Consider the following 144,179-nt stretch of genomic DNA (forward strand, 5'->3'; position numbering starts at 1 on the left):
AGCTTCATCACCACTGCACTAACAAAATAGTCCTTTCAATTATTGTAAATTTAGCACTTACCAATGTTTACACTTTTGGCAGTTTAAAACGTCTAACATGATATTTCTGTTGAATGCAACATTTTTGTATTTTTTTCCGAATAGCCTAGTGCCTAGAAAATCTTTGTTTATTGTAAAAACAAATACTTAAGTGTTTGCTAATTAAGTTAGCCTAATTGTTTTGGAATTACCGTTATTTGTCCCCCAAATATTGGAGTCATAGATGGATGTATAAACTAACCACAGAGCATGAAAACATGAGTAACTGAACTTGTTTTTGAAGTTCCAGTGATGAGTTATCTGTTTAGTGAAGATTCCTCTCTCTGATCTGGTGATGGAACCGAGGTTTTGCTCAGGACAGCTGCAGAATACGGCAAAAATCCACTCTCGGATCTTTGCCCAGATGCTGTGCAGGTGAAGTCAGAGTTGGTACTTCTGGAGCCTAGCGCACTGGCCGCTTGGCTGCTGTGACAACTGAGGCAGGAGCATGGGCCAGTGGCTGATGGCGCGCTGACCGCGGCTGCACATGCTGCTGCTGCCGCTGCTGCTGATGCTGCCGCAGAGCTATTGAGGCCTGCGGGTGACTGATAAAGTCCTGGGTGCCTGAAGCCACAGAGAAGCTCTGGGCGTGAGTAAGGATGGGAGAGTGCACGGAAAGTATCGAGAGGGCGAATGGAGGTAGCGAAAGGTGACGATGCAGCACCAGACGCAGCTGCGGCAGCGGCAGCTGCTGTGACACCAACGTGCGGGTAATAGTGCAGAGGCATGTGGGAATGGAAAGGGTATGGTAGACTTCCGGTGGCTGCAGCGTGCGTCATCATGTAGGTGTAAAAGCTTGGATCTGCTGGATGGGGCCAAGACATTGCCAAACGTTGCCTCTTGTCCTTCATCCGCCTGTTCTGGAACCATACCTACAGACAGAGAATTATCATTCATGTTTAATGGGACCCTATTCTATCCAACCCGCCTGGTAGCACAGCATTTACGCAATACAAAATACCGGGTCGACTCTCCATGCATTCTCCCAGTGTTCAGAATAGTCGTGTGTAGTATAACAAAGAACCTGCGTAAACATAGCTAATGTACGTTTGATAGAATTATGGGTTTTAAACGTATAGGTCAATGTACAATTTTTTGTGAGTGTTTATTTTTAGGGACCCCTAAACAAATCAGCAAGTTGAAGAAATGAAGTCCAACGAAGTGCCACTGACAGTGATTTTTCAGATTCATAGATTAATTTCAGATTAATTTCAGATTATATTCGAGTGGGCCACCTGCTCACATTGTGAATTACCAACGGATTAGTTTATACATTTGCTGTGTGTGTGTGTGTGTGTGTGTGTGTGTGTGTGTGTGTGTGTGTGTGTGTGTGTGTGTGTGTGTGTGTGTGTGTGTGTGTGTGTGTGTGTGTGTGTGTGTGTGTGTGTGTGTGTGTGTGTGTGTGTGTGTGTGTGTGTGTGTGTGTGTGTGTGTTTTGATACATGAATGTTGATCAGCATGTGTATCTGAATGTAGTGTGCATCTGAATATAATTGTAGCCTAGTCTATAGTCCTAAATATTTGTGATACAATATTATTTTAGTGAATATATTAGGCACAGCTCTATACATTAAAATATGCATATAAGATAACATACCTTTATTGTAGTTTCAGGTAGATTCAGTGATGCGGCCAGTTCACATCTTCTGGGTCTTGAGACATAATTTTCCCTGTAAAACTCTTTCTCCAGTCTTCCTATTTGTTCTCTGGTGAACGCAGTCCGGTACCGTCTAGTCTCGGCATTTGACATGTTTGAGCTCATTCCATTGCCGTTATGATTGGAAAGGGAGGATGAACTTGTGTTGGAGCCTCCAGAATTATTGTCAGAAAACCCTTTAGGAAATAAATATGCAAAGTTATTTGATAGTTTCATGTAGGTTATATAAGAAGTTGCATTGTGTATGTTGGCTATTATACATTTCTTGCTGTAATATGTCACGCGAGACGATGCCTATGAAATAAATGACAAATTAACAAGCAATATTTTTGTAGCAATATCGGTGAAATATTTGAAAATGAAAGATACAATTATTAGCCAGTATTAGTTGTTGTATAAGCCTGCATTATTATTATTGCTGTTGCTATTATTATCATTTGTTATTACGATAATATGTTTATTATAATCCATTTTCCGTTTTAAGATTATCATAGAATATACATTTCCCTGAAATGTTTTATTTCGTCAGTAAATCTTCATTCAGAGTGAATGTTACCTTTGTTGTTGTTTTCCTTGTGTTGACTGGGAGAACGATGCGATGGGCATCCCACCTCCACATCACTGTTCATATCTGAGTCTTGAGAAACTTCTGGGTATAAGTGGATTTTCTTTCTGCTTTCTGAGGATGAAATCTCCGCGGAAGAAGTATTCTCGCTGTTGTGGTGGGCACCGAAAATACTGTCGATTTCGAACTTGCCTTTGGTTGGAATATCCCCGAGACTTCCATGAAGCGAGGCGGAATTTATTCTCGGGCTTAGGCGACCACTGTGCTGAGAATTTTCGAGGGCCTCTAACACTGAATTTCCAGCGGAGTCTGACAGGTTCGAGAGCCTTTTCCCAGGCACGGGACTGTGCAGACCTCTCTCCATCAGAATCATCTCTTTTCTTATCCTCTCCATCATTAAGCCTTCTAGAAAGAAACACAATTTCCAGGGCTGGTGCTCCGATGAGTTGTGGCGGAGCTAATCCGCATTCAGCTCAGCAACTGTCTCTAAATAATATAACACCTTTTTATGAGCGAGACGGGGGAAAAAATTAAGAATGCCAATGCGAGCAATGAATGACTGTTTAAAATGACCCGTGCATCCTTTCTAGCCCAAAATGTCATTCATCAAAAAGTGGTTGCTGCTCGTCGTTAAGATGCGCGTGACGCTGCTCGAATGATCATTTATTGTAACAGGTTTATAAGCAAATAAATACGAGAAGGCTGTCAGTTGATGATGGAGGCGGCCTGCGGTCAGACGAATATATATCCAAGTGGAGAGGAAGAGGAGAAGTGAGGAGTGGAGCGCGTGTCCCTGGGTTGATCTGAGTCTGTTTAAGATTGCTCTTGGGTTTGGCCTCTGGGGTGAAATTGACAGTCTGATTAATAAAATGAGCGCGGCAACATTTCCCTCTTCATTTAGGAATATCATTATGCTTTGATTCTCTATTGTTTCTCCCTTCTGTTCTCTTTGCCCCTCAGTCTGTTTTCTCTTTCTCTTTTATTCTCACTTTCTCCATCGATAATTTCACTGAGGCATTCTCGAATGATACATTATTACTGAAAGTTATTTTGTGAAATCCATTTAATAGCATTAAAATGCGAGATATGATCGTGATAATTCTGAACCGAATTTCACTTTTATGATCATGTGAATTTGTCCTAATCATTTTTGCATGTTTGTTTTACATTCCTCGCTGTAATAAAAATACATTTTGAGATCATCATTACACTATATTTTAAACAATGCAGATAAAATAGGAAGTTATAACATATGCCTGTGGTGTTAGCAGTTTCTTTAAAGGGGCAATCTGCAGTTTCAAAAATGCATTTTTATACGTATAAATTAATTATACTGATTCTTGAAGAATATAACTAAATGCCTCATGAACTTAGTTCAACTGTCGTACCCATCATAACCCAAAATATAAGCTTGTTTTACTCCACTGTTTGTAAACAAATCAAATTTAAACAAACACTGTATAGCCTCAAAACATGGTTAAAACTATAATTTTGATATTATGGATGGTTAGTCCTTGCACCAATAACCCTGTCTGAATTTGAGAGTGGTTCAATTATCCATCCCCATCCTTCTGCTTTTTGCCCAAACAGTGGCAGGGAGGCGCTTTGTTATTGTTTCAACTACGAATTGACCCTTTAAGGTAGTCTTATATTATCCTCATTGCTTCAGTAGGCCCACGGAGTTAAATTATGCCTGACGAATACTCGTTTTTTTTCTTATGTATTTGTTATTTTCAATCGTGGAATAATGATGTGTAATTGTGTTAATTTAAACCCCTCCTGATAAAATATTACCTATTTTACTGCAGGTTTGGAGTTGTATTATATTCAGGCTTATTTTATATTATTTGGTGTCGTACATATTTTAGAAATTATCCTATAGTCAAAGGTATATGTTGGACAGGCTGCAATTACATTGTGTTTTCTGTTATCAAAGATTGTGGTATTAGCCTAATATCGTGATGATTAGTCTCCCGATATGCTGCCTGTAGATCTCTATTATTTGAAAAACTCGATTTAAAACTCGATTTAATGTTAAGAATACATCGAGGTGATGCTCTGTCTCTGAACAGTCTCAGATTTAGAGGGAGAATGCTCTTATAGCTAAGGTTATCGGGAATGGATATTGTATTCGGTAAGGTAATGTACCAGTGGGGCCTAGAAACGTCGTCTACGCGTCCTTTGGCGCCCCCCAGAGTTTAACTGGATTATCACAACGCTTGAGGCGGAAGTCCTTGCCGTGATGTACAAGGCTATACACTGTGTGATCCATCTATTGCTAAAATCATATGAACTAACCTTTTGGAGTCAATATGGCGGGTTAAAAGAATTGTAGTCGCTCTGTACTGTGATTATTTTAAGCAATAAGGCCCGAGGGTTTGTGGTATATGGCCAATATACCACGGCTTTGGGCTGTTCATTAATACGACGCAATGCGGAGTGCCTGGATACTACAGCCCTTAGCCGTGGTATATTGGCCATATACCACAAACCCCCGAGCTGCTTTATTGCTAGTATAAACTGGTTACCAACGGAATTAGATCAGTAGAAATAAGTGTTTTGTCATAACCATGGTATACGGTCTGATATACCACGGCTGTCAGCCAATCAGCATTCAGGGCTCGAACCACCTAGTTTATATTGAAAACTATGTCATATGGGCTTCTTAAATATTTGTAGAAGTGGAATGGGAATAAGGGTGTTCATTAAAAAACACAAACATTGTGGATGTTTTGAGTAAAATTAAGTGGACTATCTCAATCGTTGGAATTAGAATACCGTTTTTGGGGCTTAAACAATTAACAATGGCCAATTTCATTGATGCATGAATAGGCTATTATATCACCTGATATAGCTGTCATTTTGTCAGTATAAAAGCCATGTAGCCTTCGTGTTTTTCCTTTACCATCCATAAATAGACTAGTATGTCACCTGAAATAGGCTAGCTGTCATTTGTTAGTAAAAGCCGTATAGAGTATTGTAACAATACTCAAATGTAACAATTATTTATTCATGAAATTGCCTACAATGAAACAAATAGTATAATTATTGGTTGATTCATATTATGATGTGCTTATACAATCTGTAGTGTTTTAATTTGTCAGACCAGAGTCATATTTATATCTAAATATATACTCTGTCAGATTTATTGTAGGCCTAGATGCATTAGCCGCCATGCTAATAGGTGCTATCATTGGAATAATTCACCGTTATCTCTTTTATTTTACACCTATTTAATTAACTTAAAGTAAGGACCTCTATTTCCAAAGCTCTTCATCAAGTGGGGCGTCAGGGTGGCCTAGTAGTTAGACCGTTGGATTAGTGACCGGGAGGTTGCAAGTTCAAACCCCCGAGCTGACAACCCACTGTTCCTTGGCTTTCATTGAAAAAAATAATTTGTTCTTAATGACTTCGAATTGTGCTTTCCGACTTCTACTCAAACGGGTGTCTCACTATAAAACTTGAGAGAAGTGAGACAGCAGAGTTTGTCCACCTCACTTCAAGGACATCAAAACAGTTATACTTTAAAAAAACAAACATTTTTTTAACCTTTATTTAACAAGGAAAGTCAGTTAATGAAGTCGTTTAATGCCAGGTGTGGCTAACACGCTAGAACTGGCTTTTGACTTGGGTGGATATTACGTCTGGTCTCCACAATTTAGGAATTCCGTTTACATGCAAACGGATAGAGCCATCTAGTGATGACTTTATACCATTGCAGGCTACCACCCGAGCGGGGTCTGTGTGGTTGAAGGTTTAGTCGTCTCCTATTCATTAGCTTAACAGAACGCAACCACTGTGCCCAAAACGGGAGACTCACAGCCAAAGCTCAAATTCGACATTGACTGAGTTGACCGGTTAGGAATTCAACTAGTTTTGAATATTCATAGACACGTATATTATGTTTGTGACACTGTTGTTGCCTTCAGAACCACGGAATATATGAAGGAACTATAACCGTCTTCACTTTTGAAGTGCAGCTACGATGTGTGTTGCATGATTCCTGTTTCAGACCTTTCCTTACACTCTTAGAAAAAACGCTTCCATATTGAACCAAAAAGGGTTATATCACTTGTTTTAGATATGAAACCGTTAAACGTTCTATGTAGGACTCTTGTAATATCGTTATTTGATCAGAACCCTAGGGATCCTTCTTCACTGAACCAACAATGGTTCTAGATAGAACCAACATTGGTTCCAGATAGAACCATGTATGGTGCCATTCATGAATTGTGACTTCTAATGAAGAGTAATATTTATAGCTAAGAATAGCCTACAATATATTAAACAATTAAATTATGGACAAAATAATACCAGCATAGTTCAGAGATTGTAATTATATAGATGCGGTAAAGAGATCAATGGAACGCAGACCCCAAATCTGGGCCTCGTTTCACAGAACCTTTGAAGCTTTAAGATCATCCTTAGAACCATATTACGGTGTATCTTTAGTAGTCGCACATCTACGAGTGAACCAGACTGCTTGTAGGAGCAGCCAAAATGCATCGTTTTATGTTTTTTTGCCTTTCTGCGTCACTTTATTCATACATGAACAACGCTAAACATAGAATCAACATGTTTAGGCTAGGTAAGCAATCTGTCTGACTGTGACCGCGGATAACTTCAGAACAAAGTTGACTACAAATACAAAGTTGTCACAGTATTTGCAATTGTTACAAACAAGTGAAAGATAAAAATATGTTTCAAATGAAAAATGAGATGACTGCTTTAAAATATAAGTACATGGCCCTATAGGCCTATATTTAAATCATATTGAAATCATATTGCGTTGTATTTTTCAACGAGGGTACTGTCTGTAATAGGTTTAATGATGTGTGACAAGATTTGGGCAATGACGTGCGCAATCTGTGATTTAGCCTAGTGTATTATTATTGGGTTAGCATAATAAGCCGCCTCCATATTTGCAGCTACAGGTTGTAATATCTCGCTAGGAGCAGATCCGTTTTCAGTGTTGTGAAATAATTATAATGTTAAGGTAAGATATGAGTGGAGAAGGCTGGGCCCAGTTTCCTTATAGTGACGGAATATAGGCTTAGAAGTGTTTTAACCATAGAGGTACGTGGGTAAAATCACTTGAGAAGCCAAGTCCCCACCCAAAAACATATTACAACCTGTGTGTTGTGATAATTGCGTTGTTTGCTCTATAACCTGTTAATTCATATGCCTTGCGATTGTGATTTATAGGCCTAAAGGCCGAGACAATAAGAAGACACAGTGGCACCCTTGTTTTATAAAAAAAAAACGATAGCAACCGTTGTCCAGTGAAGTCCACAAAGCATATTACATGTACAGTAACAGACCTGTACATGAACTACAGCATGGTCAAGCAAGTACATTTTTCAGACGTTTTTGGACCACTAAACGACTATTGATTTAGAACCACAGAGAGTTACCGCAAGTCGCAAAGAAAACGGAAGCTGCCTCCACTATTCCTGCACCATTTCAACTTCAACATGTCAAAATCATGCTTAGTCGAACACAGTGACATCTAAAACATACCCAATACAATTTAGTCCAATCAACGTAAGCTAAGCTAAATATGATGTGGTTGTCCATGGTTCTGATTTCTGTGTGCGTGCGCGTTCGTGCAAGTAGAACAACATGTTGTCTAACCCGACATGCAGAGAAACGCCAATGTCATCCTCCTCTCTTTCATGTTTATGAAGCTGTTTATCACTCTGTCATACAATACACGCTTTTATTTTTTGTTGTCCTAGGCTACCTAGCTAAAATTCTTACTCGCTAGCCTAACTTCCATTCATGGGAAACATTAATAGTTAGCATTAGCCTTCTACATCTAGCTACATATTGAACTTCCATCCTCTCATGCCAGGGGTACAACAATGTATGAATTAACCTCTTAATGGTTGGATCAGAATCAACATTATAATCATTGACCAGTATGGACAATTAAGTAAAACCACTATCCAAATCACTATCCCCATCCATGGCTAATTTAGGAAAGGGCTAATTTTAGCTAGCTGGCTAGCTAGTCAACGGAGGAGAACAACACCATGAGATGCAACAGTTCAAGTTTTTCTGTGAATGATTTATGCTCTCAATGGGATTTGATAGGAGTGACGCCACATCCACGTTTGCTTCCCTTGACACTTTTTTTCGGTGCGCCAGGACCATTCATAGCTGAGCTCACTAAGTTTAGCTCAACGCTGATTGTCAAATTTTTTATATATTTTTTGTTAATTAAGGGAGACCAGATGCTCACTTGCTTCCCTTGCCTTCAATGCTGCGGACGGCAAGAATGTCATACTCGTTTGGACCAGACAACATCAGATAGATGGCCGACACATAGAGAGACAGAGGGGCACTGTTTCGCTGGCTCAGATGCTTTCTCCTGTGAGCTACATTCAGCCTCTAGCAAATTGAAGGGAAACTATGAAACACAGAGAGACAAAACATAATTTTTGTATGTTTGTATTGGTCCATGTTTTGGGGAAGCCTGACTTCCCTCGGCCTCCATGAATACACACTTACAGAAATCGGTGGTGGTAGTCAGTCGCTTTTAACTGTAATGCAGTTAATTGGCGATGATGACATAAAATCGAATATATTTTAATTTGCCACATGCACCGAATACAATAGGTGTAGACTTTATTGTGAAACGCTTACCTTACAAGCCCTTTCCCAACAATGCCGAGTTAAAAACTAAGAGCATGAGCACAAAAAAAAGAAAAGAAATAGAAACACACAAAAAAAAAAAAATTAATGAAGCTATATACAAGAAGCACGTGTGCTGGGGTATGAGTTGTTAAAGTGATTGAGGTAATATGTACATGTAGGTAGGGGTACAAGTCACTAGGCAATCAAGATAGATAATAAACAGAGTAGCAGCAGGGTGTTTGAAGAGAGAGAAAGTGTGTGTGTGTGTGTGTGTGTGTGTGTGTGTGTGTGTGTGTGTGTGTGTGTGTGTGTGTGTGTGTGTGTGTGTGTGTGTGTGTGTGTGTGTGTGTGTGTGTGTGTGTGTGTGTGTGTGTGTGTGTGTGTGTGTGTGTGTGTGTGTGTGTGTGTGTGTGTGTGTGTGTGTGTGTGTGTGCGTGCGTGCGTGCGTGTGTGTGTGTGAGTGTGTGTGTTTATGTGTTAGAGTGTCAGTGTAGTATGTGTGAGTGTGTGGGTAGAGTGAATCTGCATAGAGCCAGTGCAAGAGAGTCTGCTCAAAATAAATAAGGGGGTCAATGCAAATAGTCCGGGTAGTCATTTGATTAACTGTTCAGCAGTCTTATGGCTTGGGGGTAGAAGCTGTTCAGGAGCATTTTGGTCCGAGATTTGGTGCTCCAGTACCACTTACTGTGCGGTAGCAGAGAGAACAGTCTATGACTTGGGTGGCTGGAGTCATTGACCATTTTTAGTGCCTTCCTCTGACACCATCTGGTATCGAAGGTTGTGGTTGGCAGGGAGCTTGGCCTCAATGATGTACTGGGCCGTACACACTACCCTCTGTAGCGCGTTGTGGATGGATACCAAGCAGTTGCCATATCAAGTGGTTATGCAGCCAGTCAAGTGCATGGTGCAGCTGTAGAACTTTTTGAGGATCTGAGGGCCCATGCCAAATCTTTTCAGCCTCCTGAGGGGGAAGATGTCTTGTCGTGCCCTTTTCATGACTGTGTTGTTGTGTTTGGACCATGTGATGTGGACACAAGGAGCTCTCAACCTGCTCCACTACAGCCCAATCAATGTGAATGGAGGCGTGCTTGGCCCTCCATTTCCTGTAATCCAGTATCAGCTCCTTTGTCTTGCTAACGTTGAGGGAGAGGTTGTTGTCCTGGCATCACACTGCCAGGTCTCTGACCTCCTCCCTGTAGGCTGTCTAATTGTTGCCTGTGATAAGACAGCGTGGCAGATGTGTTATTGCCTGCACTCACCACCTGGGGGTGGCCGGTCAGGAAGTTCATGATCCAGTTGCAGAGGGAGCTGTTTAATCCCAGGTTCCTTAGCTTGGTGATGAGTTTGGAAGGCACTATGGTGTTGAACGCTGAGTTCAATAGAGACTTCATCATCTGTGGAACTGTTGAGGCGGTATATGAATTGCAGTGGATCCAGGGTGTCTGGGATGATGGTGTTGATGTGAGCCATGACCAGCCTTTCAAATAATTTTATGGCTACAGATGTGAGTGCTATGGGGCAATAGTCATTTAGACAGGTTACCTTGGCTTTCTTGGGCACAGGGACTATGGTGTAGGTATTACAGACTGGGTCAGGAAGAGGTTGAAAATGAAGACACTTGCCAGCTGGTCAGCGCATAGTCTGAGTATGTATCCTGGTAATCCGTATGGCCTTGTGACCTTGTGAATGTTAACCTGTTTAAAAATCTTACTCACATCGGCTATGGAGAGTGTGATCACAGTCGTTTGGAACAGCTGGTGCTCTCATGCATAGTTCAGTGTTGCTTGCCTCGCAGAGAGCATAGAAGGCATTTAGCTTGCGTCACTGGGCAGCTAGAGGCTGGGTTTCCCTTTGTAAAAGACATGAATGTGTATTGGGACTGACATCCACTCAAGCATTATACTCAGATATTTTACCTCAACATAGTGTTGAATACACATATAAATAATAGTAGACAAAATTTGATGGGGGACAACAGAGGTGTCATGCCCATAGGGGGCACAGGGGCACTTGTCCCCTCAGATTTGTCCTATTAAAATAATAATAACCAATATCTTTTTGGAATACCAGTAGCCACTTAGCAATTTTATGAAGTTGGCTTTAGCTAGTCAAGATAGGTTCCCAATCTCCCAACCCTATAATTAGTTGCCAAAAAGCCATTTCAGGCTATCAATCAAGTTAGTTAGACAAGCTAGCTACTCTATCTTAGCTGGCATGCCTGCTGGCAAGGTTGGTAGACTTTAGAAAATTAAATGTACCGAATAAGACTCACATTCCTTTCAATCTTTTACCCAGATTTCAGCAGAGATGCAGCGAAGCATATTTAGTTTATTTAAAAAAAACACCAGTCAGGAGGATACAGACAGCTCAAGAGGTATGCAGAGATATGCAGAAAAATAAATGTTTTTACATAGAATTAAATTGAATGAGTATGACTCTAGATTGCAGGAAGAAGCTGTTTCCGGTTTTTGAAAAATTCCAAATTCTCAAATTTACGGACCGGGGGTGTAGCCCCCCTACTGACCACCCCCCAGTCATCTTCAAGTACTTTGTGCCCACTCAGATTTTTGGTATGCATGATGCCCCTGGGGGGAAATGAGGAGATTTGGGATCTTTCCCCCACAGCATCTTTCCCAAACGCGTTTAAATGGCATTTCCATTGTTTTGGTCGAGTTCCATTGACATCTTTACCTCATCTATGCAAACATACTGTAGTTTGGAAATATTCACTGATGGCCAGGGAGGGATCTTTGTTTGAATGATAACCTATGTCAATCTTGGTACCAACTCTGGCAGACTTCTTTACGGAACAGTAGGCCTACAGTAGCTTATGAGTTGTTGCCAGTCTGGTTCCTAAGAAGAAGAAAAAATTTGCAAAATCACGTGTTCATCTGCTAAAATGAAGACAAAATGCTACGCAGATACAGTATAATTATTAGGATGTAGAAGAACAATTTACATGCAGTTGTTGTCAGCAGCCGCAGAGAGATTCTCTGTCTCTGATAGGTGGGTTACTGTCAGACAGCAAAACATAGATACTGTTTTAAAAGTAATGTAGGCTAATGATTAACTAGGCAATTGAATCACCAAGACGTATTCTAAATAATTTACTATAAATAATTCAGGTAGCTACATACCTCCTTTCAGTCAGCCCATTGCCCACCACGTGCGTTCAACAGAGGTCAGCAACAGAGGTCAGCAACAATAATGCCTTCATGAAACATAGTTCCCTCATCTGGCTCAACACTGAAATACTGAAATAAAGTAACAATTAGATCATTGATAATGTCATGCTGTAGTCAATAGCTCTATTTGGCATATTAAATAACAAACATGTACATTTATTTGTAATAGTTAGCTAGCTAGCTATCTTCTAAAGTGGCTAATTAAAGTAGCCTATCCCATAAGCTTTTTCCTGTCTAGCGTCAGCTGATTCTGAAATAACCTTATCTACCTAGCCTTTAGTTCATTATATGATTATGGCCCAATGTGTTTCAATTAAATAATCAACTTTGCTTAACTTAAGAAATGTAAAAATGACGTGCATATTGCTAGGGTATTTGCAACAACCTTGCTCTTGCGTCTTCATGCTGGAATGGCCGTTGATGCCTATATAGAACGCCATTATTTTTGTTTTAATCTAAGAGTGTATACTTTTATTAAACGCATTATTTTCTCTTGCTTCTATGTAGCATTTAGTTTGCAACAGCAGAGGTTTGTATGCACCTTGCTGTCTGCCACTTAGACCTCGGCAACAATGTTGCAAAATATGATTTCGATCTCCCCCTGCCTGTTTCCGGCCGAGACAGCTAGCCTTTTTTCTGACCAGGAGAAATCATGCAGCAGCATCATCAATATGGATATACCTGTCAATGCAAAACGACAACAACACTAAAACAAGTGAAAAGGCAGCTAATTAGCTGTCATTTCAGAGTTTGGTATGACTGTGTTAGCTTTTGTTTTCTGTTGTTGGCTAAAATCCACATTACACTCTGGGAAAGGGATGAAACCCTCAAGCTTCTTTGCCTTCAGGTTAATATATATAACCTTTTTTAGTAAAGGGGTCTTTCATCTCGTCAAAATAACCAAAAGGTTCTATATATAAGCCCAAGTAACCTTTTTTTCTAAGAATGTACTTTATTTGAAATATGCAACTTTGTGTGTCCACAGGCTTTTAGATGGAGAAAATGTCTACCATCAGGCCTACATTGTTACGTCCAGACAGCAAGTTCAAGAGTGATGTTCAAGTGCAATAGCGTTTCCATTTTGTGCTAATTTGTCAATAGGCTTTTGAATCAGTTGGGTGTCTTTACTGACTATTTACTATATGGGGTAAACTAGAGCAGACTTAGGCCTAGGGTACTGGTTTCTACTGAAATTGTATATTGCCTAAATACATTTCTAAGACTTAATTTAAATTATTTGCTGATTATTCATTATATAGTGACATGGATGTCAAGGTTTGTATAAGAATCCAATAATTGTTGAAAGGACATGATTATATTACTACAATTTTAGAATATGGGCCTATTTATAGAGGAGTGGTAGACTTATATTCTATTTCAATCAAATGTTGGCACCATGGTTTGTGGAGTAGGACAAAACTACCCCCAACGAAAGAAAACTATATCCAATAGCCACAAGTTAAACATATATTATTAGTCGTAAAAATGTGAAGGCCTATATGTGATCATTGTAGCCTATAACAATCATTAATTGTATTTAACACGAAGTTAAAAAGGTTTTAAGGCATATATTGCTAAATTATGGAATTATTTTGAATACACCTTAGTGACGTTTCTCATTATGATTACATGCAAATATGTTGATAGAAACATTTCAAGAATAACTAAGGAAGTCAATACAAAGCCTGCAACAGTTTTCAAATGTAGACTCCTCCCTGCATGTTTAACAAGTGGGCATACGTATACAGATATACGTTGTCAGATAATAATGTCTACTTTTTCTGATCTGGTTTTGTTCTTTTGTTCAATTTAGGATTTATTTCACCCGTGAAAATGATTGGATTGGTTCACCCGTGGGAAAATATCAGGAGTTGGCAACGATAACATTATAAATGGAATTGTAGGCCTATATTTTCAGTGAAATAAAAGCTGACATTGATACAAAAACATTGGCTATTGTTATATTTGTTAACAAAACCGTCGTTAAGAATATTTTTTTTGACGCTATAAGCATTGCCTATTTGATATTCAAGTGTATTGACGTTTTTTTCTTTCATTGATCATTTTGGAATCCTGCGTATGCTGTTATATGTTTAACATTCTCCAATATGTTACAAATATTCTTGCCCAAAACAAAACCACAATAGCCTAGTACTCAGAAGATCCATTAGCCATATATATTTGCATGTCACGTGGAAGCAACCGACCAACCACATTTAGTTGTCACAGTTCTGTAATCAGTCAGGCAACAAAAAAAACCGAAAGGGTTATTTGTATTCATCCTTGCTTTGCATTCATGCACTGCAAAGCAATACGTTCTGGATCTGATGGGACTATGTGAGGTTTTCACCGAGAAAAGTTGCATTGGCAGTTCGTCAAACTGAAATGGAGGGCTTGGGAGATAATATCACTTCTGTCCATCGCAGAAGTTTTTATTCCACTGCTCCCAGGACTAACCCAAGGCGGTCTGTACCAGGAGTAATGGTATACACAATTTCGGACAAACCAAACTCTTTTGGCTTAGAATCTCTTAAACCATATTCACCTCTTTCTACAGTAGCCACAAATGCGTCACTCACATTTGGCTGTCATTTGGGGAGCAGTTGTTATGGTTGCACAATCCCTGACAGCAATCTATTCCAACGGGGTGTGATGAAACCTACTTCTCAGGCGTCTCTATCTGGACACTCATCAGATAAACCAATGCATTTGTCAGGGGTTTCAAGTTCCAACATACACTGCAGTGAAATGCAGTCCAGACTGAGAGACTTTGGAAATGTTTACCAAGGTCTTTACCCAAGAATCCCTGGATACATTGATGTACCTGTTGTAACAAGGGCTGGTCCTGGAGATCCGAGGCATGAGGCCTATCAGCAATTGAACTGGGCTAATAGTTGGAGCAATCCACTGTATTATGCCAGAGAACAGAAGCAGGGCTCGCAATTCTGGAAGTCATTCCTCACAGGTAGGTTATATCTTCTCGAACCTCTTTTTTAAACTATTATTTCACCCACTTGCGTTTTAGTCTGTTTTTAATTGACTTGATCAGTTTAGCCCAACCGAGGAATCCAGAAGAATAATTAACAAAGTCTTCACGTAGCCTATGTTTTTTTTGTCAGTGAACGTCCTACACATAAAGACCACACTATTAACTGTAAATTACGTTTAGTGGTAATTTGTTTTCCTCTTCTCGAAACATGAACTGTCTTCTTGTTCCATACTTGTAGAGGAAGCAGTAATGAACCAGCCAGATGTCTGCACTTCATACCGACGTGGGAGGAAGAAACGGGTGCCCTACACGAAACTACAGCTCAAGGAACTTGAACGAGAGTACACCATTTGCAAGTTTATTACCAAGGAGAAAAGACAACGGATAGCTTCTTCCACCAACTTGTCTGAGAGACAAGTAACAATATGGTTTCAAAATCGTCGTGTCAAAAACAAGAAGCTTATGTCAAAAGATAGAGACCTTGAAACTTTCTCTTGATTTTTTAATTTCACCATTTATGAAATGCTGAATTGTCTCAGGTATTAGTCTCACAATATTTAGGTAAATATTTATATTCATGTGTTATAATGTGTGCTGACTGATAGACTAAACTGCTGTCAATTGTTTAGAGCTATATTAAATAATATATTCTGATGTTGAAATTGTATTTGTGCAATTCTGAAAAAATATTTTTCCTGCTATTTACTTAAACTTTTGTTGTTGAAATTATAGGGTTGGGTTATGTAGGTCAAATTCCAAGTATATTGTAAGAATATAAAATCTCCTAGATGTATTTTAAAGATTGGTCTACATTTGGGGTCCGTTTCCACAGACAAAGGTTAAGCCTAGTCCTGGACAACAACAAAAACATTCTTAATGTAGAATCTCTATTGACAGTGCTAGTCCTGGACTAATAAGCAGTCTCAATGGAGAATCTCCGTTATGGAAACATTTGTTTCAAGGTCAAAGCTTATTCGAAAAAGTTACGTATTTTGTGTTGATCAGGTAAAAATATGTTTGCCAAAGCAAATGGTGAATTAGGTATGATTGGGTGAATAAAATATAATAATTTTCCCGACAATCATTGTTTTTTCCCTCATATTTCTAAGACGTATCAAGTCCGTTCTTAAACACTAAGTGTGCTTGTCATGTATATGGTCTAACAACATTCCAATTTTAGCTATGTGGCTGTGAGGGTATGCAGTCCTATAGGCCTATATACTTGCACGTAAGCCTACTTAAAGTTGTGCGATTAGGCCCCTTTGATCATATCATTTCAAATATATAGTAATATTGTATTTGTTGTGTAACGGATATAAAGCAAACATTCAACTCAAAAGAGACATTTCCACAACGCAGAATTAGCTGAATGTTTACTACAATCAGGTCTTACTAATTACACATAGGCTACTATATAGGGTCTAAGAGAAAGTCATATCGGTATGTAGGCCATCGTGAGGGAACCAATTCCATAATTCCACTAGAACTGCGGGTGTTTATCAATAGGTAGGCTTAAGGTCTATATCAATATAATTTATCAATCAATCAAAACATTTTCATGATCATTGTTTATGACAATTTTATATACATTTTCATTCTGACCTATTGTAAATACTATGCTCTCACTCAAAGGAATGAATGATACAATTGCAACTATTCATGGACTTGTTTCGCCATCTACTGGTTTCAGCACGCAATTTCTCCACAAGAGGGGTTTTCTTTAAAACAAATAACTGAATTGAAAAACAATTTTATTGCGAATAAAATTAACAAGTTGATTGAAAATCGTTATATTCTATATGCTGAAAAATCATAGTCGGTTTGGGGACATTTTTAATGAAAATATAACAACCTACCATTTGGTGTGAGTTTAACATTCACCCACCCACGGAGGCGCAGAAAACGACTAGAGTTCATATAAAACATACGTCTGAACTTAAGTTTTTAGTGCTGTTGGCTATTATCTTACGGAGTGATCCACCTACATGAAAAGTTGCATGCATTATCTTTCAAGAAAGGACATCAGAGACGATTCTTTGTTGTAATCCGCGAACAATCGCCTCTGCCAAGAAACTACACCAAACATGCACTTGGACTTGTTTTTGCTTAATCTGAGCTCTCTGGACATTGACCTTGAACTATACCAATATTAAACGCTTTCAGTAAAACGTTGGTTTTTGCAATATGCGTACAATATATTTTGGTCCTTAGTTTCTATGAGTGGCTAAAAAGAATGTCGTTTTAGGGTATTCTTAAATTTACTAGACTCGTAAAAGATGGGAGGCCACGCTGTCGCCTTTCTTTCCGGAGACGGAGCGTTTACAAATGTCATTTCTCGAGTCAGAAGATCCTGACTGTCTCGCTTTGCCTGGAAAACTAAAGGATAAGTATTAGTTAGCCTAGGTAAGATGACTGATCTAGATATGTGTCAAGGGCCAGTATGCAAACAACAGTTTAGAGTATGTTATGCTAATATCGATATTATAGGAATCGGGAAGCTAGTAATTTATCTACAATATATATTTATGTAGTCTAGTCTAATCCAGTTGCTTACATATTTATAACCAGGGTTGTAAATTAAAAGTACAAAAAGCGGAAATGTCTTTACTGTAGCCTATATGTCAAGAGATAATAGCCTGAAAGTGTGAACAAAAAATCCGTCCATATAATTTTTCATTTATAAAAAATGAATCATAGCGTATAGGCCCCAAAAATAATTTGTATTTTTCAGATGGCACAAAGGGTAGGCTAAATAAGACTATAGTAGGCTATCTATTATTATTTCCAATATAGTTATTCGTTCCTTATTATACAATGCTCTTCTCAGAAGCAATTCATTTAAAGGTAGGCCTATGCGAGGCTACAGTTTTGTTTGAACCATTGCAGGCCTATTTTTTGTGTGTTACTTTTCAATACACTAAACTGTTACTAAACTGTAGAGGGGTATGTGTAGACCTATATCCACGAATTGTGAACAGGGGAAGAATCGTTCGTTAGTAGAATTGGTATTATGGCTTTGAGATTGTATGAAAAAAATAATACCGCATAGCCTATAATATAGTGGTGGTTATTGGACTTGTAGCAGCCGTACCTGTCTGTCAATCGTCAATGACTTGTGTGCCCTATAGATCGTTTTAGGAATAGCCTTCACAGAAAACTATCCATATGTCTATGTTAATCTTGGTTATTTTATCGAACGTTTTTGTTTACACGGCTGCCTTATAATTGTAGCTAAATCTTAGTCACTTCACATAGACCAGCCTAGCTAGCTATATCATCTCTCAACTTGAGCATGTTTTGCGTAAATTACATTGTCTTGCATTGAACATATAGCCAATTGTTTTTCAATTATAACAATAATCAGTATCATCATAGTTCGGCAACCTAGCAACATTACCTTATCATAATATATTGGCATGGAAAACGATCTCTTTGATTTTGATAGAGCCATCTGACCAACACCTTTCCATTTGACGATACTGTATATAATTTCTCTACGAGAATAACACTCCCATTTGTATTTCTCATATAGGCTATGTATTTTTTATTTTACTCTTGCATAACATTACCTTATGGAATATCTTGCCTTGCAGTATTAAGGCCAAGGGTGGGACTGAACAACATGTTTTGCATATCACGTGACACTGTATGAGCAAATCAACAATTACCTTCCCTTTATTCATTAGGAGTCTCTAAAAAGGGTTGTAAGAAGCGTTTGAGAGAGCTCCATGGAAATGTGTGAGCGCAATCTTCTGAATTCTGGCTATGTTGGTTCTTTGTTGAATTTTTCTACCCCGGAGTCGTTATATTTTTCCAACCTGCGGGGCAATGGAGCTCATCTCTCTGGGCTGCATCAGATTTCCTACAACAGGCGAGAGGTGTGCTCGCTCCCGTGGACTTCCCCAAGTTCGTGCACATCTCCGCCTCAGAGCCGCGCCTTCAGTGGCTACTCTCCGCCGTTTCTATCAAATTCAGTCCCTGTAAATACTAATCCCAACAACCACAACAAGGGACCACTTGACGAGTCCAATAAATACTACTTTCAGGATGCAAACCACAAGCCAGAAGAACCTACTAGACATGCGCAGGCCTTTTCTGGTGAACATGGAGTTATCAATTTCGGTAGCTCAAAATATGAATTTTTGAACTTGGATAGACGGTCACATAATTCCGGGGCACAACTCGAACTGAATCCCACCAACCAGGCAAGTGCCGCCGGCTTCAAGCAGTCGGCCCATTCAATTCCCACAATTCAACCATCTTCAAGTAATGCAGGTGCCAGGGCGTCATTTTCTCATGGTAAGATACTTCTAACGGTTTCTAAACTGTATGTCGAGACTATTTATTTCACCTCCAAATCATAGTTCTTGTTTTGTTATATTTGATGTTTACACAATGATAATTGCAGACCATGCCTACATGCTTCTGGATTCTCGAAAATATCATTTAGTTTTTTTTTACCAAGTGTGGGAGATCCACAAGTGTATCCACAAGTTATAATAAAAGTTGCTAAGGACTGTTTTTTTTTCTTTCTCCAGATGCACCCTGGTGCTCTTCACAAGTGAAACCCAGAAAGAAGAGAAAACCATACACAAAGCCACAGCTTGCTGAACTTGAGAACGAATATATGATGAACGAGTTCATAAACAGGCAAAAAAGGAAGGAACTCTCTGAAAGACTGGACTTGAGTGATCAGCAAGTCAAAATATGGTTTCAGAACCGCAGAATGAAAAAGAAGAGGCTGATGATGCGTGACCATGCATTTTCCATGTACTGAGAGCCTTAGGTCTTGATAATGACCTCGTGTGGCTTCGGTTCAGACAAGCGCAGCCACTTCAATCCTCTGTCCTGAGCCACTGATCTTGGCAATATAGTTATAGGCCTATCATTTATTTTAATTTTAAGAACGATTTATTGTATATTTTGGATGGTTATACAAACAACTGAGCTCGTGAATTGTTGTTACTATTGGCCTTGTATTATTAGGTAGTTGGTGATGAAGGAAGCATTATTTATTTTCTGAAAGTCACGTATTGAACTTGTGTTTGAGTGTTTGTAAAGCATGCGATTTAGGTCAATAGGATACCTCTTGGCCTATTGCTTTTATTCAAAGACTCACACACTATATCTGAGCGTATAATAAGGTATGGCAATGTCAATGGATGATTGTTTTTAATATAGGCAGGCTATGCAAGCGTTCATTTTTTACATTTGTTTCTGGGCTATGAATGTTATTTATAATTGAATCTTAATACATGTATAAGTTATGTAGGCTTATTGTGTTGACGAAATACACAATGATTATACGGTTAGAAATGTATATTGCTCATATCTGTGATCAGTCCTTCTACGAGGCCTTCATAATTGCTCGTCCAAGCTCAAGTTCGTGTTTTTTTGTCGTTGGAAAAATGAACCATGAAATGTGTTTTGGATTATTAATATTTTTTAAATGTGTTTGCATGTCTATCTAATTCAACACAATAAATGTGTTTTTGTCTTATTTTTTGGTGTGTTCGAGTTTGCGTAATGGTGCATAATGCAGCCTCCATTTTTCTGCTGCATTCAAGGCGTTTGGGTGGCTCTAGTATTCTCTGTAGGCCTATAACTGCATTGGAGGTCCAGTTTATGAATCATTAGAACAGTTTACTGGCACATATCACGTGTGATATTAGTATCGACGTTATATCGAAAAGCTACATATTTTACATCAATGCATACAATTCCATGACGACTTGGTGTACATGTATATGCAGGTACATGTGCACATTTGTGTTGACATTTGAGGCTACATGCATTGCTCAAAATGCCTCTATAACACTTGTGGTGCAATTTCATCATATCTGTCCAGCACGTACACGTAGGGTATAATTTACTGCATAGTTAGGCCTATGTGGATTCCACTTAGTATACCGCAGTACCTACTGCTACGATTAAATGTTTGTATTATCTATTTATTCAAGCGGCACATCGACACATATAGGCTAGGCTATTCCCGAAACAGACCTACAGGAATTGACTACTTACTGAATATGATCGCTCTCACTCCTTAGCCTATGACCTTTACCGCTTTGTTTGCTTGTAAATATTCAATTTAATAGCCTACCTTACACTAATTAATTGATTGTTAAATGTATAAATGGTTTTGGGGTTTTCGAGGGAGTAACTTGTAGGATATATTCAGTGGTGGAAAAAATACCACTTGAGTAAAAGTAAAGATACCTCAATAGAAAATGACTCATGTGAAAGTCACCCAGTAAAATACTACTTGAGTAACATTCTAAAAGTAGACTATTTGGTTTTAAATATAGCCTACTTAAGTATGAAAAGTAAATGAAATTGCTCAAATATACTTAACTATCAAAAGTAAAAGTATAAATCATTTCAAATTCCTTATATTAAGGAAACCAGATGGGACGATTTTCTTGTTTTTCTAATTTACTTGTAGCCAGGGGCACACTTTAAAACTCAGACATCATCTACAAATTAAGCATTTGTTTTTAAAGAGTCTGCCATATCAGATCCTTCAAAGCATTCGAACTGTAAGGACTGCTTTTGAGTGTCGGAGAAAATGTATGGAGTAAAACCTACATCAGTTTTTTAGGAATGTAGCGGAGTAAAAGTTGTTAAAAATATAAATAGTAATGTAAAGATACCTCCCAAAACCACTTAAGTAGTACTTTAAAGTATTTTTACTTGAGTGCTTTAACATCACTGGATATATTGTCATCTCTAGTTGGCTATCAGGGACGCAGGAGGCTATAGGCCTAACTGTTATAAACAATCTAGCATTGAAATGCTTCAGAATGGCCCATAGCTAAACATTTGTTGTTAATGTTCCGTTATTTACCTTATGACTCTGAAATCATATTTGCTAGTTTACAATCCTATTGTTTTAATGCGATCAAAGGGGAATGGGGTGGCTTTTTGGTCCAGCAAGGTATTTTTATGCCAGATAAAGTCTGCTCATGCTCTCAAGATAGGAGGGCGCCAAAACAAAGTTAAGGTCAAGTTAGTGTGTAATCTTGCGTTGCAAAATACGCACTCAAACTCATTTTGGCATGAAAACAACAACAATCAAATGATTTTTGTTTTTGTGTGCTTTAAAGACGTGGTATTTGCAAGAAGGAATCTATCTATTTGATGACACATCCGCAGGAGACGGGCGTGAAAACAAGGCCCAAATCGCCCATTTTGTCTACAAGGACCGTTTGCAGGTTACTCATTGTTGCGTTGTCAACCAACCTGTATTCATTGCCAAAGCAATCTCTTTTGCATTATGCTACTGTTGGTAGTATAGGACTAGATAATGTTGTTTTGATATAGTTAGTACATGGGTAGCATCTCTCATCTTTGTGTAGCTCCCAGTTTTTGGAAATTCTTTCTGGGTAATTTGTGCGTAATTACTTTTTAACATTGTATTAACTCGTGTGTTTCACGGTTTATTTTTCACTGGAAGATTAATTGAAATATTTATAATTCACTATAGTACAATATTTAGAAAAATAACACGAGCATTTCGGGAGACTGAATGGAAAACGTGTCATTGCAAAAACATTTGCATTTGGGCCAAGTTTTTCAGTCCAAACAGCAACGCTCAAACATCATGTGTTATTATTGTTATCGGGGTTATTTATATATGCTATAGCCTACTATGCTTTTCGTGTGTGTTTGAGGATCTAAATATATAACTTGTTACTTTTAGTGCCCCCCAAAAATAATTCAGTATTGTGTTCCTGTTCAACTACAAAATAAACCTTGGCCTGTCGAAAAAAACGTAGATTCTTTTGTGTAGATTTTTATCCGTGCAAATAATTAGAGATCTAATTAGTTAGGGATTTGAATGCTATACTGTTTACTTTCTTTTCACGTTATTTATATTATTTAATAGGCATATGTATTTCTATGCGTAAAGTGAAAAATTGTTAAACTTGAAAATGAAACTCCTGAAGACTATCTTCTAAAATACTGTTGAAAGTAGGCTAGACATTTCTCAGGCTACGGTTTCAAAATGTCTAAAGCACAAAGTAATCGCCACCCACCATAGTGTTTTTCCTCCAACAGCTACAAGATACACTTAAACTAGAACACTTCCTTTTGTCTGTGCAATAAAATGATTTGAGTGCCGACGTTATTGGTGATTGCTTGGTGCACATCGTCTCAGACCGCAGACGGTCAAAGCCAGCAGAGATGTTTTGTACTTGGCAGTGCAAAGCCTTCCTGCAGCCAATCATGCTGATAACGCTTCTATTTTTAATTTACGTTTTGGAAGATCTTATCCCGACAACCACTAATTACATATGTACGAGGAAAATGAACGATTCTGGATTTGGGGCGAAAAACCAGGTAAAAAAATCCATGTATCCCTTTTTCAGGCCTGGATATGTTTCTGAAATCGGAAAATACAAACAAATATGAATGCTCGGAGACAATATAGGGTCTGGAAATATAATGGAAGCGAGTCAAAATATAGTTGATATTGAAATCAGAAAAGTATATTTCCCCCACTTAGTCCTAATCTTTCTCTATAATTAAATTGTCTTTATATGTATCTCTTTCTTGTTTTCGTTCTCTTCATGTTTTTCTTTTCTACCTTTCACCTTTTCTGTGTTTTTGGTATCCTATGTGGATTATGAAATATAATTTGAGATTAGGTTTGTGAAGTTTGTTTTGGTGCATTTTGTGTATTTGTTTGTATTGTTGAGGCACGAGCGTTAAAAATGTACTTTTGTTTTATCTATCCGTCCAAGTTATTACGCGCGTAACTTGTGCGTAATTGTAGGCTAATGTTAAAATTGTGTGTATAGTATTCGATGCGAAGTAGACTGTGCACGAGGGAACATTCTGTGCCCTTTAACTTGGACTCCAAGAGGAGGTCAACTACAAGTATTTCTTAATGTGTATTCAACTACCATGATGCATAAATGTCCTACTTTCATAATAGTGCGCACATATAGGGCTTGCATGGAATACATACAAAGTTGTGGGTTTGCCATTCTTTAACTCGAATTCTATTGCAATAACCCATTGATGAAATATCTCAGGGATTGTTTAGTAATGTCTATTTCGGTTTCGGAGGGCGAGCGCAGATCTACATATGAGTTGCTTCTGAATCCAGGCAACCAATGAACTCTCGTGTACGTTCACATGAGTTGCTCTAGACAGTTCTTAATGACTGATATTGATATATGGTAATTCCTTAACCGGATCACATGACACAATTACCTCGAGAATCGATAAAGATGAATTGCACGTCAGCCTACGTTTCCGATTTTTTCTCCCTCGCGGGTCCTTTCCACGCGCCTATGGTGCAATAGATAGACAAAGTTTAACACACTCAAGCTGCCAATTCTATTTCGCTATAGCAAAAGGGTGAAGGGGAGAGATGGCGGAGTACGATGAGCGTGGCAACTGTGCGTCAAATATGTATTTGCCGAGTTGTACATATTACGTTTCGGCGCCTGATTTTTCTTCAGTCTCCTCGTTTTTACCCCAGACTACTTCGTGTCAAATAAATTTTCCTTATTCTTCCAACATAGCTCAAGTCCAACCTGTTCGAGAAGTGTCTTTCAGAGACTATGGACTGGATCACTCAAACAAATGGCATTACAGGGGCAATTACGCGTCTTACTACTCAACGGAGGAGATAATGCACCGAGACTTAATCCAGTCGTCGAACAGGGCGGAAATGATATTCAAAAATGATTCCTTGTATGGCCATCACGGCGGTACGAGCTCGCCATGCAATTTCTTCACAAATGTCGGCCGAAATGGGGTTCTTCCACAAGGGTTCGATCAGTTCTTAGAGACGGTTAACTCTGAGAAGCCCAACCCTGACGACTCAAAACAAAAGACACACTCCAGTCTCCCCGGAGATGCTGCGTGTAATAAACAGACTTCAGATAGGCCTACATCTGAGGAGTCTATACGAGACCCAACTGAGGACATAGACGAAGATGATTATTCGATATCAAACTGCGCTGGGGACAAGAACAACGGCCCAAGTAGGTACAAGCATTAAATGGGGTTATAGTAAGTCCACTACTTTTTTTGTCGGTCCGATTTTATGTGCCCCTTTATAAGCATGCAAAGGTTTTATATACCCCAATAAGATTTACTTTTCTGTTGTTAAAATATTTACGATGGGAAAGCAGTTTAGGTGAGCTGTACTGCAATATTTCGGATGTGTTGTGTTTTCTGATTTAATTCAAGTTCTCTGATTCGCTTGCATGGTGTAAATTACAATGTAAGCATGTTTATTAGGCCTATTTGTTTATGACAATGCATTTACAAAGTAATAAAATAATGATATAAACCGAGAGGTAGGCAATGCTGCAATATTCGAGATAGAGGATAGCCTACGTAGGCTACAGGTCTAGGCTATGTGAAGAGGTTTTCTTTGGCTGCATTAATGGTTTACCTATAATTTAGAGAATAACCGTGTAGGACAGACATGGACTCAAAGTGTGTGCGTGTGCGCGCGCGCACTCACTCGCGCGTGCACGAGCATATCTGCTCGTGTGTTTGTGGATGCATGCGGGAGGATGATCTTTTTACTCGGCTAACTTGTTAATTATGTTCTTTACTGACTAGCATTGAGCCAACTTTGATCTGAACTACATTGTACTACATGTTTGTAGTAAATAAAGTGTTTGGTCTTTGTTTAGGTTCTTCAAAGTCCAGAAAAAAGAGATGCCCCTACTCCAAATACCAGATCCGAGAACTTGAACGAGAATTCTTTTTCAATGTGTACATAAACAAGGAGAAGCGGCTCCAGTTGTCAAGGATGTTAAACCTGACAGATCGACAGGTGAAGATTTGGTTCCAGAACAGAAGAATGAAAGAGAAAAAGCTCAACCGGGACCGGCTTCAGTATTTCACTGGGAATCCCTTATTCTGAACCCTACGCATTTGGAGTCAATAGTTGCTAAATGCTTCACAACATATTGAATAAAGAGTTTTTTGGGGGACATCTCATAATCTATCAAAACAACAGAAGGCGAAACACCTCACAGCATAATGAACATTGCAAACAGGCTGGATCTATCTATGCAAGGCTCTTGGCATCTGTCACATAAATACTTACCTCAATGAACACATGAATCCTGTTATTTAAAATAAGATTCAATCTAGTGAAGAAATCCTCCAGGAGACCTCGTCATAATGTCCATTTGTATATCATTATACTAATTAATTATAATCTCTAGACTATGCATCTTTTTTATTTATTTAAGTTTACATGGTGGCGTTTGGTGGATACTAAAATATTGCAGTAAGCAACGCGTACTTTGAGTAGATTAATCAGTCAAGTAGACTACAATAAGTAATTTATAATAGTAGAATTATGTATGCATTTAGTAGAAGCATGTGATGTATATTGTGGTTATGTGATATCAAAATAAAGTACACATGGCAAATGTAGTTATGCGTTACCTCGTGTAATTGCAATCACAACGAACTAATTTCGTATAACTTTGGTCAGGATCCACATTTGGCATAGAAAAACAGTTATGCATAATTTCATACAATTCAACAAGGTTTTTCAGACTCTACTATAGGGATGCTCTTGTCAAAGCAATCTGATATATTTGTACACGACCAATTGCACTGGCACTAGTAGTTATATCAGTAGGCCACAGGACTATACAGTGAATTTCCTGTTATTATAGCCAAGCAGTAGCGCCTCTTACTTGCTTCAACTTCAAAGTTTAGACTAGACCTTTTATTCCCTTTATTTTGTCTTACACTTAGGCGGTTTTCTAAACCTTGAACCGTCTAGACAGTATACTAAAAACTAGCTGTAAATGTCTAAATTGGGGGCTATTGGACCCTCTGGCCACTCCAAATGCGGCCCTACCCCAAAATAGTCTAGAAGAATGCAGTAGGCTACTGTTTACTTGTCAGGCTATTGAATTTAAAGGAACGCAAAATGTACACGATCAAAACGATCTATTACTTTATATAAGCATTTATAGTATATATTTTTTTATTTTTCATATTTAACATAAAGACGAAGAAAACCCAACCCCTATGATTTGATTTGGCAGCTTTAAAAAAGTGGTGTATTTAGTATAATTGTTTTAATTATTTGTATCAAATAGCCTATTGTTAATTGAATTAATAAATGTTCTTCCCTGCCTTTGAATTTCCCGTATAACTTCAATGTCGTCACCTATCACTTATTTATTAATAACTAGGCTATTGGCGCCTTTTGGCTGATGTCTTGAAAAACGACGCCTCCTGAATGATATCTGCATTGCAGTAGGATTCCAATATGGCTGCGAAGCAGTGAGTTTTCCTGTATGAAAAGTAAGCAGATACAGGGATACAGTTTCTTGTTTGAACTTGATAACTGTCTTCTACATACTAACCAATTAAGATGTTGCATTACATTTAGCCTAATGCAATATTCATGAAAATCCGCAATCTTCTGATGTGGAAACATTAAGCACGACTTCTACATTATTTACAAGTGTATAATATAGTTTAGCTTAAGTAACAACACTGAAACCAAAAATATGTGTCATAATCAAGGGTTTAATTCGAATCCACGGATAGGTCCCTCGTGTGTTAGAATTGAACAAAGTAAGGCAGTGCACTGTAGGGTACTAAAAGTTAACCAGTCGACCAGTGTGTCATCCTAAATAAGCCTAAATATTTCTGTGACCAGTGATTTTTTCACTTTTAGCATCGCGCAATGATTTTCTTTCCGCTGAAAAATGTAGGCCCCAGGTGGTCTAATAGGCATGCCATGTTGGACATGTTAGTGTATCTGATCATTCGAATTGTACTCCTAGCTGTAGAAAATAAGTCGCAAACACACACATATCAGTCAGTCTTTTGATTTAACATTTTTATTGGGTTTTTGGTTCAAGAAATAGGCCTAGTTGGGGAAGAAACATTTGTGCAGACAAATGTGCAGGACTGCTCGTTCCTATTCTAACCACACGAGGGCAGACGTGTAGCAAGTTTCGGTCTGAGTTTGTGTATGAAAACACACATAGGTTGAATTACAGCTGTGGTCTGGAATATTATTGAAAGGCTTGTAAATGTTCTTGTTTGTGGTTTGGTGATCTGGCTGTCTTTTTTGACTTGACTTCCTTCTGGTAAACGTAGCTTAATTAAAATAAAATAAAAACACAATAGCCCAAGCAGACTTTGTTTCGTTCATGCATTCCATGCATTGCAATCAAAGGGTCAATATCACTGTTCCTAACGCCACCATTTTAAAGTGGATTAAACAGTAGCCTTAACTATGTGGATTTGTATATCGTAGGCCTATAGAAGACACCAAGTCCAACTTGACCCTGGCATATATTGGACATGACTTGAAATAATGCTGGGTTAAACTTAGTTTCCATTCCAAGGAAACCCTAAAGTAATTAAATACTTGTTACATGATGGAATAAGGCACATGACCTCTCTGGATTCCTCAATCAACCCTGGTTAGACTGAAATTGTCGTGTGCATTATCGATGCATTAAACTAGGTATTTTGATTTGGACGGCCGTTAAGCCTTATCTAGTAAATATGATGTCTAATCATTTCAACCGATGTTACCTGATAGGGCAAAAGGATGATTTAAAATGGGATGTGTAAACCTAAAATGTTGAATAGACCATGGGTTTGTATTTGACGGAATGATTTGCTTAATTATTAAATGCCCTATAATCACGGTCAGAACACCTGGATGGTTTTGATGTTGTATTCCTGATGTTAAAAACAACACACGGCACACTGGTGAATACGTAACTTATCCTAAAACGTGAGTTGTTCATTTTCTATGTTTAATAGAAGCATATTGTATGTCAGCATTTTTTTTTTTTGCGTAATTGACCATTTGGCATGTATATCCGTATAGGACATTTATAACTTAAAACATATTTTGTAGAGCTAATTCTATTTGAGGCTATTGTTCATTTAGACATATATTGGAGCAGCCTACACCTATATATCGCACTTGTAATGAATTCCTTATATTGTCATCTTTCACACTCTTCTTTCGATCGAGCTTATATGTTAGATTTCTCAAACGAGCATTTGAAGCATCTTCATATTAGGGTTGACCTGAAGCATTGTTTTTGGCCTACAGCCTTGAAGGTTAAGCTTCAGACGTAGGGCTAGGCTGTTGTTGGACGTCCTTGGATGTGCGCTCTCATTGTTGAAACCACGTTTAAGAAACAATGCTCCCCTTACGCGTGCATGCAATGTATTGGGGTTCATTTACAGGTATGTAGGCTATCATAGGTTCATTGACAAAAATCGATGCTTAAATTTCAGGAAACATCATGAAACAAATGTACATAGGCCACAAATAAATATATAGCCTATTAGATATCATCTATAGGCTGATACCCTCCTCCCATATTCATTTAGTTTAGTAATCTACGTGCACAAACTTGGCTCATTAATGGCGTCCTCTAAATATAATTAGTAGTCGTATTCAGCAAATAATTTGTTTCTGTATACTTGTTGATTTGTGAATTCATTGCTATTTCACTGGGTAAAAAAAAAATCCACATCATCTACCTATTTGAAAACGTGGACCTGCTAACCCGATGTGAGATGCTGAATTGTGAAAAGGTGTGTGTTTAGCGCTGTCGTGGATTGTTATTAAAATGCATTATTATTAGTTTCCTATTCCGTCATATAGGTCACAAAGAAACTACGTGCGCCATACCCAGAGCAGGCATTCAAAGGCTATTACAATTGTTCTGAAAAAAATTGAACCGGGTAATCGATATCACCTCTGTGTAGGCTTTCCTTGCATTTTCATTTTGAGAGAATAACATCCTACTTAAACCAGACGCTGTTTAATTAAGAATTCAACGAAAAATAAATAAATATAGGCCTATAATAGTCATATTTGTTTTTAATTTTCGTCGTAATTGTTTAATTACCTCCTGTAAAATAGATTTTTCTATCCAGTTAGGATTAGATTTTGATCACTACACCGTCATTATTTTTAGTTAATGTCAAAGGATTGGCTTTAGTAGTTCTATAGCCTGTAAAAGTGAGTAGATTACCTATTAGTCGTGAACTGAAATGGTGTTAAAGGTGTTCAAAGTTGTCAAGGCATGGGCATTGGAGCTTGATGCCACTGTACATTATTTTCAGGTTAAGACCATGCACATCAGCTTTGATTTTGTTTCATGCCAAGCAAAGAGAACAGGCTAAATGTTCAAGATGTCCTTTGTCAGTCTTGGAATCAATTTCAAGTCCGTGTTCTAGGTGTCGCTGTTGACCACGTCTGCCTCCCAGCCATGAGTCAATTCGTCCATGTGATGGGAAAAGAGGCTGCGTCTCAAGGCCATTTTCAAATTTCATTGGTGAGCTTGTCATGTGGTAGAGAGGCATCCTGAGCAACACGGAGATTGTTGTGCTAGATATGTCAGCCTACAAAGGACATCTCTCTCCTTTTTAAAACTTCTCCAAAAATGTCCTTTCCCAACAGCTCTCCTGCTGCAAATACGTTTTTAGTTGATTCGTTGATTGGCGCTTGCAGAACAGACAGCTTTTACTCCAGCAGCAACATGTACATGCCGTCCGGTGCAGAAATGGGAACTTATGGAATGCAAACCTGTGGACTCCTGCCGTCTCTCGGTAAACGAGGGGACGTCAACCACCAAAATATGGGCATGAATGTCCACTCTTACATACCTCAAATTGATAACTGGACAGATCCGAATAGATCTTGCAGAATAGAGCAACCATCCAACCAGATGCCCAATTGCACATTTTCACAAAACATTAAGGAGGAGAGTAATTACTGCATGTATTCAGACAAGATAGCAAAGGTCAACTCGTCCGATGTCCCTATATATTCTAATATAATCCCCGAATCGTGTTCAGTTGATGGCCCCGAGATCCCTGTTCCGGGCTATTTCAGACTGAGCCAAACTTACGCGAATGGGAAACACCAGGACTATGGCCACGAGATGACGAGTCCAAACACCACATTGATGCAGCTCAACAGAATTACTCCCAAACCGCAGTTGTCTTCCTTTGTCGAAGTGGAAAAGAAAACAGCTGATATACCGCATAACCGGGAGATAAGCAGGACACCCATCCCCGCGGAAAGCCCGGATCCAAAGTCGAGCGCGCAGGAGGAGAAGAATTGCTCCACTGAAGCCTCAGTCTCCAGCCCAGAGTTGCCAAAGAAGGAAGCGAAAGGTAGGTACAATACAAGGATGAATCGTGTCATGGTGTAATATGAACGCTCCAGCATCATAAAACCCAATATAAAACACAAACAGCCCTAAAGTCGTAATGTTTAATGAGAGCCTTACTCAGGTTGCAGTAAAATGCTACAGGAAACTGTTCGACCCGCACATATTTGCATTGAGGTCTATTCTCTTCTATATTTTTCTATAATTATAATGTGTGTTACTTTGTTGATTGTAGCAAAACCGAATATTCCATTTTATATTTTGGTAAATATTATATGGGAACATGTTATTTATTTAGTGAAGTGTAATCCATATTATTAACATCTAGTAGACATAAGGCTTGTAGTCTGTTTTGTATCTTCATCCTCAGTGTTGTGATTATCAATTTCCTCCGAAATGATAATACAGAAATACTCCGGCAGGCTCTAACAAACGTGTATTGTAGTGGATTTCATCAGTATGCCTAATATGCATGTCAAATATTACTTTGGTCTAAAAACTCGTGTAATTTAGAGCAGGTGTTGTTAGTTAGAGTTTACAGCCTGTAATATTTCAACATGGTAGTAGCAGATTACGACTACTAACCAATAATACCCATACAAGCTAAAACTAAATCAATATAACGGAAGCGTTCTATCATTCTGATCAGAGCTGTGTGACTAAAGAAAACACAGTTGTGATAGTTCCATATTTTGCCATGTTAAACCATGTGTTGATTTCATTTCATTTCAGACAACAAAACTGACCCTCCAACGAGCAATTGGTTGACTGCAAAAAGCGGCAGGAAGAAAAGATGCCCCTACACAAAGCACCAGACGCTGGAATTGGAAAAGGAGTTTTTATTCAACATGTACCTGACTCGAGAGCGCCGTCTAGAGATCAGTAAAGGCGTCAACCTCACCGACAGGCAAGTCAAGATCTGGTTTCAAAACCGCAGGATGAAGCTCAAGAAAATGAGCAGGGAAAACCGAATTCGGGAACTTACCTCAAATCTCACCTTTTCGTGAGCATGCTTACAAATGCTTGTTTAATTGTCCCTTTCCTCTCTCTTCAAAGTAGTGCTGTGGCAGCATTGGACTTGTTTTTTTGTTGTTGTTTTTTTCACTGAAACTGTGACTGTATTTGCTATTTTTGTCTCATTTACATTGTGACGCATTGTGTATTTTGAATGTTTCATCACAGGGTACATACAGGAGGCTAGGTCTTAAATTATTAAAATATAGTAGGTATTCATTATTGGACTGTTTGGTTTGATTGAGTCTAAGGAAGTCACAGTGACTTGTTTGTAAGATATTTTTTTTTCCGACATGAAAGCACATTAATAGTGATTGAATAGTTAAACATTCGTTTAAGAGTTAAGCGCAAACCGTCAGCTGAATCGTAAGTAATCTTCTAAACGTTTCTGTATTATAAATGTGGTGAGCAATGTAAATGAGTGTACATCTTATGCATGTTTGTGGCATGTGTATCCTGCAATAAATTGATTGTCAAATGTAATTTCTTATTTCAGTGTTTTGTTTTGCAGTAAGCCAAGGATTTTTCATCGGGCAGGTGTGTAAGAAATACATTAAAGTAAAGTAGAGTACTATTTCTGGAATTGGTACACTATAGGCCCTAACGTTCTTTCAGTTTCAGTTCAAATTCATAGGGACTGGTCCGTAGCTTCAAATTGTTATCGTGCTAGAATCAAAGTAAATGGAAAGTAAGAGAAAAACAAGTCTAATAACGATATAAGTATTTTATCTTTAGGCCTGTGTGCAGGGTCCCAAATATGAAGCATCTCAATTTTAGCGTTAAGCTACACTCAACATAATTTCGGCCCGGCTATTTTCAAATGATCTTATAGGCCTTAAGTTATTATCTATTGAATTATTTGTTATTATTATATATATCGTTAATTAGTTATTAGGAATATTTTCAATTAGCTTTCAGCAACTTGACTGTAATGAAAAAGAAAGTTAGCCTGTAAGGTTAAATCATTTTAGCTGTTGATTGTGAATAAGGTATCTAATTGGCGTTCGTGGACTGTAAAACCTATTCAAATACACAAAATACACATTTATACTTACTTATATTCAAATACACAAGAATAAGACTAATATCCAATAATGCCCTATATAACTATGTAGCTAACATGTTACGATATTTACACGGATCTGGGAAGGTTCCTAATCAACCTACAAAACAGCCATTGGCGTCTGGATATATGCTACTATAAATGCGCTACACTCTTAGAAAAACGGTTCATTAGGGTTTCCATATAGAACCATTTATTCTAAGTGTGTAGAGGGATAGGCCTATAACAATAGCCTATTTAAATTGCTTTATTGATCAAAACGGTTGTTTCCATACCACCTAAATATAAGGCTCTGATCATATATATATATATATATATATATAGTGTACAATAATGTTTACTTCTGATTAAAAACAATAATAATTGAAATAAAATATTGGCGCAACATTTTGTCATGATTCAAAATGTTGCTTATGTTGATGCAGTTAAACGTCATGAGAGGGTTTGTTTTGTAGGCTTATAATAGCATATAGTTTGCCCAATAGTAGACTTGTCTTCAGCCACTGTGTACAGTCCAACCCAAGTTTATAGCTCTTTATCTGTGCGGACTATTTGAACTCGGTACTCCTATTTTCCGCTTTCCTTTGCCTCACTTTTACTCACACATCACCCCCTCATGTCCAGATGAATGAATGCTGAAACACACACACACACACACACACACACACACACACACACACACACACACACACACACACACACACACACACACACACACACACACACACACACACACACACACACACACACACACACACACACACACACACACACACACACACACACACACACACACACACCATCACCACCAACAACAACTATTGTATGGTTTTATTTAACATTGGCCCCCTTGGCCGCATCATTCGTTTGGTAACACTTTACTTAAAGCATCCAGGTATAGGCTAATGTTCTATAACGTGTTATAAGCATATGTGAGCCCTTATACGGTCTTATAACAAGACTTATAATATGCTTTGTCTCTCGAGCAAACGCTGACGAAGCGGGTCCCTATAGCGTGTATGGACCTAATGACGTTCAAGCACAAATTCATTGGCAGCTCACCGCGGTGTGGTTCTGTTCCTTCTTTCTCCTTGTTTGTGCTCCATCCTGACTATGGATTTGAAATAAATTGGTTTATGGATTTGATTTACGTTTCTAGGCCTATTCATTGTATATGTGTCTTGATGAGAGTTTGCAAAAGTAGGCTAGTTCCAATGCTATTGCGGTGAGTCGTCGACTAATAGCCTAATCAAGAAGTTATGTGTTCTCAAAAGTAAGAAAACCTAAAAGGCCCTCTTAAATCTAGATTTTTAGACATTACTCTGCACAGATCCACTTTGTTGCGCCAAGAGTCCGTTTTATTAAGGGCACATTAATGTATAATCAAACGCACCTCATAAAGATTTTATTGATCATAAAAACATGAGGCCTATGGCTCTCCTTTAGATACATACAATTTGTATACAAATAATATTTCCTGATTCAAACTTACAAGACCAACCAAACTAGTGAAAGTGACTCCTCGTTTAATAAAAACTAACAATTCCAAAACAGAGTCGGTGCGGAAATGGTGTCTCGTTATTTTACAGCATGTTATTACATTTATTTTACGAGGACTTACAACTCAGAAGTCTATAAAATGTTTTACAAGCATTGAGTGTATGACATACCTTATGACGATATCTTGTAAGAGTTTACATGCATAATATGCAATGGCATCAATGTTGAGTGGTGGTTGTGAAATAAATGTGTGTATTAATCTGTTGACGTAAAAAAAAAAAAATAGTCCGGCACCGCCCTCAACCGTATGTATGCACATTCAAAAGGCCCAGAAACACAGAATTTCTTAAGGTTTTACATTTTTTCTCTTCAAACATTTGGTTTTATTGGCACTCTTGAATAAATAGGCAAATTAAAGATAGGCCTACCGTTACCAGCGGACTGATTTACTCACTGTATTGGTAAATATGATCACGTGATTCATGTAACCAATCCCTGAAGATTAAGCCAGCAAAAATACTATGATTGTTCAGAGGGAAGGTTTCCGTAACAGTGTAACCTTTTATATGACTACGAAGGGATCCAAAAATGTCGACCAGTAGCACTCTAAGTAACTATTATGTGGACTCTATAATGGGGCATGAAGTGGAGGATGTGTACGGGGCGCGTTTTATCCAGGGTCCGCACACTACGACCTCAAGGCCATCAGGTGTTGGGGACAATGCAGATTTTTCCTCCTGCAGTTTTGCACCCAAGTCAGCGGTTTTCCCAGGGTCTTGGTCCTCTGTTCACACGCAGTCCACTGCCGCAGTGTCAGGGATTTACCATCCTTACGTCCACCAGTCCCATCTCTCCGCAGCAGACAGCAGATATGTTCGGTCCTGGATAGACCCAATTTCTAACGTTTCTTTCTCCGGCTTTCACTCTAACAGTCGGCATTATGGAACCAAGCCCGAAAGTTTACCACCGAAAAGGACTGAGAGTGCCACTTTTGAGACAGAGACTCCGGTGGTCGACCCTGGCCCTGATTACGCATGTGGAGTATCCGAATGCCCAGAAAAAGTAACCAAAGAGAGCGTTGGCAGTGATATGTCGAGTCACAGCGAGCCTAAAGAAGAGAAACAACAACAACAACTTGACCCAAGTAAGTAAACGGAATTGCCCCCTGATTTACAACCGTAAGAACTGTAGGAGCTGGGTGTGTAAAACTGGAGGTTTTACTAACCTATAAAAGTGTCTAGCTCATAACCACGGGCCGAAAAAAACTACCCACTGCTGTAATATGGGTATTTAACACAAAAGTGTGATAATAATTATATCCACAAATTCAGTCTTTTGCACAATTATACAGTATTTAATTACATTCCGATGCTTGTATTTGCTATTTTATTTCGTTTTCCTGCTTATTCTCATGTGAGTTTCAACTTTGTCCCCTCTCTTCTCCAGACAACCCTGCAGCAAACTGGATTCATGCACGTTCAACAAGGAAGAAGCGATGTCCATACACGAAATATCAGACACTAGAACTGGAAAAAGAATTCCTCTTCAACATGTATTTGACACGAGATCGACGATACGAAGTTGCTCGAATTCTCAATTTAACTGAAAGGCAGGTGAAAATCTGGTTCCAGAACAGAAGAATGAAAATGAAAAAGATGAACAGAGAGAGAGGCAGTAAGGATCACTTATAACTAGACTGGGTGTAGTCCCTCGCCTTTTGATGTATCATATTGTTGTGATTACTTAGAATAAAAGGTTGGTTGGAGCTTAAGCTATGCAGTTTTGTGTTGATGTATCAAATGGAATGGTTGACTCAACATGCCCGGAAATACGCTGTCTTTCTTTTTAGTTTTAATCAAAGTAAATGTTGAGTCTTAAACGAATTACTCTATTGATTACCCCGAGCTCGAGTATTTATGCCCAAAATGAGACCAGGGAATAATATGCTTGCGTATATAGTTTTCTTAGTCGTGTAGCCTTTTAGAAAAAAAAATCGAATGTTTTAAGAAGTTGCATTTATGCTTATATTTCGGCGAAAGAATCCTCACGCAAATTGGAAATGATTTAACAACGTAGAGGCCAACTGAGTATGTTTGTCCTACTCTAGGGCAAGAATTTAAAACGAAAGGGTCATGTTTTTGAGTATTTATGATATTGTCAACATGTTTTTTCTGAGGTTGCTAGTTTTGAAAAAAGACAAGAAAGCTATTGGACGTAGCCTTAATCATTACATAGGCTAATATTCCTGCATTTTTACAATCCAATTCCGGCTGTATTTAACCGTTAAATTGTTCTTAAATCACCTTTTCTGCTCAGTTGTTTTGCAGTGGTTGTCCCTATATAGACATGCTTGTTATTAGCCTAGCTACATTGTATTTGAATATATATATATATATATATATTTCAATTTGAGATGCATTGCTGTATATAGTTATTCCTGACGCTCTGAACACCAATTCAACAACGTGTATTAGCCGACTCTAAATATAAAGCTATGGGCTAGTGTAGGCCCCATCGCATCAATGCAGTACTTCGTAAGAATTGAGAGGGATGACTAATAACGCCTTATTGCAAACATAATTAGATGGGTTGATGGGGGGCGACGTAGGGTTAATGATAACGTTTCTTTCACTTAAATACATTTATTTTGGTTAATCTGTATGAGCCTGGAGATTCAATGATTGGACATTTCGTTGTCTTTAAAAAAAATGTTTTTAAGGTCAGCAGAATGAAACATCTAAAAGGTGCCACTTGGTGTAGTGAACTACCATTTCAGGATTGTTTTCCTAGTATGAATTTGGCTTACAAGGTGGTTGGACTTCACTTGAAAAGTAGGAGAATGAACATGTTTTAAAAAGACTAGTAATAAAGAATTTATGATTGGGAGAGGTGTTGCACGGATTTCCAATTTATTGTCCAACCTGTACGTATAATTGCTTTAAAGCAGGAAGAAACGTGGGCCAATAAACCCATATAGATGGCTAGACGTCTGGTCTAAATGAGTTTATGAGCCAGGGCAATAATTGCACTCTCCTTTGAAACACTCTTACTTGGGGTGTTTGAGTCTGTTGCTGACTAACAGAAATGCAGCCATTTTTTTCCTACAGGGTGTCTGGTCGATAAATTGTCTGTCTTCGTGACTGAGAGGAAATCAGACCCCCTAATGGATAGAAAGTCACGTTTATTCATCAACTGCATTTCCTATTGAGAGGGCAAAACTTCACTTTGACTGCTGCCTAGAAGGCCGTTTACAGCGGTGGATCTATTGGCACTGTAAGGGTGGATTTAGACCCTGTTTCTGAAATTCCATGAAATGTCACATGTAATTACTGTTCTGTGTGTAAAAAAAAAGACCTGCGTTTTATGTGAAAAAAACGTACATTGTTAATCAGGGGGTGTTGAAACATCTGAGAATACAGTTGGATTTTGATGCATAATTTGTAATCGCTCTGGTTACTTTGATGAAAATAAATGATGATGATTGACACATTAATTCCCCCTATTCTCCAAGTATTGCTAAAGTGGTCTACTAGATAGTATTATTGGTTAATGAAGAGAGACAACTTATTCTATACTGGGGGAGCATTTTGTTGGTAATCAAGAGCGCTAGAGGGCGACGTTGTTCTACACAAGACTACATCTCAATGGCGGTCGATGGGTTGATCGAGGTATAGGCCCTAAATGTTTGTTTCAAATATAATATTCAATTAATTAATTTAAAAAACCAATTCTAAAGATTGGAGGCTTTGTTAGATCGCTTTTAACGGTAGATAGAATATAGGCGAATAGGCCTACATCAAATAACATATTGAGTGTCATAGTTGCAATTATAGATTTGGCGAAAATTCTCATTTAGTATTGTGTCGCTGACTAGATTTTTTATTTTAACCTTTAAATATAATGAGCGTAATTAGCCTATAACCATACCTACATTAATAACAGAAAACAGTGAAAATATGCTTTTACATTAGAGCAATCGGTATAATAGTTTGTAATTAATGATTTGAGTTACTATGATAATTAATAGGATTATTATTAATTACGATTATTTATTTGTTTATTTGTATTAGTTGATTTATTGGTTCACCTAGACCTATCAGAAATGTCCTTGAAATGTTAGCGAAGACCAATGAAAAGGAAAGGATAGGCCTACATATACGAAAATATTAGAACTGTTTTCTTTCATGGGACAAACACTGAACTCTGAATTCCCTCCACTTGTATTTTTTTCACCCTCATCCAGTGATGTTAACTACTGTACATATAATTCTAGGATGTTTTTGCTCCTACGGTATGCGGTTGTATCATAACATATCTGTTGACCTTGCCTCTTTGTAGGTTTCTTTTTTGCGCTATTTTGGGGACAAAGTTATCTATGAGTCTCATTAAAAACAAACATATAAATAATATATACCGCAGGTCAAGTCGACCTATAGCAAAACATTCTCCCGTCCCTGGTTCCTTTCATGCGTTGGGATCAGAAGAAACGGCAAACGTGTCTTTAGGTGTGCTTGATCAATGTTCAGCAGTCGACAGTTACTGACTTCTGGAATGTAAAAAACTAAACCAACCGTAAGACTGTTGGACAACAAAACTAGCCTACTCCAGCCACAATTTAATCGTTGGAATTGTCCTTAAAATTAGGCAGAAATGTGTTGTTATTTCGAGCCTTTTTATTGCAGTTGGGCCTACAAACAGAAAAGGCATTTCTTGCAGCTTACAATTCAGCCTTTCCACAAGCTTGTCTGTTGGGTCTGTAGCAGCCTCTGCATCAAGTTCAATAATTTTATAATCATGCAAAGCAGCGCGCAAGTTATCAACCGAATCCTTGTGGAATTACGTGTCATAGCGACTGCTCTAAATTTCACAAATACGATAATTTACAGAGACAGCAGGCCTTTACGACACCGCAAGAGACCGAGCTGCTACAATACCTTGACTATAAATCGTCCGGTGGTAATACTGGCGAACTACCAGAGCGCCTAAATGAAAGCCCGTCTTTTCCACAGACGCTCCTCTGGATGAGACCTCAAGGTTGGTTGATTCTCGTAAAATGTGCTTTCAAATCACGTACAGGCCCAATTCCTAGGCTTACTATTTTCAAAAATATCATTCTCTTGCCGTAAAATTGCCCAATTCTTTGAAAATAATGATAATATGCTGGAATGGAACATTGGTTAATGCAGTCTTCCCTAGTGAGGAGAAGAAACAGACAGTTGGTAGGCCATAAAACTGAAGCAGAAGAAAGAATTTTGCCTCCAACCCCATGTGACCAGGGAGATAAGGTTCGATGTGTCGACCCCACAATAAGAAAATGAGTTTACCATTTAAAAAATGCTGTCTCCAATGGTACCAATCCCACTGAAACACAACAATAGAATGCAACAGAATACAATCCCCATTTTACGCACGCATTACGCATACCCATGCCCAGCCGAATCACGCTGAAATACACACACGAAAACATCCTAAAGGCCATTTGTGTACACTGCCTTCTCGCTGTCTTTACAGACCCGAAGCACATTGGTACTATCATGAACGAAAGACTGCTACAATGAATTGTACTACTACTACTACTAATAATAATAACATACACATGTAATGTAAGTTTATATTTCTTTGTTGCTTAGTTTCCCCAAGAACTGTTTTCTGTGTAGCATAGCATTGATTAATACGCCAAAATACATTATAGTATTTATTTATTTTTTTACATCTTATGACATAATGCGTAATAGTCTTTAAAAAATCATAGTCCTGGATTCCCTGGACTAATAGGGATACATTTGGTTTGCCTTAATAATACGTGCATGTGTGCTGTATTAATGTGTTTAGGTAGCCTAATATTTGCGTAAATATTCAATCATGGTCCTTTATTTCACCTTTATGAATTCAATATATGAAAAATAGGCCCACAAGTATAACTTGTTAGTTAGAATAGCACCTCATTTTATGATTTTAATATCCTAGGAGTAAAGGATGATAGTCTGGCCAAAAAGGTGTGTGAGGACTACAACCGAACCGCATGCATAGCTTAGTAGGTCTAAAGAGTTTTTTTCTTCTCAATAAATACCACATTTCTATTTTGGGGCTGATTTCGTGTAGTTATTTGTTGTACCCTATTTTCAACACCACATTGAGCCTGGTCGAATTTGTTTCGGTGGGAAGATCCTATAGATCTTCCTCTATCGATTTCTTTGGTTTCAAATATCTTAGTTAATACATGTGTTATGCGTTATGCGACATTGTAACCAACGCAAGACATACATTTAGCCACAACGGAAATGTTGCTAATGAAAAGATTATCTTTGATTAGTGGTCAAAATATTGCATAGTGCCAGTGCCAATGAAGGTTTTCATTATTATTTTGAATCTTGTTTTTACAAAAAAAAAATACTATGTTGGCCTCATGAATTAAAAAAATACTATGTTGGCCTCATGTTTCCTGTTATATAAGACCCAATGTACTTTATTACAACCATTGACCTATTCTAGAATATAGTTTATTAGCTGTATGAAATAATTAGGCTCGAAATTTACTCAAAATGTTTAGTATAACTGATGTTTATGCTCGTCAACATGGTAATATCTATGTTATTATAATGTTAGAAAAAAATAATATATTCCGTATGCACGAATCTTCTGACTCAAAACTAGCAAATTTGGTTATTCTGCGGTTAAAATCTAACATGTACAATTTCAATTCAAGAAGCAGGGGCATTGTTCGTTAACTTTCCAAATGAGATTTTCAAGCAACGCTTTCTGAGAAGAAATGGGGAATGGCCCCCGCCATTATGCGCAAAACAGGGTGAATTGCTGCAGTAGAAATTTCTTTTTGTGAGAGAAGAATTTACAACTTGGTAATAGACCTTTTTATGTGCCTCTATCGCCTGTCATTGGATGCCACTGGTCATGTGCAAGAGGCAAACGTCTCCATGGCCCTTTTCCTGATTTCCCAAGCGGTTTTTTCTCTGCATTCTGCTGCTATACCGTCCCCAACCAAAACGCTCAGCCTACACTCGCTCAAAAGTTGCCTTATTATTGCCTGAATGAAAGTGTGAACCTACCAGATCCTCGATAACTATATAGTTATTTACTTGACTTGTCAGGGCTAGCGTTTCTTCCTGTGTGCATACCGAACATCGAAAGGAGAGCCTCTGCTGTTCATCATCCGTATAGTTTCACTGTAACATCATGTATTATTTATACAGAGTCACCACAAGAAAACACATGGATTACCCAACTGCATTAGGTAAGCATTTAACGTTACAAACATCATGTTAGAATGGTTGTTTATTGAATTTCTCTATGCTACTTCCTGTCTCGTTGCACCAGGGTATATTAGCAGTATAGGCTAATCAGAAGCTCAGTCGAGATGACATGTATAGACTAAAGCCAAAAGACACATGTTTAAGATAACTAAATCTGCTGTTATGCATGTATTATGAGTCAACACCAATGAACGTTTACATTTAACATGAATCTGAACGCATAAAACTGTGATCGGTATTTTACCAATAGGCTACGTATGATTGAATTGTAATTTGCTGTGACAATGGGTTGACGTGTTCATGTTAGTTTAGCCAAACTGATTAATGTATATTAGGACGCTTATTTAGCTTCAGTAGCCTAAAATGAATGTTTACTAACTTTGAAGTGCTTGCGGGGATGGGTTATTTCGATGTTTGTACGTCTGAACAGTATCTGTCCGTCTGTCTGTATGTCTGTCCGTCTATATGTTTTCGTTATATATGTTTATCTTTGTGTATGTTTGATATATATATATAATTGATTGTATAATGTCTCTGAAGTGACACGCAGCCTAATTGAGTTTTAAGGAGCTGGCTGCCAGATGATTTTAGACAGTTCGATTTTCTAAGTGAATTCTATTCATTAGTCCTCTTTTGGTGCATGAAGTCGATGTCATTACGGTTGTGCGAGGTATTGGATATCTGCATGATGGAATTTGTATGAAGTCACCTGATATGGTCTTAATATTAGTTCCACGTTCTCTCAAGGACGTTGTGTAGGCCTACTTGTGAATATATCGTTACACTCAAGCTATTGCTCCATAGGCCATATAATAACAACAATGGACCTACACATTGTTATATAGTTGAACTAAACAAGGGAACCATTTGCATTGTATTTTCAGATATGGATGTTTAGAACATTTGAATTTGTCATGTTGTAACACACACACGTGTGTGTGGAAAAAAATGCAACATATAATGTTAACCTTTCAGAAATGCAGTTGTTGAGCTTTCCCACCAGAGAAGCAGTTTTCGTAGATGTTTTCAGCTGCCTGAGATGGGGGGCAACGGAACAAAGACAGTATTTCACTGTTGCCTGACAGGCAGCTGCGAAAGTATTTACAGCCTTACTGCAATGCGGCAAACGAGAGAAAGCCTGGAACGAGGCAGCCTATAAAAGTGGGGCCTGCGAATGACAAAACGCGGAGCATTTAAATGACTCGATTAGCTTCTGGTCTTAACTCTGGATCGGAAATCACATCACGTCCCAATATATATATGGATATAGCGTTGTCATTTCGTTCTTCGTTCGTTCTTATATCATATCGCCCATAAATTAAATACAATATTACACTGTATATCCACGTATAGATATATAATTTATCTAAAAAATTAACAGAGCGAGAGAACAGTTCCCTTGATTATTATGTTTGGTGTGTGTTTTCTATTGCAGTGCTATACATTTTGCGGTTGCAGTGGTTAGCCATACGAAGGAATTTTTTGGGATTTCCAGTCTAGTTTAGCCTATACAGTATGCAATTATTGAACATCGTGGGAGCATATTAATCCAATCATCTGCTGTATAAGGGATGAACGAATAATAAATCTAGATCATCTATGGATTTTTCTCGGATTGAACTGCATACAAAGCCTACCATTTAAACATATAGCAAAATATAATGGCATGCAAGTTTATTCTAAAATCCAGGTTATGCTAAAATGCAACAAATTGGTTATGCGCCATATTTATTGGGAGAAAAACTGAACACGCTGAAAAGGGGAAATTATTATCATGTTCCAGCAAGAGGCGCTGTTGTCCAACATTCAGTTATCCCTTGGTTCTTTTTCCGCATAGTTTACCTTATAGGTCACCGACCTAGAATATGATTGGTCCTTACACAATATGACCGAGCGATGCGTAGTATGCCTAAGAAATTGAAAGGAAGTGGTTTCTGAATTGAAATATCAGTCTATATGTCGGTGACGTTTTCGTATGCCCAAACTATTTTTTAAGAGGGTATAGTTAATAAGGAGAGTGGTGGAGTCATATGAGACTGGCCTACATCAATGAGTGTGATGCATTTGATGGTTAGAACGTTTTAATAGTCGTGTGTGCTTCTGAATCACCTCAAGCCAGCAGGGCATCTTTTATGAAACTTTACTGAAAGAAAACGGTGAGCGAAACACCCACAGATGTGTGTAGACTACGTCAGGGATCACAGAGTCATCATCCGTTTTTTTTAAAGTTAGGCCTTTAAGGGCAAGCAGTCAAGCAGAACAAATATATATATAGGTAGATGTTGACCTGTTTCTCCCAGGTCCAAAATGATTGGCACCCTTGACTAAGATGAGCAAAAAAGACTGTATAAAATAAATTATACAAATATGAACCTATATTGTTTGTTCAAAACAATTGGGAAATTATATTATTTTATACTAATACAACTGCCCACAGAAAGAGATTTTGTGGTTATACTTAATTTTATCAAAAAGATAGGGTTCAAAGTTATTGGCAATTACTTTTTTTCAATACCTTTCAATACCTCACCTTGCCAGGATAATGGCACTGATTCTTTTTTCTAAAATGTTTGTGATATTGGAGAACACATTCGGAGGGATCTTAAACCATTCCTCCATCCAGAATCTTTCCAGATCCTTGATAACCTTCGTCTGCGTTTTTGAACTGCCCTCTTCAATTCAAACCACAGGTTTTCAATGGGGTTCAAGTCCGGAGACTGAGACAGCCATAGCAAAATGTTGATTTTGTGTCAATTAACAATGTATCTATGGATTTTGATGTGTGCTTGGGCTTGGGCTTATTGTCTTGCTGGAAGATACACTTGCAGCCACGTTTCAGCCTCCTGGCAGAGGCAACCAGGTTTTTGGCTAAAATTTCCTGGTACTGGGGTAATGTTGATGATGCGGTTGACCTTAACAAGGGCCCCAGGACCAGTGGAAGCAAAATAGCCCCATAATAACAAAGATCCACCAACATATTTTACAGTAGGTATATGGGGTACTTTTTTACATGTACATTCTCATTTCAACACCAAACACATCATTGGTGTGAGTGGCCAGAGAGTTCTATTTTGATGTCATCCAACAGATGTAAATGGCTGGAGTTTGCTAAACAGCATTGGAACTTGGATTGGAACCGGTGCTATGGTCAGATGACATGAATATGTAGCTCTTTGGCCACACACACACCAGTGGTGGGTATGGCGTCAAAATTAGGAGGCATTTGCAGAAATGAACCCCATACCTACTGTAAAATATGTTGGTGGATCTTTGATGTTATGGGGCTATTTTGCTTCCACTGGTCCTGGGGCCCTTGTTCAAGTCAACGACATCATGATCTTTACACAGTACCAGGACATTTTAGCCAAAAACCTGGTTGCCTCTGCCAGGAAGCTGAAACTTGGCCGGAAGTGTATCTTCCAGCAAGACAACAACCCCAAGCACACATCAATATCTACAAAGAAATGGTTAATTGATCCCAAAATCAACATTTTGCAATGGCCGCCTCAGTCTCCGGACTTGAACCCCATTGAAAACCTGTGATTTGAATTGAAGAAGTGAAGGTCATCAAGGATCTGGAAAGATTCTGCATGGATGAATGCTCTAATATCCCTCCCAATGTGTTCTCTAACTCATCAAATTCATCAATAAAAGGCTCAGTTCATTATCCTTGGAAAGTAAGTGAGGTAGGCTATTGAAAGTTATTAAAAACAGGAGTGCCAACATGTTTTACCCCTATCTTTAAAATAAATATATATTATTACTTGCTGGACAAGATATATTTCTCCAAGTAATTGTATTAGTATAAAATAATTTAATTTCTCCATCTTTTTGCGCAAACAATATAGCTCAGTATTTGTATTATTTATTTTATACAGTCATTTTTGCTCATCTTTATCAAGGGTGCCAATCATTTTGAACCTAACTATAGAACAGATGACTTTATTAGACTTTTGACATGTCTTCTATTGACCTAAAAACACATATTCATATTAACGATGCACATTAAACTCCACAACAAGGTGAACTTGAAATAGCAAGTGTGAAACAAAAATATATATATTGTTTTTTTTTATTGCATAACATGTATTATAATTATACATCCCTTTTATTTTATATACCATCAAGCTAATCGGCATTATTGAATAAGTGCAACTTTGAGGGTTATTTATGGCACCAGTGCGGTGTCATGAATGGCTGTGGGGGGAGCACGTGATGTCATTAAACTTTGTTTTATGGCCTGGGAGTTGACAAGCCAAAATATAATCCTCATTGTGTATTAGTAAGGCCGTGCAGATGGCTTGGAATAGACCTTGGAATTGGTGGAAGCAAGTATAAACCTCTGGTTTTGTCTGAACATGGATATGTTTGCCTATTCGATGCAATACGTTGGTCTTTGCGGTGAGCTCTGTTTTATCATTTGATAGGCTACTAAAACTACTGCGTGCGCATGCTGATGTCATCAGGTATACATGTCTGTCTCCTGCAGTTTTGTTTGCCTGCTTCGAAATCCACGACTTTAACCACAGTAGGATGTGTATTTTGCATTGGCCAGGATGTACGGGAAACAATTAGGAAGTGTTTGAATATGTCAATACTTGGCTGTTTACGGCTGTTATAACCAATAATCGTTCAAATCAGTCGTTAGATAAACAATGCATTTTGGACAATGGCTAATATTGTAGCCTGTAGGCATATTCGTTTTTGCTTCAAATAGACTAATATTGCGTGATGGTTTATTAAAACCTGTAACATTTGAATTTGTCTGCAATACGCACATATTTTAATGACAATGGCTAATAGGCTTGTGGGGATCTGAAGTCTTTGAATTCGGAGGGAAAAATATCAACCTGTTGTCACAGACTTAATGGCGTTTACAGTTATTAGCGTTTCATTAAATTACGTTATGGTGACATAGGCCTTGTTACAACACTGTATTAATTAAGTTAAATACACATCAGTCCTTCTGAATCTTAATACCCCAACAATATCGTAATAATAGCCATGCTCTATCGCGCCCCCTAGTAGTGTACAGAATATTATCGAATCATAATTCTATAGGCCTACATTGTGACGTTATGTAGGAAGTGAAGTGATGACATTGGAAGTGATGATTTAGTTTGTTATCCAATACAAACACTTTTACATGAGGCAGCATGAGGCAAGGACAACATGCACGAATCAGAATTGTGTTATAAAGGACTACACTACAGTAGGCATAGGCCTAGTTTTTTCTTTTTTTCTTCTCTTTTAGCAATGTAAAGGAGTCTTTTTTTCAATTGTTTTTCTGCAGCCTGTCTGCCACTTTGACAATTAGTGTATTTCGAAGTTCAATACACTGACAACCGCTTTAATAGGCCTATAATTGACAGGCTATATTATATTGAGATGGTATTTTTATTGAAATGAGAATTGCATTTCTAAATGAATTTCAGTAGTCTAAGATGTTTAAAAGAGTAGCTTTATTGTCTCTTTATTTATAATAAATAGCCCATAAATAAGATTCCAGGAGAAATACAAATGTTTTTTGCAAATTAAATCCATAGGCTAAATTATACATGTTGTCGATGGTGTTTTGGCATAGAATCTGGCTTTAGTGACATAGCTACTTGAAATCGGAACAATGACCTATTAACAGTTGTATAGTAACATAACTATAAATAGATCACAAAACATAACAAGTTGGTTCATTCTTGGTTCAAACGAAGGATAAAGACAAGTGCTGACTTCATCGTTCTTTTGTTCCTCTCTGTATCCTATCTCGGCTTTGACCGAGCAGTTGTCTGAACAAGTCTCAGGGCAAGGTGAAACCTAGGTCAAGCTGTCCAACACATTAAAATGTTGTGACGTGTAATTACAAAGGTGTAAAGAGTGTGATGAATATTTTCCAATAAGATCATTTGAAAATGGGACGAAAACCTTTCGACTATCTCAATGTTAAATAAAGGCTTCTAATGTGGTCAATTTTAGTTTTTGAAAACGTTGTAGAAGTGTTGTGAAACGTTCGGCCTATAACCTTCGTTCTTAAACTACTAGAATTAGACTACCGACATTAGACTACTGAAACTGTCCAGTAACAAAACATGAAGTCGGCCAGGCCTATAAGTTTGAGAAAATAATTTAAGGACACATCTTCGGGCATCTTACCATAAGGCCTGTGTGAATACTCAGTCAAATTTAGAATGCACTTGGCCAATCAAGTGTTTTAAAACGAACAATTTAATTTAATTTAAATATTAATTTAATTCAAAAAGGTATGTTATTATAGGACAATAGCACAGTGGCATATTCCCTAGACTTTAGACCAACGGAGGTAGTCAACTGAAGGGTCGTTTGGGAATCGTGAACTTCTGTACTTTTTAAGCTGTCGCTAAAGTAAAAATAATTGAACTTTTTGATACGTTTGCAAATTATTTAGTTTGACCTCGTGGCCTTTAGCCTTTTTTTATGGGTCCACTCGATATTTAAGCCTCGGATTGTGGGTAGAGCGTGGGCTGGTTAACTTGTTTTTTAAAAATGGAATCCTTCCAAAGTGAGTATCGGTAGTCTATACCAATTAATAGTGAATGACCTATGTTGTTTGCCTATACCTCTAACCAATAGGCCTAACCGGTTGACATTTTTTTTTTTTAATGCATTTCGAAGCTGGAACAGAATTGCTCATTTTACTGATGAACTACTTAGGATCTGATTAATCAGGGGCTATGATATGATGGAAATTATCGAAACATATTTTGATACACATCCATTGTTTACAATTGTCGACGGTATAGGAGTGTATTGAGTATGAATATGTTTTTTATTTGTCTTTTTGAGAACGGAATCTAAAGGCTGGACTCTTGAATTGAGAGAAATGATGGGACCCCTGTATTCCGTCGTCTATATATACCCTGTAGAACCGAATTTGTGTGATAAAACAACAGTCACAGATTCGATTCTAGGGGAGTATATGGTCGATGCAAAAACTTCGATTTACTTTACTGCTTTTATAGAATTTCTAATCATAACTATTTATAACATTGTATGATGGAGTCCACATCGTTTGATTGCTGTATTGTACCAGCTATTGTGTCTAATGGTTGTTTAAAATGATATTTATATATATTCCATTGAGTAGAATCTGTTCTAATAGTGAAAGTAAATGTTCGAGTTATATGCTCTTTCAGTGTCACTTGTCATTTCATTTGGTGATTTACGTTGATACAAAGACTTCGTCCTCGTCATGCTTTGGAGAAGCCTTTTTACACGAGTCACTTTTTGGCCTGTTCACGTATCATTACAGCCAAACAGTCCTTTCGTTTTGATAGTGAACAAAAAGTAACTTGCCATAACAAAAGTTATAGGAGACTGAAATCTAAACAGATTTTAACATGGCATCAAAGTAATGCATCTTTTTCTTACGGTTTCATACGTTTTAACATTTCAATCATTGAATTATTGACTGTTTGGCATTGGTTGGTTGCCACGAGGCTCTTTCAATAGTTTTGAAAGGGATAGGGTAGATGAAATGATGAGATTCTTGTAACTTTTAGATGACCCCTTCTTGACAAAGACAGTCCCCATCAATTGTCCCCAGGCTTTATTCCCCTCTTTTTGTGCCAGGGGGACGTTTTGTATCTTTTGTTTGTTTATCTGTCAGACTCACTGGCCTTAGTTTGATTTAGTATTGTAGAACAATAAGCATATTAACCATATTATTACACAAAACCATCTAAATATCCATCTATACCCAAATTTTGTATTTAATCCATTCAGATTATTTTCCATTGACTGTTAGGGATGACCACAATTGATATTAAACTGTTGACATTAGGTACTCAACATTTAACATTTTATTTTTCAGTATAGCGAGTACATTGCCAATCCTGCATTGGAACTGGTTAAATATTTGTTTTCATTCAAAATAATTTCGGTGTTTTTTTTAAAGTCAGTGGAAATTGCTGCTGTAGGTGTGCAGTGTATACCCGTTAATGAACTAGCTTTACCTCCATTGGCCAATCTGGTCACATGGTTCCCTAACTTTATTCAGTTGACAGCAAGTAGGAGGGCTTTATGGAGGGTGGAAAAAAAGACAACTCGAGAAAAATTTGTATTTTCTACCTTCAGAAATTAATGACCATGAGTTCGTTTATGGTGGACTCTAAGTATGTGGACCCCAAATTTCCTCCTTGTGAGGAATATTCGCAAAATAGCTATATACCTGACCAGGGGACAGACTACTACGGTCCAGCGCAGGATCCAGGTTTCCAGCATCCAGGAATCTATCCACGGTCAAACTACACTGAGCAACCCTTCAGTTGTACCACTGTGCAGGGTTCTACAGTGCAGCCGCGGGGTCATGTGCATGAGCGAGCCAGCCAGCCTAGCCCTTTCACTGCACAGACCGAGCCATGTCCCCCGGTCCAAGTGACTGGCCCCCGGACTTGTGGACAGCAACAAAACACAAAGAACCAACATGGGATACAAGCCAAGCAGCCTACAGTAGTTTACCCCTGGATGAAGAAACACCACGTTACTACGGGTAAGATTGACTCTCTCCTCCCCACGTCTCGTTGGGACAAGCTGAGGTCCAGGAATTTAGCCACATGAAAATTATTGCGTGAAATATTTATGAGTTTCTTTGAAGGGGCCGTCAATTACTCCAGTCATAAATGTTTATTGCTAAGGAAATAGGCCGCTGTCTATGTGGCCGTCTCAGAGCTCTTGAAATGTCCACTTGCCTTATGACTATGTTTTATTTTATTGTGTGTCGACAATATTTCAGATGAAGAGGGTGAAAATAGAACAAATTGAATGAAAGTTTGGTCATAGTTTCGTCCAATTTAATTTCTGGATCAAGTTTTTCATTGTTTTGTTTTTAGCTAGAAGTTTGGAGCGTCCCGTGAAGGGCTGTTATTTTTGTTAACTGGGACCTAATTGGCTCACGTTGGTGTTTTGTTTCTCACAGTAAACCCGGACTACACAGGACCTGAACCGAAACGGTCTCGGACAGCTTATACGAGACAGCAGGTTTTGGAACTGGAAAAGGAGTTTCATTTTAACAGGTATCTGACCAGGCGGCGTCGCATAGAGATTGCCCATACACTCGTTCTCTCCGAGCGTCAGATCAAAATCTGGTTTCAAAACAGAAGAATGAAATGGAAAAAAGACCACAAACTACCGAACACAAAGGGAAGATCTGCATCGGCATCCAGCCAACATTTACAAAGTATTCAGAAGGATAACCAGACTGATATCACAACTTTATGAATATTGTGGGAAATTTTGAATCTTACATGAACTGTAGGCCTATAAAAACGATTTCCCATTTGACTTTGCATGATCTCAAACATGGCATTTTCGTCATAGGCAGTTAAATTCAGAAGGACCCTCGATGTGTGTTGGCTCGCTGAATTGAGTCAACTTCCAACATTGTAACTGATAGGTGCTCAGAAGATACGAGTGCGTCACTACATGCTTCACATGCTTCAAATAGGTAGCAGTAGATCGAACGAGAACTTTCGCTTTCGGACGAAAGCCTGTTAAATAGGTTTTCATGTGGTAGGCCTACTCTTCTTGCTTGCTATGGTTCTCTTTCCACCACACAAGTCAGAGTACGGCCTGAATGAACATTTATATCTTTATTTAAAAGGGGGAAAAACGTACAATTATGTGAAACTTTTGTACACGTTAATAGGAAATTGTCTTGTGATGAAATCAAGCTTCTAAAAAGAACCATATTTGATTCATATATTGCAATAAATAAAATGGCCATTGCACACAAAGCATCAGTTGATCCATACATTTGTGACAATATTTGTTACTTTTATATAGCCTCGTTTTTTTTAAAGTAGTGAACTCGTATTTATGAGTGCTAACTGGTTGAATTTTTCTGTTTACGTTTTCTGATCTTTTATACAATAAAGTTTTTAAAATGGCGTTAAATTATATTGAGAAACAAGACATTCCTGTGTGCAGACCTTTCCCAGTGCCCTTATTCGGTTATAAATCTCTCTTGACATCTTTGTAAACAGTGTACATTTAAAGAGGGTCTCACACATGGCATCTGAAACTCTTTCACGAGTTCCCTTGTTCTTTGCATCGAATTTATATTTTGTAAGATACTTCGCTATTTTTATTTGGATCCATATCAAACAGAACACTATTAAAACTCTATATCACATGTGAAGGACGTTGAGGACTAAAAATAGGTGTCATATGTTTCCCCCATTGTTATTATACTCATTTTGTAATATAGTGTTTACATTTCATTATGATTATTTATTTAATTAAATATCTGTACATTTCCTAAAACCCACAACTGTTCTGAACATGTTTGAGACACAAACGTTTATTTAATGAGATATGTTCAAAACTGTTGTGGATTATTCGAATTGTCTCTTTTGTTATGCATTGTAAAATCGTTTAATTCATGCGCTTAGCTGGCGTTAAAATCGAACTATGGCATTCATTTATACCAAACCAAGCCACACAGGCATTCATGTCATGTTTCAAGACAGATATTCCTGTATTACTCCAATCATCGTCCTCGTGACAAAAATAATCATATCCTCTTGTGTTGCGAAGATGTCTTCCCTCTGAAGAGTCTTCATGATGAGAAGTTGAAAAGCTATTTCAACTGAAGTTCGACAAAAAGCTCCAGAGGCAGGTTCATCCAGAGGACACTGTTTCTATCGCCCTGGACACATTTCAGCCGCGAGGAGTGACCTCTAAACCCTTGACCCGTCCGACCAATACAGACTTGTTTCTCTTACAGGCGCTATTCACATTGAGTTTAATTTAGATACTTTTTTTCTATTCTACCTTAGTATTGGTTTGCTATAGAATATTGGACGCTTATGTAACTCGGTTAAACATGCAGGCTAACTTTTGAAAGCCTATATGTATTCTGCCAGATGCACCTCAAACGGTACTGATTGTGTATTCATGTCTCACCATGTTAATATGCAATCCTGTCTGACTTTATTTTTGTACCTGCTTTTTACTCTGTACATTCACAGGTGTCGTGCACAACTTTCATGGAAAAATAAAGATTGTTACTTGATGCATTATGGTGGCACAGAGCACTCACGTTTGTCAATAGATTTCTTTATCAAGTATTCAGAGGTTCATGCTGGGCCATTGAGCAGATAAAATAGATAATCAATGTGTGCGCCCGCACGAGCACGCACACACACACACACACACACACACGGTCTTTGGTGGCTTTCGTGATCGTGAAATATCAGATACCGCCAAAATATTTCCTTAATGCGTAAAATGAGGCATTCTGTAACATTTGGGTTCCATAGCAAAGCATACAAGAACATGGAATAGGGCCTTACTTGCAATACACCCACATAACTCGAACTTTATGCATGTCTCTCTCGCTGACATCAACCCATGATTTACTCAAAGGTTACGAGTCGATGCCTCAAATTAGGATTTAGCCTATGGGTTGGGTTTGACCACACATCTCGCAGACAACGTTTTACTTAATTGTGCTTGTTTGAAAAAAATGATGGCATAGTTGACTAACATAACGTGTTTCATTGGCCGGTAAGTTACATTTTATAGCAAGAATCATGAATGTCCCCTAACCCACATCAATGTTAGATTCAGTGCCATAGGTTTTATGAATGCAGGATCAGTGGGATTATATTTGTGACCAAATAAAATGTTCATGCTTGGATTAAAACTTGTTTCATTTGAGTGCTTATCTGTTTCTCTTTGTGTGTGTGTGTGCTCGCGTGTGCGCGTGCGTGCGTGCACGGGTGTGCATGTGTCCTCACATTTGCGCACACTCCTTTATAAGTTTAGCTGGGGAAGCCTTGTGTCACTTACACTTATTCATCTTCAGTTTGCCACTATATATATTTCAGTGTGCAAGCATGATGATGTCATTGCAAAAGAAAGAAAACTGCACCAACTTCACTCGGACCAAGAAAATCCTTCTGTAGCCTAAACATAGGCTAAACAACAGTTCCACATGCAACCCATGTTGTTGTACGTGGGTTTTCAAGACTATCCCAATGGATTGCTGAATATTATATTTTCATGTTTCTTTTCCACAGTGGACCTATGAGGCATGTAAACATGTAAATTGTCTCTCTTGTTCACTGAAATGACCATGGGAATAATCATAAAATGCCTTTTATGTAACACAGAGTTTGAGAAAAGCAATCATATTTCAGTACTTGCCCGACAATGTGCAGTGTGCATTGACCTACATGTCTGAACACAATAAATGAGAGCCATAAGCAGTGCCATTTTCAATGACACTGCACCGAATATGGTATACACCATTGCCGCGCTCACAATGGCTTTCAAACGGCCATATTTGATTTCCTGCTGTTCGCAGAAACTGTCTTCGCCAAGCGAGACAGCCCTTTAAGATATATTAAACGGTGCTGTCTGCATTCAAAGATATAATTCGGAGTCTATACCGCTCCTCTCTCCTTTTCTGACCACGTGATTGTCTAAATAATTAATGCAGCACGTCCCCTAGAAACACGGCGTCGTCATTAATCGCGAGGACTCTATCAGACTTGAAAACTGAAGAGATCCCAAGAAAATAATATCCAAACGCTCCGATACCCAACGCAACTGTAGCCAGCACTTTAGCACAGCATCTCAACCAATGGAAGCTTGGTAGGTAAATATTTTAAATTATTTTTTTGAGTAAGATGGTAAATGACCATATCTGTCAGATATTTGATAAATAGCGCCCTTTGATGAGTGCGCCTTGGACAGGCTGAACTTGTTATGGGTTCTTCAGTGCTGTGGTTTTTATGAAAAACAATAGACCAAGAGGACAATGTCGATATTATAAAGTGGTAATATTTTACAACTAAGAACCGTGTTATGTTTCTTAGCAAGTGAGTAAGTAAATATTTTCAGCCACCTTTACTGTGTGAAATGGTTGTGATTATGAATGTGTGGGCAGAATGAATGCAGCACTGTTGGGCAGTTCTAGTTCGTTCTTGAGGGCTGTATGCTCGGGCCTCTGTGATTTATAATATCACCAAAGAGAGCAACTCAGTTATTGGTTTACACCAGATTGCCTGTTACAAAATGTAAACAGTGTGTTAAGATGAAAAACATTTCAAAGTGGTACAAGTGCAATATGTCATAATACAAAAGCTTATATTAGACTATTCTTTGGATAACACGCCAGCTACCTGCATAATGGAAAAAACAAAACATCGGAAACGTTGTAAGAATATATCTCTTTGGAATGAACTCGGATGACTCCCCTTTGCTAACATTGTTTATATTGTTGATGGGGCATAATTTGAAATGTATTTCTGAGAGTAGTAAAAGTAGTGTTTGAGCAGGTTGACAGTTATCTGCCTCGTTGTAAATCATTCTCAGTAATTCCTGAAAGGGTGCGAGGCTGTTGGGGGGCCGGGCTAACACTGTAAATCTTTCACTTTTATTACCCCATGAACATATGCTGCGACGCTAGTAGTCCTGCGTCCTTTCCTCAGTACGAGATAGGCCTACCTCTCGGCCAGCTTCCCCGCTGTCTTTTATGGCGTTAAATCTCCATCTTCCAGTTGATTTTTGAGCTCACGAATTGTCATTTGAAGGCGTTTTGTTATTTACATCGAAAACAGTGACTGAAACAGAAAATGTGACTTTCCTTGAATGTGTTCAGGCTCAAAAGCAGGTTATCGTACGGCCGAACACCATGAGAAATAGCACAGAAGAGACGAGGGTTTCCAAATTGGTTTATTTGTATACAATTCCACCGGCCTTTTCTCATGCATTAATATTGGTCAATAGATTTCATAACATTCTAAAATGCACATCTCACATCTCATATTGTAGAGGTATAAAAAACGTTTTGTTTTTTTAAACAATGGTGATAACAATGGTGATAGCAGTTTCAAGTACCAAGAATGCATCTAAATACACGTCCAAATGTACAATCCTGTATCAGAAATTATGTTCAGAACTCTACATTTGTACAGAATTCTCAAAACTACATTCTAATCAAGGTTGTATTTTTAGGAATTCATTTCTCTTTCAACAGCAGTTTTATGAGAAATCAAATATTACCAAAATACCGTATAAGGGCTATATAGTCAGGTAAACATGAAATGCACTTTGTATGTATGTATTATCTCTTAAAAATGACTAAATAGCCACCCATGTCATTATATTGGCATAGTATGCCCAGTGACCTGACCGAATAAAACATCTAATTATATTTCTACAATGGAAAGAAAATCATCACCAGAATTAAATCCAAGTTGATCGCAAGTTGAGCATTTTCACTATGGGCACAGGTCAGATAAAGAAATGTAAACGCCATCATTTAAAAAAAGGATTTGGGAGTCAAGGCTTGCTTGCAGAAGCAGCCTCAATCAGAACATCCCGATCACGTGAACAAATATGCTTGTATTTTAAGGCCGTGCCTTTATTTGTCATCATAAAGGTTTCCTGAAACACCAACAATCTTAATGATAGTTTCATTTCAGTGACTGTGTCTGAAAACCTGTATTTTTCAATGGGAGATGATTGCCAGATTTTTTTGGGTGGAATAAGGATGCCTTGGTTTTTTATTGGTAGTTGAGCGTGAGTCTTTCCATTCTATCGGGAATACTGTCTGCATTGGTATATGGAAATGTCTGAAAAACCGCAAGATCAGGTTTAGGACAGTATTGTCTACAGACAAAGGGTGAAGGATATATTCTAGAGACTGCAAGGAAAGGAATTGAGACTAAGAAACACGAGTATATGATAAATTGATTTACAGGTAAGCAATTGTATGGCAAAATACAACCTTTAACCATAGCTTTACACAATGCTAGAGAATAAATATGATGTATTCCATTCAAAGGAGTTGATCTTTATTAATGTCGCTCTTGTCGGTAACTACGCTTATAGCTTAAGTCTTATGGACCTTAGATACGATTTTAAGGCAGGTTCACAATTTTGAGCAACCACTTTGAAAGGTTAGTTTGGACAGACGTATTTTGACAATTGGTTTTCAGCTGATTTTGCAGTTTGATGAAAACTGACCAAAAGAAAAGGAAAAAGAAGCAGAGGAACTTTTCATTCGGACTCCTAGGTTGTTAGATCGTAAATCAAATTAATTTGTTGTCTTATCGTCACAGTGATGTTAGACATGATTTATGTGGTTTCAGCTATATGGCTTTGTTAACCTGCAAATGTTATACTATTTTGAATGGATTCAATTGTTTTAATTTGTGTTTAGAGAACTACTTTCAGGATTTCTCCATTTGTAAATAAGAAATATATAAATAGATATAGACGTATTTTTTATTTAAATAACATAGGCTATATGAATCACTTTCAGTTTCAGCACTCATTTTTACATGATTCCTTCGTGAAGTTATTGGATAATTCTGAATCGCAAATGTTTTTTTTTTATAGGCCTTTGAGAATCAAATATGAATTAAGAACAGGTCTAAACAATAGGCTATTGTTCGATTACTGCTCAGGTTGACTTGTCCTTTTATGTTAGTGACTGTAATATATGTTCAAGTCATTATGAATGCTTTTTAATTCACTATTGTCTGACTATAGTGCGCTTTGATAACGAAATATGACTGGCTGACAAATCCTGAATTTAAACCAATTGTATTCCAAGTAAATATTTGCAAAGTATTCTTAGTTTAGAATGTGCGTCTAGTGGCAACACATTTTAATGGAAATATGCCTGGAAGCTATAAAGAGCTGCCAAACTAGCTATAAGAATCAAATGACAATAACAAAAACAACACATCCAATAATTCGGAGGATTTACTCTCAAATTCGTCTTAAATGTAGCCAAATTAACAATCTTATAAAAGCTATAGGCCTTTTGCTTTATACACATGTTTAAGTATGAACAATTAGTTAATTATATCATATCTTGCTTCCCAGCCCAGGGATGCACAAAAGGGATATTATTGGTTATTTTTGACTACTAAAGTAAACGTTCAAAATAAACCATCTTTAAAGTAAACTTTATATCCAAAGCGCACAATGGACACAAAGAAAACGATGAAATACAAGCAGACATTGTATATACCAAACTTACCGTAGCAATGCGTAGGCGAGAAACATTGTTGTCTGAAAAGACAAGTCATGTCTGGCCAGAGTAGTAACACCATGTGGTAACAATACACTTTCAAATCCACTCAAAACATATCGACTTCGACTTCAACATCATTTTGGAGTTCTGCACATTTCTAAAACACGCTAGGCTATATGTCAATGATAACATTTGCGATTTGCCGAGAGACACTATTCTCAATCATGTTCTATTGGTTTACAGATAGCTAAGTGAAGCATAGTTAAAACGTACATCAAGTAGCCTACAGACTAGTTTCTTATTTCTGATGATTATCTCCTCAAATGTGGCCATGTGTCCCATCGTCAGGCAGTGTTTCAGCTTTTAAAAAACGGGTGAAAAGTACTGTGGTTAGGATTTCATTGTGACTTTCTTGAACGCCTTCCGCTCGTTGTTCATTAATCTATGAGTTATTGCTGAACAAGCCAAAGGTCAGCCAAAAGGCTTATGACTGCTAAATATTTTGCCCAGCTCTTTCTTTGTTTAGAATCTTCAGTGTAAGATTTTCTTCTCCGTCACTGAACTACATTTTCGGTTTTAAAATGCCTTAAAATAAATAATATTGTGTTGGAATGTGTGGTTGCTGAATTGTCCTATTTCTTCTCGCGTATGCTCTTATGATGATTAGAATAGATACTTGTTCATAGAAGTTCACTATGATGCTATATCAAATTCTCACTGTAAAAAAAAAAAACAGTAGGCCTACGATGGCATTTCAACAGAACATCTAAGCAATAGAAATGGTGCATTTTGTTATATGAAATGATTACCCTACAGTAATCCAATGTCCTTCCACTAAAATGAGGAAATGGTGGTGCTCAAACAGTTTTGTGAAACTCCATGTATTGTTTTCGCTTTCAGGTCGAGGTGGATGTAATGATGAGCACGTGAAGAAAAATACGACACATATCTGCATAAAATACGGTGAGCAGCATTTATTTAATGAACTTCCGTTACATATTCACATCACATATAGAAAACAAGTCTGTATGTGTCATGCATAGGCCTATATTTGGCATTTATTTACTCTAAAAAAACAGTGTTCAAAAGGTAAAATGTAAAGATAAACAGATGATCTAGATGATAAATCCCACTGTTTCATTCAATTCTTCGGATTAGCATGTTCAGTTTCCCTTGTAGGCCAATATAGCCAAGTCTACCAGAGGCTCGTTTAAAACATGCACTTTACCCTTTAAACATTGAAGAATGTTCATCATCTTGACATGCAAGAATGCAGAGTAAGGCCAGATGCAAGTTGCAACAGAACATCATTTCTTTGTTTAAACAGAGCATAGGGAACATATCCATACACTAGTTGGTTATGAAATATACATACCCCACTGGGCACAGATGTCATTTCAACGTTTAGTTTGGATTTACATTTGGTTGAGTTGTCAACTAACGTAAATTCAATGTGAAATCAACAAAAAATGTCACAATATCATGGGATTTAGGTTAAACGTAGGGTTTTTGGAAAAATACGAAATTCCCTTATGCTTTTTGCAATTCCAGTAAGTTTTCCAAGTTGAGTCAACGTCATCACATATCAATTTGCTGGTGAAATGGCGTGGAAACAACGTTGATTCAACCAGTTTTTGCCCAGTGGGACATTCAGAAGTAGCAGTTAAAATCAAAACATAATTCACCAGTCATCCCATCACCTCAATACGAATTTCAAACAGGAATATGTCCACTTTTGCGTCAGTGACGATGGTCCTCTTTATAAACAAAACGATTCCATTTCTGCGGTTTCAAACGTGCGTTTGCGAGAGCGTAGTAGCGGCAATGCAGAATGATTGTTGAGGCTCGATTTATATAAACGGCCTCTCTATTATTGCTGCAGAACTTGCAGAGTATGGCATTTTTTTAGCTTGCCTTCCTCCTACGCTTAGTTTTACACTTCTGAGGGTAGCAAGTCTTGAGGAGTGATTTTCTTTTCATTCCTCTCTAAGGCGTTTACGACCATAACATTTGCAGTCATAAATTTTGCTGCGGTCCACAATGACAGGTGCATTGATATGCACGCGCGGACATTCAGGGAAGACTGATTCAACTACTGTAGGCTATTAGTTTGTCTCCATGCATGCCTTGGTCATTTAGTGTGTTACTTATGTCAAGAATTGAATGTGAAATCGTTTCCAAAAGCAGTGAGATATGTTGGGTGAAAAAAATATCGTTTTTATATGTAGTCTAGGCTCGGGTAGATTGGTAGCTACAGTCTAAATATAGGCTTACTGATTACAGGCTACATGAGGGTGCCAGAATTCAAGAGCAAAGTTTTGACACCGATGCATTTGTTTTATATGCACATAATTAGCATATAGGGATCCCACCCATTACGACCACCCCAATATTTTTGGTGAGAAACAGGGAGAGGGGATGGCACTTCTTTTAGCATCATAACCCCCCTTAGCACACATGCATTGTGATAATATTTTCTAAAATAATTTCATGGTTTAATAATTGCTTTTTGAATAAGGTTATGGAAGTAGCATTCAAAATATTTAAAAAAAAACAGGAGCGCGAGATGGACTTAATAAGTTAACAACAAATAAACAAAACATATGAACGAGATTTCGTTTATAAATCAGATTTCCAAATCAAACGAGAGAAGTCGTATTACATGTTGACGTGTTAAATAGGAAAGTAAGAGCTGATGGTGGTTTGTGATTAGTTAGGCTACTGAAAGGAATAGTGTGTGGGTAACCAAATGCTGATTCAGATTATTTTCTTAAGTCATTCAAGAAGATCTTTTGATCTTTTGGCAAAAGTTAAACGTTAACTCTTTTGTGCCAAACATGCCAAATGGTTCAAAGGGGAGAGGTTAAGAAGAGGCCTATTGATGATTTGATAGTTAAAGAAAGCATCGTTTGGAAAGTGAAGTTATAACTATTACAAAACAGCATTTTTATTTTTTTATTTTCATAATAGATCACGTGATCAAATATGATTGTATTAGTTTGTAATATGGCCTGGACTTATACTGAAACCAACACCAGACATCAGGAATCTTTAAAAAATGACTAAATGTTCGGTTTATTGATGGAAGGTTATTTTTCAATCCAGAGTACAGTGTATGCTCAATCATGGTTTAGCACACGTTCAATTCATATTGCCTGCATTATGAGCCTAACAACTCTTCTCTTCCTAGGCCAAGGAATACAGAGGCGGTGGGAAACTCCAATCACGTGATACAAGAACACCCATGCCATTGGATAGGGCCTTGGTTTGAATCTTCACAATGCAGAAAGCTACATACTACGATAATTCTGGACTTTTTGGAAGCTACTCTTACCCCAAATCCGACTCATATATGTATGGCCCATCTCACCAGCCCTACCCCACTTCTAACCTTGAGAGTGATTATCAGGGTCCAGTTTGTCCAATACAAACCACAACTGTACGGCCACCAACTCATAAAGACAATGACATGAATGGCAACTGCATGCGACCAAGTAGCAGCCAAGGAAACACCCAACAGTCGAGTATTGGTGAACAGCCGCAGGCACCTCCATTGTCGGCATCTTCCCCTAACTCCAGCAACACTTCATCTCAGAAGAAGAAATCTCCCCCAAACAATGCTTCAAATACTGCCACCCCAGTCATTAACAAGCAAATTTTCCCATGGATGAAGGAGACGCGATCGAACGCCAAACAGAAAAGCAACAGCAGCAACAATTGTACAACTGCAGAAGGTACAGTGTGTGTGTGTGTGCGTGCGTGCGTGTGTGTATGCGCGTGTGTGCGCGCGCGCGTGTGCGTTTCACCATGATTCGTCTGGACATGGTGGTGCGTAATGCGTGCGTAAAAGGGCGATTATTCTACTGTGCGCATGGGTCATTTTAGGCAACTGCGTAGGCCTATGTGAAATCATTCATAATACATAGAGACTTATGGTGTTTACTATGTATTTTCAGGTGAGTCCTGCGATGAAAAAAGTCCACCTGGTCCAGCCTCCAAACGGGTCCGGACTGCCTACACCAGTGCACAACTTGTAGAACTTGAGAAGGAGTTCCATTTCAACCGGTACCTGTGTCGTCCCCGAAGAGTGGAGATGGCTAATTTATTGAATCTCACTGAGCGCCAAATAAAGATCTGGTTTCAAAACAGAAGGATGAAATACAAAAAGGATCAGAAGGCTAAGGGGATAATGCACTCTCCCATCGGACACTCCCCGGACAGAAGCCCACCATTAAGTGGCCCAAATCACATTGGATATTCTGTAAATGTAAACAGCCTCAGCTATGATGCGCCCTCGCCCCCGTCATTCGCCAAACCCCAGCAAAACATGTACGGCTTGGCTGCGTACACGGCACCATTAGGTGGTTGCATACCGCAACAAAAAAGGTATCCGGGGTCCGAATACGAACACCACAGCATGCAAGGCAATGGCGGCTTTGCCAACGCTAATTTGCAAGGCAGTCCGGTGTACGTTGGGGGAAATTTCGTTGATTCCATGCCAGCCTCGGGCCCCATGTTCAACCTCGGCCATCTCCCTCATCCCTCATCCGCCAGCGTGGACTACAGCTGTGCCGCTCAGATTCCAGGCAACCACCACCATGGACCCTGTGACCCCCATCCCACATACACAGACCTCACCTCTCACCATGCGTCTCAGGGAAGGATTCAGGAAGCGCCTAAACTAACACATTTGTAATTTGTGAGGATTCCATCTGTGTGCCCAAATTATGTTACGCTCTTTTATTACCTCACTAGTCTAAAGTAATTTATATGATTACACTACAAGTGAGTCATGTGTATTACCCAGTATTATTATTGATATTACTATTAATGCTATTGTGTAATTATTTTCTAAGAATAGCTGTGGTACATTTTTCTTGACTGTTGAGGATGCGTAGGGGAGACCGTTTGTTTGTCAGTTGTTCGTTTTCTGAAGTGCAATGCGCAGTATGGGGACTGAAAATGTCATAACATTACTTGAAGGTAAGTCCTGTAGATCTGACAGTAGTCACCCATCTTTATAGGGATGGATTTTATAGAAAAAAACTCTAAGGTGTCTGTTTGTTAATTTCAAATTTTCTAAATTTGAAGCGTCTTATTTATTTTTCCAAGATTGTATTGCATTTATCTCCTTTCCTATATGTATTATTTAACGATTTTTTTGTATCACACATTATTTATCATTTACATATATGCCTATTTATATGGACATCTAGAATTTATGCAACATAGTTCGACAGACTTTGACATCATAGCCCTTCAATAGGTACACAGGTTTTTGGTGAATGCTAGTTTTAAGACATGGTTTCAATGGCTGGTGGTTTTATGTTGTTGTAGTAGAAACCCCCTAAGTGTAAATCTTGGAGTATTGGGGCATTTTTCATGATTTATCTTGTGTCAATGCCTCTATGAAAAACAAAGTTATATGTAGCCTTTTGAAATACCGAATATTATAAAAATGTAACACACCAGCATGTCATTTTGTCGTCATTGCCAATTTTCATATCACGTCATTGTTATTTCATCAGTTGGACTGTCCATGCATACATTTATGAAACGCTAATGATATGAAAATGTTCTATTTTATTGTGTTTAACATTTTGTAAATAAAGTACTTAAATTTACACAATGGATGAAAAGCACCGTTATTGATACACATAACAGACGTAGAAACGTGAAATTGCCACCATTTTGAAGTATAATGGCATATTAAATAGAAGGCTTATAGCCTTAACAAAGAAATGGCATGTCTCGTCGCTCAAATCAGACACACACGGAAAACTGTCCGTTTTTCACATATGAGGGGAGAGTGAAATTGAATCGAAAGAGTAACCAGATACCGTGTATGTCTGCTTGATGCTGAAGAAATGCACATTTTCCAAGACACAGACACTCCTATTAGGCCTGAAGTCAAATTGCGCAGGAAGACTATATTCTTCACAATTTAAGCTCCATTTTTGACAGGGAAGGCTAATTAATTTGCTTTTTCCAATTATTTTTTGTTTCCAAAACGTATATTTCATCTCAAAGTTGCTGATTTATTACCACAGTCTATCGTGAAGCAGACCACACGTTCCACATTTTTTATGAGGATTTTCCTTTATCAACATGTCATTCTTTTAAACTGTAGGCTAAACAAGTCCACATACTGTGTAGGCGTATAACAACAGAAAACACTTGGAGTGTTCTTTAACGTTTGAGAAGCACAAAAAATATATTTGCGTAACAAAATATTCGTAAATCGGAAACATACATAGGCCACAGTATAGGCCTAATATTCTACAATAGTCTGTTCAACGTTAGTGAGTGACAAAGGATGGATGCTGCAGCGGTAGGCTATGTTGAGCTAGGCATCTATAGCAGAGTGCCCCGCATCCTTTCTTCCTACTGGAGAGAACATTTCAATGCTCATTAATCAAAAACTCGTCGCTTTCAGACTCCTCACTGAGTCCACCTCCTTGTGAACAAAGCATTTGCATTCCAAATTCTAGAAACACATTTCAAACTGAGAGGCCAAACTTTGGTAGATGTACAAAGAGCACATAGCCCTGGCTTAATAAATATCACGGAATGAGAGGGACGAGGGCGCGCTTAGACAACGAATCTGAGCCACCGAAGGTATCATTAGAGGCGTCAAGAGAAAGTAAGTGGGTCTGGAAATGTGTTCAATGCAATTCAATTCCTCAGATAAGAAAAGCATTATAGACTGATTCAACGTCTGGATGAAATTAAACAAAAGTAATTCGCGAAAGCTGTTTATAGCACATGATTAATAATTTGCATTTTTCTAATATGTTAAAATAGAATCTCAGCCTTTTAATTACTTTGATTGTATGCCCTACATCAGAGGCACTGAAGTACCATCTTGTTCGACACAGTAGATGGCGGCCATTTTAACCCTCGGTGAGCTTGTCCTTTCATCTTTCCTCATACATTTTCTCCATCCAGATAACGATGACGTTGATACCTTGATATAATGGACTTTGCGCACAGCACCCAACCAACGCTGGAGCTATTATAATGGGGGTAAAGCCAAAAATAAATCTCTCTCCAAAGAAGGAAGCCAATTCAAATAAGGATTCAAAGAGTGAATTAAGATTAAATGTACGTTTGATCCTTCCATAAAGGGTACGTGGCACCTATGATTCCTTCAGTGATATTTTCGTTTTATATATGACATGGACACACCATAAAGGTGAAACAGATTGCCCACGTGCGCCATAACGTTAATAGGTTTATGATGGGTAATGGCCCTGGGATGGTTTGTCCATATATTTTATTTAGTCAACAATATGCTTGTCATTCAAGCATACTCTTCAGTTCATAATTGCAAGATTATTATGAAGCTTATAGCTACTACAAAGGAAATTAAGAGGGACATACATTTCTTGTTTACAGTGGAGTGTGCAGTAAGAGTGTGCAGGTGGAGCCTATCATTGGTCACGCTACAGCATCAACCAAGAGCAGCTTTCTCTGTAGTTCCCGCCAGTCCCCCTCTCACATGGTTGTAAACTAAGGTCTGTCTCCATATGGTTCAAATAAGTTCCAATTAGTTATTGTACAGAAGTCCCACTATGTTATTTTAGACTATTCTCATATATCTCGAAATTGTATTTGGTAGGCCTATCCGATATTGGTGACAGAAACTGTACTATTCAGGAGGCATTTAGAGTACTTGGCTGTCAGCATAGTGTGTATCTGGGCGGCACATTATCACTTGAACATACATAGCTAAGTATCCTTCTATCAAAATGTTTTTTGTTGTTGTGCATGGCTAGTCATATATCCGTGGACCCCCATCATTTCAGTCACTTTGTCGGCATTTGCGGTGCAGGCCTGTGCATGCTTTGTGGTCGCTAGGCCTACTTCAGAAAAACTGTGTGTGGGAATTCGGCATGTATTTAAACAATAAAACATGTATTGTTAACATGATAATGTGTCAAACAGTTTGTTTTGACACAGAAACACTGCCAACGTTAACTTGTTTAGTATAACTTTTACGAGTAAAGAAATATATAATAGATATACATTTTACTGCTTCCCTGTTAAAGTATCATATGGGCATATAAATAAATATGATATTGTCATTATTGATTATCGTTACTAGTAGTACAGGCCCTAGTAGGAGTAGTTTTTTGTTATTGTTATCGTAGTAGGCCTAATCGTAGTAGTGGTGGTAGAGGCATGCCAGCGCGTCTTTTACATTTTCACACATAAAACGGGTAATAATGATTACAATTACAAAACATTGGATGTCTAAAACCAACCCATTCCTGTTTACTTCACAATAACTTTAAACATGAGCTTATATACACATTATAACACAAACGATGATGATTGTTATGACGTACACAGTATATCCGTCATTTATATGGAAAGTACTTGGCAGTTATAGTCCATGCACATCCTTGCCGGTCCGTAGGGAACGAAGTTAAGTGCAGCTCACTTGGGTGCTCCACTTTGTGGCCCTGATTGGATAAAAGGGGCCCAGACCACGCCTGCTCAGTAGTGGGTCATATTTACATGTTGGGCCAGGAAGTACAGTAGGCTAACTAATGAGGACAAGGGGCGCTGGAAATCATTAACCTCTGGTGGATTTACAACGCCGACTTACAAGGGCCAACATGAGCTCGTATTTAGACTTATACTCGGAAGGCGACATGATGCCATTGCCTGTGAAATTCTGTCACGACGAACACAAACCAGGGATACTTCAGTACCACGGGGAGATAGTTGGGAGACTTTCGTCAGGTATGCTGGACCACCAGAGCAGCAGTCGGTCGATATCAGGAGGAGTGCATCATCAAGGTGTGTTTAAGGTGCCACGCGATAGCGACGCATCTGTATCTGATGGCAATTACGTGGATCAGGGACTTGCTTATAATTTGGCGTATGGATGCTACAACGACGTGGAACAGAACAGGGTGCATACCCAGTGCGTGAACTCGGCATATTCAGGAAACGGTCCTTTCCCCAGCCATCCCACAGAGACCTACTACCACGATATTAGAGAAACAAACCAGCAGTGGCAGAGCATAAAGTTATCGCGAGGATTCGTCAATGCCAGTCATCAGACTGCATCACCATCCCATGAGAATTGTCCAAGAACTGGTCCTAGGCAAGAGGAGCCGCAAGTTTTGGCAAATACATTTGACTGGATGAAAATCAAAAGAAGCAACCCCAAAATCAGTAAGTAAATGCTACTCTATAATTGAAAAATAAAACATATAATTGATTAACTTTAACTGACTATAAAGACTCAACCTGACATTGTTATTTGACTATTTTACAGGTAAAGCTATTGAATATGGATTATCGAACGCCGGATCAATTCCAAGAACAAATTTCACAACCAAGCAGTTAACAGAATTAGAAAAAGAATTTCATTTCAACAAGTATCTCACCAGGTCAAGAAGGGTTGAGATAGCTCATAGTTTGCACCTGAATGAAACCCAGGTGAAAATATGGTTTCAAAACAGAAGAATGAAACAAAAGAAGAGAGAGAAAGAAGGCCTTACTGGGATGTGCGTGCCTCCCATATCGAAGACCTTGGACTCGTCCCCATCATCAGAACTCAACTCTCCAGTTTCATCCCCTCCCTGCTCCCCCATCACGCTCTCCCACAGCGGATAACTGGAGGGGTTGAGCACATCATTGTGGTTTACTCAGATTTCTGTTGTCACCTTAGGCTTTTCTTATCTGTTTTAAGTAAGATACACCCACTAATTGCACTAATGTCTTTTATGATATTAAGAATTAACACGGTGCCTTTTGTTAAGTTATCTGACTGAGGGAAAGTTCCAACATGTTGTGAATGAAATTGTTTGTGAAGTTTCAATCAAGGGCCACTGTTTGTGTCTTGAACTATAATTGCCTTACTTATTGATGACTGATCGAAGCGTTACACTGAATTCACCAAATATTAAACCAAATGCCTTATTATGGAAAGAGTATGTTTATAAAATCAAGTGTGAATCAGACATTTGCAGGGGGAAGCCCCGAAGTGTTAGAAGTGATGCAATGCAAGTGTTAATAAAATGTCAATTAAGTTTACATCATTCTCAACCTACTCTCCGACTTCTATCATGAGCTATACAGTCTATTTAACTACCCATGTACTGTATGTCTATGTCACCCTGAACGAACCAAATATGTTTTAGCTAAAAGCCATGGTGTAAAGTTGTGCTCAGGATATTTCTTCAGTCTGCTGAAGAATGCACTAACGCTCAGGTTTAAATATACGATTGTTGAGCATAATAATAGCATCATTGAAGAGTCACTGCAGTTATACCATTTGAAGTGACAGCAATTAATAAAATACATATAACTCATATCGACATTCATGTTGTATTTAGTCTCAGATTGAAAACGCACCTTTCATGAATGTCAATTTTGCAAATGGTTTGTCCATTTTCAACTACAAACAAAGTTCCGTGTGTGTCAAAATTCGTTACAAACCTGTACTGTGTTGCTCACGCAGCGTTTGTGTGGCAAACGCATTACAACTAAAGGCTAATGTTAGGACTACACCCCCTACCCATCTTTTATTTTACAATGAAAGCTTCTGACCCTTGTCAGAACAACATAAAGTATTTTAAAGTCTTTGATTACTGGAGTTGTGGTAAGGATTAAGCTACCTAGAATTAACATGCAAACACTGAGCGAAAAGTAGTCGGCAACCCAGGGTTTTCTTCATAGCCACATTTAGCCTCTGATATCCAGTACTCACATTTGAGGAACGGAAGGACCGTGGCCCTCCAGGAGGAAGCTTGTGTAGATCGAACAGTGGGGAACTCGCTAGGGGTACTGGGTCACCACAAGTTCAACCCAACCCAATGAAAACACACGCAAGCACGTGTGCATTGTGTGAGAGTTGAATAAGTTCTTCTCCGCTCATCGAGGAGCAAGTGACTATGGATATGACGTCAGATAAGTATTTATTTCTTCTGCAAACTGACCAAATTGAGAATGAAAACATACACGAAAACAAATAGAACATAAAAAGAAGATAACAGTGTGTCAAAGGTCTGCCTTACTCTGGTAAATTCATCAAGTTGAAATCTGACCAACGAAGCTGTAGCCCATTTCCCGTCGAGCAAGCCAAGTCTATGAATGGCCTTGTTCATGTTCACAAATTATTAATGAATCTGTACCATAGGCCTACCAAGGGATGGACATGTAATGCACCATATAACCACCCAGCAACTTGTCAAGAATTTGATTTAATAGGAGTTATATTCACTCTTCTAGAGTTGGGATGCTGGGACACATCGGCCTAGGTGAGGTAATAGATTGTTTGCTACTCAACAATGGGCTGTAGCATGATCAAACTTTTTGCGAGGATGCACTGACTGCATTTTCCTTTTGTGGTAAAAGAAACACAGCATGCAATGTCAAAATGCCTGGTGTGATTTGAGTTGGGGTGCATATTCATGTATCTTAAGATCACATAGCCACCAGTTTCACTCTGTAGCATGATGTAGTTGTCAGAAATGCAAATAATGAAGACCAATAGTTACAGGCCAAAGCCTAGCCTATAGTTCGATCTTTTAACTATACTGCAAACATCCTCCTCTATTATGTCAGCTTTGGACAAGGTTTGCAATGAGCACTTATTTACATTTTTACACATCCCTGTCAAATAATAGAGTCGTCAATCTATGCATTTCCACTGATCTTTTACTGTTAATAAAACAGGTATTCATGAGATTTCTAATATATGAATCTCTTATTTGATAGTTCTGATATGATAAGCTATTGCTATATGTAACCCAACCAGGGCAAATCTAAAGTGCATAACCAAAAAGGCACTTCCATTCCACAGTTACCTGGAGAATAACTTAGTGATAATGCAGGAATGGGGGGTCATATACTGTATAAGCCTTAATATATAACGCTTGCCTTGTCTATAATGCTTCCTATTACAAGGGCCTTTCCCTTTGCTGATGCCAATATGGATCTCCTTGATGGCGTTTTCGGTGTGAAATTATGACTGAATAAATTGCATCTTCATTTATCTTCCAAACCTTCTGTGCTGACTGCGATACCTGGCTCTCAGCTCTTCTTCCCATAATTATATTAGTCCTCTACCACACCAAGAAATGGATTACTCTGGAAAATGAACCTGGCTTTGCTATAAATTACACCTATGGATTCTGAGAAATGTGTTATTTTGTTTAAAATAGTCCCTAATGTAATTAGAGTTGTAATTCATGGAGAGCTACAAGTGTGCCTATTACAGTAACAGGGTCTGGAATTTAATCTGTCTGCGGGATAAAGAATGACCCTGTGTGCTTTTCATTTGTAATCTTAGACACATTATTTCAGTAAAATAGTCTGTGACCATTAGATATGAGAAATTGATTAGTGTACGGACAGCTTTATTCAAGAGTTGGCTCTTTTTAAAAAAAAGTTAGCAGTCCATCCACGAAAGCAAGTTAAATAATGGGTAATCAAATAACTTATCATACACTGGCTGGTGACACTTTAAGTATCAGTATTAGCTGAGCCTTCTGGTTAGAGAACCTACCTGTTCTGGCTAGGCCAGTAGATCTCTACCGTCCTGATTTATGTATCTAGGTGGTCATGCTGGTCAAACCTCTTCCTCAGAAATAATTCGCCTACCAGAATTTTAAAAGGCTTAAGGCTGCATTTCATCTGTTTGATGAGTCATTTCAACAATCCAGTGCCAAAGCAAAACAGTATCAGCAGAATTATAGTTAGAGTGAAGATGCTTTTCTAAATTTGAGAGGTTTCGCAAACATGATGCTACTTTCAGTGGCTCGTGAACTTTGAGGTAATGGTTTGAGATGCTGCTGAAGACCATGGATGAATTCACAATTGTTTTCGCCCTGTCTCTTGTTGGTGTGGTTACGGATGTGGCGGGAGCCTGTAATCCTCTAAGTCGGAGGTTTCTAATGTGTGGTGGTGTGAAGGCCGCACCCATTATCATCAAAGTCCAAAACACTGAAAACGGTTGTGATAAACCCCCATCCGTCGGAAGAGATCCCAAGAGTGGATCTGATTGCCTTCAGTAAGAACATGTACCTAAGTGCATGTACTCAGCCCCCTCAAGGACAGGGGATTTGGAATGTGTCATAATGGTTTGGTTCAAAGTGTAGTAGTATCACGGCAGTACACAGACCTTTCAGGGGGCAGGTGCTCAAAATGAAGAAAGCTAGTTACAGTGCCTCATAAATACATAGCCCCACACGGCTAAGTCATGTTTTTAACGAAATTCACGCAAGCAGAGATGAGCAGGGTACATATTTTTTTTTTACTATTATAACTGGGTTATAGCTCCCGTACCAATGTTGTGAATGATACATATATTCATGTCAAAGATACCGGTCAATGCCGTTGCACTCAAAAGTTACTTCAACCAGTGAATGCTAGCGATAGCTATATTGATGCTAGCTATTCTACCAGTCTGTCTCAATGAGTGTTAGCAGGCTAATAGCACACCATGCACACAAAAACCTATATTTTAAGGGGTATGCAGTAGGTTTATGATGATATCAACGAAGTATGTTGTATCAGACATTTCAAACAACATTCCCAGCTAATGAGAACACAGTCATGGTATTTAATTGAAGAAAATGAACAAGATTTAACAAGGCAAACTTGGCTCAATTTTAATGGGCACCAAGAGAACATTTTCAGGGATTTTTACTTCCGTACCCCAGTATGACCCATGTGACCGCAGTTTACATCACTCCGTGCGGGACTATGATTGACATAGAGAAAAGAGGGTGGACTGTCAGCTTATCATTGATGTTGATGATTGATGTAAATCTACTAGTTAGCTAGCTAGATTACATTTTTTACTGATTGTGATTTATCAATGCTCATAAATTCTTAAATAATAACTTAACATAATATTCACAGTCTCCTAGCTCATGATATATGGCTGGCTGGCTAGTGGCTTGTTTGGATATTTTAGCATAGGGTGGTTAGCTAGAGTCTAAACTACCCGTGTTGGTTCTGCCCTGACACATTGAAGAAGGGCTGGAGTTGAGTCAGAGGGGTCGTTGATGCAGCAGATCCTCTCTATGTCTTTCTGCCGCTCTCTGCTGCACATATTGATGATGATGTGAATCAAGTGTTATCAAGTGTTAGTCAAATGTCATGCTGCTGTGGCAGTGCTGTTGATATTTCAACTACACTGAACAAAAGTAGAAACACAACATGTAAAGTGTTGGTCCCATGCTACATGAGCTGAAATAATAGATCCCAGAAATGTTCTATATGCACAAAAAGTTTATTTCTCTCAAATGTTGTGCACAAATTTGTGATTTGTGAGTATTTCTCCTATGCCAAGATAATCCATCCAGCTGACAGGTGTAGCATATCAAGAAGCTGATTAAATAGCATGATCATTACACAGGTGCACCTTGTGCTGGGGACAATAAGAGGCCACTCTAAAATGTGCTGTTTTGTCACACAACACAATGCCACAGATGTCTCAAGTTTTGAGGGAGCACAAAATTTAATGTCCACCAGAGCTGTTGCCAGATAATTAAATGTTAATTTCTCCACCATAAGCCTCCTCCAATGTCGTTTTAGAGAATTTGGTAGAACATACCAAGGCCAAGGGCCTCCCGAGTGGTGCAGTGGTCTAAGGCACTGCATCACAGTGCTAGAGGCATCACTACAGAAACGGGTTCAATCCCAGGCTGTGTCACAGCCGGCCGCGAACGGGAGTCCCATGAGGCGGCGTATAATTAGCCCAGCATCGTCCGGGTTAGGGGAGGGTTTGGCCGGCCAGGATGTCCTTGTCCCATTGCGCTCTAGCGACTCCTTGTGGTGGGCTTGGTGTATGCACGCTGACTACGGTCAGCTGAACGGTGTTTCCTCCAACACATTGGTGCGGCTGGCTCCCGGGTTAAGGGAGCAGTGTGTAAAGAAGCAATGTGGCCTGGCGGGGTCATGTTTCGAGGATGCATGGCTCTCGACCTTCGCCTCTCCCAAGTCTGTACGGTAGTTGCAGCGATGGGACAAGACTAACTACCACGAAAAAGGGGTAAAAAAGTTCTATATGTATATCAATATTCCCAGTCATGTGAAATCCGTAGATTAGGGCCTACTGAATTTATTTAAATTCACTGATTTCCTTATGAACTGCAAATCAGTAAAATTGTATAGGTAGCTAACGACACACACTCGAAACTGTCATCTGGTGACCGCATCTCAAACCATGCCTGTTTGGATACTGGGTAGGTGCAATCTCCATACCGGACAGACCAATAGGTACAACCAACCCTAACCCTAACTTGACGACGTCACGACGGCTTGCGGGCAGTGGATTCAGAACAACATCTATACTATCAACCAAAAGGGCATTTGGCGAGTGTGAGGGCAAAGGGGCATGTGCTAGGCACAGGTAGACTCCCATCTGTCCACATGCCTGAGTAGTATGTGTGTCAAACATTGGAGTAATGTGTCACAGAAGCATGTATGGGATCTAAGTCAATTTGAAGGCATTTTTGGGTAAATCATGTATTCTTATGGTAGGCTTGACAAACAATGGTACAATGCCCCCCCAACCTATGCTGCGCTCCAATCCAAAAGCACGGGAGAAGCAGGGTTAAATAATTCATATACATTTGATTTCATTTGTAGTGTGTCTGTGTCTGGCGGCGGGTGGAGGTGAGCCCACCTTTGGCTACGGGGAGAGTAAAGCAGCACACATATCTAGTAATTGGAGATATAAAATTGACAATGCATTTATCTTTGAATAATGTGAATGTCCTGAGAATATGGTGGCAGTGGTCCTGGTGTGTCCTGGCTGTCAGGCAGCGAGGCTCTCTGGCCCTGGTGCAGTATAACGTGGGCTCCAATGTCTCCCCTAGAGCATCTCGCTGCTCTGCTGCTCAGCTCTGCTACTCAGCTCTGCCTCAGGCCCACATTCCTCCTTCCACGAGCTCCCTCCACCACACTCCACCGGCTCCTCACTTAATTTACACTGTTGGAGAGGGTCTTAATGCAGAAAAGCCTGCTGCCAACTAGGATCTTATCTGTTTTCTCTTTTAGGACATAGTAGTCTGGAGTATATTGATTAGACAGGTTGAAGATTTTGAGATAGATTCCCTCCAAACATTCTTGATTCTTTTGATGTAGAAGCAAACTTCAGCCATTCTCCTGTTGGTACATTTATGTCTGTAATTATGATGTTCATCTTATACTACATGGTTGGATCCTAAATGAAAATGTACAGAAAAAATGGCTTTTTGGGAGAGTTCAGTGTTTGAGGAGATGCTAGCCCTTTAAAATTAGACATATCATGGACAGTCTTTACAGAATATCATGGGTTGGTGCCTCCACCAATATGTTGCTGTGGGCTAGAGGGAGTAAGGCGTATGGTTGAGAATGGATGGCTCCTGGCAGCCTGACAGTGTTGTTCAGTGAGGCAAAGTGTCAGTAAATTGTTTGTCTTCCGCAGTGCAATCCTATAATTCTTCTGGGAACCAATGACATTCTGTTTGCCAAAGAGAATAGTGATAGATGGGGCTAAATCAAACCGGAGGATTTTGGGATGCGTCCTGCCCACCAGACATAATCTGAATACATTTGTTCTACCCTGAAACACTGCTGCCGATTGTTTTTGTTTTAAAGTGTCTGACCTGCAATTTTTTACCGCACCAGATCAGACATACTATGTATCATGGTATTTTATCCAGAAATGCATGTACTTTTTTTTGAAAGGATGAATAGTACACATTTTCAGTCCATGTATTTTGTCTGTGTTAACGGCTGAAACTACATCCATTGCACTAATATTTCATACGTAGTCGAATAGAACAGCCATCCCATAAACATCTAACTCAAACTCCCACTTCAGTGAATAAGTGACCCCATTTTAGATTCCTGCAGCAATTGACCAGGCTGCTATGGATGCTGAATATGTTGGACGCAGTGAAACATGTGGTCTGTGTCCATGTGATTGGCTGGTGTGTTTCCTGCTCTGAAGCGTAAATGTAAATGTGCAATCTGCCAGTCCAAGTGTCCTGTTGGCCCAACAACCAGTGCATGTCCCCATCTGTTCTCTCCCCTAAGCGGTGTGGCAACAAGGCTCCACCTCTCCACCGCCAGACTCTCCCATTTGCTGGAGCGGCAAGAGGGCTTCTCCCGGGTTCCTAGGGTTACAGACAAGGTAACTGATACCACAGTGTTCACTGTTCCTGATCTGGAGTGGTTGGTCCTTATTTGCAGAGCCAGCTGGGCTAAAGGCTTAAGCTGATTAATATTTAAATGTGGTGTCCTCTGCTCACAGGGCTGAATGTTGATGTTGTTCCACAGGCAGGGGATGGCTTTAGAACATGTCGTTGCTGGAGTGTGATTTTTTTCTTTACAAGCCCAGCCTTGTCAACTGGGAGGCGCTGAGGTGTGACTGCTGAGAGGGCCAACATATCCACTGGCCTCAGGGCTATCCAGTCAATTACACATTGCAGTCCACTCTCCATACTAATCCCTAGTCAATATCAGACTCCAGGCAAGAACCATATCATCTTAGACTGTCCATAAATGTGCATTGCACTCCATAATATACATGCGTTGCCAATCCTTTCAAGTTGACCATACTGTTCGTCTTCCGTCATTAAATTGGATTTTGAAACGTTAAATCTGGGAATGTGTTGGTTTACACATGATAATATTGTGTGTAACCGAGTAGTACATTTCTGTCCTCCATAGGTCAATAGTTCATTCAGCAGCATTGAAAAAGGATGAGCTTTTTGTTGTTGTCACATGAGCCTGTATCCAGGAGGTCCTCTCAACGTTTCATGATGAAATATCAAATGGATTGGTCTCTTGCCGTGTTCTGGAACGGTTACCTCTGTGTGTATCACAGACACTGGCTGTTTATAAGGACCATGTGTGGGAAGCTCCGAGAGGAGTCCCTGTTCAAAGCAACCTGCCTCTCCTTTGTAATACACTTTATCGTGTGGATGCAGATGAGCCCTTTGTTGGAGGCTTGCACCTCATCCATTACCCTAGGGCTGCCAGAGAGATAGTCGAGAGGGAATCCAATGAAAAGGACCATGACAGAACCTGCTGTTTAAGTGAACTCTCTGTGAACTAGGCTCAACAGCAGGGTCCATACAGCAGAAAAAGAAGATGCCATTTATCTTCGCTGCTCTTGCCCTGCATTCCATCCAGCCAGCTATTATGAACACATTCAACGTCGCCCCCGTATCAACCTGTCAATCTCGACTTGTCGGAGCACTGTATCTGTCTTGGTAGATTCCATCAAACGGTGACTAAGCGTGGGATTTGATGGCTTTCTCGTTTTGCAGCTAGGACTCCAGCTCACAGCGAGGGGGTTGTATGGAAACAATAGTCACTGTGTGTTGTTAGTATACGTGCATATATCTTCTGTTAAATGTAGGTGAGTGTCGGTCAGGCAGAGGCAGTGTTTCTAATGTAGCATTCAAAATCCAATTAGACTTTGATTTCATTTCCTTCCAGGAAGACTGAGCACATTGTTCCAGCCCTCATATAAAATAGGCCATCGTTCACAGGCTATAAAGGAATGGATTAATTTCTGCTCAAGAGAAAGTAGATTTGCTGCCTCAGAGATCTGGTTAGCTGATTGAGCAGGGCGTTGGTGAGCTGCAGACAGAGAAACCGGAGTGACACATGCTGATGATGGGAGAGGAGAGGACCGTGATGGGAAGGATAGGGAGGCACAATGCCCCCTGAAAACGCACAATGACCAGGGAAGACAACTCCTGTCATTATCACTTATCCTACCAAACCTTCATAAAACTCTGCATGTTGTGCAAGTATTATTTACAGTGTTTTTTTCAAGGACACCGTTTGCTATTGCTGCACTGATGTCATTTGTCCCCCCCCCCCCCCCGGATTGTTGTTGAGAAGGAGAAGAATATGAGAGGTTAAATATGGCAGAAGCAAAAGAAAGCCGTTTGTGCCTGGCCAGTACTACCGAAGCCCTGTGGCAATATTGACACAGACCTTGTGGTGTTATATAAAAAGTCATTGGACACAATTTAATTTCTGTCAGCAGTAAGGCTGAGCGGCTACAATGGATTTATTTTATGCCCTGGCCTCTGCCTCGAACTGAGCATCTCTGTGAGCTACAAATGCTAACACTCTCTGCCCTCTTCTCTCTCTCACTCTCCTCTCCCCTCCACCCCTCCTCACTGCCCCTAAGGTACCCTTCATCCACAGAGAAAATCAAGTTGTGTCTGAACTTGGACCAATAGTCTAGCTTACTGAGGCGAAGGCACGGCAAGAAACGAACATACCTCAATATGAACAGGCAGGCAGCAGAGACTGCACATAGCAACAGTACATTCATCAATCTTCAGCCCAGCCACACTGGAGCACAAATCGATCAGACTTTTATATATATCAAAATACATAACTACTTCTTTACAACCTCTATCCAGCTTTTTCATTTGCCTTGTAGTTTGTGTTGATACATTTATCATATTTTAATTTTTTAATTTTTTAATTTAACCTTTATTTCATCAGGGAGTCATACTACAACCAAGATCCCTTTAATAACAGAGGAGTCCTGAATTACAGAAATGACAGAAAATACACACATCAAAATGTAAATACAAAATGCAAGCAGAAAGAACACACGGTCATAAAAAACAAACCCATTCATCAGAAATAAGGTCCCCAATCAGGTTTCTGAATTACACTAGAGGCACCAGAACATCACATTTAAGAACATTTTGAAGATTGTTCCACAAATAAGGTGCAAGAAAACTAAAAGCTGATTTACCTAACTCAGCAGAGACCAAAGGAATTTAGCCATCCCTGAGACCGTGTGGTATCTCATATGTCTAAAGTTTAGTATTGATCTTAGGTACAGTGTGACTTTTTGTAAAAGGGCTTTATAAAACATAGCAATGTATCAACCTACATGACATCAAAGAGGCCCAACCATCTTACTGGTAGAGAATGCAGTGATGAGTTCTATAATTGTTGCCCGTAATAAAGAACAGTGCTCTATGATAAACTGCATCTAAAGGGCTTTAATGAAGTGACAGCTGCATTCATATACAGTGCCTTGCGAAAGTATTCGGCCCCCTTGAACTTTGCAACCTTTTGCCACATTTCAGGCTTCAAACATAAAGATATAAAACTGTATTTTTTTGTGAAGAATCAACAATAAGTGGGACACAATCATGAAGTGGAAGGACATTTATTGGATATTTCAAACTTTTTTAACAAATCAAAAACTGAAAAATTGGGCGTGCAAAATTATTCAGCCCCCTTAAGTTAATACTTTGTAGCGCCACCTTTTGCTGCGATTTCAGCTGTAAGTCGCTTGGGGTATGTCTCGATCAGTTTTGCACATCGAGAGACTGACATTTTTTCCCATTCCTCCTTGCAAAACAGCTCGAGCTCAGTGAGGTTGGATGGAGAGCATTTGTGAACAGCAGTTTTCAGTTCTTTCCACAGATTCTCAATTGGATTCAGGTCTGGACTTTAACTTGGCCATTCTAATACCTGGATATGTTTATTTTTGAACCATTCCATTGTAGATTTTGCTTTATGTTTTGGATCATTGTCTTGTTGGAAGACAAATCTCCGCCCCAGTCTCAGGTCTTTTGCAGACTCCATCAGGTTTTCTTCCAGAATGGTCCTGTATTTGGCTCCATCCATCTTCCCATCAATTTTAACCATCTTCCCTGTCCCTGCTGAAGAAAAGAAGGCCCAAACCATGATGCTGCCACCACCATGTTTGACAGTGGGGATGGTGTGTTCAGGGTGATGAGCTGTGTTGCTTTTACGCCAAACATAACGTTTTGCATTGTTGCCAAAAAGTTCAATTTTGGTTTCATCTGACCAGAGCACCTTCTTCCACATGTTTGGTGTGTCTCCCAGGTGGCTTGTGGAAAACTTTAAATGACACTTTTTATGGATATCTTTAAGAAATGGCTTTCTTCTTGCCACTCTTCCATAAAGGCCAGATTTGTGTAATATACGACTGATTGTTGTCCTATGGACAGAGTCTCCCACCTCAGCTGTAGATCTCTGCAGTTCATCCAGAGTGATCATGGGCCTCTTGGCTGCATCTCTGATCAGTCTACTCCTTGTATGAGCTGAAAGTTTAGAGGGACGGCCAGGTCTTGGTAGATTTGCAGTGGTCTGATACTCCTTCCATTTCAATATTATCGCTTGCACAGTGCTCCTTGGGATGTTTAAAGCTTGGGAAATCTTTTTGTATCCAAATCAGGCTTTAAACTTCTTCACAACAGTATCTCGGACCTGCCTGGTGTGTTCCTTGTTCTTCATGATGCTCTCTGCGCTTTTAACGGACCTCTGAGACTATCACAGTGTAGGTGCATTTATACGGAGACTTGATTACACACAGGTGGATTGTATTTATCATCATTAATCATTTAGGTCAACATTGGATCATTCAGAGATCCTCACTGAACTTCTGGAGAGAGTTTGCTGCACTGAAAGTAAAGGGGCTGAATAATTTTGCACGCCTGTAATGATCTTCGTCTGCTGTTAGAAGAGAGGCAGACCGAAATGCAGCGTGTAGGTTACTCATGACCTTTAATAAAGATAAAGCGGTACATGAAAAAATTGAAAATACAAAAACAACAAACAAGTGAAACAAAATACAGCCTATCTGGTGACTAACACTAAGACAGGTACAATCACCCACGAAATACAACGCGCACTCAAGCTACCTAAAATACGGTTCCCAATCCGAGACAACTAGAATCAGCTGACTCCAATTAGGAATCGCCTCAGGCAGCCAAGCCTAACTAGACACACCCCTACTAATACACACTCCCAATTAATACAAACCCCAATACGAAATACAACATATAAACCCATGTCACACCCTGGCCTACCCAAACATATAACAAAAACACAAGATACAATGACCAAGGCATGACAGAACCCCCCCCTAAGGTGCGGACTCCGGGACGCACCTCAAGAGCATAGGGAGGGTCCGGGTGGGCGTCTGTCCATGGTGGCGGTTCTGGCTCGGGACGTGGACCCCACTCCATAAATGTCCTAGTTCCTCCCCTTCGCGTCCTAGGATAATCCACCTTCTCCGCCGACCATGGCCTAATAGTCCTCACCCTGATCCCCACATAACTGAGGGGCAGCTCGGGACCGAGGGGCAGCTCGGGACCGAGGGGCAGCTCGGGACAGAGGGGCAGCTCGGGACAGAGGGGCAGCTCGGGACAGAGGGGCAGCTCGCGACAGAGGGGCAGCTCGGGACAGAGGGGCAGCTCGGGACAGAGGGGCAGCTCGGGACAGAGGGGCAACTCGGGACAGAGGGGCAGCTCAGGACAGAGGGGCAGCCCGGGACCGAAGCAGCCCGGTACTGAGGGGAAGCCCGGTACTGAGAGGGAGCCCAGTACAGAGAGGAAGCCTAGTACTGAAAGGAAGCTCAGTACTGAGAGGAAGCTCAGGCAGGTAGTAGGCTCCGGTAAATCCTGGCTGGCTGGTGGACCTGGATGATTCAGGTTGTCTGGCCGATCTAGAAGATCTTGGCAGACTGGCACTTCTGGCGGATCCTGGCAGACTGGCACTTCTGGCGGATCCTGGCAGACTGGTGACGCTGGGCCGACTGGCGGCGCTGGGCAGACAGGAGACTCCGGCAGCGCAGGAGAGGAGAAAGGCTCTGGCTGAGCTGAACAGGCGGGAGACTCCAACAGCGCAGGAGAGGAGAAAAGCTCTGGCTGCGCTAAACAGGCGAGGCGCACTGGACGCGCTGGGCCGACTGGGAGCACTGGTGGCGCTGGACAGACAGGAGACTCCGGCAGTGCAGGAGAGGAGAAAGGCTCTGGCTGCGCTGAACAAGCGAGGCGCACTGGACGCGCTGGGCCGACTGGAAGCACTGGTGGCGCTGGACAGACAGGAGACTCCGGCAGCGCAGGAGAGAAGAAAGGCTCTGGCTGCCCTGAACAGGCTGGAGACTCCGATAGCACAGCAGAAGAGAACAGCTCTGGTTGCGCTAAACAAGCGGGAGACTCCGGCAGCGCAGGAGGGGAGAAAAGCACTGGCTGCGCTGAATAGGCGAGGCGCACTGGAGGCCTGGTGCGTGGTGCTGGAACTGGTGGTACTGGCGCGAGGACACACACAGGAAGCCTGGTGCGGGGAGCTGCTACCGGAGGACTGGTGTGTAGAGGTGGCTCTGGATAGACCGGACCGTGCAGGCGCACTGGAGCTCTTGAGCACCGAGCCTGCCCAAGCTTACCTGGCTCGATGCCCACTCTAGCCCGGCCAATAGGAAGAGCTGGTATGTGCCTCACCGGGCTATGCTCCTGCACTGAAAACACTGTGCGCTCCATAGCATAACACGGTGCCTGCCCGGTCTCTCTAGCCCAACGGTGAGCACAGGGAGTATGCGCAGGTCTCCTACCTGGCATAACTATTCTCCCTTCTAGCTCCCCCCCAATAATTTTTTTGGGCTGTTTTTCCGGTTTTCTTGCCAACCGTGTTCCCTCGTATCGTCGGCTCCTATCTCCCGCTGCCTCTGCTCTCCTTAGTGCCTCCACCTGTTCCCATGGGAGGCGATCTCTTCCGGCCAATATCTCCTCCCAAGTGTAACAACCTTTACCATCCAACACGTCTTCCCATGTCCATTCTCCAAATAGTTCATCCTCCCTTTGCTGCTCCAGCTGTCGCTGCCTGTTTAAACCAGCGCCTCTCCGTTTTCCCGGCGTGTCTTTTTCGTTGATTCGATTCGCCGGTAGCCCTCCTCGCATTGCTGTAGGGAATCCCAGGCGGGCTCCTGCACTCGCACTGGGTCGGCCGCCCACCTGTCGATTTCTTCCCACGTCGTATAATCCTTGCTTCTGTTGTCCATAATGTCCACCTTCAGATCCTGCCAGTTCACACCCTGCTCGGTCTGTGAATCGTGGTGGGTGATTCTGTAATGATCTTCGTCTGCTGTTAGAAGAGAGGCAGACCGAAATGCAGCGTGTAGGTTACTCATGACCTTTAATAAAGATAAAGCGGTACATGAAAAAATTGAAAATACAAAAACAACAAACAAGTGAAACAAAATACAGCCTATCTGGTGACTAACACTAAGACAGGTACAATCACCCACGAAATACAACGCGCACTCAAGCTACCTAAAATACGGTTCCCAATCCGAGACAACTAGAATCAGCTGACTCCAATTAGGAATCGCCTCAGGCAGCCAAGCCTAACTAGACACACCCCTACTAATACACACTCCCAATTAATACAAACCCCAATACGAAATACAACATATAAACCCATGTCACACCCTGGCCTACCCAAACATATAACAAAAACACAAGATACAATGACCAAGGCGTGACAACGCCCAATTTTTCAGTTTTTGATTTGTTAAAAAAGTTTGAAATATCAAATAAATGTCGTTCCACTTCATGATTGTGTCCCACTTGTTGTTGATTCTTCACAAAATAATACAGTTTTATATCTTTATGTTTGAAGCCTGAAATGTGGCAAAAGGTCACAAAGTTCAAAGGGGCCGAATACTTTCGCAAGGCACTGTAGATGATGTGGTCATAGTCTAGGACTGATAGGAATGTCGACTGAATAATCTGCTTTCTACTATTTAGCGAGAGGCAGGATCTACTTCTATAGAAGAAGCCCATTTTTATTCTCAGCTTCTTAACTAACTCATCAATATGCTTTTAAAAAGACAGATTTTCATCTACCCAGATAAATGCAAGCAGGGACATGATCAATATGGATACCATCCAAAGTACATATGCTTAAATCAGACTTATTTTTATGCCCCCTAGAGAACAACATATACTTAGTTTTACCTGCATTCAGTACTAATTTCAGGACAATAAAGTGTTTCTGTAATACAATGAAGGCAGACTGTAGTTCAGATTGATACTGTTGACCAGGCTTTTCGGCAGTGCAGGTGCAGGTGACAATTTTTTCTTACAGACAACTCGATATTGTATGTAAACAGTAAAAAGTACAGGACCCAGAATCGACCCCTGCGGGACACCTTTCGTAATATCCAGGAAAACTGATTTAACACCATCAGTAGATACACATTGAGTTCTATCTGTCAAGTCATTTGTAAACCAGTTACACGCAGCCTGGTCTAGGCCAACTGATGAAAGCCTCTGAACTAGCAGTGAGTGATCAACAGTATTGAAAGTTTTCTGACAGGTCAATGAAGAGGGCATTACAATGTTTCCTTTTATCCATATAGTTAAGCACAGAATTTATAACTAGGGATGCAGCAGAGGTAGTGTCGTGACCTGGTCTAAAACCTGACCGATGTACATTTAGAATACCTTTCAAAGATAAAAAAAATATATTAGCTGAGAATGAATCAAGGATCCTAATATTTTAGCTAGGCAAGAAAGTTTAGAAATAGGACGATTTTAATTATATAGTTCACAAGGGTCACCATCTTTGTGAAGAGGGAGTACATGGGCCACCTTCCAAACCTTGGAGACAGTATGAGATATAATCATCAGGTAAAAAAACATTGGTTAATTATTCAGCAATCAGGATGCAATATAGAGGAGAAATAGGGAGCGTAGAGTTTTGTAAGTATTTATCTCTGTAGAATATCAGTTTGAATGTTAAGGATACATCTAAATGTCTACACATTGTGCACTAGTAACTGAAAGGTTGCTGGATTGAATCCCAGAGAGGACAAGGTAAAAATCTGTCGTTCTACCCCTGAGCAAGACAGTTAACCCACTGTTCCCCAGACGCCGAAGACGTGGACGTCGATTATGGCAGCCCCCTGCATGCACCCCTCTGATTCAGAGGGGTTGGGTTAAATGCGTTAGACACATCTCAGTTGAATGCATACAGTTGTACAACTGACTAGGTCTCCCCCTTTCCCTAAAGGACACCTACGTCCGGTGCGATATGGTCTATATTACTATATTCTCTCACCTCAAAACCTCATGCAAAATCCTAAATGCTATGGCCCACATAATCTCTATTAGTGATTTGATTTTAGAGTGATTAAGCACTGTTTTACAAAAAGGTCACTCCACTGGCTCTCCAGTGGAAACCACGACGACACTAAATCTAATCTGATGGAAATTATGTAGAGACTGCTTGTTTCCCCATCTCTGTAGGTCTCTCTCTCTCTCTCTCTCTCTCTCTCTCTCTTGCTTTTTCAATTCAATTTAAGGGCTTTATTGGCATGGGAAACATGTGTTTACATTGCCGAAGCAAGTGAAATAGATAATAAACAAAAGTGAAATAAACCATTAAAATGTACAGTAAACATTACATTCCAAAAGAATAAGGACATTTCAAGTGTCATATTATGTCTATATACAATGTCTATATACAGTGTTGTAATGATGTGCAAATAGTTAAAGTAAAAATGGGAAAATAAATCAAAATAAATATATGCTGTGTTTACAATGGTGTTTGTTCTTCACTGGTTGCCCTTTTCTCGTAGCAACAGGTCACACATCTTGCTGCTGTGATGGCACACTGTGGTATTTCACCCATTAGATATGGGAGTTTATACATTTTTTATTTGTTTTCGAATTCTTTGTGGATCTGTGTAATCTGCAGGAAATATGGGTCTCTCATATGGTCATACATTTGGCAGGAGGTTAGGAAGTGCAGCTCAGTTTCCACCTCATTTTGTCTCGCTCTCTTTTCAATTTAAGGGCTTTATTGGCATGGGAAACATATGTTAACATTGCCAAAGCAAGTGAAGTAGATAATAAACAAAAGTGAAATAAACAATAAAAATATACAGTAAAATTTACTCACAAAAGTTACAAAATAATTAAAACATTTCAAATGTCATATGTCTATATGTAGTGTTGTAATGATGTGCACATAGTTAAAGTATAAAAGGGAAGATAAACATAAATATGGTTTGTATTTATAATGGTGTTTGTTCTTCACTGGTTGCTCTTTTCTTGTGGCAACAGGTCACAAATCTTGCTCCTGTGATGGTACACTGTTGTATTTCACCCAATAGATATGGGAGTTAATTGAAATTGGGTTTGTTTTCAAATTCTTTGTGGGTCTGTGTAATGAGGGAAATATGTGTCTCTAGTATGGTCATACATTTGGCAGGAGGTTAGGAAGTGCAGCTCAGTTTCCACCTCATTTTGTGGGCAGTGTGCACATAGCCTGTCTTCTCTTGAGAGCCAGGTCTGCCTTTCTCAATAGCAAGGCTATGCTCACTGAATCTATACATAGTCAAAGCTTTCCTTAATTTTGAGTCAGTCACAGTGGTCAGGTATTCTGCCATTCTGCCAGGTATTCTCTGTTGAGAGCCAAATAGCATTCTAGTTTACTCAGGTTTTTTGTTAAATCTTTCCAATGTGTCAAGTGTGTCTTTTTGTTTTCTCATGATTTGGTTGGTTCTAATTGTGTTGCTGTCCTGGGGCTCTGTGGGGTCTGTTTATGTTTGTGAACAGAGCCTCAGGACCAGCTTGCTTAGGGGATGCTTCTCCAGGTTAATCTCTCTGTAGGTGATGGCTTTGTTATGGAAGGTTTGGGAATCGCTACATTTTAGGTGGTTGTAGAATTTAACAGCTCTTTTCTAGATTTTGATAATTAGCGGGTATCGGCCTAAATCTGCTCTGCATGCATTATTTGGTGTTTTACGTTGTACACAGAGGATATTTTTGCAGAATTCTACATGCAGAGTCTCAATTTGGTGTTTGTCCCATTTTGTGAATTCTTCTGGGTTCTATAACTGATTCAAGTATTTTTAGCCAGATCCTAATTGGTATGTCAAATGTTATGCTCCTTTTAATGGCATAGAAGGCCCTTCTTGCCTTATCTCTCAGATCGTTCACAGCTTTGCGGAAGTTACCTGTGGCGCTGATGTTTTTCAGGCTGAGGTATGTATCGTTTTTTTGTGTGCTCTAGGGCAACAGTGTTTAGATGGAATTTGTATTTGTGGTCCTGGCAACATTACCTTTTTTTGGAACACCTTTATTTTTGTCTTACTGAGATTTACTGTCAGGACCCAGATCTGACAGAATCTGTGCAGAAGATCTACAGTAGGTGCTGCTGTAGGCCCTCATTGATTGGGGACAGAAGCACCAGACCATCAGCAAATAGTAGACATTTGACTTCAGATTCTAGTAGGGTGAGGCTGGGTGCTGTAGACTGTCCTAGTGCCCTCGCCAATTCGTTGATATACAGTACCAGTCAAAAATTTGGACACACCTACTCATTCAAGGGTTTTTCTTTATTTGTACTATTTTCTACATAGTAGCATAATAGTGAAGACATCAACACACATATGGATAACACATATGGAATCATGTAGTAACCAACAAAGTGTCAAACACATCAAACATATTTTATATTTTACATTCTTCAAAGTAGCCACACTTTGCCTTAATGACAGCTTTGCACAATTTTGGCATTCTCTCAACCAGCTTCACTAGGAATGCTTTTCCAACAGTCTTGATAGAGTTCCCACATATGTTGAGCACTTGTAGGCTCCTTTTCCTTCACTCTGCGATCCAACTCATTCCAAACAATCTCAATTGGGTTGAGGTCGAGTGATTATGCAGGCCAGGTCATCTGATGCAGCACTCCATCACTTTCCTTCTTTGTCAAATAGCCCTTACACAGCCTGTGTTGGGTCATTGTCCTGTTGAAAAGCAAATGATAGTCCCACTATGCGCAAACCAGATGGGATGGTGTATCGCTGCAGAATGCTGTAGTAGCCATGCTGGTTAAGTGTGCCTTGAATTCTAAATAAATCACAGACAGTGTCACCAGCAAAGCACCCCCACACCATCACACCTCCTCCATGCTTCACAGTGGGAACCACACATCCAGATATCATCTGTTCACCTACTCTGCGTCTCACAAAGACACTGCAGTTGGAAGCAAAAATGTCAGGACAGATTTCCACCGGTCTAAATCAAATCAAATCAAATCAAATTTATTTATATAGCCCTTCGTACATCAGCTGATATCTCAAAGTGCTGTACAGAAACCCAGCCTAAAACCCCAAACAGCAAACAATGCAGGTGTAAAAGCACGGTGGCTAGGAAAAACTCCCTAGAAAGGCCAAAACCTAGGAAGAAACCTAGAGAGGAACCGGGCTATGTGGGGTGGCCAGTCCTCTTCTGGCTGTGCCGGGTAGAGATTATAACAGAACATGACCAAGATGTTCAAATGTTCATAAATGACCAGCATGGTCAAATAATAATAAGGCAGAACAGTTGAAACTGGAGCAGCAGCACAGTCAGATGGACTGGGGACAGCAAGGAGCCATCATGTCAGGTAGTCCTGGGGCACGGTCCTAGGGCTCAGGTCCTCCGAGAGAGAGAAAGAAAGAGAGAATTAGAGAGAGCATATGTGGGGTGGCCAGTCCTCTTCTGGCTGTGCCAGGTGGAGATTATAACAGAACGTGGCCAAGATGTTCAAATGTTCATAAATGACCAGCATGGTTGAATAATAGTAAGGCAGAACAGTTGAAACTGGAGCAGGAGCATGGCCAGGTGGACTGGGGACAGCAAGGAGTCCTCATGTCAGGTAGTCCTGGGACATGGTCCTAGGGCCCAGGCCCATTGCTCGTGTTCTTGGCCCAAGCAAGTCTCTTCTTCTCATTGGTGTCCTTTAATAGTAGTTTATTTGCAAAAATTTGACCATGAAGCCTGATTCACGCAGTCTCTTCTGAACAGTTGATGTTGAGATGTATCTGTTAATTGAACTCTGAAGCATTTATTTGGGCTGCAATTTCAGAGGCTGGTAACTCAAATGAACTTATCCTCTGCAGCAGAGGTAACTCTGGGTCTTCCTTTCCTGTGGCGGTCCTCATGAGCCAGTTTCATCATAGCTTTTGATTGTTTATGAGACTACACTTGAATTAACATTGACTGACATTGACATATCTTAAAAACTTCTTATGGCTGCAGGGGCAGTATTGAGTAGCTTGGATTAAAGGTGCCCAGAGTAAACGGGCTGTTCCCCTGTCTCAGTTGCTAATATATGCATATTATTATTAGTATTGGATAGAAAACAATATGAAGTTTCTAAAACTGTTTGAATTATGTCTTTGAGTATAACAAAAGTCATATGGCAGGCAAAAACCTGAGAAGAAATCTAAACAGGAAGTGAGAAATCTGAGGTTGGTATATTTTCAACCCAGGCCCTATTGAATTCACATTGGGATATGAATGAGGTTGCAGTTCCTATGGCTTCCACTAGATGTCAACCGTCTGTAGAAACTTGAATGAGGCTTCTACTGTGTTGTGGGACTGAATAAGAGCTGAATGACTCAGGTTACTGGCAGAGAGCCATTTCCTGGTCACGCGCATTCCACATGATATCGCCCTGCGTTCTGTTGCTCCTCCAGACACAAAGGAATTCTCCTGTTGGAACTTTATTGAAGATTTATGATAAAAACATCCTAATGATTAATTCTATACTTAGTTTGAAATGTTTCTTCGACCTATAATATAACTTTAAAAAATGTGTTTTTAAATTTTTAAATGTACATTTAATTTTTTTTTTTTACCCCATTTTCGTGGTATCCAATTGTTAATAGTTACTATCTTGTCCCATCGCTACAACTCCCGTACGGGCTTGGGAGAGACGAAGGTTGAAAGCCATGCGTCCTCCGAAACATAACCCAACCAAGCCGCACAGCGCGCATCCAAGCCAGCCGCACTAATGTGTCGGAAGAAACACCGTGCACCTGGCGACCTGGTTAGCGTGCACTACGCCTGGCCCACCACAGGAGTCACTGGTGCGCGACGAGACAAGGATATCCCTACCGGCCAAACCCTCCCTAACCCGGACGATGCTAGGCCAATTGTGCGTCGCCCCACAGACCTCCCGTTCACAGCCAGCTGCGACAGAGCCTGGGCGCGAACCCAGAGTCTCTGGTGGCACAGCTAGCACTGCAATTCAGTGCCCTAGACCACTGCACCAACCGGGAGGCCGTAATATAACTTTTTGAAGTTTTTGTCCGAAGTAATGCACAAGCTTTTGGATATGTGTACCTAACGCTAACAAAAGTAGCTACTTGGACTTAAATAACGGACATTATCGAACAAATCAAGCATTTATTGTGGAACTGCGATTCCTGGGAGTGCAGGAATCTGAGCGCAGTCTCAGATTATTGCATGGTTTGCTTTTTCCGTAAAGTATTTTAGAAATCTGACACAGAGGTTGCATTAAGGAGAGGTATATCTATAATTCCATGTGTATAACTTGTATTATCTTCTACATTTATGATGAGTATTTCTGTTGAATCGATGTGGCTATGCAAAATCACTGGATGTTTTTGGAACTAATGAACGTAACGCGCCAATGTAAACTCAGATGTTTTGAAAAAATCTGGACTTTATCAAACAAAACATACAGTGGGGAGAACAAGTATTTGATACACTGCCGATTTTGCAGGTTTACCTACTTACAAAGCATGTAGAGGTCTGTAATTTTTTATCATAGGTACATTTCAACTGTGAGAAACGGAATCTAAAACAAAAATCCAGAAAATAACATTGTATGATTTTTAAGTAATTAATTTGCATTTTATTGCACAACATAAGTATTTGATACATCAGAAAAGCAGCACTTCATATTTGGTACAGAAACCTTTGTTTGCAATTACAGAGATCATACATTTCCTGTAGTTCTTGACCAGGTTTGCACACACTGCAGCAGAGATTTTGGCCCACTCCTCCAGATCCTTCAGGTTTCGTGGCTGTCGGTGGGCAATACGGACTTTCAGCTCCCTCCAAAGATTTTCTATTGGGTTCAGGTCTGGAGACTGGCTAGGCCACTCCAGGACCTTGAGATGCTTCTTACGGAGCCACTCCTTAGTTGCCCTGGCTGTGTGTTTCGGGTCGTTGTCATGTTGGAAGACCCAGCCACAACCCATCTTCAATGCTCTTACTGACGGAAGGAGGTTGTTGGCCAAGATCTTGCGATACATGGCCCCATCCATCCTCCCCTCCAGACGGTGCAGTCGTCCTGTCCCCTTTGCAGAAAAGCATCCCCAAAGAACGATGATTCCACCTCCATGCTTCACAGTTGGGATGGTGTTCTTGGGGTTGTACTCATCCTTCTTCTTCCTCCAAACACGGCGAGTGGAGTTTAGGCCAAAAAGCTCTATTTTTGTCTCATCGGACCACATGACCTTCTCCCATTCCTCCTCTGGATCATCCAGATGGTCATTGGCAAACTTCAGATGGGCCTGAACATGCGTTGGCTTGAGCAGGGGGACCTTGCGTGCGGTGCAGGATTTTTATCCATGACGGCGTAGTGTGTTACTAATGGTTTTCTTTGAGACTGTGGTCCCAGCTCTCTTAAGGTCATTTACCAGGTCCTGCCATGTAGTTCTGGGTTGATCCCTCACCTTCCTCATGATCATTGATGCCCCACGAGGTGAGATCTCGCTTGGAGCCTCAGACCGAGGGTGATTGACCGTCATCTTGAACTTCTTCCATTTTCTAATAATTGCGCCAACAGTTTTGCCTTCTCACCAAGCTGCTTCAAATCAAATCAAATGTATTTATATAGCCCTTCGTACATCGGCGTAAACACTTTTTTAAACACTTTTTTGGTAACTACATGATTCCATGTGTACAGAAACCCAGCCTAAAACCCCAAACAGCAAGCAATGCAGAAACCCAGCTTAAAACTCCAAACAGCAAGCAATGCAGGTGCCTATTGTCCTGTAGCCCATCCCAGCCTTGTGCAGGTATACAATTTTATCCCTGATGTCCTTACACAGCTCTCTGGTCTTGGCCATTGTGGAGAGGTTGGAGTATGTTTGACTGAGTGTGTGGACAGGTGTCTTTTATACAGGTAACGAGTTCAAACAGGTGCAGTTAATACAGGTAATGAGTGGAGAACAGGAGGGATTCTTAAAGAAAAACTAACAGGTCTGTGAGAGCCGAAATTCTTACTGGTTGGTAGGGGATCAAATACTTATGTCATGCAATAAAATGCAAATTAATTACTTAAAAATCATACAATGTGATTTTCTGGATTTTTGTTTTAGATTCTGTCTCTCTCTCACAGTTGAAGTGTACCTATGATAAAATGACAAACCTCTACATGCTTTGTAAGTAGGAAAAACTGCAAAATAGGCATTGTATCAAATACATGTTCTCCCCACTGTACATGTATTGTGTAACATGAAGTCCTATGATTAGTGATTAGCGAGGTTAGTGATTATTTTATCTCTATTTGTGCTTTTTGTTACTCCTCTCTTTGGCTGGAAAAATGACTGTGTTTTTCTGTGGCTTGGTGGTGACCTAACATAATCGTTTGTGGTGCTTTCGCTGTAAAGCCTATTTGAAATCGGACACTGTGGTGGGATTAACAACAAGATTACCGTTAAAACGGTATAAGATACATGTATGTTTGAGGAATTTTAATTATGAGATTTCTGTTGCTTTGAATTCAGCGTCCTGCACTTTCCCTGGCTGTTGTCATATCATCCCATTAACAGGATTGCAGCCCGAAGAATTAAAGTAATGATGGACTGTTGTTTCTCTTTGCTTATTTGAGCTGTTCTTTGAGCTGTTCTGTTGTTCTTCTTTTACCAAATATGACTAACTTTTGTATTCCACCCCTACCTTGTCACAACACAACTGATTGGCTCAAATGCAGTAAGGAAGAAAATAAATTCCACAAATTAACAAGGCACACCTGTTAATTGAAATGCATTCCAGTGGACTACCTCATGAAACTGGTTGAGAGAATGCCAAGAGTGTGCAAAGCTGTCCTCAAGGCAAAAGGTGGCTACTTCTGAAGAAAATCAAATATATTTTGATTTGTTTAACACTTTTTTGGTTACTACATGATTCCATGTGTATTATTTCATAGTTGATGTCTTCACTATTATTATACAATGTAGAACATTGTCAAATTAAAGAAAAACCCTTGAATGAGTAGGTGTGTCCAAACTTTTGACTGGTACTGTAAATGTTGAAGAGGGTGTGGCTTAAGATGCATCCCTGTCTCACCCCACGTCCCTGTGGAAGGAAATGTGTGTTTTTGCCAATTTTAACCTCACACTTGTTGTTTGTGTACATGGGTTTTCTCACAGTTTTTTCCCCAACACCACTTTCCATCAATTTGTATAGCAGACCCTCTCTCTCTCTCTCTCTGATTGAGAGTACTTAATTCAACCCTGACAGACAGTGAGACAGATTAAATGATTCCCCCTGCATTGCGTGCAATTGAGACCTCTTCAGTAGGGAATGGTGGGACTCAGAGTGCTTCTATATTCATGTTCAGAATCCCAGTTGTATCAATGCACATACGAGTAACATTCCATTATTCTGTCTCACTTAGCTTAAGTGTACCATATATCTTGGGATTTACAAAGATAGGAAATACATATTCATAGAACAGGCTTCAAAAGCAATATGAAAATGTATGTACCATCATGATGATAACCAATTGACTATCTATAGATATGTGTAATTATTGAAGCTGGGAAAATCATTTCCTGTCTTCAATTACTCATGGCACTGTGGAATCTCATTAATGGAATGTTGGTAACCTTTTATTATTCCAGCCATCCCATCATAAATCAAGCAGAGCCACAGTGTAATCCTTCCACCTCACAGAGTGTTGTCTCAAACACTACTGTTCCCCTCATCTCCCTCCTCTGCTGCTGTTCTCTCCCCCAGTTCCAAATGTGGAGCTTTAGAAGCTAATTACATTCCCTATGCTATCTCCCTTCCTTTTATCTTTCACTCTCTGTCTCCTGTACTCTCTCTCCATCTCTCTCTCTCTCTCTCTCTCTCTCTCTCTCTCTCTCTCTCTCTCTCTCTCTCTCTCTCTCTCTCTCTCTCTCTCTCTCTCTCTCTCTCTCCTCTCTGGATGCTCATCTCCTCTGTCCGTCCTTTGCAGTTGTGTGTCATTACATCCAGTGAGCACTCGAGCCACCTCAGAGAAGGTACGCTCTCTCGCAGCATTCATCTTAATTAAACATTAATGAAAAGGGCCTCTCTTTACTGTTGTCTTGCAGCTCATAAATGATACATGGTACTTTGTAACATTAGTCACACAAAGCTATGCTCCACACACTGTTCATTTACTGGGCCCGCACATACATCCTGGACCAGACGCTTGTCACTTTCCCGAGCCGCCATTTTTTATAGCCCCTAAGGATTGTTTCTAAGCCTGGTAATGCAAAAATTTTGCAACAGTTCGGCATATAATTGAGAGTTTTTTCCTATTTGTACATCATGCAATGGCTGAGCAATGTGATATGCAAGGGAGCAACACGCACGGAATATCCCGAAGAACAACATGTGGCCGACTAGTATGCAGGGATCTCAAAAAGCCAGCAGCCACCTCTTGTCCTCGGACCTGAGGCTCATGGGTAACAAGAGGTCAGAGACAGAATGGTAGCAACTATCAGCTGGGCAGCCAGCCAGGCAGTTAGGAAGCAGCCCAGAACAGACCAGCTAGCGCTGGCTCAGGTTCCACTGACTGTGCCTGGATATACTACACCATGTTGCAGAGAGCTGGAGGAGACCTGTGGTTGCCTCCACGCTCTCAGGTCTAGGAGGATGTGAACCAGTTCTGTCAAGTTCTGTCACAGAGGGATAGGCCACTAGCATACTTCAGTTGGCACGACTTTGGGCCTTTTAAGGAACAATAGGAAATCAAACCCATGGCTAGATATGGGGTCATGGCTTGATACGGGGTCAAATGATTGGAGAGGTAACACTTTATATTCATGTGTTTGTTTTGAAATATGATCTGTTGAAGTGTCCCACTGGGCACACATTGGTTAAATCAACATAGTTTACATGTAATTTCAATGAAATGACATTGAACCAGCGTGAAATAGACTTTGTATTGTGCCCAGTGGGGTTGTTCTGTGTTGTAACCCACAAGGTTCCATGATCCCTTGAGATGTGTGTAGGCTATGGGCTCCATCCCAGTCACTACACAGCCACACCAGAGATACTGTATAATGATGAGATGGTCTAACAATGGGGGGAGTCGTCCCAAAGCAGGAAGGCAGGTGGCCTGCTTATCAGTCTGCTTATCGGTCTGCTTATCACTGTGGACAGATTTTGATGGGAGTGGACCCTCTTGCTTCGCATCTTTCTCTCTGGCCACACCCACAGTCACTTCCTGGGGAAGAAGGAAGTGGGTGTGTCAGGAAATGGGGAAGCCATCTTGACTAAATGTTTTGGGCAGAAATGTTTGGTAACCATGAAACTGTTTATAGTTTAAAAGCCTACATGCAAGTGAGAACTTTCTCTCATACCTTTAAGGGGTAATCTGTGGTTTATCAGAAGATGTTTTCTTTTGTGGACTATTGACTTCCAAAGACCAGTGTGGGAAGGCTATTTCTAGGGACTACGTATACACTGAGTATACAAAACATTAAGAGGGGGAGGCGAGTTCAACTCAATATTAGGAAGGTGTTCCTAACATGTTTGCTATCATCAGTGAATAGGTTGGGTTTGATCTTCTGTGGACTGTGTCTTTTTGGATTATTTCACAAACAAACTGAACAGAATTAGTAAGGTCAATGCTTATTTTTGGGGAAGTATTACTGCGTTTTGGGACTGAATTGAACAGCGACTGAGCCTGTAGCCTTTGAGTTGATTCTGTATGCTGGCTGACTTGTGAATGCAAATCATTCTTTAAATGACATCTGTGGCATCCCTTGTTTTTCGATTAGCGCCGTTGGGTTTAGTGCCAACTGACTGTTACAATGTAAGGTGTTGGGGTTCATTGACTTCTTCATGTATCATGTCATAGGCAATTGATTCTCATAGGCCTAGAGGTGACTGGTATGGGGTTAGGGGAGAGAATCCAAGTCACCCCAGCTGGGGAAGGGTCAGCATAGGTCAGCCATTGAAGGTAGGGGTGGGACCCATACAGTAGGTGAAGTAGAGGACATGTCTCTGCCCTTCACTGGCCTTTGATTTCGCTGTCATGTTTATTTCCATTTGTTTGGACCACGTCACAAAGGAGTTGGGGCCAAAGGCGGCCAACATGTCGGCTTCATGTAGGTCCTGTCGGGCCTCCTCGGCACTTGAAAAGCCCAGAGGAGTGTCTCTGTGTTTGAAGTGCAGCCGACCCTCTCTGAAGGCTGATGGGGAGGGCTTTGTTATGCTCAGTGGCTACAGGGAAGACCTCAGGAACAGACCGACCCCCAGTTCCTTTATGTCATTGAGTTTTCAGGAAGGGTAGAGCTACTGGAATGATGAAACCATGTTACCCAACTCTCATTGTTTTTCGGCGAGGCTAGCTGCATGTACTCACATTTCTCTAACTCCGAGCGCAGGGGGAAATTATAATTAATCTGTTAATGACAGTCGGGGCTGTCATAAGCTTGGGGAGTGTATAATAAATTGCTGTAATAAAAATTAAGATTGCATGCATCATTGAGGCCTTCGGAGGGTTTGTTTAATGTAGTTACAAAAATGGCAGCAGCTGATGTGCCGTCCACTGCTCTGCCAGGAGAATGCTCATTTCTGAGTGACACTTAACCTGCTGTAGCTCACCCACGGCTGAGGGGGTTGGGGAAACCTAATAGGTTTTCTTCCTCCCGCTTCCAGAACCACTGAACTGGATGGCCTGGTTTGTAGCAGAGGCAAAAAGAAGAACATGCATTGTTCAGAGGAAATTAATTAAACGCTCTAGAATCTACTGAATTCTAAAAACAGCCGAAGCCACAATTCATTGTTGTGGTCGGACATTTTGGACAGTGAATGATCGGTCATCATTTTTGAGTGCTTAAACTCAAGACAAATTGCAGAGTGATCCGCAAAAGCCATCTCGGGGTTAAAGGTCACGTTGTTCAATTGTCTCGTTTTTTTTTCTTTAATTGGGACTTGAAAGATTTGGGACTGTCTGGAACAGCGGACTACAGCAAAGACCCAGAGAACTTCCTCCTCTTTGATGAGGGACAATGCATCCTCTGTGGACCAGGAACCCTGACACAAGCAAGCAGGGGAGATGTCTCCATTTCTGCCCCGGAGGGACAAAGGAGCCAAGCGTTTGCATCACACATTAGGGGATTATCATGTTAGCTGATGTAGCCCCAAACTGGTAAAGCTGCTCCTTTCCGAGGACCTGACAAGGATACCCTCAAAGCAAAGCTTTGTGATTACAAGGAGATTAACCCCTGTTGTACATTACCATCCAAATGCTCCTGGCTGTCCTCTTGAAGTCAGCTGGGAGCTGCTGTGGTGGAGAAGGCTGACTGACCGCTGCCTGACGAGTTCTCTGTCTGGTCACTTAGCTTGGTCACCAGCACTGAGTCATTCAACCAGAACCACTTGATAAGGAAGCCACTTTTATCGTTAACTCTGCCACTGCGTTATTTCGGAAACAATAAGCCTAGTTTGGGGCTTTGCCTTCAGGCAAGCTGGTGCACATGTAGCCTGACACCAATTGACACAGAATGGTTTCCCAGGTCATCCTGCAACAACATTGCCCTCTCTCTCCAGCAGTGACCAACACACAATGGAGATCTTTTAGTTGACAGACAACCCTTGGCACTTTGAGAGACCGAGGCACTGCTCAATTAGTGGGAGAAGAGCGATATTTTGCCATGAGCTGTGAAGCAATTAACTGCCATCCTGCCCTGCTCTTCAACTTTGCAAAGGTCACAGTCTGTTTTGGTGGAGGATGACGTCCCAGGTCAACCAGATTTTGAAATACCATTGACCTTAGATTTGAAAGGTACTAGCTTTGGTCTTATCAGTACCACTAAAGTAATCGATTTTACTCAATACACTGAATTCATAGGATAACGACCTTGTATTACTATAGATTTACAGACATAGAATGATACAGTTAAAAAAACCAGATATTTTTAGGTACATGTGACAAGGAACCATACACGGAGTATACCAAACATTAGGAACACCTTCCCTTTTGCCCTCAATTCATCAGGGAATGGACTCTACAAGGTGTCGAAAGCGTTCCACATGGGTGCTAGACAATGTTGACTCAAGGAAACTGTTGAGTATGAAAAACCCAGCAGCGTTGCAGTTCTTGACACAAACCGGTGCGCCTGGCACCCACTACTATACCCTGTTTAAAGGCACTTGTATTTTTTGTCTTCTCCGTTCACCCTCTGAATGCCACACATACACAATCCACTCTTTAATCGTAAAGTAAACATATAATGCCGACAAAAGATCACGGTTCCACCTACACAAAAGCCTTCCCTGCCTCATAATATGACATCCACATTGTTTAGGCATGCTTGAGTTCTTCTCCAAACTAAAGCAGAAAGCTAGTGAGCCCAGACTGCTCTAATAAGGCCTCGGTGGAAGACAGGCAGTAGCGGCAGCTCCAACTTGATTCATTTCCTCTGTTCCACTGTTTTAGTCCTCCTCGCCAGCAGAGTCCCGTTCCCATGGCTCCCACTACAATTATCACCCACTTGTCTCCCAATTCTGTTGATGCCGCCATTGTTGTTTTTTCCCCTCCACTCCTTTTCGCTACCTTTTGGGCTGTGCTATATTAATCATTTCCCAAGTTGTTATTTATCACCTGCTGGTCCAGAAATGCTAATTTTGGCCCTGGAGGACCAAAGGGCTAGGCGTTCCAAATTAAGTAAAACATCTTAACACCCACTAAAATCATCGGTCTGATTAATGGTGCCTCAAAGACAAGGCAAAACAATAATGTGCCCACTGGTCAAATGTTTTGTTTAGTAGATAGTGTAGTCTTGCGTCATAGTTGTACACTTATGTCCACAGTTTAATAGTTCTCCAATGTCCAGTGAATTGGTCATAATGTATTTCTCCCCACACATGGTTTATAACAGTTCAGGATGTATTTCTCCCCACACATGGTTTATAACAGTTCAGGATGTATTTCTCCCCACACATGGTTTATAACAGTTCAGGATGTATTTCTCCCCACACATGGTTTATAACAGTTCAGGATGTATTTCTCCCCACACATGGTTTATAACAGTTCAGGAGCAAACATTTTGGGACGGAATACAAAAAAAAAAAATCTGTGTTTTTGTATTCTCGGAACTATCGAATCAAACTTGATTTATATAGCGCATTTCCTACAACAAATGCATTTCAAAGTGTTTACCAAACATCACTGAATTAGCACCATACCTTCCAGCAGCCATGCAAGGTCATTGTGAAGCACTGCCGTTAGCTCACTGTGCTGCATCACTCCAGAGTTTGTTTCTCAGGGTTCATGAAGAACAAATGCATGATGGTCTAAAATAAGACCAATGCAACTTACCCCACCCCAGTGAACCCCTCCTCCAGTCCCCCTTTTTCATACATTTATGAAAAATATAACCATTCTTTTTAATTACTGCTGCTGGGCACTCTATTAAACTTGTAATTCTCCTCATCCACCCCGATTGATCTGGTCACAGTAGGCGGCTGTGGCGAAATGCAGTGTATAATATTCACGCCGGTACGCTTTGGTTGTGCTGTGTGTCAGAAGCCATTTTGCAGCGAATCCCTCACCCACCTTGGAGCGCAGCCCGTGGAACTGATGAGGTGAAGAGCATTGCTCTGCAGCTCCATGCTAGTAATCACGGGACTGAAGAAACACATACATCATCTGCCACACAGGTTGGCATGGCGAGTGAAAAGCCTTCACATCGCGTAAGATGTTGGACAAATGACAGCCATACGCGTGTTTGTCTCCTCACAGATGGCTGTGCGTCTTCAGTCAGGAAAAAGCTGAGCCTGGCACTTCTCCCCCCCCAACTCCTTCCCTCCCCCACTCCTCTCCTCCTCTCGATCCCTCATCCTCTCTACCTCCATCAGTCTTTTCCACGTCCCCTTTTTTTTGCTTCTTCCGTGCAGGAGGCTTAATATTGGCAGCACCGCTAGCGCCCTCCGCGGAAATAGTAGAGGAAAAGATGTCATAAATTATTTGCCAATTGTTTGACACATGCAGGGCATTGTCCCTGCAATAATCATCAGTACTCTGTCAGTTGAAGATATGAATGGTGCCACTGTTGTTTTGTGTCTCTGGGAAGCCTCTTGGCTGCTCTTGGCTCCTGTCCTCTCCAGGATTCCAGCCATCTACAGCAGAGTTCCCGGTGGGACAATAGACCACATCTACATTTGACATTTGGATATCAACGTAGTAAAGAAATGCATTTAAAATCACTCATGCTCTATAATTGTCTCTGAGTTATAATTGTAATGAGTTCTGACCTGCCTAGTGGTGGGTGAGAGTGGAAACTGAACAAAACATAGCGGTTCTGCTTCTGAATATGCTGATTAGAAAGACAATTACACACTCTAATCACACCTCAACATGAATGTCAAGGGTGCAGTAACCAATTTTCTCTTGCACATAGTCACTGCTGAATGAACTTGTGAAACGATGATCTCCAATAGCCGCCGTAATATTAGCCTATTTCGGCTTTATAGAATCTCACACTATCAAAACATCATCAATGGTGCGTATGAGCTTGATTAGAATTTTGATGATTTTCTTTTTGCAGTTGTTAAAAAAGACTGGTATGTTATTTGTAACGGTCTAGCTGCCCTATTGGTCAGAATCTTGGATCCCATTGCTTTTATCTAACGGGACAGATGTCAACTTTCCCTCCCAGAAAGCATACAATCCTGTTTCCCAGTCATCAGGACACACTCTTCCATATGGAATGGTTCTGCCATGCCATTAGCAATCCAACAAAGACTGGTTTTCTTTCAATACTTCAGAATCTAAGGAATAGAGAAACCACAACGTATCCCTTTTTTTAACCCCAATTTTGTGGTATCCAATTGGTAGTTACAGTCTTGTCTCATCCCTGCAACTCCCGTATAGACTCGGGAGAAGCGAAGGTAGAGAACCGTGCGTCCTACAAAACACAACCCAACCAAGCCGCACTGCTTCTTGACACAACGCCCACTTAACCCGAAAGCCAGCCGCACCAATGTGTCAGAGGAAACACCGTACATCTGGCGACCGTGTCAGCGTGCACTGCACCCGGCCCGCCACAGGAGTCGCTAGTGCGCAATGGGACAAAGACATCCCTGCCATCCAAATCTCTAGTGGCACAGCTAGCATTGCGATGCAGTGTCTTACAACGTATACTTCTTAACCTGAGTGTGTACAAGTATTTTGTTTGTTTCCCAATGGCCTGCCCCTGTCAGTGTAAAACACATTTTAGTTAGCAGACCATGTAATGATACACGTGCTCGAATTGGTTTTATAATATGTGCTGTGGTCGATAGTGCACACAGCCTCTACACATTTGGGTCCAGTTTTTACAAGGTAAAAACCTGCCATTCTGCCCCTGGACAAGGCAGTTAACCCACTGTTCCTAGGCCGTCATTGTAAATACAAAATGTGTTCTTAACTGACTTGCCTAGTTAAATATATATATTTTTTAAACTGCTAGAACTGGACATCCGTAGGAGCTGAGTGTTTTGTACAGTAAACAGGAACAATCCCTGTTTTGTGTGGTAGCCTACTCCTCAGATATGTGAAAATGGCATTTACAGAGCATGGATGGATGGGACGGGATCAGGTCAGAACATGGATGGACGGGACGGGATCAGGTCAGAACATGGATGGACGGGACGGGATCAGCTCAGAACATGGATGGACGGGACGGGTTCAGGTCAGAACATGGATGGACGGGACGTGATACGGTCAGAACATGGATGGACGGGACATGATCAGGTCAGAACATGGATGGACGGGACATGATCAGGTCAGAACATGGATGGACGGGAGGGGATCAGGTCAGAACATGGATGGATGGGATCAGGTCAGAACATGGATGGACGGGACGGGATCAGGTCAGAACATGGATGGACGGGACGGGATCAGGTCAGAACATGGATGGACGGGACGGGATCAGGTCAGAACATGGATGGACGGGACGGGATCAGGTCAGAACATGGATGGACGGGAGGGGATCAGGTCAGAACATGGATGGACAGGACGGGATCAGGTCAGAACATGGATGGACGGGACGGGATCAGGTCAGAACATGGATGGACGGGACGGGATCAGGTCAGAACATGGATGGACGGGAGGGGATCAGGTCAGAACATGGATGGACGGGACGGGATCAGGTCAGAACATGGATGGACGGGACGGGATCAGGTCAGAACATGGATGGACGGGACGGGATCAGGTCAGAACATGGATGGACGGGACGGGATCAGGTCAGTCATACTGTAACATGAAACACAAAGGAATTCAGCAAATTGATGACGTATACGATGAATAGATGAATGATGCTTAGTAAGTTGTCTAAGTGGAACACAAAAATAGGACCACTAGCAGAAAAATGTCCCTGTTAACACAGGCAGCAGCATGCAAAGCTTTTGAGAAAAAACACATTATCGACGGAGGAGGCGTTTTGTCTAGATGCTATGAGATAGTGTCATGCAGCAGTGCAGTGAAGAGAAAGCAGAACCACCCCTTTGCTCTGCGGGCCCAGTCATTTCATAATGTCCTTGCCCTTGATAGCAATTCCCACTGGCTGCATTTGTGCTCAAAACTCATTATAAATGAATCACTTCGTCTTGCAATTTGCATAAAACACACAGTCAGATTCCTTCTATTCACCTCTATATACGGACTGGATAAGGAGAAACTACATGAAATGGCATAATAGAGAAAGACGTAGCCATACTCTCTGGCAAAGGGCAGATATCCAGGAACCATTGCAGGACAATTCATACCAGCGAAATAATGAATGGCACCCCTTACAACCAGACATACAGAATGTAGTAGATGATTAAAAAAGTAGAAATTGGCCACACGACATATAATCTTGCATTGTGGTTCTTGAGCGAAGCTGGTTTGGTAACATCCTGGCATGTTCTAATTTCCAAAAGAAGAAAGGTGCTGAGACGCTAAAGACTGTGGAGGTGTTGTTGGTGTTTTCTTTTGGGGGGGGGGGGGTTGAACAAAGCGGGCAGCGAGACAACATGTACCTGCTTACCTCGCGGAGGGACAGTTGTGCCCTGGAGTGACGAGGTAATCAGCTACCTAAAATACCTATTGCTCAGACAACCAGGAGCCAGTCAAGAAAAATAAAGTCTGCTGAGCAATTGAAGATTGATCACAGGCCATTTATTTAGACAAGCATCACTTCATGAAAAAAAGGCAATTCATCTGATGGGCCCTCCAAAGCCACTAATGTAGTTTCTTTATGAATCAGCAAAAAAACTAAGATGACATCCTTGTCTCCGATTACAAACAAAATACATAAATCATCTCATTACCATGTCATAACAGCTTTTGAACCTTGCACGTACACATTTTTATTGACTAGTGAAAAAAAACGTATAATCTTTCGGTTTGGCTCAGAGTTTTATAATGAATGTTGTTTTCACACTCCAACACATACTACCTGATTCACGAGCAGTTCGTGAACCTTTCATGGTAAACAAACGATCCACGCATTACTCTAAACTAGCGTGATCTTGGCACGTTCTATACTGGAAACTGTCCAACCAATATAGCCCAATATAGCCTAGAACAACACAGAACACAAGCGGAATACAGACAATGGAAAGAGTGCCACGTCAGATGCAGGCGAAAAGTGTGTGGCGTTCACTATGCGTTCGTTGTGTCTGACAACCTAGTTTGGCAGTGAGGTACCTGTACTAACAGTACAACACCAGTTCATCTCAGTACTTTCCTAAATGCCTCAGTTTGAATTTGTCAGTTTGCAATGTATCACTCGGAGGGGGTTTATGGGAAATCCTCCAAGTGTGCCCTTGAACGGAGGCCAGTCGGCACGGGACCAAACCCTCGCTGAATTGCACTTGCTGCTACTGCCCGACTTTTATATTTAAATACCTTATTTAAATCCCGCAGGCACCAGAGAGGCAGAGAAATGTAGCATCTGACCTCTTGAAACAGATTCCCTCTTAAGTAAGGGAGAGGGAATTTGTTAAATGAAGATGGATCATAGTGATACGTTTACATCTCATGTTTTCTAACAACAAGCATATGGTTTTATTACAGCCAGTGCTCACCTCTGGCCTCTCCATTTTAGACCGTGTGCTCAGTGGCTCCGTCCGTCCACTCGCTATTGTTTTAGTTTTTTTTTATTGCATTTTCTTGCCATCTAAATGCTCAACAAAAAATCTGCCAGCATAGTATTTTCTTGCCTTCCTAGTCCTTTGGGAATGGTTGACAATTCAGCCCAATTCCACATGGCCACATTCTTCCTGGTCTAGCTGCTCTGTGAGGTCTCCTGTGAAATGATGTCCTCTATCAACGCTGAATGTCACTAAGCCTACACCATTATTGCAGACGAGGATCCCCAAAGACTCCATGGTGGAGAAATTATTCCACATTTCTTTCCTCTCTCATTTGCAATTGCAGGTCTTTGTAGGATTGCGTAAGCTTCTGCCATGCAAGACGGACAGAATGAGTTTTAATGTCTTTACGTTTAATATATGGGATGAGCGGAATATTCTCTTTAACCGCCTGCCCATTGTACAGATCGTTGAGTTTTACTGCAACAACACTGAGCCGAATTCACAAGGTAAAACATTTGCTTTGGAAAATAATGTTTGATTCTGTATTCTGCATGGCAATGAGAAACACAATTACCTGTCACATTTGGGAGGAGCCCACACGGACTAAAATAAAGACCGAACACAGAGGCAGGGACGCCGCGTTCTACACATGAGTCATACGAGCTGCCAGAGGAAGAGCTCTATGTCACATGATATTGACCCGGAGATCAAAGTCATGCCAGTGACTTTGAAGTCATGCCAGTGAAGTCATGCCAGTGTTGTCACAGAACATGCTAGCTTCAGTGTCATCAAGTTAGACCCGTGCTTTCGAAGGTTGTGGAAGGAAAAACTAGCTCTACTGTGGCTATAAATAGCGAGCAGGCCGCGTTGACTCGACTGCCATGTATTATGAGACTAGCTGTGGCTCATTCCAGCCCCACACTGAGTCTCAGCACTTCTAGCTAGAGGTGGAAGTCATCTGAACAGAGGAAAGCTGCCATATTTGAAGGCCAACTGGCAGATTTGACTCTGATTGTATATTTGTAACTCATGTTGGGGGAATTGGGTTACATTGAGGGGTGTGGAGTTGAGCTCAGCGCCTAATGAGGTCCTGGGAGCAGTCAGGCTGAGGGAGTCGTCGCGGTGAGGAGAGATGTCTGTCTGGACCTCTGGACCCTCGACCAGAGGTCATGGGTTCAAATGGGTGACTGAACCCACAGGCTGAACCCGTACTCACCTGAGAGGACAGAGACTGAATAGTGTCGGCATTGTTTTTAGATTCACTGACTGAGCAAACATACCCTGTGGAACTGCAGGCTTCCAAATCTATCTTTCCAATGTGTGGTAGAAAAAAACGACGGATTCGAATCTAGGGGGTGATCTCTCCAAGCATTATAAGGTGATTTGCCATTTCATTTTAGATGTTAACATCTAACAGGACTAATCCCAATACTTGCCAAACGGTATAATCCTTCATTTTCACCTGGCATGTATTGATGGACATGAAGGTATATGGTGTCCTCTGCTATCTAGTGTGTTTTTAATGGAAGTTAATGGAAGTCTCAGCCATCAAAATCTCCAAGCCCTTGCTCTGGTCATGGACCAAGGGGAGCACTTGTCTAGTATAACAGAGATATATGATTTTTCAAGTACACAGCTCGCTAGTCTTAATTCGATAGTGTAATTTCAAATGGGAATTGTATCATCGCATTGGTAAGTGTACCACAACATGGTCCTCCTAACCTTCTACATTTTGGAATCCCACTAAGAGCGGGAGAGCGCAGAGCACTTAGAGGAATAATTAATGCAGGGGTAAATTGAGTTTGAAAAGCCTGTGGTTTACTGTGTCATTGGTGCACACTGTCAGCCCATTGCAGGGCTGAGGGATGGGGAGGGTCAGTGTGTAATGTTCATGCGATGAGTAGCAGTGCTTTGTGACTTTTCATTTGGCCCAGCAGCAGCCCACATCCCACTGGTCCTCTCACTAATCACACCACTCTAATGCAGCATGGAGCGCACTAATGTGAATACGGGTGCATTGGGGAAACTGCTTGAGTAAAAATTCAAACGTAATAATTGATCATATTTGAATAGAATTCATATCAAACCCAAGATCACAATCAATGAATAATAATGCAGAAATATGTCGTTTTTCGAAATGAAATGTGTTAAAGTCTTATCGTGGAATGGCTTGAACGAGATTACTCTGAGTTGATCAATTAAGTGTTGTGCTTGCTTTATTATGAATTGAATGCATTTGCTATTATTTATTAACACCGATGAAACATTATTAAGGATGATCCAAGCTTTATCTATCTCCACTGTCCATTCGTCCACATTATTATCATTGTTGTTGTTATTATTATTATTACTACACTGTCTACCATGACCATACAAGCCAGATGATAACTGCTGATTAGAATTATCATCACCTATGGTTGCTTATCGGCATGCTCAACCACAACATGCTTTATGGAGTGCAGTGCGCCCACAGTCGGTCTCTCAAGCAGCATATGTAATGCACTGCTGTGTGGCTTCTCTGCAGTCTGCCAGCCTGCTCCTTTTAACCCCTGGGCTATTAGTGGCCTGTGAGGTTTGCAGGGCGATGTTGTTTTATAGGTGCAGGATCCAACGGGTGGTGGGAACGGGTTAATAGTTGTCCAGGCAGAGATGAGCTGGAGGAGTCATTAGTGCTGACCCCAGCGTGTCACGGCACCAGACTCAGGCAGTGTTGTGCTTCGGAAGCAGAATAATAGCAGGAAGCAAGGGACCCAGCTAAATCATGCCAGTCTGGGGGAGAGGGGGCAGTGGACAGGAACTTGACCATTTGCCCACGATGCGTAAGCTTCTGTTTCCTCCATCATGCCCCCCCCCCCCTCCCCCGATCCATCTGTACCCCTTTGTCAAAGATGCTCTGTTTATGCTCAGGAAGCAATTGATGCCTGTGTGCTAAGGCGTGTGTGATCGATGGGGGCCACTGGCAAACTTGTCCAATCGGTGGAGTGGTGTCGGAGGTGGCACGATTTAGGGGGAGGGCCCGAGAAACCAACACGTGACCACGCAGCAACACAAAGCATGCAAAATGATTGAGGAAATTCTTAGCCAAGCAATATTTTATGACATGTAAATAAATGGACAGGATGTAAGCTATTACTTGTCCCAGTTCCACCACTCAGCCAGCTCTTCAAAGGACTGTAGGCTTATTTATCTTGGACCATCTCTACTTGAACTTGGAAATCACACATTGTAAGTGGGATCAAGAGAAAAAAAAACCCAGTGGTGAAAGTGCCTGGACTGTATTTATAGTTGAAGTGAGAAGTCAAAGTTGGGAGAATCTTGGGAGAGTAATAAATTGAGAAGGCAGTAAATGTGTTTGGAACTACTGTTCAGGAAGACCCTCTGTGATTTGTTGTACAGGGAAACGTCATCCCAGGCGCACAGCGCCATGTTTCTCAGTCACAGATGTAGTTGACATATTTATTCGTTTTCAAGGTCATTGCCTTCGTGTAAAGCTCTGTTTAAAGGCCAGCTAATAGTTAGATTAATATTAGATGTGGCACATTTTTTCCCCCCGTGCGGCTTTCTATTTCTTCTGCCTTCAGATAGACAGCTAGGTAGACAGATAGCTGGCCGAGATTAGATAAAGCTGCATGTGTCTCTCCGGCTTTATACAAATACAGAGAACACAGTAATAGCCACCGTCTGAACGTGCACTTTCATCTGGGTGCTTTTTCTTGCCTCTGGCGATGGGAGCGGATGACCTTTTACTGTCAACTTCCAACATGACAAATTACAGAGCCTGAATGACCGTGTTTTTGAGGAATGCAAGAGTTCAGCGCCTGGTCACACTGCTAGCAGGGCAGTGGACCCCTGCAATGGAGACAGATGTATTAATTGATAGATAATGGTCATAGATATATGGACTGGGGCCTCCATACGCTGAGGACAGAAATATGATAGCAAGGGAAGTCTTTGAGGGTTCCTAGTATATCCCTACAGGATATCATAGACCCGCACAGACAATACACTGAGTATACTGAACAGTAGGGACACCTTCCTAATATTGAGTTGCACCCCCCCTTTGGCCTTCAGAACAGCCTCAATTAGTCGGGGCATGGACTCTACAAGGTGTCAAAAGCGTTCCACAGGGATGCTGGCCCATGTTGACTCCAATGCTTCCTGCAGTTGTGTCAAGTTGGATGAATGACCTTAAGAGTGGTGGCCCATTCTTGATACACATGGGAAACACAGCAGCGTTGCAGTTCTTGACACAAACCGGTGAGCCTGGCACCTACTACCATATCCCATTCATAGGGACTTACATGTTTTGTCTTTCTCATTCACCCTCTGAATGGCACACATACACAATCCAGGTCTCAAGGCTTGAAAGCCCTTTAACTGGTCTCCTCCCCTTCATCTACACTGATTGAAGTGGATTTAACAAGTGACATCAATAAGGGATCACAGCTTTCACTTGGTCAGTCTATGTCATGGAAAGAGCTTAATGTTTTGTACACTCAGTGTATATCATCCAAAATATCATTGAGCCACAATCAGAGCGGATGAGACTGGACTTAATTTAACAGGATGTTTACAGTGGCGTTGCCTCTCCAGTCTCCTAGGTTACCAAGCCTAAATCCCAAATCAGGATGACTTGTTCTAAACAGACCCAGATTGCTTCTGTTTTCTTTCCATGTGGAGAGCTGAGAGGGTGTGTGTGACATGGCTTGGCTGCAGACCCACTGGCAGGGCCATGGTCTACTCTGGTGCGTGATGTCATCACCCTGTTTAATTGGAGATCAGCTGGGCCTAATGCAAGTAGAGCGTTGCTTTGTGACCTCATCGGGCCGCTCGCTGACGAGCCCTTCAACTTCCACCTCTAATACCTCATCACTCATCTGTCTGCCAAAGTACCGTATGCCCAGCCGAACATGTGTTTATTGTGCTGATTAGTAATAAAGGAAGAGCACCGGGCCAAGCAGCCCCCCCCCCCCTAGCAGCACACTCTTTTACATCGTTTGGACATTCCCCGTCCAATGGCCAGGATTTGGATCATTGTCACAGATCATTTAAAAAGGTATGATCACGGTCATGCAACAGGCACAGTGAGGGCTTTCTTCATGCCGGATGTGCTGCCATGTGCAATTCATTACAGGTTTTTTCAGCCTCTATATGCACTCTATCATTCACATGAATCATTAGATTCTCCTCATTGGGTCTATGAACATACAGAATTGTGCTAATGTTCACTCTAACATTCATAGGCAGAATATTACAGGCACAGCTTTCTAGCCCAAGGCAGGTGTCTTTTTTTCATCCAAACCAATGGTCAGATTTTGAAATTTCACCCCACGCCTCGTTCCAATTTCTGGACTTAAGTACTGTGCAGTGTGAGAGAAAGATTATTTATTCATAAGGCTCTGAACTCATAAAGAGTAATACAGTGTGTCATGCAGCGTTTCATGTCTGCTACGATTCTATATGAGCCCACGCTACACAGCTGCAGCCTTCAGTAGAGTTATTCAATAATAATGAATTGCATCACAATGTTAGTGGCGGCACTAGGCCGTACTTCCAATGCCTTGTTATTACTCCATCTGAAAAACCTCAGCGGCATTTCAGCCTGCAGTAGTGCATTTTTAGTCATAAAAGTGGAGTTTAGGGTTATGAAAGGGACGCCATAAAACCGTCTAAAGTAAGTAACAAACTAATATCTAGAATGGAGGCCTGAGCTCTCACATCTGTTTTCTATTTTCACCAGTGAACTGGAGAGACTTGCTCCTTAGTGCCGTCGTACGGAGAAACAAATGTTTGGCTAATAAAATCTTTCAAGCAGACTGAAGGGCTCGACCACAGTGTGGTAATTACACTGAAGGCTACCTAGATTCATGGCTCGTCTTCCAATGAAATAAACAGGTAATAAAACACAAGTCAGGGCTCCCCTGACAGCGTTCTAAAATCATCACAGTTTCCACAGACTTTCATTGAAAATATAGAATGTATATATTTTGCCCTGGTTCCCATTACTCGCAGGTAACCACATCAGGCCATACTAGGGGCTTTAATGGCTTACTCAATATCGCCTAGCCTATCTCAAAGCTCCATATACGGTGGTGGGGTAAATGCCCCAGTAAGTGTGTGCATCTTGCTGTGAGATCTGGAGCTGATTTGCACTCACCATTGCTTACGGAAATTCCACTTCCACCTAATCACTCTACATTTCACATCAGTAGGAGCACACGAGGCATATGCCTCTTCCTCCCACCAGGATTTACTGGGAGGCTTTACACACTGTGCATGGAGTTACCTTGGCTTCCGACCCATCTGCAAGAAATGAAAAGTAATTAGCCACTTGTTGATACAAACGAAGCCCAATGTTACGGCAAATAAAATTCTTATTTCTTGTTTTCCCAAAACGCCACCATTTTATCATCCAATATACAAATATCAAACCTGTAATGTTAAGTATTGTATTGCACCATGAACCATGTAGACCTCATCACACAGTGGTCAGTCCATCTTGGGCTCACCTGGCATGACAGACAGTGAAAGCGTGGGGATATTAGCTTTGAGGCAATGCTTTAGGATCAGAGGTTAAGCATGTATTTTTTCCACACAAAAGGTTGCACTTTGTTGAGAATTATGGTTCAAGTCCATAATGACTAGCATGACAGCATCTCAGAGTCTGCCAGTGTGTGGTCTTCTGGTCTCTGTTCCCCGTCTCTCTCCTGGCTCCTGACACTCAGAGCTGCAGCACGGCTCCCCCTAAAGGACAGTTCTGGTACTCCACACCAGGAGAGGGTTAAAAGAAGCACATGTCGATGTTCCACCAGGAAACATTGGAGCAAGACATTCTTCATCAAACCCCTTCACAAGACTGTGTTTGTATGTTTATTTTGTTTTATTTAATTAGATGAATATCAGTATGTTCAATTTATTTGAGTTAATTTCCCCTTTCTAATGAATTTACACATGATAACCTACATGTTTTATTTTGCCTGTTCCTATGACTATATATGATTTGAAAGTATTTTAGAAGAGAGTTGCACAACAACAATTCCAAGTAGGGGGTATGTAGGGGTCAGCCGTTATCACACGTATCATCACATTAGAATGCTGCCCCCTCTCTCTACCTCTGGAGGCAATGAGCTGATAGACCCCTGGCCGTTCCCTGAACACACCACACACATTCTGGAGATGCCGCACAGTGCTTTGAAAAGCCACTTCACTCTTTACACCTACAGGTAGTATGTTTATTAGTGAGTAGTTGTATACTAGAGCTCAGTTAACCTCAGCTCACCTCTTCAGAATGTATGTTTTGTTTTGTCCCCCTCTCTAAGAACACAAATAACTCAATTTGTTAGCACCTTATGACTCCGGTTTCCCTCTTCGACTGATAGTGAAGGAATTTGAGCTGTGCTGTTAGCAGCGTTGATGTAAAGCAGAGACATGAGAGCTGCCAGCGTTAATGGCAATAAAGATAAGTGGAAGAATGCTGAGTTTGAGAAAGCCGCAGGCTATGGAGGTGGATGGGATGGGGTTCACCACTTAAAAGCTCTCCTGTACAGGCGCTGATACAGGGAGGGTACGTGATGTGTGTTTATCAGGAATTATAATGCACTTCAAATCGCTCCCTTCCACCGAAACCACCAAGGAACAAAGCTAGCTAACAGCAACCCACAAACCAACAGAGGATTTAACCTACAGCTTTATTTAGTTCCCTGCTGTCTTTTTGGCCAGTATCCAGGTGTTAGGATTAGTTATGACATGTTGATCTGCAACAGTCATGCCAGAGATCGCTATCAGGAGTAAGAGCCGCTATCAGAAGTAGCTTATTGGATCTCTCTCTCTCTCTCTCTCTCTCTCTCTCTCTCTCTCTCTCTCTCTCTCTCTCTCTCTCTCTCTCTCTCTCTCTCTCTCTCTCTCTCTCTCTCTCTCTCTCTCTCTCTCTCGCAGGCATTGCCAATGTAAACAATGTGCTCTCAATCCCAGGATCTCTCAAAGGAAGAGGGGGCACTGCCCTGTCATATTGCCGGTGCCCATGATGCCTATAGGGAGACTGGGAGGAAGCCTGCTACAAAAACATTGTGTCATTCCAGGGGCTAAAGGGAGTAGGCATCTAGCAGAGCAATGGCCTCTGATGATCATACTGACTGGCTGCCTCTTGACATGTTTGCATGACGGCCTGCTGTTGAAGATCCTATCGTAACTCATACTCACTCATTAGAACCCATATAAACACAATTGAAAGTGACCACCGAGATAGAGGCAGGCTGAAGGGAGGATAATCGCTGGCTCTTATCCCCAACAGCAGCCACAGTTACACAGATGAGGGATCACGCTGTCATCACGGTTTTAAACAAAATGTCATCTCAGCAATTAAGACGTCATTTTTGGCTGCATTGTCACGGCCCTGCAAACCAGCCTGACTGATTGTTCTCCTACTGAACTGAAAGCCTCTCAGCATTTGTGCTCAGGTTTTTTCCCACATACTTCAACCGTCGCCTGACTGACTGCTGGGCTGCACCTATCACTCTCAGTTGTGTCTTCTGTAACTGGATGAGGAAGAGAGTCTTTGTTATTTTAGTGTGTGACGGTGTCCATGAGATGTTAAAAAAAAAAAAAAAAAAAAACTTTTACCAGTCCATCATCGCTTACTGTATAGGAGAGGAAGCCAACCTTTCATCAAATATCCTTATTTGTCAAGGGGCAGTTTATGTCCATGCTAACATTTCCTTCAGTTGTTGCGAAAATACGTATTCTAACAATACAGTGAGCACCATTCTTTTGTCTAGTCTGTTTTCCTGTTTAACCATGCCACCCTCATTCTCCGTGACTATTACAGACAGCCTTGGCTGGGGTTCAGCTCAGCTTGCCAAATATATTAGCCTGTTGTGCTGTTCAACATAAATCGAGAGTTAAACACGATCCAGTGGACAAGCAAAAGGCTTTTTACGAGGAGCTTGAATAGAAAGTACTGTGGAAGTCGCTCTGGATAAGAGCGTCTGCTAAATGACTTAAATGTAAATGTAAATGGAACGCGTTTCATTGGACTAAACTGTACAGGATACCTGCTGAAAGACATGACACTGATGAGGACATGAGTGGGTGGGGTTTGTATCCTGGTCATTACCTGTGCGTTAACATGTTGGCCAAGTCTTCTGATAAAGTCCAAAGCGCTTTTGTATGTTACTCATTTGGGCACTTTCCCGGACAAAGATTACGCCTCGTTCTCAAATAAAATCTGTGTCTGGTAAACCACCCCAACATGTCTGATCACACACGAGGAATGTTTACTGGGCAGCATAAAATATCTGCTTGGGTATTACACCTTCAATAAGGCATTTTCTCTTCTGAACATCAATAATTAGCTCATAATTGATTTCCCTGTGGCCAGTGTAGATAACCCCTGATTAAGGTGAGGATTACTTACACTGAGCCTTGTGGAGAACGATTACTGTCAGTCACCACACAATGGGCCTGATTTATGAAATATGACAATGCGAAGACATTCATGATTATTGATCGGCATTGTTAGCAGCATTAAAAGGTGCCATATGTCTTCATCCACGGCATGACATGTGTTAAGCAAATAAGTTTACTGCAATGTGAAATAAATTCTGAACCTGAAGGTAGCGTTTAGAGGTAGCTAGTGATACACATCACAGGGTTCCTTCATTATCTCTGGATGGAGGCTGAATTAGCCAAGTAGGAGGAATTCAAAAACCCTCCAGGCTTATCTTGACAAGCACATCCATAAACAACAGAGGGCTGGAGTATGTTTTGAAAAACACAAATAAATGCCATATTAGACAGATTTGAATGAATGATTTATGATCTTTTTGTTCTTGAAGGCACGCTTATGTGACGATAAGATATTTGGTCTCATATTCCCAAAACTCATGCCAGACATCGTACCCTATTAAAATGTTTATATAAAAAAAATATATATATATATATTAAAAAAAAGGTTTATTTTCATACAGTTTTAAGTTGCACTTTAGAATGTCAGAGGTGTTTCGGTAGTATCCTTTTAGGGCTAGTGAAGTTGTTCAGATGAATTACTATTAAATACTGTACTCGTATGTCAATGTTTACACCATTAGTGACAGCTTCCAGGCACAGGGCCACTTCATATAGTCTGTGTAGCTCCCACTGTCCCCACGCGACAGTTCAAAAGTTCAGCCACTTCCTCAAGGGTCTCATCACATTCTCACCACATCTTGCTTTTCAAAGCTTCATACAGACTCGGGCCTGTCAGGGGAGATACCACAAAAAATAGATTGACGGAAGACAGGATAGCAGGGCCCGGCAGGCCAACAAAGACGCCTGCCTCCTGGCTCTCTGGCTCTCTGGTTAGGAGGGCCTGGAAGATGGACCTGATATTAAAGGGTGTGTAGTGGTCCAGAGCCAGCGCCCAGAGAGAGAACCAATTGATTGTTCTGGAAACTGATGAAGCTCCAGCACAATTAGATTGCGAGGCAGTCGGTGCTGTGAGGTGAGAGAGCACACTGCTGCCTGGCCGTTGATTGATGGTAAAATCATAAGCGCACCATATTAACTACAGAGTTCACTGCTGGGTTGAGGTGGACCAAAAATTGCTGCTCTTATTAGATTGCAATAGGACTTGTGATGTAAAAAATTATCATTCTTTTTTTGGGGGTGGGTGGGGGGCTGCGGACAGTAATTTGGCATGCACGATGGTGGTTGTTTCTGCTCATCAAAGCCGTCAAATGTACAGTTGAACACGGAGGTCCTTGATGTTATGCTCTTCCCTTTACAACAACAGAAGTGGAACCTATTCAAACACCATCACTCATCTTCAAGGTCACATAGGGCTCCGTCATGTTATATAGTGTTTCTTCATCCCTCTAGTAGCCTACCACATCCATGTCAACCCACGTACGGTACGTTCTAAAAGCCAGGGAGCATCAGTTCGTCGTATTGCAGGACATAAAGATGAATATATCCGGGGTTTCGTAGATGTCAGGCAGCTGTCCAACAATAAGCATTATGTCATTATTTATTGTGTGAAATGTAAATACTCCCACTCCATATAAATCTGGTTTTATTGGACGTTGGCCCCTTGTTTAGATAAGGATTATGAAGGCCAAACAGTCCAGCGGTGAATGTTTTCCTTCCAATGAGGTCTGCTCAACATGTGGTTACAAACCTATTTTCCCTGTGGCTCAAAGTGTGTAATCCTCCTGGTCATTTGTTAGATAGTGCGTCTGGCCTGTAGAGAGGAGGTCTTTGGTGAAGCGTGGGGGGGACCGCTGAGGTGAAAGTCTATAGTAGCATATCTGGGGTTGGGGTATTCGCACTCATTTATCTCCATTCCTTGCACATGGTGTCTAGTAATAAAGGCTCAAGTGAAAATGGTGTTTATCATTGGAACGACAGCATCTCCCCGAAGCTGTGGAGGAAATGTGGAAAATAGATAACGCATTACAATAACATGTCCTTACTCTGAGGACGATCCAATTAGGAGAGCTTTACATCATGATAATCAGCCGGTTGTGTGTGTGTGTGTGTGAGTGTGTGTGTGTGTGTGTGAGTGTGTGTGTGAGTGTGTGTGTGTGTGTGTGTGAGTGTGTGTGTGAGTGTGTGTGTGTGTGTGTGTGTGTGTGTGTGTGTGTGTGTGTGTGTGTGTGTGTGTGTGTGTGTGTGTGTGTGTGTGTGTGTGTGTGTGTGTGTGTGTGAGTGTGTGTGTGTGTGTGTGTGTGTGTGTGTGTGTGTGTGTGTGTGTGTGTGTGTGTGTGTGTGTGTGTGTGTGTGTGTGTGTGTGTGTGTGTGTGTGTGTGTGTGTGTGTGTGTGTGTGTGTGTGTGTGTGTGTGTGTGTGTGTGTGTGTGTGTGTGTGAGAGTGTGTGTGTGTGTGTGTGTGTGTGAGTGTGTGTGTGAGTGTGTGTGTGTGTGTGTGTGTGTGTGTGTGTGTGTGTGTGTGTGTGTGTGTGTCTGTGTGTGTGTGTGTGTGTGTGTGTGTGTGTGTGTGTGTGTGTGTGTGTGTGTGTGTGTGTGTGTGTGTGTGTGTGTGTGTGTGTGTGTGTGTGTGTGTGTGTGTGTGTGTGTGTTCAACCAATAATTTAAAGCCAGAGATAATAGAACGTAGGGAAGTCTGGGGGAGCAAAGTAGAGTACAGCAGGGTTAGGGGCAGTTACACTGTAGCTTCCACACCACATGGGGCTGAAGGCACCTTCATTGGGGAGGACGGCTCATAGTAATAGCTGGAACGGAAGACGTTGAATAGTATCGAACTCCTCAAACACATGGCTTCCATCCGTTCCATTCACTTCCTTCCAGCCATTATTATGAGGCGTCCTCCCGCCTGCAGCCTCCTGTGCTCCACACACACATCTGCAGTGATCTACCGTGGGGAGCTTTTCCCCCTAGTGGATTAGAACAGTAATGGTAGGCAAAGCTGCTCAACAGAAATGAAGGATGTTTTTGGACATAATGAGTCAATGCTAGTGTTATGTTCAGTGGCAGTAGAAGCAACAGTGGTGATAGTTTTGACAGTGACAGCAGTAAAGGTAAGTTGATCACCTTCTGTATTTTAATACTGTCACGTTGCTTGCCTCGCTGTATAATTCACTTTGTGGGAACTTCTGGAGAGAACTTTGCAGACAGCTGTGCCAAAGTATTAGAGTGAAGCATGTATGTATGAGTTTGTTTTGTTGAGCACTGACGACAGGACATTGTGTTTCTCTTGCTGTTGCTGTGGCGTGTTCTGCACTGTGATGCCAGTCTGTTCTGGTGGGCTGCTTTTCCTGCTGCTCTGCATCTTCCCAGCCCGGGCCTCCAGGGGACACAGGGGGACGTATGACTGGGCCATGCGTTCCCCAACAGACTCATCCCCTTGGCGTCCTTCCTTCTGCACGTTCATTTCCACCCACCTCCTCTCCTTTGCTCACAGGGTGAACAGCCTAATGTTCTCTTGCACATCCGGCTTTACATCTCTCACATTCAGAACGGGAGACTGCGGAACAGGTGCACACGTTGCCACAAGGACAAAATGGACATTTGTACGTTTTTCTCAGCGACGCTCCGTGCTGACATGACATTTCACCACCCACTAGTATGTTTGGAGTACTTGCTTAACATTTCCAATATGCAGTGATTAATAGGCACTCCTGCAACTCAAGGACATACGGTGTACTTCCCATGTAAAAGAGATTCTCAAAGCAAACACACTGTACACGCTGGCGAACCTAATGACTCTCCGTAACATAGCACACTGTCAAGGAGCTGGTGCAGCAAATGATATTTGGAAGCCAAATTTAGCTGCTTTCCAAGATGCACCACAGATTAACAGAATGGAATTTGATGTGATGGAATTGAAGCAGGATCGAAAATACTACTGATGAAAGTCTTGAAAGAGTGCAATCCCATCGTGCATACTCAGTCTTGTTGGCAAGGAAGCACATGAACCAACATTAGCAGCCCTATCAGTGCTTGCTTTCTTGTTGTCACAGTCGATGTGTGTCTCAGCCATAGCATCTGTTTGGAACTGAGATCAAACAGGCTGCATCTTTACAGACTATGAACACATACAGTGCTTAGTAACCCTGCTCAGCCAGACAGCAGTCTGACTGCTGTTTCTCATTTAAATGAGATGGAACATCTTTTCTGAACCTCTTTGAGATCATTGTGAATAATAGTTATAACAAATGTTTATTCTAAAATAATACAACTAAAAAGTATACAAGATGCATTCACAGTATGTTTTATAGTAGGACGGAACATGGGTGTGTAACCTGACAATGAATAATTATAGGCTGAAATGAGCTGTATGTGGTGCATGTTTCCCTTCTGTGCCGTCGGCAAAGCAGAGCATTGTTTGTGGTGAGCATGAATGTTGACCTTTGGCCCCTGTCATATGGCCCCTCCAAACTCCCTGAAAGTTCACTGGACGGTCAGCGGATCCCTGTCCCGCGCCTCTTTCTGCAGATGTTGTATGGATGGAGACTTTATCCTCCTCGGGCACAGAGGCATGCACACGCACACACACATACAACCGGCTGATTATCATGATGTAAAAGGTCTCTCTCTCTCACACACACACACACACACACACACACACACACACACACACACACACACACACACACACACACACACACACACACACACACACACACACACACACACACACACACACACACACACACACACACACACACACACACACACACACACACACACACACACAGGTGAGATCAGCTCGCACATTGCGGCTAAGAATAGAAGTCAGGTCTATATTTTGTCCTTCTTCCGATTGTATTGTTCATTTTATGCCACCAGATTCTTAGTCAATATTGGGTCTTTCAGACTGTTAAAACCAAAGTTGTTAGAGATTAATTGCTCGATATTCCATGTTTCTTTTCAGTATCAGGGAGATGAGAGTAGATGTTTATCACAAAATATCTGCTAGGCTGAGCCATCTTCCATAATGGGGGAGAGGATTTTCATCTTGGAATTCATTAATACACTTTAGGTTTGAATTCAATCTCTCCTCCTGTGTGATTTGAATAATCACCATGTTGTGTAGTGGGGTAGAGCATGGCAGACTGCTTTGCTAGACCCTAATAGTTTGTTTAGGATCAGATTGGGAGAAGGTGTCGCTTGGTGCTAGAGATGATGATAATGGCTGGCGCTGCTGAGATGACTGTTGACATCATTACTCATGTGTTCTGCTGCACGCATCAATCTTCACACGCAGCACCGACACTCCTGAGGTGAATGAATTTTTCATTTCTGAGTTCAGAGCCAGGTCACCGAGACGCAGATATGAGAGGAGCACAGCAGGTAAACGAAAGGACATAAACAACTCATTTTTCTTGCTTTCATTTCATCTTTATTTGTGGGATCAAATTACTTTGTGCCCCTTACTAAAATTATTTCAGTCAAAGGGCTGGTCTATCATACAGAAACATTTGATTCAGATCTATGATGCTATCAAACATTTTGCTTTACGGAAAACAAAAGAAAGAGATTCACAGAAACCCCGCTCAAAAATACTAGCACATGACTCTTACTGTAGTAGCTTTGTGGCTATGCTAACCATAGCAAGACACTCTTCCTGTAGTAGCTTTGTGGCTATGCTAACCATAGCAAGAAACTCTTACTGTAGTAGCTTTGTTGCTATGCTAACTATAGTAAGACACTCTTGCGGTAGTAGCTTTGTGGCTATGCTAACTATAGTAAGACACTCTTGCTGTAGTAGCTTTGTGGCTATGCTAATCATAGCAAGACACTTACTGTAGTAGCTTTGTGGCTATCTTAATCATAGCAAGACACTCTTGCTGTAGTAGCTTTGTGGCTACTGTAGTAGGTTTGTGGCTAATGCAAGTAGTCTGGGTTTGATTAGATGTTCAATAGTCTTATGGCTTGGGGGTAGAAGCTGTTCAGAAGCCTCCTGGAACGCAGACCTGGCGCTCTTAAGCAAGGGTTAAGTGCCTTGCTTAAGAGCACATCGACAGATTTGTCACCTAGCCGGCTCAGGGTTTCGAACCAGCAACCTTTCAGTTACTGGCCCAGGACTCTTAGGTCCTTGCTATCTGTGATCCTTGGGATGTCCCTATCGCATTGAAGTTTAAAATGGCTAAGGTAAGGGTTAAGGTTAGTATTTATTAGGATCCCCAGTTAGCTGCTGCCGAGGCAGTCTAAACAGGAAACGCAACAACAAAAATACATAATATACATAAATATACATATCACCACATTTACATTACAATTTAGCCATTCAGCAGATGCTCCCATCCAGAGCGACCCACAGCTAGTGCATTCATCCTAAAATAGTCAGGCGAGACAACCACATATCACAGTTGTATCCCAACCACGTATCCCATACATAATACAATGCAAAATGCATATAAACGTCTGTGTCTCTTCACAGTCCCTGTCGTGCCTTAAGGTGTTCTTTTATCCGTTTTTTAAAATATGGTTTTATTGCTAACTTGAGTTACTGTACCTGGGGTGGCAAAGAGTTCCATTCAGCCCTTACCCAGCCTCTGTTCTGGACCTGGGGACTGTGAAGAGACCTCTGGTTGCATGTCTTGTGTGATACCGATGAGTGTCTGACCTGTGTGCCAGCTGCTTGAACTGACCGTTTGGTACCTTCAACACACCAACACCACGCGCAAAGACCAGTACTGATGCAGTCAATCTGTCCTCAACCTTTGACATTCGCCCACCGTGTACATCTAAGTGCAATACATGCTGCTGTGTTGTGGACCAACTGTAATTTGCCTATGTCCTTATTTGCCGCACCTGACCACACAACTGGACAATAGTCCAAGTGTGACAAACCTAGAGCCTGTAGGAACTGTCTGGTTGACTGAGATATTAAGGAAACAGAGCAACTGACCGTATCCTGGACAGACCTCTTCCCATTTTAGTAACCACTGAGTCTATAGGTTTTCGCCATGACAGCTTGCAGTTTAGACTCTTCAACTTGCTCAACGGCCACATTATTCAATAATAAATCGAGATGAGGTTTAGGGTTGAGCGAGTGATTTGTCCCCCCCCCCCCAAAAAAAAACCGATGCTTTTAGTTTCTGAGATATTTAGGTAAAGTTTACGGTTAGTGTTAAGGGTAGGGGTTAGGGTTTAAGGGTAAAGGACGTCCCGAGGATCCCGGATAGCACTAGCCACGCTCTTAGATGCTACCGCTACCCGCCTCCCCCATCCACACACTGTACTGTACATTCCCCTGACAGGTGGAGTGAAGGTGCAAGAAAGGCACACTTTCCCCACCGCATGCGCTAAACCATGCGCTGTCATCTTTACAAAGGATCTCCAGCGGGTGTGAACGGGATCATTAGTTGTGTGGCAGCGGAAGCGGCAGTGTTGTCAGCTACCTGCTATTTACTTCCCCCTCATTACTGTAGCGCTGGCGCTGGTGGGAGTGTCAACATCATTAACATGGCTGTCATTAGCGCTGTCCTAGAACTACATGAAGAACTTACTCCTGGAGAGATGAATGAATCTTCTCTCACCACCGCCCGCCCACTGAGGCTGATAGTGCAGTGAGTGAATGGGAGAGGTGTAAAGTGAATGGGATGCACTGTAATTGAAGTCTGGGGATTCGCGTGATTCTTTCTTAAAATATACAATTTTCATGTCTCTCTTACGTGTGATAGCCAGATGATCTGGACGTACTTCACTCAACGGTTGTGGCAGGAACCACACATTGGCCGGACACATTTGAATGCTTGTAATCCCCAAAAATGTGCAGGGTGAATTTCTGCAGTGCCGAGTTCTGTGGTATTTTCTTAATATGTACAAATGTTGGCAGTTTCTCAAAACCCCTGCGCTATGTAAGGATATACAGTAGGACTGTTCTGTACTGATTAGGTGGGAATGAGACCTGTGTTTTCATTCTCACCAGGCATTCGTCTTGTGCAAGTGCCTGGACCGCTAACAACATATCTAGGCTTGGATGTGGTAGCGTTGCTCCAGCTTGCACTAATTTCCAATGGAGAATAGACATAGCTAAAGAACAGTAAAGGATGATCATGGTTATTCCAACATCACATTCACCCCATATTGTCAGAGTGTAACCAGAAGACAAGGGCCATCTTGTGTTAGAGGACAACTTCATAGAGATATGATCCATGGACTGAGAGACTGTGAGAATTCAGGTTACAGACGATCCAGCTACAGATGCAGAGGCAGGGTCCTGCTGACGTGAGCAGAGCCATCTGCATCACATTCGACATGGGAAGAGAGGACAGAAGACGGCGTCGAGACAGTCATTGTTTTTCCTAAGAGGCCTGTCCTATTAATTGCACCTAGTGAGGGTTTAAAACAAACACAGTCTCTTGCACCTTGTCATCTGCCCGACCTGAGTGGATGTTATTGTAGCCAACTTCAAGGCCTCTGCAGCAGCTGCAATCACTTACAGCCGCCTGGTCCGCTGCCCGGCCCCTCAGTGCCCCCGAGTAGAGTTTCCCCATCAGCCTTTACTGCAGGGATAAGGCCGCTCCATGTCTCTGCTCTCTGTACTACGCTGTTTCTTCAGCCCCTTCAACCTCCTCCCAGATATCTAGTCAGAGACACACAACAGGAAGCATTGTATTTAAGCTCTGTGTCCATGTCTTCAAAAGGACTGTTTCAGAGGCCACAGGCAGGCTGTCTGCTTCCACATGCCTTTTTCTCCATGGGGCTGGGGCTTGGGGATGGGGCTGGGCGGTTTTCGTGCGGTTCTGACCAATGGCGGAGCTGGGACTGCTCTGATTTACTGCTCATCATTAAGTCAGCACATTCCTTCCCCCTACGGCCCAGGTGGCTGGGGGGGCCCCGAGGCCCAGACCCCGAGGAGAAAGGGTCCGTTCTGGAGCAGAGTAGAACATAGCAGTGTTAGAACAGAGCAAAGCAGAGCTGGGAGCAGCAGAGCAGCTTCAGACCAGAGGCATCCTGCGCCACGGACATGCCAACATCCCACTCTGACAGGAAACACTTAATACAGAGCATCTCAGCACCCTGTGCATTTATGAAGGATACGTGCTCTTATTTATAGGCCCCAGAATCCTGTTTCCACCCCACTTCAACTATGTGCCGATCGTGACGGAGATATAGGTACAAGTGAAAACATAAGGGGAGAGTGGACCCTGTCAGATGCAATATAATAAACACTATTCATTACAATAAAGACTGCCAAAGACCATCTGAGGATTATCTCTCACTGAGAATGAATTATGATAAAGCCGATAGCCAAATGACAGAATACACAACAGCTTGTTCTCATAATAAACAATTAGATTTGAGTTACATTTTATTAGTTGTTGTGAGGTTTTCCTGTAGGCCTGTGCAAATCTATAATTTACAACCCCATAGTCTAATGCTTTTGTCCAATTTCAGTCCTCTTGTTTTTTCTGTTAGTTTTCCCCCTTAAGGTCTCAACATTCAATGAATCACCAACATTCAATGAATCACCAATGTTTGAAGAAGTCTTAAGAGATTTTTGGACCTACTTTGCCCCCTAGTGGTGGTATATGATACCATGTTTCACCCAGAAACAGCTGCATATGAGCTTCTCCACTGGAAGTCTAACAGCACACTTTACTGTAGCTCTCCCTCCGCTGCTCTCCACTAAACAGCAATACAGTAAAAACTATATTCAACCCTTTTACAAGTACGTTTGTTATTTTACAGGATGTAACGTGAGCCACTCTAATTTTGACAGTAAAGAAAATGGAGTTGTTAGACTTTTTAGCACTTAATGAAATTTTACAAGCAGACTTTTATGTTTACAAGGCTACAAAATCCCTGGCAGTCTGTCCTCGGGTCCCTTTCAGCTGTGAACTTTAACTGTGAGTGAACTGAAACGTACATTATGTCTTAACAAACTAGTTTTAGGAACACATGGGAATATCTCGTTTCCTAGCTTGTTATGACATGGGATTAACATGGTTCAACAGGTTTGCACTGGCTCTATGCAGACACTCACACATACTACACTCCAACACACACACACACACACACACACACACACACACACACACACACACACACACACACACACACACACACACACACACACACACACACACACACACACACACACACACACACACACACACACACACACACACACACACACACACACACACACACACACACACACACACGCTGCTGCTACTCTGTTTATTATCAATCCTGATTGCCTAGTCACTTTTACCCCTACCGACATGTACATATTACCTAAATTAGCTCAACCACCTCATACCCCTGCACATTGACTCGGTATCGGTACTCCTTGTATATAGCCTCATTATTGTTATTTTATTGTTACTGTTTCCTTTTGAGAAGTACTTTTTAACTCCACATTGTTGGTTAAGGGATGGTAAGTAAGCGTTGCACGGTAAAGTCTACACCTGTTGTATTCGGCGCATGTGACAAATCGCTCTGGATAAGAGCGTCTGCTAAATGACTTAAATGTAAATGTAAATGTAAATAACATTTGATTTGATTTCTGACTCGGAGTTAGTCACTTTTCGTGTTCACCGTCCGTCACAACCTCTGACATTCCTAAAGCATTGATTAAAATGATCTCCATTACAACCATGTTCTCCATAGTTGTTGACTAACATACTGTGTTCGTTGAGGTGACCTACGGTTTTATCAAGACAGCGTCTTTGTTTTGCTGTTGGGAAGAGCCTCTGCCTCCCCCCTGCTTGGTGGTAACATGAGACAGACCCCAGGCCATTTGCTTGGTCAGACATGCTGACCAGACGGTCACACCAGGCATGACTTTCAGCTCTGGCCTTCCTCTCTGACACTGTATTGGTCAGTTCACACCCGGGCCACTTGACCAGAGCCACCAGCTAATCATTCACAGGACAATCAATAATGTGTGGTTGTGGTTCAGTCTCATGCCTTATTGTCTAGGAAATCATGTCTTGTGTTGTATAATTTTATCAGACCAATTCTTTGTCTAATAGTATGATTCATTTTGTTATCGTAAAAGGTTAAGGTTTACATATCCCATGTAAAAAAAATGGTAGATTCGAATAGCAATTGTCAGTGATTTGGAAGGTTGACAGCATGTCTGTCTGAAACATAGAATTAGGACTTAGAGATCCTAATAAATTCGTATTCTATGGTTTGACATGCAACTATACACCTTTCCCAACAATCCATTGGTCATAATTACATATGCACTTGCATATAGTTAAATTAAAGATGCAAAATAAAACCGTTACGTTTTTCTGTCTACAACTGTATTCGCAGCCAGTGAAGTATTTGGTCAAAACAAGATGACAGCTTTGAAGTGTGAGTCAATGCAAACGGCAGTCTCTGACATTTATGACGTGTGGAGATGAGAAACATGAATCTCTCTCTCTCTCGCTCTCTCGCTCTCTCTCTCTCTCTCTCTCTCTCTCTCTCTCTCTCTCTCTCTCTCTCTCTCTCTCTCTCTCTCTCTCTCTCTCTCTCTCTCTCTCTCTCTCTCTTTCTCTCTCTCTTATAGGAAGACAATCTTGTAGCTTGTCACTTTTATGAAATGGACCCCTGTGGTTTGAGTATGGTCTCAACCTTTTCTCAATTCATCCTGTCTTGTTATGAATGGCTAAGAACAAAGCCTCCTCTTACAATTGAAGCACCAAGCGCTTGGCATACAAACGGCTTGATTGTGGCAGGTTGTAGCCTAAATGAGAGTTTGCTGCCAGGGAAAAAGAGTGTGAAACGCAAGACCACTATGTAGTGTTTGGTGCATTGTCCTATAGTAGCATTCATTCACTGACTGCTAGAGAGAGCGGCCGTGCAGCTGTTTCCTCCATGGGCCCACACACCACCTCTTTGAACAGCGCCAGAAATACTGCATTGTAAAATGAATTGAACATCGTGGCCTTATGGTCTGCTTCCTGTTGTCATTGTGCCATCAGTCGCAGGTTAAAATGGGATGTTAATAAGTTACGGTAACTTTCACTACACACATTATGTTGGGTCGATAAAGAAGTGTATGGACTGCCATCTCCCGTGTTGAAATCCTTTGACCACCCCCTTGTCTTTTGAGCGATTAGACTGCCACATGACTGCACAGTAATCGCTGTAAAACCATCCTGCAAAAGCATCCTGTACAACCATCCTGTACAGGGAGCTCAGTGCTAGAGTGGATCCACTGTAAGATCAACGCTGTTCACCAGCTGTGAGAGAATGCAGTGTGGTTTCTTCCGGCTAGCGTTGAGACATGCTCTGGTTTATTGTCAGCATTAGGAGAATAAGTATGCCTCCCTCAGGAGCAAAGGCTTCTCCAGTTGTATGCATAGGACATCATCACTCTTGTTCAACAACCTGACACATATTTTGGTGGGATTGTCGCCACAAGAAGGAAGTTGTAAACGGGAGAGGCTCCCAATCCAGGAAGTCTCTTTTGGTTGGGGATAATCTTGCCTTGAGAACAGGTGGAACCCTGTGTAGCCCTCTAACCTACCCCAGAACACACAAAGAAACTAAGGAGAGTCTAAATATTCTTTCCCTTTTAATGCTGCCAATATCTGCATTATGACATTCATATTGGTCATTGGTGTACATGATTATCTGTTCATCACAGTATTCATGAAAGCTTCCTTTCAACACTTCCCCCGAGATATGATCACTACCAGCGCTTCTAACGCCGATGATGGCGCCGGAGAGGATGGCTGTTGTTTTATTGGCTCTTAACCAACTGTGCTATTTTTTTCGTTTCTTCTCATTATTTGTAACTTATTTTGTACATCATTTTGCTGCCGCTGCCGTTGCCGTAGTCGGATGGGAAGGATATACTCCAACACCTGAACTGGCCCTCATCCCCGTCATTCGCAGGAGAAAGGAACAGAGATTTTGCGGAAGATCGGGAAGCGTTGTGAGGATCAGGCGACGAGTGGATAATCTGCCTTTGCCATCCATACCGTTAGCCAAAGGATAATCACTGGAAAATAAATGGGACAAACTAAGAGCACGTATATCCTACACACAGGACATTAAAAACTGTAATATCTTATGTTTCACCGAGTCGTGGCTGAACGACGACATCAATAATATACAGCTGACGGGTTATACACTCCATCGGCAGGATAGAACAGCAGCTTCTGGTAAGACACGGGGCGGGGGCCTATGTATATTTGTAAACAACAGCTGATGCACGATATCTAAGTAAGTCTCTGGGTTTTTCTTGCCTGAGGTAGAGTATCTCATGATAAGCTGTAGACCATACTATCGACCTAGAGAGTTTATCTGTATTTTTAGTAGCTGTCTACATACCACCACAGACCGAGGATGGCACTAAAACCGCACTCAATGAGCTGTATACTGCCATAAGCAAACAGGAAAACGCTCATCCAGAGGTACCGCTCCTAGTGGCCAAGGCATTTAATGCAGGGAAACTTAAATCAGTTTTACCTAATTTCTATCAGCATGCTAAATGTGCTTACAGAGGGAAAAAACTCTAGACCACCTTTACTCCACACACAGAGACACATACAAAGCTCTCCCTCGCCCTCCATTTGGCAGATCTGACCATAATTCTATCCTCCTGATTCCTGCTTACAAGCTAAAATTAAAGCAGGAAGCACCAGTGACTCGATCAATAAAAAAAGTGGTCAGATGAAGCAGATGCTGAACTACAGGACTGTTTTGCTATCACAGACAGGAACATGTTCTGGGATTCTTCCGATGGCATTGAAGAGTACACCACATCAGTCACTGGCGTCATCAATAAGTGCATTGATGACGTTGTCCTGAAAGTGACTGTACTTACATACCCCAACCAGAAGCCACGGATTACAGGCAACATTTGAACTGAGTTAAAGGGTAGAGCTGCCGCTTTAAAGGAGCGGGACTCTAACCCGGAAGCCTATAAGAAATCCCGCTATGCCCTCCGACAAACCATAAAACAGGCAAAGCGTCAATACAGGACTAAGAGCGTTACATCGGCTCCGACGCTCGTTGAATGTGGCAGGGCTTGCAAACTATTACAGACTACAAAGGGAAGCACAGCCGAGTGCTGCCCAGTGACACGTATTATCGACGGGCTGTAGTGGAGCAAGTTGAGAACTTCAAAATCCTTGGCGTCCACATCACCAACAAACTAACATGGTCCAAGCACACCAAGAGAGTAGTGAAGAGGGCAAGACAACACCTATTCCCCCTCAGGAGACTGAAAAGATTTGGCATGGGTCCTCAGATCTTCAAAAGGCTTTACAGCTGCACCATCGAGAGCATCCTGACTTGTTGCATCACTGCCTAGTATGGCAACTGCTCAGCTTCAGACCGCAAGGCACTACAGAGGGTAGTGCGTGCGGCCCAGTACAACACCAGGGCCAAGCTTCCTGCCATCCAGGACCTCTATACCAGGCGGTGTCAGAGGAAGGCCCTAAAAATTGTCAAAGACTCCAGCCACCCCAGTCATAGACTGTTCTCTCTGCTACCGCACGGCAAGCGGTACCAGAGCACAAAGTCTAAGTCCAAAAGGCTTCTAAACAGCTTCTACCCCCAAACCATAAGACTCCTGAACAGCTAAACATATGGCTACCCAGACTATTTGCATTGCCCCCCCCCCCTTCTACACTGCTACTACTTTGTTTATTTTCTTTATTTATGCATAGTCACTTTAATAACTCTACCTACATGTACATATTACCTCAATTACCTCGACACCGGTGCCCCCGCCCATTGACTCTGTAGCTACTACTTTTATCTCTTTTATCTTTTTCCGGTATTTTCTTAAAACTGCATTGTTGGTTAAGGGCTTGTAAAGTAAGCATTTCACTGTAAGGTAATACACCTGTTGTATTCGGCATGTGACAAATAAAATCTGATTTAACTATCGACTTAGTGAACAACAGATACGGACACATCCAAGCTTAGGGCGTGTTAATGTATTGTTCATATAACCTCTTCCCTGGGCACTTATGTAACTCCAACCCGTCATTATATACAGATGTAGGATCTTAATTTGAGCCAGTTTTCTACAGCAGGAAAACACATTACAAAGGTGTGTGTGTACACCTGGTTGTCGAACATCTCATTCCAAAATCATGGGCATTAATATGGAGTTGGTCCCTGCTTTGCTGCTATAACAGCCTCCACTCATCTGGGAAGGCTTTCCACTAGATGTTGGAACATTGCTGTGTGGACTTGCCTCCATTCAACCACAAGAGCATTGGTGAGGTTGGGCACTGATGTTGGGCGATCAGGCCTGGCTCGCAGTCGGTGTTCCAATTCATCAAAAAGGTGTTCGATGGGGTTGAGGTCAGGGCTCTGTGCAGGCCTGTCAAGTTCTTCCACACTGATCTATACAAACCATTTCTGCATGGACCTCGCTTTGAGCACAGCTGCATTGTCATGCTGAAACAGGAAAGGGCCTTCCCCAAACTGTTGCCACAATGTTGGAAGCACAGAATCGCCTAGAATGTCATTGTATGCTGTAGCATTAAGATTTCCCTTCAATGGAACTAAGGGGCCTAGCCCGAACAATGAAAAACAGCCCCATAACATTATTCCTTCTCCACCAAACATTACAGTTGACACTATGCATTCAGGTAGGTAGAGTTCTCCTGGTCAATGGCGGCGAGCTTTACACCGCTCCAGCCAATGCTTGGTTTTGCGCATGGTGATCTTAGTCTTGTGCGCTGCTGCTTGGACATTGAAACCCATTTCATGAATCTCCAGACAGTTCTTGCGCCGATGTTGCTTCCAGAGGCAGTTTGTAACTCGATAGTGAGTGTCGCAACCAAGGACAGACAATTTTTACCCGCAACACGCTTCATCACTCGGCAGCCACGTTCTATGAGCTTGTGTTGCCTACCACTTCGGGTCACTTCAAAATAACAGAATTTACAGTTGACTGGGCCCAGGCAGCTCTAACGGGGCAGAAATTTGACAAACTAACTTGTTGAAAAGGTGGCATCCTATGACGGTGCCACATTGAAAGTCACCGAGCTCTTCAGCAAGGCCATTATACTGCCGATGTTTGTCTATGGAGATTGCATGGCTGTGTGCTCGATTTTATACACCTGTCAGAAACGAGTGTGGCCAAATCCACTACTTTGAAGGGGTGTACACATACTTTTGTATATATAGTGTAATCCTTCAGCAACAGGAAATTATTATAATTAATGGAACTTTTTGTAGGGGTTGATACATGTTTCTTAAGGGAAAATCAAGTGGAAATTACAAACTTCAGAAGCCTTTTTAAACCTCAAATACACTACAGTTCTCCTGCAACAGGGTGATCAAACTAAGACCTTACATCTGTAGCACTCAACAGCTGGCTAGGGGCTCACAGAATGGCTAATTTGCATTGCATTTTATTGCAGTCATATAGCTGGAGCTGTAAATGCCTGTCTGATTGGGCATTGTGCTAGGTTGTTTAGTACACACGGAAAATGCTCTGAGATCTCCCAGGAGGTGCATATTGGCATCATTCACTCGAGAACTCAGCCTAAATTCAATGCTGATTTGAGACCAAAAATGCATGCAGGTTGAATAACATTATTATTATTATTATATATATTTCATGTTTGTATGTTTTTATAATAAAACATGTACTAATCATAGCATTCTAGTACGTTGCTGCAGTAACGGAACATTTAACCAGAGGCCTAACGACGTGAGTGGAATAGGGTTCTTACAACCCAGTCTCTGATTGGCTGGTTGTCACCTGCATGAATACTGTGGGGGCAGAGATTGGCAGCTCTATAACTCCTTCAGACAGGTTTGTCATTCAGTGTCAATGGCCCACCAGGGAGCTCCCCCCAATATCAGAGCCAACACTGACGGACGACTGTAGGCTCAGCTGTTGGGATGGTGTCACTGACACGCCCTCCCATTACCTGTCACATGATATGTGTCACTGACACGCCCTCCCATTACCTGTCACATGATATGTGTCACTGACACGCCCTCCCATTACCTGTCACATGATGTGTCTCTGAAGTGTGCCGCAATGACATCCCATTCCAACTAAGGCCAAAAGCATGGTTATGGTCAACTTTGCGCTCAGCCTGATGTTTGCAGCAGACAAAATGACATTTAGGTAACCATACACAGAGGACATTGCTCCACAGAGGAAAAAGAAAATGGTCATTCTCTAATGTTGTGACTGATAACATTGTAGGGTGGTGATGAAAATACTTTCTATATTGAATTCATTTTCAGCAAAACCAATGGGGCGCTTTATTTCCTCATGGGATTCTTATTGAGGTCCTTGTGGCGTGGCTCACAAAACACTATGCCCTGCTCAGTAACACCGCCTCGAGGGCTTCTATGGAGGTTCCAGTCATTGTTCGATTGTTCTGCCTCGCTTCACAGTTCCTACTGGCTCAAGTGTGAAATACAGTACATAGCAGGAAGGAAGAGGGGCTGGGTGGGGGGTTGGGTAGGGAGCATGAGCCCTGACCATAAAGCCTGGCAACCGCCCTGCTGCATTGTTCACCAGCGTCATTCCAACGCGGTCTCATTGGATTTCTCCTGCCACTCTGCACATCCTGTTGTTTTATTGGCACTAAAGGTCTTTGCTGGCAGCCAGACACAACATGTATCCTGACCATACTGGTTGTTTGCTTTTGTTTTACCATATAGCTTCTTGCTGAGCATGAAGCCGGGAGGACTAAAGAATTAGAACCTAAGGGTGTTTAATGCCATGTTCTAAACGCAACGACTGGGTGTGAAGGAGCACTCATAGCAGAGCAACAATCAGGAGAAACATCACCTCCCAATAATATGCTGAGAATATGCTGCAGGGTACCGTTGATTGAGCATACTAAGATATTTCCTATCCTTTACCCACAGCCTATGTCAACCAAATGTCTTCTTGTAGCACCACCTTGTGGTCAAGCACTGTGGTCCTCTCATGGAGAAAAGCTCTCCGGCATTACATTAAAACATTGATCTGTGCAACAAATGGCTCATCTCAATTCTGGTCAACTATACAAACACACACAAGTATGTTATTTTGTTTGTAAAGAGAGATGTTTTTTTCACAGAGGATTATCAAAATCAAATCCAAAATGAATTTTATTTTCTGTATATACAGTCATACAGATAGATGTAGGTCCTTCATTTGAGCCAGTTTTTTACAGCAGGAAAATAATTCTGCAGCAACAGGAAATGAGAATTGTTATTTGGATTATAATTCAAGGACATTTTTGTAGGGGTTGATACATGTTTAGTTTGGGAAAATCCAGTCTGACATTTTAAAGTGGAAATTACAAGCTTTAGAAGCCATTTTCAACATTGAATACACTACAAGTTTGCATATCCTGCTGCGCAAGAACATTCTGAGCAACAAAAGAGTGATCAAAGTAAGACCCTACATCTGTACAGGTCCACATCCATATTTTTTCAAAAGAAACCTATTTTGTATAAATTTCTCTTTTCTCTTTATAAATAGTCAGATAAATGATTTCATATGCTAACCACATTGAAACATTCTAGGGAAGAACTCCACATGTACAGTTTGCAGTCTTACAGCTGTCAGGAAAGTCAAACAGCCTGTGTGTGTGATTGGGCCTGGACATGACAATGCATCTCATTTCAACAGGAACTGCACCCTCTGGTGGCGGGGTCTAGAATGCTCTGGACAATTATTTTGTTGCTCTTCCCAACCCCAACCAACAGGGGCTACATTGTGATTTGAGAGTAAAAGTGGAGGAACTGTCTCCACTATTGGTTTGCTGTTGTATTCCCAGTTTCACCTCTGCAATACCACTCCATCAAATATAAATCAATAACTGAAATCACATTCCTTTTGTGTTTCTGTCATCGCTATTGTTTTTCAGTAGCACTTGTCACGATGGGATTAGGATGTGAGTGTATGAAGACACCAATAAATTAACTTGTGAATGAGGTATTGTCCAATTGGCAACAAGTCCACGTTAGGTTACTCTAGGGTATTGTCCTTCTCTTGTATGGAAAGTAACCTACCTCAGATGTTAATGAACAATACTTCATGAATTCATTTGTTTTTTAAAACCCATCTACCATTTTTGATCTATCGCTCATGGTTAGGAAGCGAACATGTGCTGAGAGGCCTGTAGTCGAGAAGTTTGATAAACGTTTCAAGGTGGGGGAGAAGACATGCTTTACTGTGTCCGGATACCTGGTCAAAACAACACTAAATGCCGAGAGTGAACGGAGGCTACCTTGAAAAGAAACTGTATCTATAAACATCTAGAAGCATCTATAAACACCACAAAGTTTTAAAAAGCTATCAGATCAGAGAGAACCCTCTGCAGAAGGTACGGTAAGGTAAACTATACAGTTGAAGACGGAGGTTTACATCCACATTAGCCAAATACATTTAAACTCAGTTTTTCACAATTCATTACATTTAATCCTAGTAAAAATTATGTTTTAGGTCAGTTAGGATCATCGCTTTATTTTAAGAATGTGAAATGTCAGAATACTAGTAGAGAGAACGATTTATTTCAACACAATCCCAGTGGGTCAGAAGTTTACATACACTCAATTAGTATTTGGTAGCATTGCCTTTAATTGTTTCACTTGGCCCCTTAGTTCCAGTGAAAGGAAATCTTAATGCTACAGCATACAATGGCATTCTAGACGATTCTGTGCTTCCAACTTTGTGGCAACAGTTTGGGGAAGGCCCTTTCCTGTTTCAGCATGATAATGCCCCCGTGCACAAAGCGAGGTCCATAAAGAAATGGTTTGTCGATATCGGTGTGGAAGAACTTGACAGGCCTGCACAGAGCCCTGACTTCAAACCCATCGAACACCTTTGGATGAATTGGAACGCCGACTGCGAGCCAGGCCTAATCGCCCAACATTAGTGCCCAACCTCACTAATGTGCTTGTGGCTGAACGGAAGTTCCCGCAGCAATGTTCCAACATCTAGTGGAAAGCCTCCCCAGAAGAGTGGAGGCTGTTATAGCAGCAACGGGGGGGACCAACTCCATATTAATGCCCATGATTTTGGAATGAGATGTTCGACGAGCAGAAAAGTCCACATACTTTTGGTCATGTAGTGTAGCTAAACCCGCCAGAGAAAGAGAGAGAACATAACACACCTCAGGTTTTTGTACAGTACCCCTGAGAGCAGGGAGGACACTGACTCTTCTCTGTGATTGGAGAGATACGGCTCAGGGCTGGAATCAGGCCGAGTCTGTGAAAGCCTGGGGATGGTGTAGTGAAGCTAGGCTGGTCCAAGCCGCAGTGTTGCTTCTCTTAATGTAGCGTTGAGATGATGATGGCAGACTCCATCACTCCCTCTCATCTGGAAGAAAGCTAGTTTAAAAATAAAAAAATACAAATAATAAGATGTTTTATGTCACATACACCAGATATATGTAGTGAAATGTGTTGTTTTACAAGGTCAGCCATAGTAGTAGGTTGCCCCTGGAGCAAAGGACAAGGACAAAATCGACAGTGTACCGTGGTTGCAGTGTTCCAAAAATGTCGCTTCGTTTATACTGTATGAAGTCTGTTCGTGGTCAGAATCACAGGGTTTGACCATCTACTCTTTCTAGTTTCAGTTCAAGCAAGAGGAGAGGCATCTGATTGATTGCAGTCGTAACCGTAACAAGTTGTAATCGCTAAATGAATATTGAAAGAGATATAGAATGGGTGTAAACTACACTAAACAAAACTGCCATGTTGGTTTATTGGGTACAGAAGAATAAACCACTCCACTAGCTGCATCTAATGTACAGTACGGTGTAGGCCAGGACTCTCCAAACTATTTCCTGTTGTTTTTCATTCCAACCCTAATCTAGTGCACCTGATTATAATAATGAGCTGATTGATAAGATGAATCAAGTTAGTTACGACTGGAGTTGGAGTGAAAATCTATTGGAGGGTAGCTCTCCAGGAACAAGGTTGGATAGCCCTGGTGTAGGGCTAGGGTACACATACTGCTTCCCTTGCTCGTTCAGATCGCAGAAGGTGTGTTGTTTCCCCACACACATTGGTTAGCTGCGTTCTCTTTGCTACTAGATTAAAACTCTCAGTTCCCATGAGAAAAGCTCCACTGTTTCCCTTGAACATGGTCTGTACAGTTTTTTTTCAAATCAATTTCTCTCCTACAGATGGTTGTGGTGCCACTGAAGTCATCAGGGTCATGCACTTCCCTCTGTAGTAGTTTGCCAGCAGTGTCTGGCTGAAAAATGGAGCACTCTGGACGAGAGGGGTATATGAACGGAGATAGGTTGACACAACCATCTATTTGGCTCAGGTGAATATAGCCGAACAGCAGCACAGTCCCCTCTCTGCAGCATGGGCCAAAGTCTATTGGAAACGATTCCCTCAGTGTAGTTTAATTTTAAATCCCGTTTCTACCCAAATTATAACCAGTAATAAGGATGTTGCTGTCCTTAAAAGGGGCAGTACAGTTAAAGACGTGATTTTCCTTTTTTATGATATTTCTACTATGGAGGTCGAAATAAAACTGAAATTGTAACAAACAAAACACGATAATGTCATTTTTGTGTAAATAAATGCCTGGGATTTCAGCCGTCCAGGTGGGATGGAACTTTTGGCCCACATCATGACATCAAAATGTGATCTGATTATAATAGACCAATGACCATTCATTTGGGTAAGGGGGTGGGCTCTAGACCAGACCAATCAGGGCTGTGTATGTAAATATCTTCACATTTGTTTCCTAACATCCACATGATCAGACTAAGCATTTCAAGGGCCAAAATGAGGCTCAGTGAAGTAAATGATAACAAATCTACGAGTTATTTTCATTAAATAAACACACACAGTGATTTACAAGACACACAGTGATGATTTAAAAAATACAATTAAAGAGGATGTGTTTTTATGTGTTGCATGTGAGCCTCATGCCAAAGACATTTTTTGGATAGATAATGAAGCTTTTCGTATTTTGAATTGAATTTCAGCCCTGCAGGAAATTAATTGTCCATTATTTAACATTACAAATTACAGTTGAGACACAGCGGAGAGAGCTCCGAGATGGAGAGATTTGACAAATGGATTTAAAGTATCAATGATTCCCTCCAAGATGCCTGTGGTGAAAATGCACGAGATGAAATGACAGAGGATATTAGGTAATAATGTGTGATACTCAACATGATAATAGGCATAATGTGATTAGTTGGTAAGGAATATGTTTATTTCTGTCACAATTACATAAACTTAAACATGAAATTTCACGAGGGTGAATTGGAGTATTACAAATTGTCATGATGGTTGCAGCGTTTTGAAAGGGCTTGAGGCTACGAAACAGACGTTGTGGGAGTGTTTTTAAAGGGCTTGAGGCTATGAAACAGACGTTGTGGGAGCGTTTTGAAAGGGCTTGAGGCTATGAAGCAGACGTTGTGGGAGTGTTTTGAAAGGGCTTGAGGCTATGAAGCAGACGTTGTGGGAGTGTTTTGAAAGGGCTTGAGGCTATGAAGCAGACGTTGTGGGAGTGTTTTGAAAGGGCTTGAGGCTATGAAGCAGACGTTGTGGGAGTGTTTTGAAAGGGCTTGAGGCTATGAAGCAGACGTTGTGGGAGTGTTTTGAAAGGGCTTGAGGCTATGAAGCAGACGTTGTGGGAGTGTTTTGAAAGGGCTTGAGGCTACGAAGCAGACGTTGTGGGAGTGTTTTGAAAGGGCTTGAGGCTATGAAGCAGACGTTGTGGGAGTGTTTTGAAAGGGCTTGAGGCTATGAAGCAGACGTTGTGGGAGTGTTTTGAAAGGGCTTGAGGCTACGAAGCAGACGTTGTGGGAGTGTTTTGAAAGGGCTTGAGGCTACGAAGCAGACGTTGTGGGAGTGTTTTGAAAGGGCTTGAGGCTATGAAGCAGACGTTGTGGGAGTGTTTTGAAAGGGCTTGAGGCTACGAAGCAGACGTTGTGGGAGTGTTTTGAAAGGGCTTGAGGCTATGAAGCAGACGTTGTGGGAGTGTTTTGAAAGGGCTTGAGGCTATGAAGCAGACGTTGTGGGAGTGTTTTGAAAGGGCTTGAGGCTATGAAGCAGACGTTGTGGGAGTGTTTTGAAAGGGCTTGAGGCTATGAAGCAGACGTTGTGGGAGTGTTTTGAAAGGGCTTGAGGCTATGAAGCAGACGTTGTGGGAGTGTTTTGAAAGGGCTTGAGGCTACGAAGCAGACGTTGTGGGAGTGTTTTGCTTGGAGGATGCTAAACTATGTGTTTGGACGTTATCATGGAAGGAAGACCTTCGGGTTTGACCGGTCCTTCCTCCTCTAGACCCCACCTAGCTCTGGTCTACGGACCGTGGTCCACCTAGGTCCTGCCCCGATGATGCTGAAGACCAATGGATCATTCCATTGAATTCCTAATGGCATGGTCATTGAGTGTCATATCCTATTATATAGCCTAGTTCTCTTCATGCCAATGGAAGTTTGTGCAACGCACTACATTGTGATATCCCTCAATTGACAGATACAGTTTACGGATGTATATTACGTCAAAAGACGTACATTTTTCTAAAATAACTCTATGTGCCTACATCTACATTAGTCACAGTGCTTACAAAACATGCTTCACACCATCATACCATCCCACTCTGGAGTCGGGACGTCGCCTGTTGAGTAATGAAGTGTTGGAGTTCAGTAACGAGAATGTTTACAGGGCGTGCTTGTTGCACATGAATCAAGCCCAGTGTGTGGTTACGTAAATATGAGCTTTGCCCTGTGCCCAGCCAGCCAGTCAGAGCCTCTTCTTTTTTTTCCTCCTCCTTTTTTCCCCCTTCTTCAGGAAATGGGAGCCAAATTCCTGTGGAATGAAGAGGAAACGTGCGAGTGGCAGCCCTGGCCTACCACAGGATCCTCTGAAAGGAGAGGGTCTGAAAAGCCATGGCTCTTTCCTTTGGTGTGGACTTGTAGCAGGACTCGGTAGGTGAAACGGATGGAATAACAACACACATCCTGAGTGTTCTTTTCATTAGCAGCACGGTTGAATGTTTTCCATCATCCTGCTGAGAGAAACGAAGAGACCCTTATTTCTGAACTGGACAAATGACCTTTTCCCCTCTTGGGAGATGCAGCTGCATTTAATATTGAGTGTGTGTGTGTGTGTGTGTGTGTGTGTGTGTGTGTGTGTGTGTGTGTGTGTGTGTGTGTGTGTGTGTGTGTGTGTGTGTGTGTGTGTGTGTGTGTGTGTGTGTGTGTGTGTGTGTGTGTGTGTGTGTGTGTGTGTGTGTGTGTGTGTGTGTGTGTGTGTGTGTGCACTCTAAGGGTCATGTGGGATTTAAGGATTTCCTGTGCCCCCTGTTGTGGAAATAATAATTAACCACAACATGTTAATAAAGCCAGGGACAAATGTTGGGCCCTCTCAGTGAGCAGTTAACAAGGACTCAGGTACCTGGATTCCTCTCATTTCCTATTAGCGTTTGACGTGAGGCCATGTTTTCCATTTCGAAGTGCCTCCGTTCACTGATCCTAGCGGTTTGGAAGCATGGCCTCAATATGTCAGTCGTGTAAACCTATCAATCCCGCCTGGATGAAGCGATGTTAAGGTATGCTGGCAGACAGTATGTGGAACATGTTATTGGTGATTCATATTAGCCCTTAACCCAACTAATCCCCCCATTAACTCCACCTGCAAACACCTCATATCCCAGGTGACCCATTTTCTCAATTACTAATGCCATTAGTCTGCACATTCCATTTACCCAGACAGCTTTGCCTTTTCGACACCAGCATACAGTCAGTTTCGTGTAGATTCCATGACATTTCTTTCGATGACTACGTTATTATGTGTTCCCTGTAGTCCCAACACACAGACTGCTGTGGAAGAGTTACTGCAGCTCTCAAATGAAACAGGCTTGAGTGATAAATCTCACTATTTCTTCCACTAAGGCACATAAACAGTAAGTTAAGTCCTTGGAGGATTCTACAGTACAGTAGTTACATACATTTGGCGTATTCATAAGGGGTTGGCTTCTCCATAGTAGGCAATATGGGCATTGGTGTTTCTAGCCAATCAGGATACCCGTTTAGTAACCATTCTTTTTGGTTGTTTTTCCTTCTTTGCGGCCTCATGAGCTCTGATTTAGTGATAAGCCACAATGACAGTTTGAAGTTGAATTTGATCTTAAGAAAGGAAGCCTGATCGGTCCTTTACTCTGGTCCTTGCAGAATCTTTTTTGAGGATTCGCCACACAGAACGCATTGCACCAAAAGCATTTTAAAACATATTTTCCAAAATTCACGTTGAGAAATAGGAAAACTCATTTCGAATGATGAAACCGCATCCATTTTTTTAAAGAGCCGACTGCTCTGTAAGATATTGGCTGATAACAAGAATGACAGTACAGCCCAGGTCAATATATTGCTTCTCATCATGATCATCAAAGCACCATCCATCTCTCTGGGCAAACACCACTGACACTTTAATTACAGTTGATAATGCATTCATCCTGTCCGGATAAGGGGATAATCAAGGCCTCTCCACAGCAGCCAGCCACATAGACAATAGTCATCAATGTCTGAGCTACATCAAATAAATTCCTCATTCACTGCTAAAGCTAGAGTTTAAAGATGCCTTTAGGGATAAACAGTTCCTACTTCGTTTACAGGAGTGTGGTACTTCAAGGAGAGATTAACTTGCTTCCCTGGCTTTGTTACTGAGACTGGCCAAATTTAAAGTGGGGTTTATAGAGTTCTGTTTATATCTACTGTATATAGCTAGCTAAACTACTTTGATAGAGAGCAAAGTCAAGGTCATGCAATATTCAAATCACAAAATGCATATATGAGAATACAAATCGGATTATTGCCCCCCGGGTCCTTTCAAAGGGACATATCCATGCAGTGGTTTTGTCTAACACTGTGGTTACACAATGTATTGGATGTTTAGCTACATTGTAGCTTTCATCCGGGTGGATATTGTCTTCACACAGACCATCAAGTAGAAGTTGGTTTCGAATGGGAGCCACTGGATTCCAGATGATGTGTCAGTGCTGGAGACATCCCTAAATAAACATGGCTGCGCTGCAGTTCTGGAGCACCCCCGCCCAACCCAGTCCGGTCTGCACGGTACCACAGCATGGAGTCACACAGCGAGGCTATTAACTAGATAGAAACCCAGAGAAGGAATATATATACATGTTGTCATTTTTTTTATAGTGTGGTGTAAGAGCAGATGCAATTCTGTTCTCAATGAAAGTTATGAGTACTCGGGCTCTATGTGAGAAAGCATGGGGGACGGTGCTGTCCCATTGGAATACAGTACAGATGTAGCAATTAAAGCCGATCTCAAACAATGCTCTACTGTGAGCTAGACATATTGGAGAATGAACAGGAACAATGCATCCGGTTTAGAATGTTTTACTCCAACCTCACCGAAAACAAAATAACTAGCCACTAGAGACAAGGGAAGTATGTGCCTGGCAACGAAAATAAAAGGAGCAACTCTAGAATGCTCTGGGATTTCCTTAAAGTAAACCCCCTTAACGAATAACAGTCAATCAACAGGGGAAAAGCACTTAGCAAATATGTACTTTTATAATGTCTCACATCCAGTTTGTTCGTTGAAACACAGCACAGAGAGATGTTGGTCTCTGCCCACTGCTTCCATCCATTCATTTGTTTTCCTCATATTCCCTATTGTATGCCCGTGATATATCGTCATTTAGAATACCAACCCACATTGGTGCAGGGTTGTCGTTCCGCACCACCATAAGAGTTCCTCACTCCCTGATGAGCCACAATCAACTCCGCAAAGCCATTATAGTTGTTGTTTTATTTACAAATATGACCAAAGTTTTGCCAGGTGTTAAAACCACAGGTTGGAGAAAGAGATGTCCTTGGGCCTGTGCTGTGATGTAGCTGACAGAGGCCATTTTGAAAGGCAGCATGGCCCAACCCGGTGTGTGTGCCTGTCTAATAACCTGCCCCAACCCCTCAGCGCAGTAGGAGAGAGACAGCAGCAGGGGGGAGTCGAAGGGAAATTGTATTTTCTTTCCCACCAAGGGGTCTCCCCCTGTCAACCTGTGCTGTGGAACTGTCTGGAAGTTGATCTGCGAGTTTATGCTGTTAGGACATAATTAATACAAGAATCCAATTTCGCCAGCTTCGCATTCACTGTGATGCGATTATTGTGGTGGTGATGAACGTCATATGGTGCTTTGTTTGCTATGTGGGATATTTATAGCAGAGGATTGTGGGGGAATGATCTTCTGCTGTGCTACACCAAGTCAGGTTGTCAGATATATGGAAGCTGAGGTAAAACAGTAGAGAAACTAGAGAAATTGTCTCAGAGATTATTTTGACAACTTAGGTCTCTCCATGACTTATACCTATATTATTCAAATATTCAGTGAAATAAACTACTTCTTACGAGCTATTGCCCTTGTGCCCTTCCAACACCTTGCTACACCTCAAAGTCAACATTAAAACTGAGATTCACATTTTGTTGGAGAAGAACCCTGCATGGCACTGTGCTTGTCTGTTAAATAACCAGTCTCTGCACCTGCTGTAGAGTCTGTCCTGGTTGTGTTGTGTGCTGCAGACACAGTCATGCCTCTCATCGTCCAGTCACCTGCCTGGTGCCTGGCTGCAGCCCTGCACAACCAGATGGCTCGCTTATCACACAATACGCATCACATAATGCACCCAGCTCTCCCTTACTCCATTATGGCAATTAACAGAGGGCCTGGTGGGCAGACATGGAAAGCAACCTGCTTGTTTGAAGGCTTAAGGCTGTTTGGTTAACATGCCCTCATCAGGATCTCAGACCTTCACTGGGAGAGGGTGGAGAGCCATATGTTCTGACACACGTTGTGACTGAGTGTTCCTGTTATCACCGGCTTAACTCTGTGCAGGTGGAAATGTCCCACATATTGAAGTGGTTTGGACAGTGTTTTCCACCTAATTTATTCACCTCATACTGTGAGTCTTCCCCATGGCGGTGTCTTCCCCATGGCGGTGTCTTCCTCATGGCGGTGTCTTCCTCATGGCGATGTCTTCCTCATGGCGGTGTCTTCCTCATGGCGGTGTCTTCCCCATGGCGGTGTCTTCCCCATGGCGGTGTCTTCCTCATGGCGGTGTCTTCCCCATGGCGGTGTCTTCCTCATGGCGGTGTCTTCCTCATGGCGGTGTCTTCCCCATGGCGGTGTCTTCCTCATGGCGGTGTCTTCCCCATGGCGGTGTCTTCCTCATGGCGGTGTCTTCCCCATGGCGGTGTCTTCCTCATGGCGGTGTCTTCCTCATGGCGGTGTCTTCCCCATGGCGGTGTCTTCCTCATGGCGGTGTCTTCCTCATGGCGGTGTCTTCCCCATGGCGGTGTCTTCCTCATGGCGGTGTCTTCCTCATGGCGGTGTCTTCCTCATGGCGGTGTCTTCCTCATGGCGGTGTCTTCCTCATGGCGGTGTCTTCCTCATGGCGGTGTCTTCCCCATGGCGGTGCTGGACTTTCCTCATTAAAAAACAAAACAACGGTAAAGTTGACTGTGTTCCTCAGGCCTTGTTCGAATATTCTGTCAGTCGACCCCAGGATATGTGCTGTGCTGTATCGTCACGCAGTTACTCTCACTACAGAGCCACGGATGTTTGCTTAACTATTCAAAGTCATCTTTGGTGAAGAGCAGGAAGGACCTCGACAGGAGATTTTTGCCATTTTTACGAGCTTTGTGTGCCTGATGTGCCTGGTACTTCGTACTTCCAATTCAAAGCAGCTGTAGATGTCTTAAACTCTGTTTTTTTGTGCTTTTTTCCTTTGTGACATACTTGTGTCTCTAATGGTTACAGGTTCTAAGCCACACAATCACAAGACAAGGACTCTCACATGGTCTCATGTGACTGTCACACTTACCCTGGGAGTGACATGACCGACACAGACACAATGATTAGTGTGAAGGCATGCAGGAGCCGGGTAGTAAACAAGTGGATCAATTCATGTCTTTAAGTCCCAATAATGGCTCTCCCTGGACTATTTCTCCCTGGGCTCCCGAGTGGCACTGCATCTCAGTGGCCCAGTGTCGTCTGGGTCTGGCCGGTATAGGCTGTCATTGTAAATAAGAATTTGTTCTTAACTAACTTGCCTAGCTAAATAAAGGTTACATTAAAACATTTTTAAAAGTATCTTGATAAACACACCAACAACAAATATGTTTTATTATTTTACCCTTTTTCTCCCCAATATCGTGGTATCCAGAGTCTTGTCTCATCGCTGCAACTCCCGTACAGACTCGGGAGAGGCAATCGTCAAGAATCCTCCGAAACACAACCCAACCAAGCCACACTGCTTCTTGACACAATGCCTACTTAACCCGGAAGCCAGTCACACCAATGTGTTGGAGGAAACACTGTACACTTGCCGACCGTGTCAGCGTGCATGTGCCCGACCTGCCACACTAGTGGCTAGAACACGATGGGACAAGGACATCCCGGCCGGCCAAGCTTTTTCCTAACCCGGACGACGCTGGGCCAGTTGTGCGCCGCCCCTTGGGTCACCCGGGCACGGCCGGCTGCGACAGAGCCTGGACTTGAACCAGGATCTCTGGTGGCACTACGATGCAGTGACTTAGACCACTGCAACGCAGTGACTTAGACCACTGCACCACTCGGGAGGCCAAACATCGTGTTCTAAAGGCCAAACACATCTGTTTTTGGTCCCAGTTATAGCAGGGGCCGCTACAATCTCCTGTTAAGATCAGTGGGGGTCGGTGCCGTTTAAGATGAGGGAGGACGATTATTGTTTTTATGAGCATGGCCTTATTTCAATTACAGCATATTGGATGACTCATTCATATTCCATTCACTCACATGATACTTGTGTTTTCCCCATACACATCATAAGGTTGCTACAACTTTGCCCATGAATGAAAGTTTACAATGTATGTGCACAGGTCAAAAGGTGACAGACGGTGACGCAATACCGCTTTGCACACTCTTGCCTGCATCTAGCTGATCTAGGGTGTAATCATTAGTCCAACAGTTGCAAACAAGAGATTCTATTGGACAAAGTTCTGTTTGCTTCCATTTAAGAAACGGCGGAATGAAAACACGCCTGATCACACGCTAAACACAGTTCGCTTTCATAGCAGCCACATACAAACAGCTCATTGTATATTCCTTCTCCAGTCTACGTGCTCTCCTCCTCTCACCTTTTCCCTTCACTTGTGGATTTCAGTACATCAGCTGTCTGTGACCTGGCAAAAAAACCTTTCCAAGCCAAACCTTCATATTATAACTTCTAACTGCTACACACAGCCTACCTCGTTGTCCCCATATTATAACGTCATCGTCAACATAGAATCATGCAGTACAGTGTACAGTTTAGCAGTTACACAGGCGAGCCCCGGTGGTAATAAATTAATAAAACTAAAAGCTTACCTTCACTTCGAAGAGTTCTAGCATTGGATAGCCATAGCCTGCTAGCTAACATAGCATCCCTGTCTGTTTGAGCTGGGTGTTTGAGTAGGGTAAACTAGCTAGCTGCATTTGCTAGCTAGGTAACTGAATGTGAAATTAATTTGTTAAAAAAATAAATGTTCAACTTTTGTTAAAAAATAAATGTTCAACTATTGTCTCTCTTTGAGTCAACTACTTACCACATTTTATGCACTGCAGTGCTAGCTAGCTGTAGCTTATGCTTTCAGTATTAAATTAATTCTGTGATCGTTTGATTTGGTAGACAACATGTTAGTTCATGTTGCAAGAGCTCTCATAGGTTGGAAGAAGTCCTCTGGAAGTTGTCATAATTACAGTGTAAGTCTATGGAAGGGGGTGAGAACCATCAGCCTCCTAGGTTTTGTATTGAAGCCAATGTACCCAGAGGAGGACGGAAACTAGCTGTCCTCCAGCTACACCATGGTGCTACCCTACAGAGTGCTGTTGAGGCTACTGTACATCATTGCAAAACAGTATGTTTTAATCAATTATTTGGTGACGTGAATATATTTAGTATAGTTTAATCTAAAAAGTTTAACTTATGTTTCACCATTTTTATGAAATCTACTGAGGAGAATGGTCCTCCCCTTCCTCTTCTGAGGAGCCTCCACTGGTAAAGATAGAGATCATGGTTTGAAGAATGATTATGATGATTATGATGTTTCCCATCACACAGACCAGTCTACTTTTTCATTTCCTGGTGAGTCATCTCAGTCGTCTCAGCTCCAGTCCTGTTCGGCTTTGCTCTGATACAGCCCTGGTTTCCCTCCCTTGCGGTTTGATTAAATTCCCCATTTGTCAGGAGGAAGATGGTTGATATGCAGAATGTGGCGTTCACGCATTACGCTGAGGCAATCCTAGCTGTTTGTGAAATGAGATCGGAGGCTTGTACTGGTTGAATAGGCTAGATAACAGCAGTGAGTTAATGTGCAAAAGGTTTTGCCATTATGTCGCTTTATTGGTTTCCATTTTTTACCGACTGTGAAGACGCTCGACGTCTTTGGAACCCAAAAACAATATTTTAAAATTGTGATTACGAGGAATTTCATTTAACATGATCAAATTGATGCTCAGACGTCGATAAGAAATGTCCTTGTTGAATAAAGAATAGATCATCAGATTGACGTTTTTAAATGTGATTTAGATTCAACCCTGGCTGCACGTGTGCAATTTACAAGTTGTGAATGAATTGTGATGCTGAGAACTTGTAAGTATTCTCAAACTTTGTTTATCACCTATAGTATATCAAATCATGAATTTATTTGGGAAATAGAAAAGTAATAATGTGGAAATTACAATGGAATGAGAACTGAACCTGGCTATATTGCAATGGCAAAGGTTTATTGCG

The 144,179-nt window shown here is 41.3% G+C and overlaps 9 protein-coding genes across 11 annotated transcripts; 8 read left to right on the forward strand and 1 right to left on the reverse strand.

The window, feature by feature from the left end:
- Positions 1-335: 335 nt before the first annotated feature.
- On the reverse strand, positions 336-2,794 carry evx2 (even-skipped homeobox 2). Its single transcript, XM_046361027.1, has 3 exons — positions 2,292-2,794; positions 1,676-1,911; positions 336-950 (listed from the first exon to the last, which is right to left on the reverse strand). The coding sequence occupies exons 1-3, from the start codon at positions 2,695-2,697 to the stop codon at positions 336-338; spliced, it is 1,257 nt and encodes a 418-aa protein (XP_046216983.1). The 5' UTR covers positions 2,698-2,794.
- An 11,715-nt stretch (positions 2,795-14,509) lies between these two features.
- On the forward strand, positions 14,510-15,635 carry LOC124042895 (homeobox protein Hox-D13-like). Its single transcript, XM_046361028.1, has 2 exons — positions 14,510-15,089; positions 15,352-15,635. The coding sequence occupies exons 1-2, from the start codon at positions 14,510-14,512 to the stop codon at positions 15,609-15,611; spliced, it is 840 nt and encodes a 279-aa protein (XP_046216984.1). The 3' UTR covers positions 15,612-15,635.
- Positions 15,636-18,823: 3,188 nt separating this feature from the next.
- Positions 18,824-20,613, forward strand: LOC124042896 (homeobox protein Hox-D12a-like). Its single transcript, XM_046361029.1, has 2 exons — positions 18,824-19,412; positions 19,652-20,613. The coding sequence occupies exons 1-2, from the start codon at positions 18,842-18,844 to the stop codon at positions 19,888-19,890; spliced, it is 810 nt and encodes a 269-aa protein (XP_046216985.1). The 5' UTR covers positions 18,824-18,841; the 3' UTR covers positions 19,891-20,613.
- Positions 20,614-24,383: 3,770 nt separating this feature from the next.
- Positions 24,384-26,531, forward strand: hoxd11a (homeobox D11a). Its single transcript, XM_046362979.1, has 2 exons — positions 24,384-25,114; positions 25,778-26,531. Exons 1-2 carry the CDS (start codon positions 24,496-24,498, stop codon positions 26,008-26,010), a joined length of 852 nt encoding a protein of 283 aa, XP_046218935.1. The 5' UTR covers positions 24,384-24,495; the 3' UTR covers positions 26,011-26,531.
- A 3,937-nt stretch (positions 26,532-30,468) lies between these two features.
- Positions 30,469-32,734, forward strand: LOC124043880 (homeobox protein Hox-D10a-like). Its single transcript, XM_046362978.1, has 2 exons — positions 30,469-31,283; positions 32,012-32,734. Exons 1-2 carry the CDS (start codon positions 30,548-30,550, stop codon positions 32,284-32,286), a joined length of 1,011 nt encoding a protein of 336 aa, XP_046218934.1. The 5' UTR covers positions 30,469-30,547; the 3' UTR covers positions 32,287-32,734.
- A 2,645-nt stretch (positions 32,735-35,379) lies between these two features.
- Positions 35,380-38,359, forward strand: LOC124042898 (homeobox protein Hox-D9a-like). The gene is made up of 2 exons (XM_046361030.1): positions 35,380-36,000; positions 36,303-38,359. The coding sequence occupies exons 1-2, from the start codon at positions 35,445-35,447 to the stop codon at positions 36,545-36,547; spliced, it is 801 nt and encodes a 266-aa protein (XP_046216986.1). The 5' UTR covers positions 35,380-35,444; the 3' UTR covers positions 36,548-38,359.
- A 3,479-nt stretch (positions 38,360-41,838) lies between these two features.
- Positions 41,839-63,769, forward strand: LOC124043882 (homeobox protein Hox-D3a). Of its 3 annotated transcripts, none has more exons than XM_046362980.1 (4): positions 41,839-42,105; positions 59,052-59,114; positions 61,342-61,885; positions 62,108-63,769. In XM_046362980.1, the coding sequence occupies exons 3-4, from the start codon at positions 61,432-61,434 to the stop codon at positions 62,845-62,847; spliced, it is 1,194 nt and encodes a 397-aa protein (XP_046218936.1). In that variant the 5' UTR covers positions 41,839-42,105; positions 59,052-59,114; positions 61,342-61,431; the 3' UTR covers positions 62,848-63,769. The 3 variants fall into 3 exon arrangements, with proteins under 3 accessions (XP_046218936.1, XP_046218938.1, XP_046218937.1); XM_046362982.1 differs by lacking the exon at positions 41,839-42,105 and adding an exon at positions 54,635-54,754; XM_046362981.1 differs by lacking the exon at positions 41,839-42,105 and adding an exon at positions 56,753-56,867.
- Positions 49,092-53,183, forward strand: LOC124043883 (homeobox protein Hox-D4a-like). Its single transcript, XM_046362983.1, has 2 exons — positions 49,092-50,645; positions 51,072-53,183. The coding sequence occupies exons 1-2, from the start codon at positions 50,177-50,179 to the stop codon at positions 51,371-51,373; spliced, it is 771 nt and encodes a 256-aa protein (XP_046218939.1). The 5' UTR covers positions 49,092-50,176; the 3' UTR covers positions 51,374-53,183.
- A 2,942-nt stretch (positions 63,770-66,711) lies between the features above and the next one.
- Positions 66,712-67,829, forward strand: LOC124042899 (homeobox protein Hox-A1-like). The gene is made up of 2 exons (XM_046361031.1): positions 66,712-67,340; positions 67,444-67,829. Exons 1-2 carry the CDS (start codon positions 66,776-66,778, stop codon positions 67,782-67,784), a joined length of 906 nt encoding a protein of 301 aa, XP_046216987.1. The 5' UTR covers positions 66,712-66,775; the 3' UTR covers positions 67,785-67,829.
- The last annotated feature ends 76,350 nt before the right edge of the window (positions 67,830-144,179 follow it).

This window comes from Oncorhynchus gorbuscha, linkage group LG09 (genome assembly GCF_021184085.1).
Source record: "Oncorhynchus gorbuscha isolate QuinsamMale2020 ecotype Even-year linkage group LG09, OgorEven_v1.0, whole genome shotgun sequence".
Classification (NCBI taxonomy): Eukaryota; Metazoa; Chordata; class Actinopteri; order Salmoniformes; family Salmonidae; genus Oncorhynchus; species Oncorhynchus gorbuscha.

What these genes read in the sequence shown, in the direction of transcription:
- LOC124042896 (XM_046361029.1), top strand. Translation starts at nt 18,842, where the DNA reads ATGGAAATGTGTGAGCGCAATCTTCTGAATTCTGGCTATGTTGGTTCT. An exon ending in CAGGGCGTCATTTTCTCATG is followed by an intron (nt 19,413 to 19,651) that starts GTAAGATACTTC and finishes TTCTTTCTCCAG; the next exon opens with ATGCACCCTGGTGCTCTTCA.
- hoxd11a (XM_046362979.1), top strand. Translation starts at nt 24,496, where the DNA reads ATGGCGGAGTACGATGAGCGTGGCAACTGTGCGTCAAATATGTATTTG. An exon ending in GGACAAGAACAACGGCCCAA is followed by an intron (nt 25,115 to 25,777) that starts GTAGGTACAAGC and finishes GTCTTTGTTTAG; the next exon opens with GTTCTTCAAAGTCCAGAAAA.
- LOC124042898 (XM_046361030.1), top strand. Translation starts at nt 35,445, where the DNA reads ATGTCGACCAGTAGCACTCTAAGTAACTATTATGTGGACTCTATAATG. An exon ending in ACAACAACAACTTGACCCAA is followed by an intron (nt 36,001 to 36,302) that starts GTAAGTAAACGG and finishes TCTCTTCTCCAG; the next exon opens with ACAACCCTGCAGCAAACTGG.
- evx2 (XM_046361027.1), bottom strand. Translation starts at nt 2,697, where the DNA reads ATGATGGAGAGGATAAGAAAAGAGATGATTCTGATGGAGAGAGGTCTG. An exon ending in CAAGGAAAACAACAACAAAG is followed by an intron (nt 1,912 to 2,291) that starts GTAACATTCACT and finishes TATTTCCTAAAG; the next exon opens with GGTTTTCTGACAATAATTCT. An exon ending in TACCTGAAACTACAATAAAG is followed by an intron (nt 951 to 1,675) that starts GTATGTTATCTT and finishes CTCTGTCTGTAG; the next exon opens with GTATGGTTCCAGAACAGGCG.
- LOC124043880 (XM_046362978.1), top strand. Translation starts at nt 30,548, where the DNA reads ATGTCCTTTCCCAACAGCTCTCCTGCTGCAAATACGTTTTTAGTTGAT. An exon ending in GCCAAAGAAGGAAGCGAAAG is followed by an intron (nt 31,284 to 32,011) that starts GTAGGTACAATA and finishes ATTTCATTTCAG; the next exon opens with ACAACAAAACTGACCCTCCA.
- LOC124042899 (XM_046361031.1), top strand. Translation starts at nt 66,776, where the DNA reads ATGAGCTCGTATTTAGACTTATACTCGGAAGGCGACATGATGCCATTG. An exon ending in AAGAAGCAACCCCAAAATCA is followed by an intron (nt 67,341 to 67,443) that starts GTAAGTAAATGC and finishes ACTATTTTACAG; the next exon opens with GTAAAGCTATTGAATATGGA.
- LOC124043883 (XM_046362983.1), top strand. Translation starts at nt 50,177, where the DNA reads ATGGAGGGTGGAAAAAAAGACAACTCGAGAAAAATTTGTATTTTCTAC. An exon ending in GAAACACCACGTTACTACGG is followed by an intron (nt 50,646 to 51,071) that starts GTAAGATTGACT and finishes TGTTTCTCACAG; the next exon opens with TAAACCCGGACTACACAGGA.
- LOC124043882 (XM_046362980.1), top strand. Translation starts at nt 61,432, where the DNA reads ATGCAGAAAGCTACATACTACGATAATTCTGGACTTTTTGGAAGCTAC. An exon ending in CAATTGTACAACTGCAGAAG is followed by an intron (nt 61,886 to 62,107) that starts GTACAGTGTGTG and finishes ATGTATTTTCAG; the next exon opens with GTGAGTCCTGCGATGAAAAA.
- LOC124042895 (XM_046361028.1), top strand. Translation starts at nt 14,510, where the DNA reads ATGGAGGGCTTGGGAGATAATATCACTTCTGTCCATCGCAGAAGTTTT. An exon ending in CTGGAAGTCATTCCTCACAG is followed by an intron (nt 15,090 to 15,351) that starts GTAGGTTATATC and finishes CCATACTTGTAG; the next exon opens with AGGAAGCAGTAATGAACCAG.